The sequence below is a fragment of the Numenius arquata genome, chromosome Z, assembly GCF_964106895.1.
Source record: "Numenius arquata chromosome Z, bNumArq3.hap1.1, whole genome shotgun sequence".
In the NCBI taxonomy this organism is placed as follows: domain Eukaryota; kingdom Metazoa; phylum Chordata; class Aves; order Charadriiformes; family Scolopacidae; genus Numenius; species Numenius arquata.
Window position 1 is genome coordinate 60,355,593 of NC_133616.1, and position 144,179 is coordinate 60,499,771.

A 144,179-nucleotide genomic window follows, 5' to 3' on the forward strand; every position below is an offset into this window, starting at 1 on the left:
TGGCTGCTCTCAATCCATTCTCCGCCCAGCCTCTATTTGTCCTTGAGATTGCCCTGACGCACACGCAGGACCTTGCACTTGGGCTTGTTGAACTTCATAAGGTTGGCATGGGGCCAACTCTCAAGCCTGTCCAAGTCCCTCTGGATGGCATCCCTTCCCTCCAGCCAGAGGATGGGAACTAAGTGCAGAGCAAAACCCCCAACCTATGTACATAAAGGATTGAGTGTATCATCTCACTGTTTTGAGCACTGAAAGTACATCTACAAAGTTGTACTTTCTTGTCACCTTAAGGTCTATTATTGCAACCTCAACAATCATTTTCAGGGGATGCAACTCTGAATACAAAAAGGTATAGTACCTTATGAAAGGTGTTTGTAGCCTGTCACCAGCAGATTTATTTTAACTTTTAGGGTATATTTCCAGTTCTCAAAGTCATTTATTTTAAGAGCTACAATTTAAGAAAAGATAAGTTTTCTATCTGTTGTCCCAAGACCTGAAAGAGGCTAACTAGGTATGTGGAATTCTGAAAGTTTTACTATTTTCTCTAAAATTAACTTCATTATTATGTAAAAAAAATACAGTATAGCATAGGACTTGTGCTCATTAAATTTCTATGCAGATTGACCCTAGAAAAATTTAACCTCCCAGTTTCCACTGTTAATGCAGCAAACTAAACCTTTTGAATCCCTGCCAAGCATGCAGTCTCAGTGTGTGACCACTTCTCAAGAGCCATTTGGACCCCACACACACACTGTGCCCAACAGAAGCTCACCTCATGCTGGGTTTGTGGACGCAAGTACAGCATGAAGCATCTGTCAAGACTTTTGGCACTGGGTCATTGCTGAATGGTACACCATTACAATAACATTTCAGTTTTTCAAGGAAGAAAAGGCAAAAGAACATTTCTAACATGCTGCAGCTGATATGGCATGTTTTAGATTTTAGCTCTTTTTAGTCTGTGAAAAAAAAAAAACCTAATCTTGTAAGAAGCTTTATAGGGCTAGAACACTGAGAATTAGCAGGAAAATTCAAACCCAAGAATCTGAAGCTAATACTGTAGAAGGCAAAGGGCATTTTGTACACAAAATTCTTTAAAAAAAGAGAGGCTCTACAACTGGGTTGAATTGAAAATGTTAAAAAAAGTCATCATCATCACTGCTTTCCCTCTGCAGAGAGAACAATAAGATTTGATGGTTACGGGTGTATTGCTCTGTATCAGATGCTGACAGCTACAATTTTTCTTTCATTTTAATTTTCTGCTACCAATATGCTGATCTCAGCAAATGAATTTGCTGCTTGAAGAAATAAACTTTCATTAGGATCATAATTTTAAGAGAGCAGCAACTGCTTATACTTGTATTGTTAGATCATGTAGTCACTAGGGTATAGCTAATACAATAATTTTGAAGCATATTGGGGGGGGAGGTGAAGAAGAAAAGGACCTCAGTGCCCGATTTTATCTACCTCAGTTACTCTTACTCTCCTAATATCCTTTCTATAAAAAAATTGCAAGGAAATTGCTCACTCAAGAACAACTAGACATGGCTCCCTGTGATAACAACAAATATACACTTAAAATTCTACATAGAGGAATGACAGAAGGTTTTGCTTTTTAATGCAAGTTGAAGTTTTGGATTCCCTGAGGAATTCCCTGACTACAGAAAATGTGGGTCCTCTCTGGAAGGAAACAGACCTGTTTACCCAGGATAGGGAAAAGGCTGAGGTACTCAATGACTTTTTTGCCTCAGTCTTCGCTGGCAAGCCCTCTAACCACACCACCCAAGTCACAGAAGGCAAAGGCAGGGATTGAGTGAATAAGAAACCCCCCATTGCAGGAGAAAACCAGATTCGAGACCATCTAAGGAACCTGAAGGTGCACGAGTCCATGAGGCCTGATGAGGTGCATCCATGGGTCCTGAGGGAACCTGGCAGATGAAGTTGCCAAGCCACTATCCCTCATATTTGAGAAGTTGTTGCAGTCTGATGAAATTCCTACTGACTGGAAAAGGGGAAAAATAGCCCCATTTTTTTAAAAAGGGACAAAAGGGAGACCCAGGGAACTACAGGCCAGCCAGTCTCACCTCTGTTCTTGGCAAGATCATGGAGCAGTTCCTCCTGGAAACTCTGCTAAGGCACACGGAAAATCAGGAGATGATTGGTGACAGCCAACATAGCTTCATTAAGGGCAAAGCATGCCTGAAAAATTTGGTGGCCTTCTACAATGGTATTACCACATTGGTGGATAAGGGAAGAGGAACTGACATCATCTACCTGGACTTGAGCAAATCATTAGACGCTGTTCTGCACAACATCCTTGTCTCTAAATTGGAGAGACATGGATTTGACAGATGAACCACTTGATGGATAAGGAACTGGCTGGATAGCTGCACTCAAAGAGTTGTGGTCAACAGCTTGATGTCTGAGTGGAGACCAATGGTGAATGGTGTTCATCAAGAGTTGATATTGGGACCAATGCTGTTTAACATCTTTGTAGGTGACATGGACAGCAGGATTGCGTGCACGCTCAGCAAGTCTGCCAATGACACCAAGCTATATGGTGCAGTCAACACACTGGAGGGAAGGGATGCCATGCAGAGCATTGACAGGCTTGAGAGGTGGATGTGTGAGTGGCCAGTCCATCCCAAACCACAAGAGAACCTCACGAATTTCAGCAAGGCCAAGTGCAAGGTCCTGCACATGGGTCAAGGCAATCCCAAGCATAAATACAGGCTGGGCAGAGAATAGATTGACAGAGGCCCTGAGGAGAAGGATTTGGGGGTGTTGCTTGAGAAGAAGCTCAACATGAGCTGGCAACATGCACTTGCAGCCCAGAAAGCCAACCACATCCTGGGCTGCATCAAAAGAAGCACGGCCAGCAGGTCGATTCTGTTCCTCTACTCCACTCCGATGAGACTCCACCTGTAGTACTGTGTCCAGCTCTGGAGCCCCCAGTATAAGCAGGACATGGATCTGTTGGAGTAAGTCCAGAGGAGTGCCACAAAGATGATCAGAGGGCTGGAGCACCTCTCCTATGAAGACAGGCGGAGAGAGTTGAGGTTGTTCAGCCTGGAGAAGAGGCTCTAGGGGAGACCTTATAGCAGCCTTCCAGTATCTAAAGGAGGCCTACAAGAAAGATGGAGAGGGACTTCTTACAAGGGCATGCAGAGATAGGATGAGGGATAATGGCTTCAAACTGGAAGAGGGTAGATTTAAATTCAATATTAGGAAGATATTTTTCACTGTGAGGGTGGTGAGACACTGGAACAGGCTGCCCAAAGTAGTTGTGGATGCCTCATCCCTGGAAGTGTTCAAAGTCAGGCTGGACAAGGCAATCAGGTCTAGTGGGAGGTGTCCTTGGCCCCAGCAGGGAGGTTGGAACTAGATGAACTTTAAGGTTCCTTCCAACCTAAACCATTCTATGATTCTGTGATGTCTACACTGAAGACTTCATTCACCTAAAGTTGCCTGAATAAGCATAAAAGCTGAAATGTTAGATAAATTAGTCCATGCAGGAGCTTCTACATTCAGTACTTAAAATTGAGCTCAGGTACCTATAATTTTTACTGTAGTTGATCATATAGATAGTCCCTCCAGGTATCTTATTAAGTGGTCTTATTCTTCAGATTGCTGAGGAGACAAAACTTTCAGCAGAGCTTCCCCTGGAGACTCTGAAGCTCATAGAGCACATAGCTCTTTCTAGCAATGCTTCTGTTAAAATAAGTAATATTTTATGCCTCCTAGTAATGTTCTTTTACCACCTACAGGTGATGTTATGCAGTATGCTAAAAGGACATTATTTTTCAGGTAAATACTAATAAACTTAATCAGCACATCTTTCTATAGGTTTTGCTTCTTTACATCAAAAAGTAATGAATGCTCTCCATTTCTAATTCCATACAGAATGTGAGAGATACTGCTACTTTGTAAATCCAATTTTAAAATGGAAAGAAAAATATTTTGTCTACCATAAATAATGTGAAAAGGTTACAAGATAAAACTAATAACCATCACCTTCTGGTTTATTCATTTCAATATGAAAGTGAAGTACACCAAAATATAAAATGAATGCACCAAGCGATCCTTGCAAACTGCTATGGAGTTCACAGGCAACTGAAATACCATGCAAAGTAAGTTTGAATCTATTCAAAAAACACAGTCTTATAAATGAGACATTATAGCCCATTCACTGTGTGTATAGGAAGATTTCACGCTTTTTTCACAGACCACATCATGAGAGCATTGAGCTCTACTGAGCCCACGTCAGCTGTTTCTGATGATGATTTAAAAACCACAGTATTTGCAGAGACTGTATATATAAAGAAACTACACAAACCAACAAATGGAAGAATTAACTAGACCACTGCTGTCAGTCTAGTTTAGTTTGTTAATTCTTCACAAAGAGGCAAACTTAATCACTGTGCCCATACCAACTTTAATATTGCCAGATACGTACACAAGGAGTATCATGTTGAAATGCACTTATTTCAGTATCAAATGCCATCAAATGCTGAAAACACAAAGCTCGCCCAAACACTGAAATTGAAAAGTAAGTTCCAAAAGACACGTTAATACGCAATTATATATATGCAAGGTACTACATAGAATGTCCACTCAACCCATTGCACAAGTTTTTTCCAGATTTATGCCTGCAGCAATTCTATGTCTTCTTTCTAAGGCTTCTCCTGAACTGACTTACTGGTATACCATAATCTTCATTAACAAATAGCATATAATAATATAGTGTAGGAAACATGACTAGCACAAACCTAATTGAATATTAAAACACCTAACTGAAATATGTATAGATCTTTTCCCCTGTTTATTCAATTGTATTATCCTGGGAATATACCTCTTGATTGGTTCAGGTTTGTTCTTGAACAACTTTTATTTTCATGGCCACTAAGTACTTTGACTAAGTAATAATGTGCTAAAACACCTATGTGTTTCTGAGTCTCCATTATTTATGTAGCTTTTGTATGTAGCTAACACAATTATGTCTTACTTCTAGCATTCAGGACAGATGTTCTACTGGATCAACTTCTATCCAGTCCACATTGATTTCCATCACATTTTATTGTCAACAAACTGTTGCTCTGTAGCTTAAGGGCTTCAACATGCACATCAAACCATCCCATTATGTGATACACTTTCTGGCCCAGCAGTGATACCTCCATAAATATTTCATGCAGTGATCATAGCAGCTGCTCATTACAGTTTCTGAGTTTTACAAAAATTTTAGTTAGAGGTCCCCATGCTGTTCCAAGCAGTTTTATGTTTGCTATTTTAATTAAAAGGGGGATGGAAAAAAGTGAAGCTTTTTTTCTAAATTAATGCATGTAGCCTCCAGCAAAAGCCATCTTACCTGCTACAATGACTGTAGCACAAAAAAAAAACCTGCCCCAAACCAACAAGCCCAAACTAGAAAAGAAAAACACCACAAAACTGTGAATAGCAAAGAATATAAAGCACAAAGCTCATTGAGTTTAGTAAGTGGAACTGTTATTTAACAACACTGTGCGCTCCACACATCTGTATCATCCCAAATGCATCCATTATAGCAATTCGTTTAGAACAGCATGACTCTGAATTGACTTACAAAAGCTTTAAAATTACTTTAAATCAAGTACATCTTTAGCACAGCACGCACACTGTACAAGTTCAAAGGGAAAAAAAAAAAGAGAATCAAAGTACTTAGCATCTACTACTGATTGGCTGAATTCTTGCCAATCTTAACTACTTTAGTCTGCTCCTACTTGACTGCTGCACTCTGAAGTTTTTTTACACAGCATGTTTGGATAGCATTTTTTTCTCCAGTAGATGACTTAATGCTGAGTTGTTTGACTGTAATGCAGGAAACCCCAGAAAACATGTATTGTTTGCTTTTCACACATAATCTCAACTTTTTTTTCAGTTTGCATGCCTTGAAACAAAACAAAACAAAAAAACAGATTGATACATAACACAGGAAAACTTCCACTGTGTTAGTCAATATCCTTCCAGTTAATTTGACTGCTCTCTGGCAACTGTGCAAAGCACTTCAAAGTTTGCATGGGAGACCAAGTAACAATGTATAAAAAACTCCTGAGCAGCTTCTTAGACCAGTTGGCCTAAGACATTTAGTCCTCTTCAGTGCCTTAATGTCTAACTCTCACTATTTCATTAGACTTAGGCAATTTTTAAACTTAGCAAAGCTGAGGCACTTTTAAGTCCTCTTCATATACATAGCCTCAAATCTTTGAAAAATAAAATGCCAAGCCAAATATCTATTTAACTATTCTCTGGACTGTAGTTTCAGTATTCAGAAATGTCCAATATGCTTCAGCTTATTAATAAAGAAGGTAAGAAAACAAAGACTGATTTTTGTAATACAGCAATAAAAAAACCACTAACTCCAAAAAGCTCTGAGGTAGACTTTCCATAACAGCTCAAGTATTCGAGAAAACAGAAGTGCCCAAAAGTTTATAATCAGTCCTACTAACAAATGCAGGAAGATCCATAAAGTAGGTGAGATTTATTTATACAGAAAGTGAATTAATTAATAACAGGTTTTGCAATTGTTTTTAGTAGCTTTGTCCTTCCTATAAGCTTCGTGCTTTAAATGAGATCATGTTTGTCTGAAGGCATGAACATGATGTGAAAACCATTTCATGGTAGAAGCCACTGTCTCAATAGCTCAGAGTTGCTTATATCCCTTTCCTTACAGATATTTATGCATCAGCTCAGCTTGAAATCTATGGATATTTTTAGGGATTTAAGTTAAATATTTGTACACAGAGTGGTAGGATCAAAACATTAGGCAAGACCTTTTCCACCTATTCCAGTGAACAGAGCATGCAAAAGACAGTTCTTCAATAGTAAGTGCTAAGCAATGGTAAAAATGGTACTTGTATAAAATCAGAGCTCTGTTTGAATTAAAACTAAGTGAATCTGAAATTTGTATTATCTTTTTTAAGCATAAAAATAATTGCCTGGATTGCTCTCAGTATTGGTTACTGCAGGTTTAAACCACAAAATTCCATTTTGTTATCTACTTCTTAGGGAAGTATTGCAAGAATAAAGTTGCTTTTTACAGAGTTCTTAAAATTCTTTTTTTCTGGGTAAACAATCAGATTAAGACAAGAGCAGAGAGGTATATGGTCACACAAGAAAGTAAACAGAAACTATATCTAAGTGAAAGGAAGGCAAAAGGGTTTACAGAATCAAGGGGTTTATCAGAAGGAAGCTGATCCATGACCTTGGATCAACTAAGACTGACTTCCTCTGGACTTCTACATTCTCAGCACAGCTCCCAGCCTTCCCAGTGCTGTCTCACTGAACATCTATGAACAGCAGTTTCTCCTCCAGATCTACTGCAATCGCCTGACTGACCTCTAGCAGTAAAAAAAAAAAAAAAGACAGATGGCTGAGTTATAACTCTCTTTAGTGGATGGCACAAAGCTATCCATTCTGATGAAGTCTGATGAACTTTTCTGGCAGTTTCACATATTTGTACCTTCTGTGTCTGTCAAATTTTGTACAGATTCACCCTTAGCCAGAAAATTCTCAAGGAGGACACAGAACAAATCTTAACCAAGAAGGGGACTGACAAGAATAGGTCACATTTGTCTTGTATTATTAGGAAGTCAAAGAGATTCCTCATCACAGTGTTGTTTCAAATGATGGGATACCCAAAGAAAAGCAGAGCCATGTTTAAAAGGATTTTGTTGAAAAATCAAACCCAGCTAGCTGGAAAGGAAACATGGGCATATTAGCTGGTAAGCAAAAATCACAAAAATTAGACTAGCACATGTACATGGAAGACACAACCTTACAAGAGGTTAAATCGTTTTTACAGCACCAGAAAGCTAAATGTCTTTAAATTGCATATAATGTATCATTTTTTTTCCTAGATATCCTACCACATATTGTAATGTGGACACAGTACCTGAGCTGTTTCCAGGAGGTTATGCCCCTACACAATCAACTACTGTATGTCCTTGTCTTCCCATAGGCCCAAATATCTGATTTACAAAGCATTTCAGTTGAAGGTCGTTCACCTTGACCAAAATGAAATACAACAGCAATGTAATCTTTTCCATTTCCTGTATGAATTTCCTTCCATGTGTCACATTTTCAGCCCTCATTTCTTTTGTCTCATTTCATGCCTCCTGTTACAGCTGTTTTAGCATGTTTATTTGCCAATATCTTGCTGGAACTGCTTCAGTTCACTTATTGCAGGTAATTACTTCAGTGTTTTGGAGCCTCCATTATCTGTAGCCTGACAGTTTGCCATTCGAAAGAATGGCAACAGATGCCTGAGAAAAGCAAAGCACAAAGGTGGAGATGTGGATTTGCATTAATTGGCAGGCTTTTCCTGATCTATGAAACCACTCTCTACATCTAGCCAATTAAAACATGACAAGTGAGAGATTTTTAAAAGATGACTAGGTAGGAAAAAACATTCTGAAAAGCACTAATTTTCTCTCTCCAGCTTGCATTTGTCATAGCTCAGTCATTTCTTAAAGGTTTATAGGCTACCAAATCCTTTCAATTTTGTAACACCATCTTCCTCCAGCTGCATATATGGCAAGTGCATCAAATATTAAAAAAATATCTTGCAATTTTTCTAAGCACTTTCATTCCCTTTAAATAAATAGCAAAACCTTCACTGTCTTCAGACCAACTGAGTCTACTTCATTATTTTGTTTTTATTTCCAAACAAGTTGAATATTTCCTCACTTTGCTCCTTTAAAGACAACCTCCAAGCAAAATACTAGGGGAAAAACAGATGTCAAGTTAGCCCAGCCATTATTAGAAGTTCCTGAATAATTTGGAAGGAATGATGACATCCAAACTCTGCTTGGATTTTATTTTCGTGTTTATATTTGACCTCTGCTCAAGAGCCCCAATTCATGCTAAAAATTCACATATTCAATAAGAATGTTTAAAGATTAATAATGATGTGAAAAAACTTTATACATGCCCCTGGGGCTCCCATTTTGTGCATTTACTAAGGTATTCTGTAGACTGGAGAGGACTGGGTGTTTTATAACCAGTTACCGGCACTCACACAGATTTTGAAACGCGTACACAGGACTAGGCAGGCCAAATTCAGTCCTCTGTATAGCAGATTCACTCTTCTAGGTATATTTGTCATGAGAGCAGCACAAAAATAATGTATTCCAGCTTTTTTGCATCATTTATTACTGAGATATAAAATTAACTGGCTCCCTCTGTAATTTTGTAAATCTTCTCTAATCTAACACTGATGTTGTTGCCTGGGGATTTCTGTCTCTAGGGAAAAAGAAACACAAGAATAAACTCACTGCCACTGCAAAAACAGAAATCAAGCAGACAAACACCAGTCACACTTCCATTAACAGAATATCTTTGCAAAAGCTGCATATTTTCTGTTCTGCACTCTAAAGACCCATCATGTCTGAAAAAAAAAACCAAACTGACTTATTAGCAGAAACAGAGCCATCTGCTGGCAAAAAAAAAAATAAAATAAAATACCAAACCCACACAACCAAAAAACATTCTGCAGCAATCCTAAGGTTCCCATGTTTCTGTCCATAATATATCAGTAGACATGCCAGGGTCTGCTCTGTTTACAACCAACCCATTTCAGATCATTTTGTTCAGACACCTCTAATCATGTGCAAAGAAACTCTGCAAGGCAAGGTACATATACAAAATACTTCAGACTTCTAAGTAATGATATGTATGGTAGCCACATGCAAAATAGAATGCAGATTTTCCCCTTTCTCAGTATTCATGAAGCCAGGAAGAATGTTCTCTTGCCATCGCAGTGAATTTTGGCATTAAGCTATTCGCTTTAGAGAAGTGCTCCAATACAAAAAATTAGCTTATTTTAACAGGGGCTCCAGCTTCCACTCTCTGAACAGAGCTTCAGATTACTTTATCATCATTCTTCCTCTACACAACAGAGAGATATGCAGTCTTGATTTTTGAGATAAAAGAATACAAAACAACAAAGAATGTTTAGATGAGAACTTTAGTCTCAACTGTAATAGCTAATTCCTGTCACTCCCTTGTTAAGGCTCCTGGAATCCTACAGATTTAGCAATCAGAGGCTCCAATAAAGTTTTGGAGACTTCATTTGTGCTAGCCATACAGAGAAATATACTTAGGTTTAGAAGCTTACTTCTGGATCATGAATGAAAACTTATACTCAACTACAGCGTTTAGTTGGACAGCCTCATTTGCACTAGGATTTGTTTCTAAAAATAATCATGCTAGTTAGAAGATGCAACTTTCGAAAAGTTTTAAATCATCTTTGTTTTGGACAATACTCAAGATTCTTCTTAAATCTCAAATCTGTAGTAGTTAATACGACCTCAAAGATACAAGTCCTTGAATTTAGCAGTCCAAACAGTAGTTCACAGAAGACTGTCAACCGCTGTCTGAAATGCTTATCATGGTTAGCATTTTTCATGCTAATATCACCCAGTGAGACATGCACAGAGTATTAGTTGCTAGAAGTTGTTTAACATGAGATACTAACTGATATTGAAAAAATATCCAAAAACAAAACCCAAAAAAGAAACCAAAAGACACCGCACACGAATACACAGGGCTTCCCTTGCAAGAATCCTTAGAGAAGTTACACATCATACGGTGAATTGGACAAAGGCCATATTGAGGAGCATCTCACAGAAACACAGAACCATTTACATTGGAAGGGACCGCTTGAGATCATCTAGTCCAACCCTCCTGCTCGAGGAAGCTCAGCCAGAATAGATTGTTCAGGATCATGTCAAGTTTCAACACCTTCAAGAATGGTGACTCCACAACTCCTCAGTCAATCTCTTCCACAGTTTGGCCAGCTTCAGTGTTAAAAAAAAAAAAAAAAAAAAAATTGTGTTCGGAGGGAACTTCACGGTCAGCTTGTCCACTGTGAAACCAAGGACCTTCTCTGGGGAGCTGCTTTCCCGTTGGGTGGCCCCCCGCATTTTACCGGTGCCTGGGGTTATATGTCCCTGGGTGCAGGTCTTTTCACTTCCCCTTGAACTTCATAAGGTTCCCTTTTGCCCATTTCTCCATCTGGTCAAGGTCCCTCTGGGTAGCAGCAAAACTATCTCTTCTACCAGCCACTCCTCCAGAGCACAATCTATCCCATCATTCAGATCATTAACAAAGAAGGTGGACTAGGACTGGATTGGCCCCAATATCAATCTATGAGGTACAGCACTAGTGACTTGACTCAAACTGGACTTTGTGCTTTGATCCTCTGGGCCCAGTCATTTGGGCAGTTTTTAATTCACCCTCCCTGTCCAAATACTTAATACACACTTGTTCAGCTTGTCTGTGACGTTTACCTTTACTCAGTAAAACCCTTGACACAATACCTACTGCCCTCCACTATCTATTGCTGTATCAACGTAACACTTCAATGACACGAGGTAAATGGGTAAAGTTACTCAGTTCTAAATATTTGGTCTCTTTTCTAATCATTGTGCTGCTCCTCCTAAAGTAACAATGGTAATCTTTAACAAGTCATAGGCTAGATTATAAATTGCAACATCCTTTAGCATTAACAGTAATTTTACACCCTGGCAATACTTCCTTCCTCCTCCATCCAAATAACCACTCCAGTGCAACTAAGAGCGCTGATAACTTCCTCAGGAGAGGAAGCTCCTGTTGCTCTGCCTCACAAGTTCTGTAATCTGCGCAATCCTGTTAAGCAGCAGCAACTGTAAACTATGATCCCACAGCCTAGGACAAAACAAGAGAGGCACATTTACCAGTTCAGCTACCAGGCCGCATGTCTTTACTATGATTAAGTGATTTGCTATACCCTACACAATCCATGCTAGAGCTGGAAACTGAATTCAGAGTTTTAGACCATATTCCCAAACTTTATGGAAGATAAGCGTTTAGTTCTTTCAAGGGAAGTTACCCATCTTGCTATGAACCCATTTATCAGGAACCTATGTTACCAGGAGACATTCAGATAAATAGTACAAGCACAAATTCATAATTTTCATAAAATAGCACAAGCATAAATTTATAATTCATAAATTGCTGTATCCTGCCTCTTCCCTTCTCCACTGGAACAGCTGTGAAGTCTTGTGCTTTCAGGAGGTATAGTCTATTTTGCTTCATTTCCTGAATAGTTCTTTCTAAATAGTTATAGAGGATCCTCTTCCTGAGTTGTATATTTAACCTCTACCTAGTTTAACAGCTGCATTTAAAGAATTAGATGAGACGTGACCCATATCCCATAATCCTCTGCTGCAGCACTTGTTTAAAAATCTTGGTAGAGTCAATGCGTAGAGTCCATGTAACCAGATGAAAAAGGCACACGTGACTACAGAAGAGTGACAGGCATAGCCAATGCAACAGAAAGGAAGTTTACATTAAGTAAAGCAAGTGCAGAAGACATCTTGCTTATTAAAAATTTCCAGTCAATATTGAATATTTCAGTAGCAGGCAAATATATCTCAATATCTGGTAAGAGTGGTTAATTTCTATAGCACATCTGTTGTGCTATACAAATACGGTTTTAATAGCATGCAGCGTATAAGTCAAAAGGAACAACTGAAGCTGTATTTTTATACTTTTGATGCTTGTGTACATATTCTTCACTAGCTTTCAGCATCGTGGTTTTTTGAAGTTGAGAAGTCTAGAACTCAGTCACTTCAAAATGACATAGCATACACAGAAGTAGTAAGAAAATAGTTTTATTTTCAAGTTTTATAGAAAAATGTTAACAATGCTTAAAGAAAGCAACTAGAGAGCCACTTTCTCTACAGATTCCAGATAGAAACTCAGGCACTTAATTTAACAAATATTTTGCTGTTACAAACCCAGCTATCCTGTAATAACTATTTATATTTTTCTACAAATACTAAAAAGTGAACTTACACCATTAAGATAACATGTAAAAATAATTTTTAAAACATGTCCATGTTTGCACATTCCCAAGTGTATCTACAGTCAAAATCCCCAAATAAGGCACTAGCCCAGATTGTGTGCACATTAAAATAAGTCAATTTTAAACATCCACAGTTCCCTTTAATATACTAAGTTAATTGTTTTCTCCCACTACAGTTTCACTTCAGAATTACTTTAAGCAGGGGAAACGAGGCTCACAGTCAGCCCAGTTCAGCTCATTTTTTTTTTTTGATCGGAGTATTCCACCTTGTTACACTTAAGTTCTAAATAGACAATTAAAATTAGTCTGCAAATTTAAGTGTCATGCATTTGGATATACAAAATGGATTACTAAAAAGTATGTTTAGCAAGTTGGAAAACACTACACACACAAATATTTTAAATTGTTCAAGAATTGAATATGATCTTTTATATTTAGGTAATGGTGTACAAGAACTTTGGTACAAGTGTCATAACAGTGCTTATCCTTATTGGCTCTTTCAAAAGCCCCCAGTATGCTCAAGATTTATGTGTGTATAGAAGATACCATTTCTGAATCCTTTTGTGACATGGCTGCACTTGCTGGTGGAGGCTTATACAAATATACTGCCATGACAACAAAGATGATCGTGATGATTTTGCAAGCAGCACCTAAACACAAAGAACAGAAGAGTGCTTGTTGCAGTCACCTTCAATAGTCAAGAGCATTTCAGTCATTTACAAAGTTTCACACGGTGAATTACACCAGAAGACTTTTAAACAAATGCTGTGAATTTCAATGTATTTTACATGAACTGCAAAGGGCAAGTAAAGGCAGTCTTACCAACTGACTTCAGACCCCTCATCTGCCTGCAGTTCTTGCTTGCAGCAGCTATTGCCATTACTTCAGCTCTGTATTTCTTCACCCCATTCTAGCCTGCAGTGCAAGTCTTCCTTATTTCTTGTTTCAGTACTGTTCTTAATTGCATTAATATTCTCTTTGCCATAAACTAAAGCTCCCCACGTACAAACTTGTTAAGTATTCTCTCCTCAGCCAACTTAAAAGGATGTTTCATTTACTCTTCACTGGTACATAGTGGTGTTTGTGCAACTTGGGGCTGCAAGGAGCCATTTTAATGCGGTTGCATTTTATCACAAATATGCCTGAGATACTGAAATCTGAAGTTGTGACTCCTGCTTTTTCAGTCTCAAGATTAGATGTTAGCAGTTAAGTTTATGCACTGCAACTATCACAGTTGCTAGAAGACAGGATAACAGCAGTTACCACAGATGTAAACTCAGCCTGCTTTTACTCCCCCGACATACAACTGGCACACACTTGAAGGGAACAGATTGCTAAACAAGTTGGTAAAATTTCTGACTAGCATTCACAGATATTTTCAAGATCTCAATATTAGTTTAGGGAAAAGAACTGGAATATGATAAGAGGAAGAAAGTTCCTCAGACATTAAGCTGCCAACAGACCAAGCCAGGTAAGACAAATGTGTGCCAGTCCCTTAAAATTCAGTAAATAAAGTGTGACAATGAAGAAAGACTGAAGAGTAAAAATATTTTCTATTATTGTTAGTAAAAAAAAGTTTTCTAAGTCATTTTTTAAGAGCACTAATGTGGTCCTGCTCCTTCCATGATATTTTGCTTTTCATTATTTATGAAAAAAAAAGTTTTTAAAAAAAACCAAAACACTGCTGCTAAAAATAAAAGTTTAAGGTTCTCTTTTAAAGTAATTCCCATCTAGCAGTCAAGGTCAGTGTATCTATTACCTTGTACATGAACATTAAGAAGTCACTTACTTATGCCCATCAGCAGATAAGCCATTCTTTCATTGTCATAAACCCAACAGGCTCCTTTAGTTTTACATTCATCAATATCCCACAGAGCACAACTGTTGTCTATAGCAACACCAAACAAAATTGGTCCGGGAATAGTACCTAAAAACCACAGTAACATGTTAAAATGTTTGAGTTACTTGATGCATACAGTGAAATGTCAGGCTGGAGGGGAAGATAAAATGGGAGAGAGACACACACTAAACATAATATTTTAATCAAAATCACATTACATAGCAAGTGTGCCTCTTCCATTCCTCTCAATTAATAGGTAGGATGTACACAGTGTCACCTAATTCTTTATATAGCTCTCACTTTATCAAGTAAGACGTTTGTTCAAAGTCTTGAGCTTCTCATAACTTCCTTGGTTTTCATTGGAAAAGAAAAATGGGATATAAACTGAGGAGGAAAATCAACTAATCAAGGAAGCAGGAGTTCAACTGAAAGAAAAGTCGTCCCTTTTCTCAGATGGTATACACTGCATATACCCTGTACCAAATGCCGAGAACTAAAATATTCTGTTAATAAGTTCAACTATGTATTTTTTCTATCCCTCAGACGTAGCAAAGCTTCTAAGAAAAATTTCATGTAAAATGAGTAGTGTTTAAATTATTCCAGTGCAAAATTTATTAGATTTGCATGATATTTGTTACAACAGTGCTTTATAAAGCCCAAGTGTTTTGCATCCAGGTATAACCAATTTTATAATGAACCCTTTGGTACACCACTGCATGTCTGCCTAACCTACTCAAGGCCTAAACTGTTCTTGAGCTCACATGCAGCAGCTCTCCTGTCACACAGGACCCCTGTGTGATGCCTCAAGTCTACGGCTAAGTATTTTGTTGGTAGTAACGCTGCTAGTTGCTGCCTTTCTACTGTCTGTACTGACTGTGGCTGAAGAATTCTCCTATCCTCTGCTCCACAGTGACATCAAGATTTAAGACTCTGCTGTAGATATCTTCTGGAACTTGAGATATTAACTACGTGAAGCTGGTTTCTATTACATCACCGTTTCTTAACTTTCAGAATAGGCCTCCTTCTGGGGAAAGTGACAGAGGTGCCTTTTGCTGAAAGAATGACAGTTACCTGTATTTTGTTCATGCCAATAAGAACAAGAATAGCTAAAATGAGTACACATGCACTATTTAAAGAGGAACTTGAATCCAGATGGCATCTGCCTTATAACAAGTGGCCTCAAGCTCCTCTGAAAGTTTCTAAATGCATTATTTTTTAAGTCTAGAAAAACATCAAATGAGTAGATTACTTAGGGGCAAGTGTTTCAACAAGAAAGTCATACCCAGTAGTCGTAGAAACACTGACTGTACTCCAAGAGCAAATGAGCGTTGTTTATCTGGCACACACCTGTAAACAAGATTTGCAATTTAAGGCTTGGTAAACAAGTTTTAACTGCTCCATTTCTCTGCTTTGTCCCTCAGTGAATATGTTTGCCTTAATATATTGTTTTAACCTGTTAATTGCAGAGAGTTTTAGAAATCCAGTGTGCAGAACAAGTAATGAAACAACTTCAAGAGATGTTTTGATAAAAGATAAAGACAAGTCCAATAGCTCATCAAGGAATTTTAGATTGAGCTAGTTTAACAAAACAGTGTAAGGAAAAAGCTAGCTTACCAGCAGCACCCTGATACCCATTGAACACTTTTTCCACAGAACAACCAGGGATTTAAGGACAGTGCTGGGATGCAATCCTGAGCTACTCTTCCCAAAGAGGCAATACATGAATTAAGATTCGGCTTCAGCACAGCACAAGGTGTTGTATTTCCCATAACCTTTTCATATAGTCACCTGACCTTAAAATTAATCAGTTCTGGCCTATACTATACAAATCGGTATATTGATTTAATAACTAGCAGATTTGACCTCCTTACCTCCTACCCATTTCTTTCAGGTATTTCTCCAGCAACAGACATTTTATCTTGACAGTGTCTTAAAGATACTACCATAAAGATTAAATACAACCTAATTTAATTTATACAATTTAGTTTCAGCACTGTTTTCTTTCTTTCTGTATCATTGAAGCACTATCAGTGCTAAAAAGGGAGTTACTCATTCTGAAGCATGTCTGAGGATTGGCCATAGAAAAACGTTGAAGATGAAAAATTATCAGCAGTCACTGCTAGGATCCCCTTACCCACAAAGGCAAGCAGAAGAAGGAGAAATTAGTTTTGCATAGTGCGAGTGGTTATTTCTACCACTAGAACACTGTCATGAACACATGGGTTTACACTTGAAGTTGCACAAAATAGGCCCACTGAAAACGTCTCAGTATTCAATATACCGTAGGAACTTAACCTCACATCTAGCTATTTAAATTAGGTTTTGCACATTTAAACTGCTCTACCATCCTCTCTTCCACAAAAATTCTCTCACCATTTCAATTGAAGTGTACAAGGATTCAAAATTCCAAGTGTTATTGCTTATAATTATCTAAATAAAGCTATGTCAGTTCAGTTTTGAAGATAATGCAACACTTCACATTATTCTGCTCCCACACTAATATGACAAGCTGTTAATTCCAGATTTACACTAACCCTGAACAGTTGGCTACTACAAAGCACTGTTACAGCCTATCATCCATCTCCCCAACCCCATGCCTAGAACATCTAACCACACCCTCCCTGAACATCAGGTTTATAGTGCATGTATACCTATGCATCATGAGTATTTTCTCCAGAAGTATTAGAGGTACAAGGCAGATTTCAACATAAAGTGAAACAGCTCTACTTTCAGAATAAGGACCATGTATCAAAGAAAAAAGTATTTAGCTTTCATGCATTTGAAAGACTGTCAAACTACTGGTTAACAGCCACATATACATTGTCATAGTTTATATGAACAACTACCACACATACAACATCAGTATTAGTATCAGTATACAAAAGGTAGTCTACGGTTCTTGACAGACTAAAATTTTCCAAGTCAGAACTCTGAAATGAGACAGGAATCAAAGGTTGAGAATGAGACCAACTGCTATTTTGTTCCTTTCTTGGTACAATTTGAAATGCTGCCATTACCAATACACAAGGCTAGTTGAGTATTTTCTTCATCCAAGCACAAAGCACTTTTATTCCTTCTTGCTTTGACTAAAACAGTCGTGAGTGCTCCCATAAAAGAGGGGGTTTGCTACAAGTAGGAGTTTTTTGTTTGATTGTTTGTTTGGTTTTTTTTTTTTTTTTTCAAACAGTATCTACTAACTAAATTTAGTTACAGAGATAGTGAGCACTGGTATGACTGTCATCTGGTTCAAATAACCCCTGCTTACCACACAAAGTACTATAACAGGAAATCCTTTGCACATGAGTTTAAGTCCATTCCAAAGCAAAACAAATCACTGATATGAGTTTTCAAAAGAATCACCTATTTCTCAGCCAAAAAACATACCTGAGAATGGCCACAGTTGTTGGAGTAACAGCCATAAATGTAAAAACAACAGTAAAAAAGAAGAAAGTCAGGAATAAAGGTAAAACTTTGCATTGTGTTGGACATTTCCCGGCAATAGCTTCATAGATAAAGTCTTCCGAACCATTTTCTCTTTTTGGTTTCCCAATACAGGAACAGTTGTAGTAAGCCTACAAATAAAACAAAAATTTAGCTCTAAGAATGACACTAATATGGCAGATGTTCATTGGGTCTGCATCACACTGAATACAAGAATAAACCCTGACTGTACACTATGGGAAACAGTCCATTTCCTGATGATCATATGACACTGTAACCCTCATTTTTAAAACTGGTTCAGCAGAACTTGACTGATCCAGCTCACCAGAGCAAAAGTGATTTTTGGTTTTGAGATCTAAAAAGATAGTGATAGTCTCCATTTTGTGAGCAGCAATTTTTTATGAGTTAGAGGCACAACCAGTTGCAGTACATAATACTATACAAAGCCATCAACAGAGGAAGCTTTGAAATGCCAACTTTTTGCACTCAAATCTTATTACAAATCAATGAAAACAACACCAGTTACTGCATACAATTAAAAAAGGGCAAGCTACAGTGTTCAAAACAAAATTTTTTATATCCAAAATTTGATATAAAAAGTTTTGAAAAATACATCATTTTTAAGCAAATCACCTATTTGAAAATGGTGAAAAAACACCATGGAGGGTATGAAGGGTTGGACGAAGGGACAAAATGTCCCTTTTCTCTTTCCCCATATAAGAGTGGTTTAATTTGGAAAGCAGAACTTCTGAACAAAGGGCAGCCAAAAGCTGCAGTTCCCTTACAGCAGAAGATATCTTACATCATTCTCAAAAGTCCTTTTTCCAATACTGAAATAAGCTAATGTTAACTGTTACCTAGTTTATTAACCAAGACTGCTGATTATTTCTGTACAATTCAAACGTTATACTCTGAAGAACTTTAACTATCTTGACTATTAAAAACTGTTACTTGAACTGGGTTCGTTCTTTAGATCCACAGCTACTTGTGACACTAATTCCTTAAGCTCTTCATTTAAATCCACCAAAGTTTGTTTTCAAAGGGAAATGTATCAGTGACATGTGAAGTTTTCACCACAAGAAGTCTTCTACATTTTCTTCTATATAACACCTCCTCTCATTTACCATTGTTCTGTCCTGATATAAGAAGTCCCCAGAGGCACCCTCTGGTTGAGCTTGCCTACCTTTAGGATCTTTCTACACTCCTCCTACATTCCTGCTCAAGAGTTTGTTGTTCTAGTAGAGATAAGCACAGAAAGTCTTTCTTGATAATAACTAGCCACTTTCATGGCACACCATTCCTGCATCAGGGGCAACTAACATTCAAGGTTTGGAAACTCAGAGAAGCAGGCTGCCGTGCATACAATAATCATTACATTATGCTTATAAGATCTAGATAAGAACTGTAGTTTAATGTCAAGGCAGTTGCTGCTTTCTACTTTTCTCGTTGTCAACTCTAAAGTATGTTCAGGTTTAATGTATTTTCAGCATTAGAAAGTTTAGTAGAAATGAAGAAGACTGAACAATAAACCCCTACGATGGAAGAAGGCTCAGAGAAGATGGGAAAGGGAGATATGCCCATGAAGCTCACAGAACAATGCAGGCTGTGAGTAACCACAGCTGTTCCATAGAAAGCTATGTAAAAAACAGCTGTGACAGTGGAGTGGATCAAGTGGTGGTGTGTTTCTCCCTCATTCATTAAGAGAATGTGAATGTCTCCCTAAGTCAGCCAGATCAGCGTTGGGGAGGGAGTGTGGCTGAGTTCACCACAGACAATAAGAAGCCAGACAACTAGCAGAAGAATTTTTAAGAGAGCAATGGGCTTGTGCGTGCTTCACACCACATATGCCTTCCCAACAACTGGGGAGGCCCAGCATTGTGACAGTGAGCATGTTATAGAGACCAATAGTGGGAATCACATTAGTATTGTGACTGAATTGTGTAATGCAATTGCTTTATCTCGGTAAGTATAGCTTACATTTGTATTGTGTTTTCAGTATATTTTGTATCACTGTAAGTCAGAAATCCTTCATAACATCAACTGTCATCAAGTAAGTAAATTTTATATTAAACATTACACCCTCCACAAGTGGAATATGTAAAAGCACTTGGTCCGAGAGTATCAGACTTTGACATATACCAACATTAATCCTACTTAGACATTTGTTTCCAATCCACACCTATTTTTCTTCTAGTAACTATCACGTAAATTCAGAAACACTGTGATTTCCTGTCATACTCAGGTAAGAATGCTTTTGATATAGAATACATTTTGGAGGAAACCAGAACAGACTATGTCAGCTATCCTTGTAGCATGGAGTACCTTTTTCTTGTTGTTGAAAAGATATGATGAACATCCTGCAAAACAGGGAGAAAAGTACTGGATTTCATCTCTGCCGCAAACTGGGTAGTACATAAAGCGCAAACATCCGCAGTTAGCATTGCATGGCGCTGTTAAGTTATGTAGCATGCCTGTTCTGAAAGGTAAAAGTTAATAGGCTTTTAATTTAAAAATACCAGATATGTAAATAAGTAATGCAGTATTTATAGGACAATAAATATCAATATTCAATTCAGGTGATTTATGGACTTAATTTTTTGAAAATAAGCAATTTTCTTAGTAGTTACAATTCTAGAGGGAATTTCCATTTAGTCTATACCTAGTTATTTTTGTGCTATAATTTCTTCCATAGATTACTCTTCCAATTTGCATTCACAAAACAGATTACTAAATTTTGTGTCTCAACACACTTCCTTTCTTATATCATCTCCTCCCTCCCACACAATTCTACATTTGAATTTGTTCAATTTACAGTTTTAAGAAAAAAAGGAACATGATTAAAAGCAGCATTTGGTGCTGTTTATTCTACTGATCATATTCCAAGGTTTTTTTTTTCCCTGTTTTGGATTAAAATCCAGTTGCAAACCCTGCATTTTTACTATTTTTAACACTGCTATGAAGACATATAGATTGTTCCAGCACTAAGATGCTAAATACAGAGTGCCATGACATACAAAGTCTTATCATACACAAAAGGATCTTAAAGTGTTTCTCTGGCTGTTCAGGGGATAACTAATGAAGAACAGAGGTAAATTAAACTCTTGCTTACAATAACTACTCTCGATTTAGGCATTTACTTCCAGTCTAGGCCATAGTATGGTTGTATTTGAAGTAGTCCCACTATATTATTAGTATGAAAAATTATTTTGGGATGCAGGGGTACCTTAAGATATACTGGAGAGAATAAAACCACCCTTTGATTTTTTAATAGTAATGGATTAATAAGTTAAGAAGCTTCACAGGTAAAGAATTCAGTCAGCTGAAACCAGGATAGTGACACTGCCAGTAGTTTAAGTATTGTACTGTAAACTGAAAGTTTCAGATTCACTATCTAAAAGGCCAGTTTCTTCAAGAGAATTTAAGATTGTCACAAATACTAAGAGGAGAAATAATATATTTAGGCATTAAGCTGATAACTTACATAGAATTCAAACTGCACATGGAGTATTAGGGACATCATAACTACCTATATCCTTCATTTGGTTGTAGTACAGTTAAATTCTACTAAGTTACTAATTATTTCATTCTTCCTACATAGAGAATCAAAGTTAGTTTGCTCTAGTTTAATGCACTACAGTGAAACACAAGCAAATTCACTAATCACAGGTTTGCTCATATAGCACCTTGTTAGCCTGTGAGGCATGTCAAGCCTAGAAGTATTGTTAATCAATTCAGGGGCAACATTTGTCCTGTTAACATGTGCAGAAAATGTCTCTCTTCCCTGACCTACAGAGAAAGACTGAACCTTTAGTTATGGATGGTCAGAGAAAAATACTAGAACAGTTTAGTGTACATAGTTTCTATATGGCATGAAACTTCTTGTTCTAGCATCACTTTTCTAAAGAAGCCTAGCAGATGAGGCCGTTAAATGGTCTTTAAAAGCTCTACAGGTTGGGTATTCTTTCCCAGTAAAACAAGGAGTTCCAGAGACTTGTGGGAATGAACAGAACTACAGAAATAGTCACTGCATTTTTGTTCCTGCAACTTTTCAAGGAAATTTTACGCAAAAGAATTTGGCTAAAATAATTCCTTGGAGTGTTAAACAGATGGAGTAAACCACACTAGTTCTGCTTACACCCTAATTTAGTAATAAACAGAGTTGCTACATACAATATACTTTGTTTATTATCATATAAACTCAGTGATCCTATACCCATGTGATTCTGGTACTAAACTTACAAAAAGCTTTCCCCCACACACACACCAACCTGCAGGCTATTTTTCAATAGCAAGAGAATGCTTGCCATGAAGGATTTCTTCAAAATCTCCACAAAAAATGAATCTGCATCAATTTCCAAGTTAAAACTTGCAGAGTACTCTCCTAGTATTTTTTCAGAAGCATTTATGCAATAGCATAAGCAGAGTCAGACACTTGGCTATTTTTCCAGAAGCTTGTAAGTTTAAAGCTACTACTACATATTTCAGTTGCTTATTCCTCCTCAGAAAGCAGTTTCAGAGCTGATACTATATTAGTGCCACTAATTATTCTGAGGCAGGTCACATCTATAGTCCAACATGTAAGAGTGGATTAGATAAAACTGAAACACTTTTTATAATGGATATTGAGTTGAGAGATTTATTTCAGGATTGGTTAATTCCAAATTGCTATAGAGGTCTTCAGCAACAGTTAAGCTACATAACTGCTGAACTTACACAGAAATATTAAAATACAAGTTAACTGTATTTAACTTAGGACAAAAAATCAATTCAGCTGTACCTTTTGGCAGCTGATCATTATCATAAGATGTAGTATAGAATATGGATAGATTCGCATACTATTGTCTATACAACCTCTTCAGTATTCAATTGCTACATACAGATTCTTTTTTTTGCTCAATACGCAACTATAGACTTTCTGCAACCAAAGGCTACATCCTAGTTTTCACAGTTCTGGAATGTCCACAGTAATCTTACAGCTAGCTTTTTTCAGTCAATGAAGCAGAGCCATGTTTTAAGTGCAGAATGTCAACAGTGGCCTTTGAATCTACTGTCAATGATACAGCAAGTTGTAAAGATGGAATTGGAATGAGTGGTAACTCGGGCTTTAAAGTTTTTTCCCCTCGTGCCCTGTCCCTCCCTCTCCCCCCCCTCCCAGTCACCAGTGTATGAAACTTGTTTATTTATTTTGTATGCCTTCTGGAAATGGCAATACAAATGAATGGTTAAGGTATCATGGCATTAAATTTCTACTCTGTTAGAGAACTGGAAGCCTGACTGCCTTCAATCACTACTGCCTCCAAGCCTTCTGAACATCTGTCCCATTATCCTAAGGTTATCTATTTTACTGTTTTCACATTTACCTACATAACAGACCTGAAAAATATGTGGTTAGTCTTTCATGCTGGTCTTCGCATTTTTAGGAAAATTTTGTAGTATTTGTCAGGTATGTTTATGTCAATGATTCCATTAAAGGACCTAGAAAAATGAGTAGCCTTGATATTCCATGATATTTGGGCATTTAGTTGCCTCCATGAATAAGACCTGATTTTTCTTGTGTTATTCTATTTGTTATACATTCATTTTTAAGTCAGTCAAAAAGCATGACAAATATCAAGTGAGGAAACTACATAAGCCTGTTGATTAGATGTTCATCATTTTTTCCTAGAAGTACTACCAACTTGCATGTGCATTAGAGGTAGCAAAACCAATCTCAACCCCAGCCCATCTTCTGCATTTTCATGGTGCACTTCATGCTATTGTGGCAGCAAAGTACAAAGATCCTCTTCCCCACCCTAAGTCAAGTTCAAGTCTTTTTATGCATTGGACCATAAGCTACACATTCTCCTTTTGTACAAGATAGTGGTACCAAACCATTTTCTAAAATGGGGGATTTGGGGAAAACAACAAAGAAGAATTTGTAAATTATTCACTCAGTTGCACAGCTTGCTGTTCATGCTCACGATTTTTTCAAATGGCAGCCAGCAGTCCCTAGCTACCAGACTACTAGAGTTATTTTGCACAACAGCATCTGGCTCTTTGGCAGACCCTCAAACAGCTGGAGCTGCCTCTGGCTCTGTCAATTCACGACAGAGTAACCAACCACTTGAGAGCACAAGTTTTGGCACAGCTAGCTGTCTTCCTCCTGCTTTTAAACACCGCTACAGAAATACACTGCTACTTAAAACTATGAGAATTGAAACATTATAATCTTATAGTTAATTCCTTAATAAGGCATGATTGGGCATTTTATACAACATAGTACCTATGGAGGTTATTTGACTGCATACATTCAATGTTGAAATTTTAAAAGCAGACCTAGAAATCCATTCTTTAAAAAATGCTTGTCCTTGCAGATATTTATCTTTAATCTTGTTTCATTTTTACTTTCACTTTCGCAACTTTTTTTCCCCATTGCCATACTGGTTTCCCAAGTAAGCTTTGTTCACAGCAGAAGGAGGAGCTTTCGTCCTAGAATTTTTATTACAATTACTGAAAACATCTAAAAGCAAGTGATAGACTGCATTCTCATTTGGAATGAGAATTCTGTTGTTTAAGGGACAGAAAATACATATTGTTTAGAGAATTCTTTCCTACACATTAGCCAAAAATATTTTGAATTATGTTTCAGTTACTGCTACTCCCCCCATTATTCTTCAACTTCAGTCACTGAGCTATGCTCCCTTTGCGTTAAATTTCTACCACTATCAGTCATTTTACCAGGAAAAAAGAAAGCCTCCTTCATAAATGGAGGCTAGATGTGCTAGAACCTGATGCTACAATAATATCTTCATTGTTCTAGGGAAAAATTTGCAATCAGTTTAAGTTGCAGTACACCTCAGTGCTCTCTCATGAAATTGTTTTATGTGGCAGACTCCTTCCAGGAACAAACTGCCCAGATTGTCAACAGCTAGTTAACAAAACATGAAACAGCTAGTTAACGAAACAGCTAGTTAAAAAGACATGCTACTTCTACAGAGATACAAAATTAGCTGTAGTCAATACCATGGCTACTACACCTACAATGGTTACAGAAACTGGGATTTTTTTGAGCGGGACCATGCCACTCAGAACATTTTGCAGGCAATGTATCATTACATTTTCTTAGTCAACTATTATATAAAGATTCCAAGAACAAAGTTTCAGAGTTCCATAAAACCTTTCAGTTTCATACACCAAAGCAAGATATGACATTTTTAAAGGTTTTGCATTCCGTGATATAGCTTATTTATTTTAAACATTAACACCGAACCCAAGAGTGCATTAAAATATATTTACCCATTATATGTTTCAGAGACACCTGCGAAAGGTTCATTCCCACATTTAGCATACAAAAACACTGTGTTTAATAGTAGGGCCACTGAACAAGTGCCTATCATGAACTTGATTATGCTTTTGCAATCCATTGTGCACTTGGAAATCAAGATGCCACTTATGATTTGGCCTAGTGCTGCTGCTGGAATTAATACAAGCCCTAGAGGAAAATAAGACACCAGCAATTACACAAAAATGCAAGATACAACAAGCAAAGCAATTTAGAGTATAATTTTATGCTAACAAAAAAACCACAACCGTTACCTGTATCTTAAGATGCAGTCCATGTGATGTCATTTTCAAACCATCCTGCCAGAATTTGACGGCACAATTAATTTATTCTACCCTTATATTATCTCTAGCGTTTCCAGGAGTTCAACTTGACAGCATAATTTATAGTTGTGCAAAACTCAAGTTCAACACAGCAAAACTAGATTACTTAGGAATACTACATACTGGGCAGGAATCTCTGAACACCAGAGATTTTCCACTTCATGAAAATAGTGCTCTTTCATGAAAAGTGCTCTTTCATTGCTTCAGTGGTTTTTTTCACATGTCCATGTTCTTTGTTATACATTTGTGTTATGAACTTTTTAATAAGAGAACATAATTACTGTTATACAAGACAAAACACAAGATATAATAGGGCATCTACAGAAAGATTAAAGAGAAGTCTAGACCAGTGGGTCAGTTTTGCTGTCATAGTTTGTAATAATTTATCCTCTTTGCACTATTAGGACTCCAGACACATAACTGAGCATTTTTATACGGCTGATCTATAATAAAACACAGAACTCAGTGTAACTTGTACTGACCTGAGAAACCTAATTTTAAAGACAGTTCAGGTACAGTAGCAGACCTACACAGGCCTCAGACACCCATAGTCAAAGGTAGTTTAAATAGCTAATATGGTCACTGATAACAATTAAGACTAGCTAGCTCAACATTAGTTCAGGTACAGCTAGCTTTCAACATTAGTGTAGGCATTTCTTAGTGTCAATATTTTCAGCACAAATGAAAATAAATTCAGACAAAAAAGGAACAGTTTTCCACTTCACTGCTGATTACTGTTTAACAATTGAGCATGTATTCCAATTTATTTCTATGTAAACTTACAGATACTTTGTTTTGAAGCAATGATGTCTGAATATTGATAGCGCTATCTAGTATTATCCAGGGGAGTAAGTCATTCAGAAAGTCTGCCCCAAACATATTTCTGTTGGAGAAAGAGCACTTCAACTAGCATATGTTTATTATATTGCAGCACTATATGGCTAAATTAATTTAGCAAGACACATTCCAGAAATACTAAGTCTGCCATATTGCGAGCATCTGTTGGCCTATCTGCCTTGATCTGGTTGCTGTTCTTCAGAAGTAATTTTATCAGAATTAATTATGTGACCCTACCTAGTGCAGCTCTTCCATCAGATTTCTTCTATTTGTTTCTCCAACACTTAACTTTTCATAGCCTTCCCCTGTTGTACCTATTACTGCTGCATATCTGATAATACGAGTAAGGGACAGTAAGCCAGCCATATAAGCAGTTACACAATAGTTCTATAATATATCCTGATTAGTTGTTTTATTGTAAGCTACCTGACTGTAATGTTATGGTGGAATTGAAGAAAACGGTCAAGTCAACCCCTTAACTTGTGATAAGCACTTCTTTTTTTCCAGCTACCCGTCATCTTGCTTCCTTTACTAGGGACTAAGGCTTAATGCTCCTTCAGCTGACTTAAAATGAGGAAGATTAAATGTTTTTATCCAAGAATAAGAAAGGAATAAATCAGTTTCAGCAGTACACAAAATTTTTTATTCTACTTTGAATATGAGTATCAAGTCTTTTGATCCTACAGACAAGTAGATGAATTGATAAATTGTGTCAGGGTTTTCATAGGGCAGGCAAGAATAATATAAAAATACTATTTCTGCTGTGAAAACTGCATTTCATACAAGTATATTCACAAATACCTCAGAAAAACACATGATACCTATGTAAGCTTCCACCTATAATGTTAATAAGGTGTGCAGCACAATATATTTAAGGTTTAAAAATGAAAAGCCATCATTGAAAGTTACCTCCAAGAGTTGCTGAAAAACTTGACGTCTTTCCAAACTGATTTTCTATAAACTTTGGTAGAAATGTGGCAAAGCCAGTGGCAACTAAAGCTTCTGAAGAACTGGCTATTATTAGGCTCATAAGCACTGGATTCTTCAGCAGTATCTGTGGGGGGAAATTAGCTTAACACTCAGGAAATTATTTCATTGTAGCACCATGTATACTAGAAGTCACATCTTAAACTAGAAGTCATAATTTACAGCAGATACTCTCACGTGGAACTTCACTAATATGCTTTTCTTGCTTAAACAATCTTAAGCATCAACAAAATGAATATGCATTAAATTATCAGTAGCCCTAGAAACTTCGCTATCACAACACAATAAAGAAGCAATTTTTTTTTTTTAAAACACACCCAATTTTTAAAGGTAAAGCAATTACCTTTTTATACAGTTATGTATTACCTGAAAAATAATTTCTTCTCAGAATGCATCAGTTTCAGTAAATTCAAGATTCCTTACCAGGAGAGCCACGGGAAAGTCTTTAAAGCTTTTTCCAATATTCTTGGTCTCAACAAGTGCCTCACTGCCATCATTATGGGTTTCAGAGATTTTTTCAGCCTGTATTTTTGCAGTTCCTATAAATAGTCATATTTACCAACAATGAAACCATTGAATACCTGTGCTCTTATATTTAAAGTCAGAAAAAGCCTCAAAATAGGTGTTTCCTTTCCTTGGGAAAACCAGCTTAGACATTGGAAGTAATCTTAAATATTAAAATCCATAAAGAGATCAATAATGTATTGCTGCAGAAAGAATCACAGAATCACAGAATCTTAGTGGTTGGAAGGGACCTTTGAGATCATTGAGTCCAACCACATTAAAAAAGAAAAAAAAAAAAAGAAAAAAACACACACACAAACCCACACAAAAACAAAACAAAAAAAAAACCCAACAACAACAAAAAAAAACCCCACACCAGAAAGAAGGAAAAAAAAAGGGCACCCACCAACTAAACCCCACACCCATAATCTCACACACAACACCCCACCACAAACCAACAATCCCGGGCACTAGAGCATGCCCTGAAGAGCCATGTCTACACGTTTCTTAAATACCTCCAGGGATGGTGACTCCACCACCTCCCTGGGCAGGCCGTTCCAGTGCTTGACCACTCTTTCAGTAAAGTAATTCTTCCTAATATCCAATCTAAACTTCCCCTGCCGCAGCTTCATACCATTTCCTCTGGTCCTGTCATTATTCCCTTGGGAGAAGAGGCCAACCCCCGCCTCTCTACAGTTTCCTTTCAGGTAGTTGTAGAGGGCAACGAGGTCAAATTCTAGAAGAATCTGGCTGAAAGCATCATGCTTCCACTGGAAGCCCTTGGCTTTAAGAAGATATCATCAGGGATATCCTAAGAATTTCAGACTACCCTGAAGCCCATTCAATTTTTTTTTTTTTTACATCATCCACACATTCTCCCCAGTTCCCTACTTCATTTTTCCTTTTCCTCCATCATTTCTATTTCCAGATAAGCATAATAAGATCATTTAAACGCTCTCCCAATGGACTCCAAAATAATATCTTTCTGAACAGAAATCACATTAATCACATTTTTATTCTTATAAAAAGAGTATTATTCTTTTTATAAGACTGCTCTGAGATATTTTGATTCATGCTTTATTATTCCACCCAAAACAATAAGGCAATAGAGTCAAAGAGAACAATGCATGAGTTAATGGAATTCCCTTATGATTCCTGGTGGGTAGCACAGCAGCTTTAAATACAGTCCTGGATGCTTAGCTGCAAGTATCTTCTAAACTTTGGCCATCAGTTTCCATGCTATACCTGTTTCCAGCCCTACCGTACATCATTAGGTACACAAGATCCTCTCTCTAGCTCATTCACCTTGTTTTAAAGGCTGCATATTGGAAACAACTTATTTATCATCAGGTTTTAGCCTAAGACAGTTAACTGAGAAACAGAATCAAAGAGGAATCAGTCACACAGTGCAGCAGTCTAAAACCCACAAGTATAAACAAATATCTCTTCCAAAGTAACCCACTGTTCTTGAACAATTACCTGGTAGATGTTTCGGAAAGCATGAAAAAGGTATTATAAGAAGCCAAATTGCAAAAAAGCATGCAACAAATGCTATCCACCATGCTCCAAGCCAACGTGGGTCATCTTGATCCATATTTGTACTGGAAAAATAATTTGGAAAAAGCAGGTCTACCATTCATTAATTCAAATCAGCAATTTCAGATGTCAGTGAGGTGACATTTTTTTCAACACTGCTTTAACAAAGCCTTTGAATATTGTCATTTTCTTGTCTTCTACATGTATTAAATTTATTGTTTGCTTGTTTAAAGCACATTCATCAGCTTTATTATTCTACCAAATACAGCTTTCAACTCATTAGTCAAATTCACTCTGATTTAAAAGTAATGACTTGGCCCTAATTCCAAGATCCTGTAGCATTAAGATACTGAAAAAGCTGTTTCTAGAAAGAATCTTCATAATCAATGAGTTATGTGAAAACCAATACAGAAGTTCAGAATGTCACTGCATTGATCCAAAGTCCCTAAAACACAGGAAATAAAAGCGTAAATGAAGTTGTTGGTTTGGACAGTAGTACAATTTGTAACATTATTTTTTGAATAGTGAACTGTTACTAAACTGGTAGATTTTCTAGCAAGCTCCTCCCCAGGAGGTAAGCAGCAGTATCCTACCGCTCATATCCTATCTCAGAGAAACTGTTTGCACAAGAAATCAATAGTTGCAATCTAACCCTAAACGAACAACTTCGAGAAAAAATGCTTTGTCCTTTATCAGCTTTAATATAGTTATTATCTCGAAAAGCTAGAACTAAGTATTTACACTGCAAAGAAGCTTTCACGCACAATGGAGTGACACACTGTGGGAAGTAACTCACTCGCTAGACACCTGTATGAATCCAATTTGTTACCAAGCTAAAGAAGCTCTTCAAAATCCGAAGAAAAACTCTTTCCCCTTCTCACATGCAGAAGAGCTGAAGGTTTTAATCTGAATTGTTAGGAAAAGAAAATAGAAAGCAAAAGACTAGTTGTATCTTGCCTTTCTGGGATCTGGATATCAATATAAACAGTAAGTAGCTGCCCTCCTAAGACATAGCCAATAGCAGGACCCAGCAGTGACATGGCATAGCCAATTCCTAGAAGAGAAGATAAATATATCAAGTTCACCATACATTTTTAAAGCTTTCTTTCAAAAAAAATTCTGAAATCAACTTCAGACCAAGCAGTTTCTGTAACTCTACCTGTTCTTTCACTGTCATTACTTCCACTATAGCACACAGAAGACAAATTTCATACTTGTCCTTCAAAAAGAAAATCTGCAGCTCTCATTAAAAGCCACAACTCAGAGGTTCAGCAAGACACTTCACTGAAATTATCTTTATGCATTATTAGATTGCCTTTTGCACATCTTGTGCCTATAATCACAAACTAGCTTATGAAAAAGTTTAAGTGAGGTTGTTAAAAGCATCAAGTGCTAGTAGTACACACCCACAATCTTTAAGAACCTACTTATTTATATTTTAATTTTGAGTCTTGTTGGTTTTCAGATCTGCCAAGACCAGAGGCCAGGGTTCCATTATGCACTACAATTTATTGATATGAGCCTTAAAATACAAAGCCAGGGCTCTTAACAGCTCCTGCCAGTTATAAAAAAAAAAAAAAAAACACCACACATAACAAAACAATAAACCACCCCACCACAAACCAAAAAACAAAGCTGCAGGTGTAACCATATCCTATTAAAGAGCATTCTTAGGTCTACCCATTTTTTTTTGCCTTCGGACAAGATTTTCTCACTGTGACAATAGTTTCCCTGACCAGCCAGACTTCTGTTGCAATGCTGGCAGGAGCCCTGTCTCCACAGATAAAGGCTTGCCATTAATATTAAAAAGATCTGTCTAAATAATTAGTAAGATATGCGTCCTTACTGCTGATATTCTATGCTTTTACCCAGGTTGAAGTATCTGGATTTCTCCAAAGCACCTGGACCCTGAGTATTCATAGTATTGTTTCACACTCTGCAGACAGCAAGAACAAATGATGGAGTGACTGGTTGGAAGGGATGCAAGAAGGGGAAGGGATGCAGAAGGGGATACTCAAGTATCAGTTAAGAAAAATAAATATTGAATTGACATATTCCAGGTTTTTCTGTATTTTGGAAATAATGACATGTTCATAGGATCTTTCCAAGTTAAGTCTATATTCGTCCCACAGAATATCAACCCTATCTTAGAAGATGTCTCTTTCCTCCTACATATCAATTTAAATTATCATTTGGAATTGCTTAACTTTTCATTGGCTTTAGACATAGATGTCTCAGCTCAGCAAGGGAACAGTCATCATGAAAAATGCACCCAGTTTCAGAAAAGAAAGCAACTACTAACTTATGAGTTGCAAGCTTACAGTCTAAGATGCTAGCAGCTATTTACAGACACTAGTAGAAAGCTGTAGAGTGTTTTTTGCTGCCTTGCACAAACCTTCTTGCATCAGGCAAAGAAATGCAATATATTTTAAATCCTCAATACATTGCATAAAAGCAAGAAAAAGAATTAAGGCTTAATGTAGCTACCTGTCCACTCACTTGCATTCTAGTTTTGTTATAGTAGGCAGAATACACTATTCTTCTGAGCTCAGCAGTTGTCTGAAGATTGCACAAGCATTTATTTATTGTATTGGTCTGTTATGTTTTAAGTATGAAAACTGAAACCATTCTCTGAGTTTAAGGCCACTTTTTGATCCTCTAATCATGCAGACAGCCTTAATTCTGCTCTATTTATTTCACTGGCCTCAGAAAGAAGTGTAATAATCTTCTCTCTCAATATAAAGAAATGGCAAAAAGAAAAGCTGTCTTTGTTATTTAAGATTTAACATATGCAACTCTTCTATTTGCTGGCATCAAATGAAGTGGCTTGCCTGGAACAACTAAGCAAGAGTTGTCTGCAAATAGATGATGACTTCAATTTTGCTCCCTAAAATATTGATTTAGACTGGAAAACAGTCCAGGAACCCAAGATGCTTTGAATTCCTCCTGCAAATTACCAGTATGGCTAGCATAATTTTATCAGCTTGCACATAAAAATGGGGAAAATAGCACACATTTTCATTCCCATAGAAAATACTTAGACTACAATGAACTTGGCAGTAAAAATGCACATAACCCAGAGAATGCTGACTGGAAAGATTAAAAAACAAACTTCTGAGAATTAGTATTCCTTAGCTTTCAAACAGCCCCACAGTAAGAAACATTCTCCATGTTTCTAGGGAATCACTTTACTTTCGATTCAGGAGGAAATACTGGAAGTATTTTTCCTTAAGTGCCAAATTTGTATGTGGCTAGAGGACTGTATTGATCACACGATTCACAGGAGTCCCCCTGCACTAACGGGACAGGCTGCTGTTAGAAGGTAAAAAAATAAAACTGTTAAAGGATACAGTAAGGTCTGGCTACTGACCTGATATACAGTATTTTTCAACACCTGTTCAACACCTGTAACACTAAAATGCAAGTTTTTGCTACAATTTATTCTGTTGTTAACAGGCAGGCTATTTAACCACTTAACTGCTTGCAGTTACTGACATGAAAAAACAACGGGAGAGGTGCCCAAAGTAGCCTTACTATGCTCTACAAAATAACTATTGAAAAGACTTGATACTTACAGCAGACCTAACAAGTACCTAACTTGCACAGTAACTGATACAGAAACACTTTATGCACATAAGTAAACAATGACAAGACTGGTTTCAATTAGAGGAATTCATAAAAGCATTTGGAACACAACGCAGTCTATGATCTACCAGACAATGTGTTATAAACAGCTTTAAAAGTTACCTATATAAAGGGAAGACTTGTGTTTTGGGACACTATCATCAATAAAAGCTGTCCCCAAAGTATATAGTGGAGTTCCTCCAATTCCTAGCAGCAGCTGTCCCAGGATAAAGATGTACAGATAGTTGGGAAGTGAAGACTTTGTGCTGGCATTGCAAGTGAAGTTAGCAGAGCTTGCTCCTGGAACTTGACACGTGTCTGAAAGACAGAAACAGCAACATTTTAAAGTTCTGTTACCCCAGCTCATCACAGTCCAACTGAAGAAAAACCTGTACTGAAAGTTAAACTACATATGAAGTGCTATAAGCGACAGGCTCCCATTTTAATTTCCTGGCCTACTAATATATCCTATATGACAATAAGATAGCCTTCTATGACATCATATCCCCCAAAAGAAATACTATCACGGCTTGGTTTTTGTTTCCTTACCACAAAGGAAAGATGGAGGAAATAGCCTTATCTAAATGTTTTGCCTTGTTGAAAGCATTATTGACCAGATGTATGCAAAAAAAAAAAAAAAACACACCAACAAAAACCACAAAACAAAAAGTCACACCAAACTGTCAAATGGTCATTCAACAGGTTAATGACTACTCCTAGGTAACAGACACTTGATTTTGCTCTTGTACTTTATAATGATTCTGAGGAGCACTAACAACAACTTCCACTCCTAAGTGACAGAACAGCCTGAGCAACCTGAGGAAAGTTGGACTGCTGGAGAGGAAAGCGCAGTCATCAGTCACAAGCAAAGATAATCCTCCCTTCTCATACACTGTTTAGAGAAGTGTTTCCCTAAAAAAAAAAAAAAAAAAGATAACTTAAAACCCCAAACCACTTTCTCTCATAGAGCACACACTGCCATATTCCAGAATGTGAAGATAATGTAAAGCCTCCAAACACACACACACACAAAGAGGGAAGAAGAGGTAGAAAAACCTAAGATTGCACCTGCCCCTGTACTGTTTGACACTATGAGAAGGGAAGAGAAAAGAGGAACTGAAGACGGGGAGTATGTTTTCTCTTCTCCTTCCTCTTGCTATTATTGCACTTTTAGCAGCAGACAGTCCCAACTGACAAGATCAAAAAGAGGAGCATGGCTCTTTCCAGGTTTTTCCACAGAAGAAGGTACAACCCTAAGAGGATAAAACCACCAGTTTGGAGGAAACAAGCCATACTGAGCAAATGTACACAAAAACACCCTTTAGATCAGATGAGTAGACTGATTAATTATCAGTACTTTGCAACAAAATTATTACACTGTTTTTCTCAGGTCCTTTTATATTTGAGAACACTTTTTACTTAAGCAAAGGGCAAGCTTGTCCACATTTTGGGCTCAGAGGACATAAAACACAAGGAAGTGCTTGCCATACAATAGATACTTAAAGAGAACTGTCTACATTGATGTTATAAGTGCATCCATGGGATCTATCTTGCCTTCCTCCAGAAGCAGCAGCACCTTAATGGTGGTGGAATCATGTAGCACAATTCACTGATTCAGTGTTGTTGCACAGAAACCATCCAACATAGCGATGGGAAAACATTACTTCAGGAGGAGTCGTCATTAAAATTTTCCTTCCTTTCCACTTAGGAACAATGCTTATTTTAATGCTATACTGAAGCCACATGGGGAACATTTTATTACGAATCATTACTCTAATAAAGTTTTTAGAGTACATTTTCCATTTATTGTCAAACTGCTTTCTTCAGTAAGATTCTTCTTTCCTGCAGGAAATTAAGTCTTAAATCAGGTTAACTTCGCACTATTTACATGCACAGTACCTAAAACTGACTATAGAAGCACACCATGTCCTACAATATCTTGCTAACATATACCTATTCATGTACAGCACATATATAGAACACACCTGCAGTTATAAGTTAGCCTCTAATACCTATTGGGCAAGTCCAAAACAGCATTTAACTAGTTATTTTCTTGTAGTACACAAATAATTGTATTTTATTAAAATATACACACCAGAAAACAACACAGGGCAAGAAAGTGCCATGAACTATGTTAAATGACAAAAGTGTAGCCTAATTTGAGATCTAGAAATAGCTTCATAAAATAAGCATATGACATATGGTAATGCAAATCAAGCTGTTGCAGACCATGGTTCTTCATGAATCCCCTTCCCCACCCTCAATGTCTCAGTTCATGTGGATCTAAAAGCCTGTGCCATTGATTGTAGCCTCTCTCCTTCGGTTTCCTAGCTCTTCATTTTATACACCCTAGGAAATTTATCTGGACTTTGAGAGAGAGAAGTTTACATAGTTCTGAAAACAAACTAATGTGATAATCAGGTCTAACTACAAAATTAAGAGAACCATCAATATGCATTTTAATATAATTATAATCCTTTTATTTGCATCAGCTATCAGACCTCTTTTTTTTAAAAGTCAGCAAGTTCCTTGCTGAGTGAAGTCATAGACCATATTTCACATTTCCAAGAAACATTTTAAAAGCAAAGATGATTTACTACAAAACTATACTATTTTAAACCAGCATAAGTCAAAAGTGCCATCAAACAGCAGTTTATCACAGCCATTCATGTCATCCCCTTCTTGTACCAGTCCAAGGTTTAAGCAGATTGGTGAAGTGACACAGGTTAACCTGAAGTAGATCCACAAGCCTGCTGCCATAAGAATGGTGGAGAGAAAAGGCACTGGCTTTTACATGATCAAGAAAGACTAACCTGAAATAAGCCAAGCTCTGGGAGAAGTTTAAGATGGGTGGTTGACCATTTTTAACTACCTTCTCATTAAACCTGCTTTTCCTTCTACTACTACCAAACATCTAATGCAACATACTAGCCAAGAAGGTGGAACCAACTGTGAGATGCTTTAGCAATTACATTAATTAGAATTAAGACAGGTCAAGACTAGTTTCACTCACATATTAAACTGCAGCCAGTAAGGGAGAGGAGATGGGGAGAAGAGGTTGTCCTTTGGGGGGTGGGGAATAGTTTAAAGACTTGCAAGGAGTGAGAAAGAAGAGCTTGGTTTCTACTCCTTTTAAAACTTAAAAATTTGTCTCCCCTTTAAGTCTTAAACAGCAAAGTCACTCAAAGCTTCAATGAACATGCTGAATGAAGACTAAGTTCTTGGTTTCTAAAGACAGATGTTACAGTGCTATAGCACATCTAAGTGGTATAGAGAAACAGACCAAACAGTGTCGAGAACAGCAGCACTATCCATTATTCAACTAATCAGGCAGTCTCTTCAGAGAGCAAAACCAACAGAAAAGCTAGGCATTACTAATGGTACACAACAAAACAGTCAAACTAGAGACTGATATCACACATATTCTGTTGCCATTAGTATCCAAATGCCATATTCTTCTTCACCCTTTAATTGTCCTTGACGTGTTCTGGGAAGGAAGATCAATTAATGCCCTTCTAAGAAGATTCACTAACTCTCAGACCCTAAATGACTTATCCACCACCAGAGTTTCCAGTAGAACAGAGAACTGAAGAAAAGCGCTCAAGTCATTCTCCATCTTCTCAAATCAACCACAAACATTTCAACTCAAATGGCTAGGACTTGTTATTAGCAAAAATACTTCTTTTTTTCCAAAGACAACATTCGTATCCTGTTATTGAAGAGACTCATGGAATAATCCAGGTTGCTAGAGGCATCAGGGAGTCAGGTAGTCCAATCTCCCAATCCAAACAGTGTCAAAACCGAATGCAGACCAAGTTACTCAAGACTTCACTCAGCAGGGTCTTGAAACCCCCAGAGATACAGACTGCACAGTCTTTCTGGGTAATCTGTTGCAATGTTTGACGGTCTTCACAATAAAGCTATACTCCTGTCATGTGAAGAGCTACATTTCACATTTGCTGCGGCGACAGACATCTTTTAAAAATTTAAACATGTTTCAGTAAGATCTGAGATGGAAGTTTAAAAGTACATTGCTTATAGATTTTACAGTTCTCTGTACTGTCTACCAGTAATCAAATACAGAAAGGTTTCATTAGAGACATACCACTAGATGGAGCTCCTGACTACAAATATCAGAGCCAGCTGAAACTGACAACCCTATGTAGCCTAAAAAAGAAAAGTTATTAGAAGGAATACCTGGTTACATCTAGGTTACAAATTTCAGTCTGAAGCCTTTCTGGAGATTAGACAAGACACATTTGCTGTAGCTAAAAATTTTGGTAAATAGGTAGACCATTGGTTAGCTGCTCTTTCAATATGAAATGGATTAAACTATTTCTAAAGAGTGTTTAGAAACACTAAAGAGTGTGAATAATAAATAATTCAAATAGAATAGTTTTGGTAGAATAGGATATGTATATATTCAGAATAGAAGTAAATTAATATATCGAGGTAAAACAGCAAGTTCCAGGAAGTCTGTAAGCCCTATACTGGAGGCTAGATATATTTTGTATTCCAGACCAGATCTATTAATTAACCTGGCAGCCATATTAAATATTTCACTGAACTACACTTTGAAGTTGTCCTGCAGGTGAAACTCACTGTACTTACATATAACAGATGAACATAAGTAATCAAGTAACCAACTAGGAACTCTTCAAAAATAAATTAGGCACATTCTCCATTTAAAATTTTCCCTACAGTTTTCAGATTTCAAAAGTCCATGTAGAACATGATCTCTAATAAAGTATCAACACCTACAGCATCTTTAATGGTGGAAGAAGAGGCAGATGTTTGATGAAACAGTAATAGCTTATTTGAGATTTCAATCAAAATTGGTAGGAGGGGGAGCAATTAGTTGCAATAGTTGGCCATATCCCTTCACACTCTCATCCTGTCAGTATCTTGTCTCAATAGAGAAAAAAGATTTACAATCAGGTTGGAGCTTTTTTTGTACTAAATTCAGCTTCCCTTCCATACTAGTAAAGTAGTGAAAGTAATACTGAAACTGAAATTGTAGAGAAATGGAAACTGCAATAGAGCCAGGAGCAAGTAAGTTGTTGGTCCTTTACTAAGGGCTAAAATCATTTGCTTATAGCCCCCCAACACTGAAGAGTTTTTTTCTTTTGGCCTTGTTCAGCTAAAAGTTCAATTGACTTCTGCCTCAGATTCTCATTTATTAGGTGGGGAACAACTGTTTAGCAAAGTTAGTTAACTAATGGTTGATGTCTGGACAGCTCATGGAAGTGTGTGATGTGATTAACGCTTAAAAAACTAATTTGAGACTCAACAACCAGAAGACTGAGAACCTTCCATCAGATTGCCTAATCGTGACTGATTTTTTTAGTTACCACTCTAATACACTTAGTCATTGAAGGCTTAAATCTGATTAAATACTGCAATAATAATTAGGATAATCCTAAAAGATTAAGTCATCCTGCTTTACCCATATCTAGATGTTTCTTATTAGTTACAAATGTGCCACTAAATTGAGATGCAAACAGTCTGCATTAAGCACAATGCACTTAAAGTTGTTTTTTTTAATGAGAAAAGATATGCAAGACCTGAGAGCTCGCTACTCCCATGACTTCAGTACTACTTTGTTTAGTATAGTTCAGTAGTGTTTGTTCCCTCTTTATTTCAAAGAAACCCACAAGTTTCAATCAACATTTTAGAAGAACTTAGTGAAACTTGTTAATAAATTACTTAAGATGCCTTTAATAGTCCAAAACCCAAAAGTGCAACACGTAGTCACCTTTCAACAAGGCGATGGTAAGTCTAGCAGCTTTCCCATAATATTTATTCTACATCACTGACCTAACTTGCATTCCTAGTCACAAAAAAAATTCCAGATTTTTTTTTTATACAAAGTGTATTTTAATTGCATTCATCAGTGCAAGCTAAAAAAGCACATTATTCAAATGCTGCTTGTGAGCAAGAACTGATATTGACACTCAATCGCTTCTGAAAAAGAAAGTTCACTGTGCAGAGAGACAGATCTTGAACTTACAGATCATTTCAGAATCATTTCTTTTTCAGTGTTAGAGATAATACCCTATTTTTAAGGTTTTGACAGAGATTAACTATGTTGTACTAAATTAAGAGTTGCATCAAGACATTATAGAGATTCCTATATTTTTTTTAATCATTTTCAAAACATGAAGATAAACTTACCTTCAAGTTTAGCTCCATAGTGGTATTTTCCACTAGTGAAGTGCGGTAAGGAAAATATAAGTGAGCCCAATCCTAGCATAAATGCTGAGAAAGCAAGCCATCGTGGTTTGTGTCCTCTTTCTCCAAAGAAAGATACAAACAGTGACAACACACAAAAAGCAATGTCATAGCTTGCAGAGATTAAACCAGTGAGGGAACTGTTCAACTCATAACGCTTCTCGATTGTTGAAATACTAATGTTAATCAGGCCATTTACCACAATACCTACAAAAAAAGAAAAGGAGGTAATTAGTCAAAGATACTTTGAGTTGCAAGGGTAAACTTACCATCACGTGATGGAAGGGTTAAAATGAATATATTTACAAAGCTACATTTTAAGGTCTTTATTAGCTTTAAAATCCACATAATATAGTAGATTGATAGAGTGCCAACCAAGCCAGCCAAACTGCACAGGACCCACTGGATTTTGATCTCACCTGTGGGCATTAAAGATTCAACACTCAAGTATTAAACCATCAAAACACCATGTCTCAAACTCTCTACAATCGTCATGTATTAAGATTTCAGACTCAGTTTGAAGCACAGACAGATTTCAAACTGAATGCATTACAGTGTCATAAAACACTGTACAAATTAAAAGGAAATTAGTCAAGGTTATGACTTGCATTAGATTACAAGCTACAACTGAAGCAAATTCAGGACATAGTTTTCAAATAATGATTCACACAAACGCAATTCCTTCCCTGTCACCATGAAGAGGTGATAGAAGTCTGCTTTTGAACAGACATCCCTTCCCTATAATATAAAGAAGTGTTAAGCTATTTAAAAATACTTTGTAACTGTTTCAGAGCAACCAAGGCGATTAACTGAGGAAAAAAAGTTTGCCCATTGAATCTTGAGGTTCTCTGAAGCAGAAGTATCAGACAACCTGGAGAAAAGGCCTTGCAGGAGCTGCCCTACTTAGGCACAGGCAAACTCAAAAAACCTCATCCAAAAGTAGAAGCAAGTACGCTTGCTTATACACACTGTCCGTTTTTATGGAAATGTTGTCTGTAGACACTAACTTGAATCACCCTGTTTTATGTGAAACATCAAGTAGTTAAACTTACAGCAGTTTACTTTTAACAGTCCCAAAACAGGATTCTGTTACAAGTGAGATGATTAGCTGTTACTTCATAACAGTGTCAGGTAACTTCATGGTAGCCTAATTAGACTGTGCCCGTAAATAAAATATTTACCCTGGAAAAAAAGTTAGGAAGTCTTGGAAGTCGCAACTGCAAACAAGATTAGGAGTTCTGTAAACTCAGAGACGACTGATAAGCATCTCTCATGACACAGGCCCTACGGTTACCATTACTCTTTCTAAAATTCAAAGACGATTCTCCACTGCCACTCCAAAAACAGACCAGAGGGACAGACGACTGGTGACAGCAATGGATTTAAGTTAGCTTTCAACAAGAACTGCACCATCCAGATGTGCAACTGCACAGGCTGAACTTCAACAGATCTGCCTAAAGTGCTCTACAAATTGAAAAAAATTACTCCAAATCCGTGATCAGCCAGCTGTTTTCTTATCAGAGCAATCCCCACCATAACTAAACACTTCAGCTTTCTATAAGGAGGCAGTTCTTGGCACAATGTTAATTTTTTAATACCCTACTACAGCCACTTTATTAAGGATGCCAATTTCAACTCTCAGTCTAACCACCACACTTAAATTCATATGGGATTAACAGAAGTGTCCAGGTGTTCCTCTACTGCCATTATTTATACATTTGGCAGCTTTTTTCATTTCTTCTTAAGGGAGTATTGACCGAAGAACAATACTAGCATGAAGGAATGAACAAACAAGTATTTCTCATTTGCTAGCACTTGAAACATGTACTAAGGTCTTAAACTTTCACAGGAATTAGGTGTGCTATGTAGCAAGTTGATTACAGAACTAGAAGACACTGTCTTTACCTGTGGTTTAAGTTGCCACCTTTAATTTACATTCTAAAAGCCATAAAAACTTGCAGTTAATTTTATTGAATAATTAGATTTCATCTGTAAAAACATCTATGTGATGAATGGCAGCATAACTTCTCTAATGCAATCATCTAGTGATTAATCAGTCTCTTCAAGAACAATGGAACCTGGCTGATACTAACTTGATCTGAAACACAAATCCTACAAGGCCATCCCAACACTTAAACTGTAGTATAGAAATTATTTTTTAACTATTCTCATCCAAAACGTTTTAGTCCTGCCACATCTGTTAGAAGTTTAGGTACAGTGTGTACTGACCCACAAAACCCAGATTAATCATAAACCAACTTCATTTGCTCTAATGAAAAACAAAGAGTATTTTTCTTTCATCAACTTAAAAAAAAAAAAAAAACATGCTCTACAGTTGTATAAGTACAGTGGCTTTAAAGCAGTTGTTTGCAGACACACAATTTAAAAAAAAAAAATAAAATTAAAAAATCCTTCCACTAACAAATCTCAGAATATAAAATATTAGTGCTATCCAAACTTCTCAGACAGATCAGACTGGACTAGTCTCAAACAGTGGTTCTCTTGTTTTGTTTAAGAAAATTATTACTGACGTGGAATAAACAGTCCTTCTTGTAGTCAAAATGGTGAGATATCTTCTATCTTGTTTGCTACTACAGATACAAATGGCAGTATATCCAGTTACTGTATTACAAGATGCAATCATAATTTTATGCAACTCCAAGTGCCATACAGAACACAGGTATTAGTCATGTAACCATGTTCTACACAAAAAAAAAAAAAGTGTTTTCAATTCTGGAAATACAGGTTTTGCATGAAATAGAAACAGTCAGAAATGAAGAGTTAAGTTTCACTTGGAATCTTTGGAGAAGCTGAAATACAGCAAATCAGGTGCTAATGATAACAACAACCTCTTCCCTAGGGCAGCCAGAAAATTACCCAATAAATACATGCCTTCAGTTAGACACACACAAAAATCTACACACATGTACCAGGTCACTGCAGATGACTACCTACTATGTTCACTCGTTGTTTCTAGTACAACTTGTCTTCATCAAAAGTTTGTTAAAGATTACTTCACTACTCTTCAGTGCATTAAGAAACAAACTTTTCCAGAGCTTCATTACCATTAACAAGTTTTACAGATATATTTTATCTTCCTCATTGATGGTTTCTGTAATTTGGAGAGTAAATTAAATAATTGGATCCGAAGCTAAAGTACAGTAGTAGCCCACATAACTTCAAAACCACTGTTGTTTTGTGTGCTTTCATCTAAGCTCTGAAGCTGCGAGACCTGAATATTTTCAGTCTCACATGCAGCATTGAATTTCTTGTCTGAAAATGATTCTTGTTTTTTCTGCTTCTCAAAAAGAGTTGCAACTTGAGTCTTCAGTGCCCAATTTCCTTTCTACAATCTAGCCAAACGAAAGGTACTTACACAGAAAAACCAAGTAACACATCATTAAGAGTGCCACAAGGTCTACAACAGCCATGCCTACATCAGCTTTCAAAACAAGTATCAGAAGTTTCCTTAGATTAAGGACCTAAATCTGAACTAGATTAGATAGGTACCTCTCTGAGGTCTGGCACACATCTCCAGTCAGATAAGAGGACCAAGACCTAGATTAAGTGGCATAACCAACACCCGTAGCATCCTAAGGGGACAAAGTTTCTTATGATGCAAGTGCTTTTTGACTGGGAACCTATCTACACTACAACTAAGAGATAAAATTTAAATGATACTGAATTCATTATTCAGCTGACCAGATGATTAGATCAGCACAGTAAAGCGGATTTTAAGAAATATTGCTACAGCAAATTCAGAAGTGATGGAAATATTCAAGACGCTTTGCCTAGCGTAATATAATCTGAAAGTTTTCAGTGTCACATTCCGGGCATTTGCCCTGAATCAGATTTGCCTATCTGCATTCTTAAGCTACAAAAGCACACATGCATGATCTAAAAGTCTTCTACAACTTGGCTGCCTCTGAAATCTGCTACATAAGAAGTTCTTCCATCCACCCCTTTCTTTTTACTATGTTAGGGAAAATAAATTTGAGCCAACTGGAGGACAACTGCAACAGTAATCTCCCCCTGGTCCTACCAGCTGTAGCATGGCCTTTCAAAAACAAGCAAGAAACAACAGGCTCTGTCTGCCCAGAACTCTTTTGATACTTCTTTTCTAGTACAATACCTGTATGCTAAGAAAAGATCAGATTCTAAACAGGTTGACATCAGAAAGAGTTCACAGAAACACATACTGAGAGACACTGGTTCTTCTAAGGATTTTCCAAGCAACGCAAGCAGCAGTCAGATCCTTCTAGGTTTTAAGCAGAACCTCCTGCTCAGTTCTCCTCAGATCATCCCAGTTACCTCAGTGTGGTTCCAGGCACGAATGCAGCCACCCGTATCCCACATGTCTTCAGCATAGGCTGTGCTCTTCCAGCACTGAATCTCTTCTCCTGCATCTCCCTCTACCACTCTATAGCAGTCTCATTCTTCAGGAGCAACAAGGATGAGCTTCACAGCATCATAGTTTTTCAGGAAACAGGTTTTTTTTTTCTAGCTAGTCCAATAAAGTTGAAGGGTTCTGAATGTTAATCCAGTATCTCAGTTTGACAAATACATAAGCATTACAAACCTCGAGTTTGTCCATTTGGTACACTAACTCATTCCCTGCTCTCAGCCACTATTACTACTTTCTAAGCTTAACGCTTGCCAAAGCTCTAACTAAACTTGTTACAGAAAGCCAAAAATACGGACAACAATATCTGAAGCCGAACAACAAAAATTAAGAACAAACTAAACTTCAGGTTCCCCTCAAGGTTAAGTTTGGCCGTTAGCTAAGTGCTAGAAAGATAGCTGCACTGGGATCCACAAAGATCCACCAGATTTTTTTAAAACCATTTTAATTTCCTTAAGTCCCACCCAACCACTGTCAGGCAAGTAACAAAGTACGCTTGAGGGCACTACATCTTTGTCTGTTGGTTTGTACCGTGTGTTTTATTCCCTGGCTCTTATGCCTCAACCTGCGAGGCGCATATGGAACGCTTCTCCCCTGTGAGCAACGGGGACGCAGTATAGACAAGAGCATGAAGCATACAGCTGATGGTACCACAGACTCAGCAGCGCTCAGAAAGGTGGGAGAAGAAGGAAAGGAGGAACAGGCTGAGGTACAGAGAGTAATACTCTATGAGCAACTTCCCCATTCAGGGCACTAGGGTACTTTCTTCCTCTAGTGAAGCCACTTACTGTCACTTTCCAGCAATAGCACCAGGCTTGGGCAGCTGGAGGAACCTCACCTCCCCTCACCCACCACCCAAATCACCACCACTCTCCTCCTGTCACCCCCAGCCCAGGCTCCCGCCTGGCTTCCCCTTCAGCTCCAGGATGGGCAGCAAGACGTGCCCAGGGCAGCAGGTGGCCTGCAAGGGCCAGGTCCCAGGGGGAAGGTGGAGACGAGGGCTGCAGGCCTGCGGCTCTGGACAAGGTGGCGGGGACGGGTTACCTTGGAAGATAGCCAGCAGGCTGTAGGCAGCCAGGTAGCCCTCAGGGTTGTTGCAGAGCTGCAGAGCCTTTGGGGCACAGCGGCCCCACCCGCAGGGCCCCTCCTCAGCCTCAGCCTCAGCCTCAGCCAGAACGCCGGCATCTATCCCGGCGGGGCTCGCCTGGCGCCGGCGGCCGAGGTCGGGGCTGGGTGGCTCAAACACCGGGTTCTCGATACCACCACCGTTCATGGCGCTAAGAGGCCACTGCCCGGCACCGGCTGCAAGCGACAGCCGGCTGCAACGCTCCTCTAAATAACACGAGGGCGGGCCGGCCCTGACGGGGGCAGGTGGCGGCGCTTTCCCCCCCTCCTTCTGAGGAGGGCGGCCCCGCCCCGCCCCGGCGGTTGCGAGCCGTGTCCCCCCGGGCTCCCGCCGCGCGGGGGAACCTCTGCGGTGGCGGTTGTCGCCTGTGAGAGAGACACACACACACCCTCCACCCCCCCCTCAAAGCCGGGGAGGGGACTGCAGTGTCCGCTGCCGGTGCCTCGCCGCCCGCCCCCGCTGGGTGAAACGGCCTCCAGCCCGGGCGGGCCGTGGTCCGGGTCTCCGCACCGGCGGGGTCGGTCCGCCCCAGCGGGGGCTGCCCGCACCGAGGGGGTCGGTCTCTTCCCTGAGGGAAGACCCCCTCCCCCCCGTAGCGGGAGCCCACGTAACGTTAATAGCAGCCATTAAGACGAACGTCACGGGGGGGGGGGAGGGATCATCCCGGAGTGCGGTGAGGGCTGGGGTGTGTTTCGTTTCAAGTTCATGCCTCCCGATCGAGTTCTGCTTTAAACTTCCCGGTTTGCCAGCGGGGGGAAGGCAGGGTGCGGCGGCGCCCACCGCCCGCCGGGCAGAACGGCGCACGGAGGCGTGGGGGGGAGGGGAGGGACGCGGGTGCCGGTGGCGCGTACCCACCCCCCGCACCAAAAGAGGGGCGCGGGTTTTGTCTAGCAACGTTCGCTCTGGGGAAAAAAAAAAAAAAAAAAAAAAAAAAAGGGAAAAAAAATAAAATAAAAAATCAGGCACCTGATTCACTTCGTGAATGTTTCTTCCGAGAAACCAAAAAACTTCAAAATGTTCTTCATGAGTGCTGGAAAAAATGAAAGAGGTTTGGTTTTTTCTTTCCCCCCCCAGATACGGTACTTTCCAACTTTAGGCAAGTGAGTTGGCATATGACCTGCTTGGGTGTGGAAACCCATTGCCATCAAAAGAAACCCTGGACATTTGCAAATATTTCTTTGGAAATGCTATTCCCGTACTGTGCGACAGAAAGTTTCCACCAACAGGAGCTTCCAGTTAGTGAAGAAGTTAATTCAGTTGCAGATTTCAACTGCAAGAATTTGTCAAGCATACAAGGAAGTACCAAATTTATTTGCATCTAGTGGGAATTTTTTTACTCATCTGCACAAGAACAACTGGGAAGGAGTCCAGGGATCAATTCACCACCACCACCACTGGTGTTAATCTCTGGGCAGCACAGGTTTGTCCTGAAGAGTCCTTCCCCTTTCAAGAGTCCGTAACATTTTACAGACAAGTGAAATGAATCATCAGCAGTGACTTCGGTTTCAGAGCAAAAGCCATCCTCCTGATTTCCCAACCATCCTCTCTTCCCCTGGTGTCACAGCTCTTCAGAGAGAAGTAGACATTTATAAGTATTGATTAGCAGCACAGAAACTACATGGAGATGACCACCTGCACAAAGAAAAGCAGTAGGTTAGAGAAGAGGACGCATGTCTCTGTATTTGTGTAGACAAAGTGCAAATGAGACATCAGCTGCTCCTGCTGCTGCAGCAGCTTTTAAGGGCAGTGGGTGGGGGCTGGAGCTAGCAGGCCATGGATTTCCCTGGCAGTTGGGCGTCCCCACCCTCCAGCTTGGCCACCCCGGGGTCCCTCCCAGGTGCTGCCCCAGCCCCACAGACAAAATGACCTTCTTGAGCCCACAGGAGCTCGGATAGCTTGCTCCCCAGTGAAGTGTTTCCTTGCTTGTCACTGACAGCTTTCAAACTCTGAAATTAGCTTATTATCACGTCAGGCTATAGTCTGGAATATTTTTCTAACTGGTTATCAAGATATATCCCAGTTAACAGCATCTTGAGACGTCTAAGGATGTGCCTAAACCAGCTGGCATACTAACCTGTTTCAGGGAAAGCATACTGGATTTTGCCTGCGTTTGTTTGCATTTTATTGATTTTTTTTTCTTCCTTCTAATTAAAATAAAGTAGGACATGTCATTTGAAATAATATCCTGATCTTTGCTAGAGTGCCTACACGCTAGAGTAGTAAGAATAATCCACGACATTGCTAGATTATTATACTGCTAATGAGACATAAAAACCTCCCTTGATCTGCCAGCTCAGCTAGGTATGTTGTTATCTTCACTTAGTTGTCACTCTCCCAACTGATGGTTTTGGTTTTATCATCACAGGAAAGTGAGGAAGAAAGGGAAGGGAAGGGAAGGGAAGGGAAGGGAAGGGAAGGGAAGGGAAGGGAAGGGAAGGGAAGGGAAGGGAAGGGAAGGGAAGGGAAGGGAAGGGAAGGGAAGGGAAGGGAAGGGAAGGGAAGGGAAGGGAAGGGAAGGGAAGGGAAGGGAAGGGAAGGGAAGGGAAGGGAAGGGAAGGGAAGGGAAGGGAAGGGAAGGGAAGGGAAGGGAAGGGAAGGGAAGGGAAGGGAAGGGAAGGGAAAAAGAGAGGTGAGTGGAACTCGCTATGAAAAATAGTGTATTCAGCTAAAGCCAACATTTTTAAGGAAATTGGGAAAGGTAGCATTGTGGTGTCTGGTCTAGGCCTGGTCTGGGAATTAGATAGGGAATTGAATAATCCAGGGAATTACATAGATTTTACACATTGCTAGCAGAATACAGATTTTAGATGAAAGCCACAGGGATAGGTAGAGAGGAAGGAAATAAATTATGATGCATTTTTGCACTGGTTATGTTGCCTGAGAGGTATTGTTGTTCCTCAACAAGCAATTTGAAGAGAAATGCAGTAGATCCAACCAGCTTTTATAAAGTCCTCTAATATAAGACATGACTTAAAGCTATTAAAGAACTTTAAATTCCTGTCTTTTAAGACTGGATACACAATCTACCCGAAGATGGCAAAATACAACTGCTTTCTAGGAAGGTATCCAGAGTGCACAGATAAAAATGGTGATGGACTGTGACATGAGTAATCTGTTGGACTAGATGGAGGTTGCTCATGCAAAAGGCAAATATGACCTACAATTTATGTGTGTATTGCTATGAGAGCTAATGGAGACCCATTGAAGTTGTTCTACAAGCTGCTGTGCGCCATACTGTGTAGCACTTGGATCCTAAACTTTCCAGAAATCCCTTTTAAAGGAGAAGATGTGCAGAAAGATTATTAGAGAAGTTTCTTTTCCAACAGAGAATTGAAAAAAACAGGCTTGTTCAGTCTAGCAAAGTGAAGTGCTCCATGAAATAATAAGCAACCATAAGAAGAAGAACAAAAGGCAACAGAAAATTTCAGAACAAATGAGCAAACTAACCACAATTAATTTTCTCTTAGAAATTAGAAGACTTTTAATCTTCAGTAGAGGAGAGTTTTGGAACCAATTTCTAATAGATTTAGTACATTCTAAAACTTTAGATGGAGCTTGATCAAATTACGACTAGGATAAGGACATGAAAACTGATTAACTAGGAAGTCTTTTTCTGATTCCAAGTTTCCTATGAAGTGGAAAAATAGGAAAAAACTGATGATTAACTCAGAAGAATATCGTAAAATTCATACTGAAATACCATGCAGAGGGGACAAACAAAGTATTTTGAAGAAAAAATTGCTGACTTTGGGGAAGGATTCTAAAATGTAGTCTTCTTCTAACTTCATGGTATTGTATTTGATCAGCTTCTGCAGTCGTACAAGTCGTGGCAGTTTTCCTGTTGTATGGTACCATAGCGTGTCACATTTTTGATCATAGATCCACTATGGTAATGCTAGATAAGACCTATGGATTTCTTTAAAAAATAAAGTTGCACTTTAAAAAGTCTGAGAACTGCCATTCTCTGAATTTTGAAAGTGATTGAGGTTTTGCCATCACATAAGGCAGAAAAGGCCAAAAAAAATGCATATTTAAAACATTTTTTTCAAGCATCTCAAAGCCATACCGTCTCATTTAAAGGCCAAGTGGTGCACAGACCCACTCTCACCTTGTAAGAAGATTATCTCCCAGAAACATGGCACAACATTTTGTCAGTACAATACTCCCTTTGACTCTACCAGCTATAAAATAAGATGCAAAGTAGATTACCTGGGATGCTTACAACACATTTTCTGGGCAGCTTTTCAGTGTTTGCTGAATGTTTCAGATGTCAAATTCTTCTGCAACTTTATTCCTGATACTTTGGCACTCTGAATAAAGTCATTCTCCTCTGTGGATTGTTTTATCTCTACTGTGGTAGCTCTCTCCACATAGTTTTCTGTTACTTGGCCTAGGTCAGAATTCACTCAAAGGAAGTTGAGAAAAAAAGCGCTGCCTTTTTTAATGAAGAATATTCCTTTTTGTGTGCTTTTTTTCCAGTGAATAAAAGCCTTGGGTCTTGAATTTTTATCTACTTCATTGTATTTAATGATCCAGTTAACACCTCTACCAAGTATATTTTCATGTTTTGGAGAGGCATGTGGATTGGGATATGTTAGAACCCGGAGAAAGTCATAATAGAGTAGAAATTAGCTTGCCTGCTTGGCTTGTAGAGCCAGGAATTTCGTACATTCGTTATATTTTCTCTTGATTATCTTCATTGGTTCATATTTCTAGTAAAATCTTAATTACGTTTAAGTCCTGATGCTGTGTTTGTTTTGGAAACAATGTAAAATCATTTTGATTGTGTGCAGTTTTCTAGTTATTTATGCAAAAACGATCTGGTTTTGTTTCTTGTTGAACATATTTATTCTTTTGAAAGTGAACAAAGCAAACCTACAGCTGTGTACCTTCTGCTGTAGGATCTGAAGTAGCCCAAGGTACCTCTAAATTACATTGTGCCTCAGGGAAGTCATGTGCTTCTGCCAACACAGCATTAACCTCTTTGCTTGTTTACAGTCTTGTATCTATGTTAATTAATGTAATATAGCTCTTAATCTGCCCAGTGTCTAATTCTGCCACCAGTATAGGCCCAAAGAACCAACATCAATTTTTTCCTTGTTTTGAATATATGGAAAAGGAGACATTTTCTTGAATGATTATCTTTATTAAGACGTTAGTAATGGATCTTCTATTATTACTTTCGTGCCATTGTCATCCTTGAGAAGTCCAACCAATTTCTCTGCTAGTGAAATACATTTAAGTGTGTGCAGGTTTGTTTTCTTCGTTAGTGATAGTAAAGGGGTTAAACTGGTATCCTACAGTTAATTCCTATAGTTATCCCCATCATTTCTTAAACTGGCTAATGAAATGCCTCAATGTGAAAAGCCAAGGAGTCTCCTGGTTTTATCTCAATACTGTAATCTTTTACTTCTCACCAAACCTTGCCTGTGTTCTGTAAACTTCATGGTATTTGACCTGTAAACATATTCAGAGCTAATGTGACAAATCCCTTACCCTCATTGATTTTTTACATAATAAGTTCCACAGATTGTTTTCTACCCTTGGAATCTAATGAGTAGATGAATAGAGAAGAATTAATTATATCGTTTCTTTACAGAAACACTGGTTTCAGTGTTTTCTGGAACTGAGCAGTCCCTTCTGTTTTCTTTCTGCCTGGTTCCCAGTTTGAACAAAACCAAATGAAATCTGATCCAGCTCATCGTTTGTTTCATCAGCAAATACATGACCTCTAGTGGCAGGCAGTTGGTAATGATATGTGATGTAAAGTAAATTCTGCATATACTGAGCAAGAACAGGTAAATCTGCAAAATTTCTCTCTTAAATGCTATGCTTACCATGATGGCAACTCCTTTTTTTTTTTTTTTTTTTTTTTTTAAGCAGTGAATTTAATCCATTTATAACGTTCATGTGTCAGGTTAAAAAACACACCCCTCTGTGTTTGTTCTGCTTCACTGGCTTCACCCTCAGATCAATTCTTCTCAACACTGGTGAGGCCACACCTGGAGTAGTGTGTCCAGTTGTCCCCAGAACCAAGAAATGGAGCTAATGGAGAGTCCAGCAAAGGACCACTACAATGGTGAAGGCACTGGAGCATCTCTCCTGTGAAGAAAGCTGGGAGAGCTGGGACTGTTCAGCTTGGAGAAGACCAGGCTCTGGGGCAGAAATCTTGTGAATGTATATAAGTACCTGAAGGGAGAATGCAGAGAAGACAGAGCCAGGCTCTTTTCAGTGGTGCCCAGTGACAGGACCTGAGGCAATGAACGACAAACTGAAATACAGGAGGTGCCATCAGAACATCAAGAAACACTTTTTCACTGTGAGGGTGACTAAGTACTAGGATAGGTTGCCCAGAGAGTTTGTGGAGCCTCCATCCTTGGACATATTCAAAAGCCACCTGGAAATGGTCTTGGGCACCTAGCTGTAGGTGGTGCTTGAATAGGCGGTTAGACCAGATGACTTTCAGAGGTTCCTGCCAACCTCAACCACTCTTTGATTCTGCGATCTGTCACAAAGATTTCAGCAGCAGGAAAAATGCCTTTTGGGGGGTGGGATGTAAAGGGGTTAAACTGGTATCCTACAGTTAATTCCTATAGTTATCCCCATCATTTATTAAACTGGCTAATGAATATGCCTCAATGTGAAAAGTCAAGGAGTCTCCTGGTTTTATCTCAATACTGTAATCTTTTACTTCTCACCAAACCTTGCCAGTGTTCTGTAAATAGTTTTAGTTACTATTGACTTTGCCTCTTTAGTAACAGAGAACACTGCTATGAATGTGCCTCCAGAAAAAAAGTGTATCAAGTGTCTTCATTTGAGGTTTTTTAAAAATCCCTGAAAGAAATGTATACAGAAAAAAGCTTGCTATTATGTTAGAGAAACCACTGCAAAAGAAGTCCACTCAATATTGGACTGTACAACCTCTGTAGTTAAAGTTTTAAAAATAGGTGACAAAATCATATGATTGTTAGATTTGGGCAGTTTTATCATAGAATGGTTAGAGTTGGACAGGACTATAAAGATCATCTGGTTCCAAGCCCCCTGCCATGGGCAGAGACACCTCCCACTAGACAAGGTTGCTAAAAGCCTCATCCAGTCTTCCCTTGAAGACTTTGAGGAATGGGGAATCCACAACTTCACTGTGCAACCTGTTCCAGTGTCTCACCACCCTCACCCTAAAGAGTTTCTTCCTGATATCTAACCTAAATCCTCACCTCTTTCAGTTTGAATCCATTACTCCTCATCCTATCACTACATTCCCTGATAAAGAATCCCACTCCTTTCCTGTAAGCCCCTTTAAGTACTGGTCTTGCTGAAGCCTTCTTTTCTTCAGGCTGAACAACCCCAACTCCCTCAGCCCAACCCCAGCTTCAGCCCTCTGATCATCTTCATAGTCCTCCTCTGGACTTGTGCAAACAGATCCATGTTCTTCTTACATTGGGTTCTCCAGAGCTGGACACAGTACTACAGGTGGAGTCTCATCAGAGTGGAGTAGAGGAGCATAATCACCTCCCTCGACCTGCTGGCCACACTTCTTTTGATGCAGCCCAGGATGCAGTTGGCTTTCTGGGCTGCAAGTGCTTATCGCCGAATCATGTTGAGCTTCTCATCAGCATACACCCCCAAGTCCTTCTCCTCAGGGCTGCTCCCAATCCATTCTCCACCTGGCCTGTATTTGTGCTTGAGATTGCCCCAACCTATGTATAGGACCTTGCACTTGGCCTTGTTGAGCTTCATGAAGTTTGCATAGGCCCACCTCTCAAGCCTGTCCGGGTCCCTCTGGATGGCATCGCTTCCCTCCGCCATATCAACCGCGCCACACAGCTTGGTGTCATCAGCAAACTTGCTGAGGGTGCACTCAGTCCTGCTGTCGATGTCACCGACAAAGATGTTAAACATCACCAGTCCCAATACTGACCCCTGAGGAACGCCACTCATCAGTGGTCTCCACATGGACATCAAGCTGTTGACAGTGACTCTTTGAGTGCAACTATCCATCCAGTTCCTTATGCACCAAATGGTCCATCTGTCAAATCCATGCGTCTCCAATTTAGAGATCAGGATGTCGGGCAGGACACTGTCTAATGTTTTGTACAGGCCCAGAGATTATGTCAGTTCCTCTTCCCTTATCCACTAACACTGTAACGACATCATAGAATTTTTCAGGCATAGTTTTCCTTTAATGAAGCCATGTTTGCTGTCACCAATCATCTCCTGATTTTCCGTGTGCCTTAGCAGAGTTTCCAGGAGGAACTGCTCCATGACCTTGCCAAGCACAGAGGTGAGACTGGCTGTCCTGTAGTTCCCCGGGTCTTCCTTTTATCCCTTTTTTAAAAAATGGCGGCTATTTTTCCCCTTTTCCAGTCAGTGGGAACTTCACCAGACTGTCACAACTTCTGTAATATGATGGGTAGTGGCTTGGCAAATTCATGCACTGGTTCCCTCAGGACCCATGGATGCATCTCATCAAGTTCCATAGACTTGTACATGTTCAGGTTCCTTAGATGGTCTTGAACCTGCTCTTCTCCTACGGTGGTTCCTCATTCTTCCGGTCCCTGCCTTTGCCTTCTGTGACTTGAGCAGTGTGGTTAGGGCCCTTGCTGGTGAAGACTGAGGCAAAAAAGTCATTGAGTACCTCAGCCTTGTCCCAGGTGACCAGGTCTTCCATTTCCTTCCAGAGAGGGCCCACATTTTCCCTTTCGTCACTGAGGTACCTGTAGAAGCTTTTCTCCTTGCCCTTTATGTCCCTGGCCATATTTATCTCTGTCAGGGCTTTAGCTTTCCTAACCTGATCCCTGGCTGCTTGGAGAATTTTTCTGTATTTCTCCCTGTCCTTGCTTCCACCCTTTGTGTATTATTACAGTTCTTGATTTCTCCTGTCTTAAAAACGGACAGAAGAGATACCTGAATTTTCTCAGGAATCAGATTTTACTGAGAAAAGGATGTTTTCAGTTTTGGAATATCCCCAGGTGATGGATCAATTGATGTGACATTCTTTGCAATTCAAGGGATCAAGATTATACAGGTTTTGTAGCAGTTTTGCAAACTATAGCTACACAGAGCATGAACGTGATTTTTTTATCAGCTAGATATGTCTATCTAGATGTTGACTATATATTCAGATAAATATATAAATCCTGAATTTGTTGCTTTTATTGTCAGAAGTGTCTTAATATCAAATATTTCAAACTGTTTTAGCCTTTTACAGGAAATTTTTACCATTAAGTGCAATAAAGCTGAAATTACACAATTCTGTTCCATGTTTTTATTGAAGCCACATAAACTTGCCCAGAAGTTTTCAAGGATTTTCCCTCTTTCTAAATATATAAAACTTCTGTTTGTTTCAGAGATTTAAGTCTTATTTCATTCACTACTATCCTCCTAGCCAAAAATAATGTTTATGTGAGTGATTCTTGTACACTTTCTTTTTTAACTGATGTGCTTAGTCATGATAATTATGTATGCAAAATATAAAAGCTGGAAAGTATTAATAAGTATTGCAAAATAAAGAATTTGTGCATGAAAATTGTTAAGTGGATGAACTCTCTGGAATATGTATTTACAAATTAAGCTTTAAAAAATTGCCTTGCACAGACAAAACTCTAAAAATTAAGCTTTCCAGTTGATGATTGCCTTTTAAATTTCTCTTAACCTACAATAAAACCAAAATACTTGTATTAACTTTAAAAAGCAAATATAAAAATTAAAAACTGTCATTTAAAAAAAAAATTAAAATTAATTGAAAACTCAAAGTCAATTGCACTGGAGTTCAGAATATCTTTAACTGCAAATTAAGCAATTTTCACACCCAGCAGTCTACTGAATATCAGGTTGATATATCAAGTAGATTTCATTCACAGGATATATAAAAGTAGATGTAAGGAAAGAAAACCCAAACCCTTTGTATTTTAGCTCTTACCAAATGCAGTAACCAAATTATGAAGTTAAGCCATAACAGGATTTTTTTGGCAAAGATTCTCTGTGATTAAGTCATTTATTTGACTGGTAAATAAATGTTCATCTACATTAAGTGGTTTATTTTTAAGGAGAAGTTATAGAGAAAATTATGATTTTAGAGGTCCATAGCACAATAACTTAAATTACATCTTAGTTTATACATAGAACCATAAAATGGGAGTTGTTTGGGAGAAGCCTTAGTAGTATATTTCCATTTCTTAATTTCTGACTGAGGGATTGTATCTTCTGATTTTTAAAAGTTCCTCTGTATATGGTTTAGCTTTGTACTAGATTTTTGTTTGGACTTTTGTAATGAGAAATGCAATGGAACAAGAAGATTTCTTTTTTGGGCCACGTAACTAAATATCCTGGTCATCATTAGCTATTTTACTGAAGATGGCCTGGTAGGGAAGCTGAAGCTGTGACAAAACAGAAGCAAGCCAAACTGATGGCCTTCCATCAACTAAATCTCATTCATATTTTTACATCACACACTGAGTAACTAAAGTGGGTAATGTTAAAGAAGCTTTGGAGAAAGAAAGGGCTGCATTCAGCAATATATTGACAGAAAAAAAGAACCCTTTATACTAAATCTATTTAAGAGCCAAACCACAGTGACAGAAGAGCAATAGAGTGAAAAAGGATCAGAGGATTTATAGCCATTAGTAAATCACTAAATACAATGGGAGTGAGTATAGCGTACTCATCAGAACATATCACCAGCAGCAGTGCATGGGAATGTTTTGACAGATCTGGGGACATTTTGTGCTGCCACCAGTCCATGGGATCCAAGTTAGAGTAGCCTGCTTGTATTCCCAATAGATTGTTAAGCTCGGTCTTGTTCTGGGCAAAACAAACACACTGTTTGAGCAGGCTAATCAAGGAATTGTTAGTCCAATTACCATGGTTTTAACTTTTGTAGTTCAAGTTGTATATAGTTAAAATGACATGCACAAACTTCTGTTGTCCACCCATTTCTTTGGTGTTATGGTCACACTTCCACAGACCCTCTGGGTCTCAAGGTTGATGGCTTCAGTTTGGATTGGGGGAGGGGAGTCTCGCAAGTCATTAGCATCCTGAGTCTCCAGGAAGGCCAAGTGAAGTCCATACAAAGCCAGGCAAGTCCTGAGCCCTGTCTCGTCAGCTAGGTACAAAGCTTGTGGCTTTTTACAAGCAATGGCAGCCCTATTTACTTTTGCTCTTTTCACCTGTGCAACTCAGAAAAGCGTATTGTAAAGGGAGGCCCAGGAGAACAAGACAGACTATGGACCTATCTACTACTAGTCAGTGCCTCTCGGCAGGTAAGGATCAGCTGAGGAATGAGCAGTCTGTTTCTGGCATACTCAGATGTCCCCATAAAACATCTGAATTCTCCAGGGGGAGACATCAGCACCGACACATTAAGGTTGTGAAACCTCAGGAGGCCTGAGGGAGCAAAAATCATGTCCAAACTAGCAGAAAGCCTTGAGTGGCACTAGATAGGACTGTTGAGGGGTAACAGTTGTTTGAGAGACCAGGTAGCATAACTCTTAAGATAAGGTCAGAGGGCAGTAAGGGCTGGTGGCTGCATCCCTCGTGCTTTCTGTTTGATATCAGAAACACAGGGTGGACTTCTGCAGCCTGGCTGAGGGACTGCCATAAGAAAAAGAATAGGGAAGATAACAGAAGCTGTTATAGAGGGCAAAAAAGTGAGCAGTGGCCAAGGCTTGTAGGCAGTATAGATACATCACTGTTAGACTTGTGACCATGATGATGGCAGTACATTCATGATTGGTTTTGTCAGGGAGCAGCAGAACTTGCTGCTGTGCAAGGGCTGGGGAGCCAGGTGCTGCAGGCAGCAGCAAAACAGGCAAGGGGACCTGAGTTTGATGCAGCTCCCAGGGAAAGCAGGGGCAGCCCCCCAGGAGGCTTTTCCCAGCTCCTGCTCACGCAGCTCTGCTCCAAGGGCAGTGTGTCCGCACCGTGTCAGAGCTGGTATGAACACAAGCAGGGAAAGCTGGAGGAGAGATGGGTGGGAGGAAAGAGGTTGGGGCACTGGAGACCCTGACTGATCTGATTAAGAAATAACTCGTTATGAGTATTTGTTCAAATTTTCTTGGACAACATCATATTGAATAGCTCCAGATGTGCATCTCCCCCACCTGTTATCTTTAGTTGCTATTATGTGCTTTTCTTCTTCTGTTTCATAGCATTGCTTAAATGGAAATGACAAACTTCAGGGGGACACAATTTTTTGACTGTGTCTATTTCAATGTTCTATCATTTTACCTCCAGCTATAAGCTATTAGCAATCTTAATTAAACCTTAGATAGTCTTTTAGTTCTTCCAAGCATGCAGCTCACACCCATGCAGATGCAGGAGATTTAAGTACTTGTTAAAATTCATTCTGACTTTAAAAATATTTCAGAATACTAAATTGCTGCCAAGGAGAAAGTGACAAACTGATTCCACTTACCTTATATTCTCTTTGGATGAGTGCTACTCATCCGAGGGAAACTTTGAGGAGGAGTTAAGCAGAATGGAAAGCATTATAAATAGATGGAGACTGGCAAGAAATCCAAGGGTCACAACCTGGGTGCAAGGGAAAGAGAACAAACTGAGCTTGTTTAAATTTATAGAGACAACACATCAAGAATTTTCTGGCAAATCTGGTGCCATCTTAACTTGTCCTTGCTGTGATTCCAGTATTTTTGCTGCTGCTGTTAGCTGTCACATTTACAACAAGTTATGCTAACACATGCCCCAGCTGACATTTGGAACTGATGTGACACCAAACATTTTTCACTTAACAATTATCTAACCCTTCAGAAGCAAAGAATTTTAAATCAAATTCTACTGAGAGATGTGTTCCCTTGGGGAACCATGCATATAGCTTAATGCAACAGTTTATGGGAAGCATTTGCAAGCATAGTTACACTAGAGTGTAACTTGTATAACTGTGCATTTGAAATACATTTTTAAATGTGTAAATCCACAAAGAGAAGTTTGAAGTGTCCAGAAGAAGGGAAAAGGAAGTTTTCAAGAAGGTTTTTAGGGTAGAATCACAAATGCTGATTCTTAGTTCAAGTATGCCAGAAGTAGGTATCCCACTGACTGAAGTTACTTTAAAAGCCTGATGTAAGAATATAATCAGAATGAAAACCTTACAGTATGGTAGCTGAAGGTTATCCTGACATTTACGTCATTGAGCAAGGATTTTTTTCCTTTGACTATACTCATTTCATACACTTTATCCACTCTAATAATCACCTTGGCATCAACAGGACACCTGTGTGAGTAGGAACACTACAATGTGTATTCACCATCAAGAATGTCTGAACTCTCAATGACTTCAATGTTCTTCCATAAATGTAAGTGAAAGTGCCTAGGAGATACTTTTCAAAGGACGTAAAGAGACAGTATGCATTGATATAAATAGAATTCCTGTGTGCCTCTAGTAGCAGATGATGTGATGAATAAATTCATTGCATGGAAACAGGAAATAAGGTAGTCCTAAACATTTGGTAATTTTCAGGATTTGTAAGTTTAAGGTAGGTGAAGTGCATAAAAAAAAATATTAAAAAGTATAAAATATTACAAAATATAAAATAATCTACAGACATTACAAATACTGTAAAAGTTATTTACCTTAAAACAGTTTCATCATCTAAATGTTTTTATCTGATGAAACAAGAAAAGATGCTTGATATTTTTATAAAACTCATTATGGCATGTATTTTTCAGGGGCAACATCACTGTAAGGTGTGTTACATGTAAAATCTTTTAAAATTCAGTTCATAAAAACGGTCTGCCGAATTTATTTTGGGTGGCAATACTAACATCAAGTCCGAATAAAATTTGAAGGCAGTGTACACCCATGCATCACCCTGCATGCCAAAGCAATTCCACAGAGACTCTGTCTGTCTTTCAGAACCAGATTAAGCATTCCAAAATTCTGGATTTGACCTTCAGAAATAATCTGAATCGGTCAAATCTGTAGGACGCTTGTCTGCTGCAAATATGTGGAGAGAATAAGGAAGGAGAAAGGGAAAGAGAAAAAAAGCAGTTTTAAAAGAAGAGGTTATTTGTATCCTACCCCATACTTGTACTACTGTTAACTTTCTGAATTCATCCTTTATGTTGAGATGGTTGTGAAGACAGGTCCAGCCACCTTCACGTGTTACATACTTTAACTTTTTTTTGTAAATACATTTTATTGGAATAATTCACATAACATTTTCCTGTGTAATATTTCAAACTCACTTTAATTCACTTTTGTTTAATCTCTCTATTGACAAAGGAAAAAATATAAAAGCAGCTTTATTTCAAATCTATATATCTGAATGAGAACTTTTCAAAAACTTTTTGTAACAGTAAGTTTGGACTCCATGTTGTAAGTATTAAATTCAATTCAGATGTTGAAGCAATAAGCTTTTAACTTTAATTAATTAAATACATGGGTATCACTTTACAATTCTGATACTTAAAAATCTCTTGGAAGTCTGAGAAAGCAGTCTGCTATTTTTCCATACCATTTTTGTTCAAAAAATAAAAAAAAAAATTAGATTTGTGTTAATACTAAAAGTATAACATTTTAGAAAATATAAATTAGTAGCATGTCTCAAGCTAACAATTTTCTATCTTTCTAAAATAGGTAATAGCTGGAGAATTTTCTAAGTTCCTGTTTCAGGTAATATAATTGTTGTATGTCTGGCTATTTGAGATAGAAGAGCTGGTATAAAAATGGTACTAACATAAAGTAAAAGAACTAAAGAAACACACTGCTTCTGAGAGACATCAGCGGCTGCATGAGGTCTCAAGAGTACAAACTTAACTGCAATTTCACTTGGCCTTCCTAATGCTTGGAAGTTTGAGGAGAGGGCTTTCAATTGTACTCTAAAATGAGAAAAAGAAAAAAAACCACAAACTTTTGCAGGGGTTTATTATCCTTTCCACGTTCTGTGTGACAGGATGAATCCAGATTTTGAAATAATTGGTTTCTTTCACTAATATTTTGTTGAGCTTTGTAGTCACAGACATTGTATTCACAGCCTCTGGAATTACCTGACTTGCTGCTACTGCTTTGGTCTTCATTTGCTTGCAAGCTAGTCCTTTATTAGCCAGTTTAGTTGATTAAGACCGCAAAATTTTTCTTAATCATGTATTTAGGAAAATGGTTACTTATTTCATCAGACAAATACTTTAGAATTTATGTTTCTCATTTTCCCATCTTATTTATTTATCAGTATTTTTTTTCAATAAAAAAATTGAAAGTGCAATTTTGTCTCACAGAAACTGCTTATAAAAAAGGATAAAGGAGTTCAATGCATAAGATATCTTTCAGTTATCTATTATTTGAATTAATTTCTAGCTTTTAACAGCCTAAGAACACCTTATGGCTAAAAGTGAATACTGCAGTCAGTTATAGCATTGGTCATTACGCCGTGATTTCAACATAAAATGAACTAGTCTGTGCTGTGAGTCAGTAGGCTCAGATCAGTATCTGTGTTTCAGGCAGCTGCAAAGCAGCTGCCCTGTTAAACTGGAAGCGGTGTGTTAAGAACTTGCCTGTGCCCCAGAAACCTGAATGATGTGATGTGATGTGATGTGATCAACAGGAGAAACTGGCCTTTTCAGTGCATGTCTTCAGAGAAGACAGCTCCACCACAACTTCATAAAACTTGCGACAACAAGAAGGGGTAGCAAGCAAGTGCAGGTTGTCTAGCACCCACCAGTTACAGAGCAGTTTGGGAGGTTCAGTTCTAAGGCACAGGCCAGGGACAAGCTTGACCATGTTGCTGTATCAAATCACTGGGGGAGGGCAAAGAGTTTGGTTGCTTGGTTATTGGTCAGGCAGGAGTCTGGTATTGGAATTTAAGTTAAAAAAAGCTCAAAAAAATGCTGCTAATAGTATTAAAAGATACCTTTAGTCCTCAATAAAGAAAAGGAAGGTAATAAGCAACAGATGTGAGCAAATTAGCAAATTTATGTACTTGAAATCATGTAAGTGAAGAGAGACCTGCATATTGTATTCTCATCCACATAACATGAATTATTTTTGGACATAAAAGCAGCTGAGATATCAGGGAGAGCAACTATTGCAGGAGCACCAAGTCCTCCCATCATCAGCAGGACATCATGTCCTCCACCTTCCTAGTGGCCTGACTCTTCAAGTCTTTAATCTCTGCCCTGCCAGTTTCCTGGGCTCTATACTCTTCAGATTTTTGCTGCAGAAAAGCTTTGAGCTGGATCTTGTTAATGCTTGCTAACACTAACAGAAACATTGATTGTATTGTTTTTACTGAATTCTCTTTTTAAGTGTGTACAAGCAGTAAAGTCAGTAAAATGTTGTAGAAAATATACATGTTGTTATTTTAATAAAAATTACTCTTACACCAATACTAAAAGCCAGTCATCACACATTCCATGAAATCATCAAAATGGTTTTTAAATGCTAGTCATGCTGTTCATGCCAGTGTCTTTGAATTTCCCAGATTATGAATAATGCTGCATTTAACTTATTTTCATTCTTTAAACCATACTTGGCTCAGCCAAAATTTAGCCACAAGGAAGTAATTTTCTCCTGTTTCAACATTCCATGCCTGTTCTCAGAAATCTCTTTGGGTTTCAGTTGGCTTGAAACTGGAGGCAAGGGTGAGTAGGTTTGTTCCAACTTAGCCAGTGCAATTTCACAAGAGCTACTTGGGTCACAGCCAGAAGTGGAGAATGTAAATACAAAAGATCAATACCACTGCTTTAGAAATAAGTTATTATGTTGGTGTCCAGTTAAAACAATTACCTGAAGATTTAAAGGCAGTAAACCATAGCAAAGCTACAGTAAATGGAGTATCTCAATGGCACTATCTTCATTTGTATCCTCTGACACTCTGGCCAATGGCATTGTCAAGACAGAAAACAAGCTGACTCAAATTCAAGACAAAGGAAACTTAGTATAGGTGTATAATTTACATATTTGATGTACTATCTTAGAACAAAATTATGTTGCTGGACTGGATGCTAGACATTTGTTAGTAAGTTTAAGTTACTAATACTCTGAGTTCAAAAACACAGACAGGCTCTTGCCTAGAATTCATTGTTAGCAAAAGTAAGGTTCTAAAGAAATACACATGGAAGTCTGAGTTTGACTAAGTTTCTGAAATAATTTCTCCTTGGACCCTAAAGCACAGCAATTAGAGCTCATGTGCTGGTTTCCCAGTGTGTGTCAGGTGTTACATTTACTTAACAGAATCTAACCAACAGAAATATTACCTTTGGGAAGGGTTCCTGTTCAATTTGAAAGTTCCCAGGACAGGTGTTATAGTGAGACTAGCAATAATTTTCTCCTCAGTCCCTAGGCAACACATTTGTTAAAACACATACTTTTCTGCCACTGCATGCAAATAAAACTTCTAGAAGGTTTTGTTTAGGAGCTTGGTATAGAAACTGTACAGCTATAACAAATATTTTACATTTATTATTGCCATTGTTTCATTTGACATTTTGTTCCGTTTGACATCTCACATTTATTATTGTCATTGTTTCAATTGACAAGTGCTACTTTGCTACTATTGTATATTTTGCAAGGTTACACAAAAAGTGATTAATTAACCAGCAGTTTCTAATAAAGGTGTTTTTTTAAAACCACAATGAACAACTGTGCAATGTGTAATAATGCCATAATTAAAAGTAAACAAAAGGGCATGAGAACTTTGGGCATGACCCCAAATTTTTTCATTAAAGGAAAGCATGGCAGTTTAACAAAAGCGTTTTCTCTTCTACTACTGCTTTCTGCTGCTTTTTTCCTTTTCTGCTGCTGCGTGGATTTTAAAATTAATTTCTTGATGGAAAACCTTCCAAGGAAAGAATGGGGCAGCATGGGACAGGTGCAATGGCCGTGGGAAGAAAAGATCTGGCAAGGCTCTGCCAGCAGCAGAGGGTAACTCGTCCACAGCATCTGGGCTCACCTGCAGTCTCTTCCTCCTCTCTCCTCCTACAATTCTTCCTTCATGTCAGGGCCCAGTGAGGGCCAGAGGTTCCCATGGGACGGGAGCCGAGGATAATACCAGGCAGGGCCTGGCAGCAGGGGCCTGTCCCACCACCCCAGTGAGGAGCAGGGGGCACCATGGACAGCCCCAGCCCTGGGCACCAGGCACCTTCCTGGGGATGGGGACGGCTGCGTTGGAACTCAGCTTGGCAGGGACCATGGATGGGTAGAGCAAGGTGTGGGGAGCTGGAGAAGGTGCCTGCTGTGGCATCACTGGGGCAGGGGCTGGTGGCCCCAGGGGGCTGGCCTGGGGGCAGGTGAGGGGAGTTTCAGGGAGGCGAGGCAGGGATAGCCAGGGCTGGCAGCGTCCTCAGGACACTGGCAGCCAGAGCAAAGAGTAATAATGCATAACTCTAAAAATCACTTAGGACTACTTAAAACTTTTTGAAGACCATTGTTATGGAAAAGCAAAAATTCCAAGTGCCAGGTCCACCACATCTTTGCTGTGCCTGTCTTGGATCTTTACTGATTTGTAGAAGCACAAGCTCCTCCTCTGAACCAAATTGGAGCTAAGTTCAGGTTTTTATGTGGGCCTCTCATTTTCTGTTTTCAGGAACTAGAATGTTAAAATAGCAGTGAGACCAGATGGCAGATTTCAAATGACCTAGTAGCAAGGCAAACCTTACTTTTTTGTGTTGGCATTTGCATGGATGGAAACCTATTTTGTAAGTATAATGGAGTTTCCACTCACAAACGGAATTTCTATCCTCAGTGGTTTCAATAGCAACTGAGGAAAAAGATGAAAATGGAGGAAATAAATATTAGGAATTTCCCAAATTTTACAATCTGAAGTCTTCCACCCAGCTGTTACTTTTTCTTACAAATATTTTAGCAACATAAGATATTGATTTGTTAAGCAATGATTCACTGAGGAAGTTTAATTGACATTATAAACAGTTCCTTGTTGCTAGTAGGATTAGAGAACTGAAGTAATTTAGTTTACTGTATGATACTTTTCGGATACAAGGAAACTGTAAAAGATGTATTACTAAATTTGTTGCACTTAAAACAGGATTTTATTCCAGAACTAAGAAGCTATATCCCTGCACTTCATTTTATCTTTCTAACACTCCCTTCTGTATGTCCGCATGGCATGGACAAAAGCAAATTCCTCACCTTTTCTCTAAAATCCACTCTGCTCCCTTTCCAGGTTACACTGTCATTTTCACTTTCATCCAAAACTGCAAGGAAAGTGTTGGTAATTCATCTCCTATCCCTTCTCATGTTCATGGGTCCATGGACTGTAGTCCTTAGGAAATGTTGTTGACAAGATCAATTTCTGGCCTGTGAGTTAGACTGTCACCTCTATCTGAATAGCTCTACCTGATTCTTCTTTTCTTCCCCACCAAACTGGAGATCTCCCTTTATTTCTTTTTCCCTTCCCTTCCCTTCCCTTCCCTTCCCTTCCCTTCCCTTCCCTTCCCTTCCCTTCCCTTCCCTTCCCTTCCCTTCCCTTCCCTTCCCTTCCCTTCCCTTCCCTTCCCTTCCCTTCCCTTCCCTTCCCTTCCCTTCCCTTCCCTTCCCTTCCCTTCCCTTCCCTTCCCTTCCCTTCCCTTCCCTTCCCTTCCCTTCCCTTCCCTTCCCTTCCCTTCCCTTCCCTTCCCTTCCCTTCCCTTCCCTTCCCTTCCCTTCCCTTCCCTTCCCTTCCCTTCCCTTCCCTTCCCTTCCCTTCCCTTCCCTTCCCTTCCCTTCCCTTCCCTTCCCTTCCCTTCCCTTCCCTTCCCTTCCCTTCCCTTTTCATTTCTTTTTTTTTTGGTTTCTTTTCGTTTCTTTTTGTTTCATTTCTTTTCTCTTGTTTTCATTTTTTTCTCTTCATTTCATTTCATTTTGTTTTGTTTGTTCTAATCTATATTATACCCCAGTACTTCCTCGTGTCCTTTAACTTCATGCAATATATACATTTAATTAAGAATATATTGTGCTATTCTTCTAGAAAAAAGGGGTTGCTTAGTGTATCCTCAAATTTTTTGCATGTTGATTTGAACAAATGACTACATTTAATAATGAAGTCACATTCTCAGCCTTGGCTGTTCCTCTGGGAACCCATCTGCTGTAAAATGGAAAGAACATACTTGTATGTATATAATTGATATTCTTTAAGTAGATACATTGGATATATCAGTTCTAACTTAATGGAAGTAGGACATGAGTAAATTTTGTAATTTGTATGTGAAGACTGTAAGGCAATCCCTGTGTATTTTTCTCAGTCTTCACATAACTAAGTGTATATAGAATTTGGTAACATGCTAAAAAAAAATGCTGGAATAATCTGGTTAAAGAGATAGAGAGTATTCTGCTTGTGTCCCATACCTCTGTATCTGGGATCTCAGAAGTTAGCAAATATCATAGTTTAAATAATGGTAATCCAATATAAAAATGTACCAAGGAAAACACATTGTAAATACTACTTTTACATTGTTTCTGTTCTTATAAACAGACTGCTTCTGTTTCTTATAAAAAAATGAACATTGAATTACTAGGAATACTAATTGTTGGATGAATAAAGGAATGTCTGTTGTTACCATAACTTTCATAATTTTAGAACTGAAGTGACAAATACAGAATCCAATATATTTAAGTATAGACTCAGATTAATTCCACTCTTCCTTTTATCTGAATTAACTCCTGAAAATAGAAGCAGAAAGAGAGAATGCCCCACACATACCACTGACTTACTGTTTGCTATCTGATGATAGTCTGAACTAAAACCAGGGTCATTTTTAAAAGAATACTAAGGTGAACATTTCAGAATATACACCTTGCAATGTTGTTGTAAAGGAAGCTAACCTAATCTTGATGACTCACAAAGAAATAAATATTTTCAGGTTTACATTTAAATGACAATTTTTCAAACTTTTAGATACCGTTAGAGAGAGCAGTGAATCATCCAAGTGCAAAATTATGGGCATGCTACTGAACAGGCTGCTGTGGATGCTCTGTTGTAGGAAATCAATTCTTAGAGAGAGTAACTAAATAACTGATAGCACTAGGAGTCATCACTCATTCCTTCAGAACTTGATTTCATTATAAAGAGATGGTCCTTAATGCTTGGAATAAATTCTAAGATGTGTGTTTGGACAACACAAATATTCTAAAATTGTCAGTCTGTGTACATTGCAGTTTGACCTTCCGCAAAGTTGAGGAGCTGACCTTCTGCCTTGTAAAAGGTCGGTATATAGCTGCAGTGGTATCACATGGAGAGAAACTAGCTCTTCTTGTAGACAGCTTTCCTAGCTATCTATTTCAATTCTTCCCCTTTATTCATATAAGGAAAATATGATGAAGTCAGGCAAGAGATCTCTAGTCTCACATTTACTCTAGCTGACTGGTTTCCAGCCTGGGTGCCTTGATCTGAATGAGGAATTGAAGTCTCGTGCCACACTTATGTATATCTATCTATTGGCTACTTAGTACTGTACATGAAATTTTAGTCCCGTAGCTAACCCTGAGAGAATATACTCCTTCTCTGAGAACACTGACAGAGTATTAGTAGGCAGTTACACCTTGCAGGATTTTATAAGGCTCCATCTTGACGTTCTTATTAAATGCCTTGTTAAAGGCCTAATAAGGACACTTGGATGGACATCTTGATACTCTCAGCTGATAATGTTGTTCAGCTCTACATCTTTATATATCAGCTGTTTCTCTTCAGCATTGTCTAGCAAAGACTAGTGCTCAGTCCAGACAAGTAGTGGCAAGCTAGTTGAATCATCAGTGCAAACAACACCCTCTTTAATGAGGAAGAATACCCACAAATTATTTTTCATGTTTGTATATGGGTCTTGTCACATACAAAAATTATTTGCAGTAGCTGCTACAGACAGAACACATGGTGAAAAAGATGCTTTTCTCTTTACTTAAACCAAAACGGTTGCTGCAGCTGTCAGTGTCATCATGTTTTAAGGTAAAAATTACAGACCCACATAATACATGCAATGTTTTGAAATATGTTATTATGAAGAATTTGCTTCTCAATTTATTATATGATTATTCACGACAAGTGTTTTGGATTTGTGGTTAAAAGAGAGTTGGTAACACACCAGTGTTTTGGCTGTTTCTGAGCAGTGCTTGCATAGTGTCAAAGATTTCCCTTTTTCCCACTCTGCACTCTGTGCCCCCACGCTGCAGTCCAGTGAGCATTCTGGGGGTGGCCAAGAGATTGGGAGGGGACACAGCCAGGAGAGCTGACACCAGGTGGCCAAAGGAATATTTCATACCCTATTGTGTCAGGCTCAGCAATGAAAATTAGAGGTAGAAGAAGGATGGGGGTGTTTTTGGCTTCCAAGGTCTCTATCGTTCAGAGAGTGGCATTGTTCTACCTGTGGGAGGTGGTGAGTGATTGCCTTTCCACCACTTCTTTTTCTTTTTCCTTTCTCTTTCATTCACCTATTGAATTGTCTTTATCTTGATCCATGAGTTTTCTTGCTTTTGTTCTTCCTATTCCCTCCCCTGTCCCACTGGGCAAGAGGAGTGAGCGAGTAGCTGTATGGATGCTTGGCTTCTGGATGAGGTTAACCCACCACACCAAGAAAATACACTGAAGTTTTCCATAGACTCCATGACTCCAATTGGGTCTTGGATAAAATTTATGGTGAGCATAGTGATCCAGATAACACCTGGTTGCTTTGAATCTTACTACTTTAAGCAGAAGCTCATTACAAAGTTCTTGTAAAGCCATAACTAATACAAGTCACCAAGATAACTACCTGCACATTGAGAAAGAGAACTGGCTGTTAGTCATCTCATGTGAAAAGTTGCATTAGATCTTTGCAGATTTTTACAGCCACTGTAAAACTATCTCTGTGAAGATATTTCCTTATTATCCAGATATGGAATTTATTTTGATTACAGTAACTCTGTAGCAAAACCAGAAGTGTGAAGAGGTAAAAAAGTCCTGTTTTTTTAACAAGACATGTAATCTTTTGGGCACAATGATACATTTCTGTCTGAGATAATCCATAAAGTTGTGCATTTTTTACCAGACAAAAAGATTTGCAATAAGCTGGGGTAATTACTTGATGCTGTTTAAAGAACAGAGATAAATCTGTCAAGAAGCAAAATATCTTCAAGGCTTTTTTTGGAGGGGATTAAAAGGAACAGGTGTTATTACATTTCTGGAACAAATTTTAGCAGTTAATCCTTCATCTTTGCATTAGCTGGGTTGAAATTAACTTTTAAACCTAGACTTCTATGTATGGAAAATGGAAAAATTCCTAATGGAAATTTGCTTTTTAGGCCAAAATTTATTTAAAGGTATCTTAGAAAAAATGATTATTTATTACAACAAAAAAATTTTTAATCACAGCTTCATATTTCTGTTAAAAGAGAATTGGTAGAAAAACTTAGCAAGCCCTCAATTTATTACTGACTTTAAAGAGAAATAGTATCTCATCAGAATTGTTTATTTTTCCTTTTGATACTATTAATTTGGAGTCTGTCTGTATGCTTCAAAATGGAAAAATGAAAACATGACATAAAATGGTAACGTAAATAGCAAAAATCTTTCATTTAACTGACTTGTTACTGAAATTATCAGTTACAGTACATAATCCATATCAATTTATGTGTCTTATTTTTTTGGTTTGTGCTGTGGACTATAGTATATATGAGTTCATAATACTTACAAAAACACTGTCTTAGCATTTGATAATTATCACATTCTTCATGAACTAACAAGAAAGTTTGCATCAGCCACCCTCCTACATTCCAGCTGCCTGATTTTTTCACACAAGGTAGTGTTGATCAAGACATGAATGAGATCAATGATGAATTTTACCTACTGTGTTTACTGAGTATAGACTATCTTTGCAAAGTTAGAATGACAAAAACGAACACGGTTGTAAAATTTCTAGGATTATTTCCTATTGAAATACTATCACTGATTATTACTACCAAGAGAATGAAGTGACTTGCACTTCTATATAAAGTCTCATTGTCTACAGTAGCAGAACAAATGTGACAAATGAGCAGAACAAATTCAGTTTCCTGAATTATGTCAGCAGGCGACTGCATTATTCAGGCTTTTCTATTTTGGTTTGGGTTTTGTTTAATACAATGCCTTTGGATGTGTGTAAGTTAATGCTTAATTTTTACGTATACCACGCTTAGGAGAAGATTTCAGATATTATCTAAAAACCTCTAAAATGTTTTAAGGGTGTCCTCAGATTGTTTTTGTTCATAGAGGGTATTTTTTTATTTTAATTCTTATTTTTCCTCTGTACAACCTCTGCAAAGCATCAGTTTCACTAAAACAAGACTTACACATCAGTTGCCTTTGGTAAAATTTAAAGGTGCATCCCACACTTCACACTTACAGGATATGAGAATTTTATCAGAGGTTTTTTACTGCTTGTTCTCTGTGAGAATTCATTCTAGATGATTAACAAAAGCAATGCAGAGAAGTTTACATTGCATTTTCATATGTAGTGTAAATGAATGCTTGATATGTGGTAATGAATGCTTGGCAAATGAATCAAGGTATGTGGTACATAATTCTGCAAGCTCTTATGTTATTGTTTTTGAATATTGTAAGAACTTAATTATTTCTGGTTTGTGGTGTTGAATCTCTTGTCATTGTCTTTTTCCTAAAAAAAAAAAAAAAAAAAAAGCAAGAGAGAAAGAGAAAAGTTGTAGAAGAAAATATCCCTATGGGACAGAGTGAACTCTGAAACCACTAATCATTTCTAGGGTTATGATCTCTTTTGGCAGTACTTCAGTGAGGTATATTATTTCTTGAACTGTTTCATCTGTATTTCATAAGACAATACACAGATCTCTTTTCATTTAAAAAAACAAATGGGAGCCACAAAAGAAAACAGCCTTTCAGGTAGATAATTCCATTTTCCAATTACTTTTCTTGTCAGATTTCCCTCTTTTTATCTTGCTTTCCAAGACAAAAAAGAGATTTAAGCTTTAACCGGTTCTGCATACAATGAAATATTGCATAATGTGTATATTGTGAAAATCCTTCAGCAATAGCTGAATATGACATCAAACACTTCTTTACAAGGGCATACTTTTCACTGGTTTTTCTCTGAAAGATCTGTCATCAAACATACATTGTTTTGATTACTGAAAGAGAAGACTATGCAGAAAACCTTGGTGTGATGATTCATACTGCAAGGATAAGTAGATGTTTCCACAGGCCATCTGCTATTCTCTGCCTAGCGATAATGTTTATATATAGAAATTAAATTCTACTCATTCAGCTTCTGATTGTGTATTTCAGAACTGAAAAATAATTAACTAGAAAGTTCATAGATTTTCAGCGCTTCTTAGAAGCATCTTGGAAATACAAAAGCAAATGAAGAAAAGTTCAAATATACATTTTTATATCATTTTCATGATTTCCTAAAACAGGTATCAAAGAAATAATGTTCCATTTCCATTGGTTTTTACATCAAAATGGCCTATATGCTATAGATAGTATTTCTTGAGGCACATACATACAATAAAAGCATAGGACACATATATGCTTGTACTCACACATATATGTACACACTGGAAAATGAGGATGTTTTGTTAGGCTTATGGATACTGAGCCAATTCCCATTGACTCGACTGGAAGTTCTGTGTAATATGAAAGAAAATTTTTGTTTATTTACATGCTGCTATAAGGTATTTCCTCCTTAGAAATATTTGAACATATCAAACAACCTTAGTAGTTTGTGACATGATGGCAAACAATGAATATGGAGGCTAATTGGGAAAGGAAACTGCACACACAAAAAAAAATTGCCACCGCTAAACCCTAGCTGCTTTCCATCTACAATACAATGATATAGCATTCTTGACTATAGCACATAGTTAAGAATGACACTAAGACAGATAACAAGGCCAAAAAGAGAAAATGAAGCAGTACAAATGCAATCCACTCTACTAAAAAAAACAGCAAAAGATTTTAACATAGTCTATATTTTTGAATGAAAATCTAAATTTAAGAATAATATCTTCAGCTAGGGCTGGACACGTCACATCTTTTTATTGAAAAACGTAACTTCAGCCCTACAAAATACAGCTGAAAGTGATTATCAACAACTGAGTCACGGTGTGTGAGATGAGTGTTCAATTTTGTAACCCTGAACCCCGTCAATATGAGGAAATAATGAAAAAAATACACAAATATGAAAATAATGAAAGCAAGTATGAGGAAATAATGAAAGAGGTCTCATGCAAACATACTTGTAGTATACCAGAAACTTCCTACACAATCTATGCCTTTAACAGTACGGTATCCCATTTTCAGTTTATAGGGAACAAATACAGAGATTCTCAGAATCAGTGCAGTGAAACCTTGCAGTGCAAAGAAGACTCAGTCTGGGGAAGATAAAGAGATCCTAGAGAGCCCCTGTTCTTGCTAACAAGAAGGTTTAGTTCCAAGTAGAAATAACTGTCAGGAAGTTTTGTAAACTTGTATACGGAGACTCCTCCAAATCGAGGATTCCTTTTTCAGCACCTGAAAAAACTGAGGAAAAAATGGTCATTTTCAAAGCCAACATAGTATTTCAGGTTTCATCAACTTTCTGAAAATACTCTGTGCTTTCTTCTATTTGCAGAGAATATGATCATTATAATTACATGTGACAGAGCTAAAAATCTAGAGCTTTCAGTATACAGGACAACTGTGCAAGAATGCAAAATAATCTTCATATATTGAAGACCTGATTTTTTAAAAAACAAAAAGGATGAAGTTCCAAAGTCAGCTACAAAACTTGTAACTTCAAATTTACAAGCCTGTGTGTAGGCTGAAATTGGCAGCTGCACAAATACAGAATGTAAGCCAACTGCTTGGGCAACAATTTCCTAGAACAGCATGTGAGTTCATAGTGCTTTGCAAAGCTGACCATGTGCGTAGTGCCATATAGTTGAAAAAAAAGAAAGAATACAGGTTCAATAAAAAGACATAGAAGCTTTGAGAACACGAAATGGTCTTTTCCTTCTACACTGCAGTAATAAGGTATTTGGGCATTGATAGGGCATTTTGGCACCATGCTTCAGGGGGCATGTGGATCAATAAGTTTTAAAGCCCATTGAAAGGGCTTTAAACTAGATTTGAAGGGGGATGGGGATGAAACCAGGATTACTAAAGAGGAGCCTGGGAGCAAATTACCAGTGCTGGTGGGTAAAAGCGCTAGCAAGGTCTTGTGGCCTGTTGTCTCCGTAGAGGTGGGGGATGGTAACCCATGTGGTGATGACATCAAGGATAGTGATAGGCTGGCAACCACAGAAGGGTCTGGGCATGGTCAGGGGGGTGTTGGGGCTCAGTCCCCCATAAAAGTGGCAGGAAAATTAGCCTAGCTAAAGTGCATCTACACAAATGCACGCAGTATAGGCAAAAAACAGGAGGAGCTGGAGGCCATTGTACATCAGGAAAACTATGATATAGTTGCCATCACAGAAATGTGGTGGGAAGACTTACACAACTGGAGCACTGCAATCGATGGCTACCAACTCTTCAGAAGGGATAGACAAGGAAGGAGAGGCGGCAGGGTGGCCCTCTATGTTAAAGACACATTTGAATGCCTAGAACTTAATAACGGGAATGACAGTGTAGAGTGTTTATGGGTTAGAATCAAGGGGAAGGTCAACAAGGCGGATATCGTGGTGGGAGTTTATTACAGACCCCCAAAACCAGGATGTAGAAATCGATAAAATATTCTGTCAGCAACTGGCAGAGCTCTCGCAATCACCCGCCCTTGCTCTCGTGGGGGACTTCAACTTCCCAGATATTTCCTGGGAATACAACACAGCAGAGACGGAACAATCCAGGAGGTTCCTAGAGTGTGTGGAGGATAACTTCCTCACACAGCTGGTAAGTGGGCCGACCAGGGGAAGTGCCCTCCTGGACCTGCTCCTTGTGAACAGGGAAGAACTTGTGGGGGAAGTAAAGGTTGGAGGCTGTCTAGGGCACAGTGATCATGAGATGATTGAGTTCTCGATCCTTGGAGAAACAAGGAGAGGGGTTACTAAAACTGCCACCTTAGACTTCCAGAGGGCAAACTTTGACCTATTCGGAAGACTGCTAGACAAAGTCCCTTGGGAGGCTCCCCTGAAGGATATAGGAGTCCAGGAAGGATGGACATACTTCAAGAAAGAAGTCTTAAAGGCACAGGAGCAGGCTGTCCCCGTGTGCCGAAAAACAAGTAGGCGAGGAAGGAGACCAGTCTGGCTAAATAGGGATCTTTTGCTGGATCTCAGAAACAAAAGGAGAGTCTACAACCTTTGGAAAAGGGGGCAGGCCTCTCATGGAAACTATAAAGAGGTAGTGACACTATGCAGGGAGAAAATTAGGAGAGCCAAAGCGCAGCTAGAGCTCAACCTAGCTACAGCTGTTAAGGATAATAAAAAATGTTTCTATAAATTCATTAACAACAAAAGGAGGATTAGGGAAAATCTCCCTCCTTTATCGGATGCAGAGGGAAACATAATCACCAAGGATGAGGAAAAGGCTGAGGTGCTCAATGCCTACTTTGCCTCAGTCTTTAGCAGTGGAACTAGCTGTTCCCTGGACACCCAGCCTCATGAGCTAGGAGACAGGGAGGGGAAGCAGAACGAGGGCATCACAATTAAAGAGGAAGAGATCAGTGACCTGCTACGCCGTTTGGATGCACACAAGTCTATGGGACCAGATGGGCTACACCCAAGAGCGCTGAGAGAGTTGGCAGACGTGCTCGCCAGACCGCTTTCCGTTATTTATATGAAGTCATGGCTAACTGGGGAGGTCCCAATGGACTGGAGGGTGGCAAATGTAACACCCATCTACAAAAAAGGCAAAAAGGAGAATCCAGGAAACTATAGACCTGTCAGGCTGACCTCGATACCAGGGAAGGTCATGGAGCAGGTCATCTTGAGTGCCATCACAAACCATATAATGGGCAACTGGGGGATCAGGCCTAGTCAGCATGGGCTTATGAAAGGCAGGTCCTGCCAGACGAACCTGATCTCCTTCTATGACAAGATGACCCAATTATTGGATGAGGGAAAGGCTGTGGATATTATCTACCTGGACTTTCAAAAAGCATTCGACACTGTTCCCCATAGAATTCTAGTAGAAAAACTAGCTGCACATGGCCTGGGCGAGCATACTATCTGCTGGATCAAGCGCTGGCTGTCTGGACAGTCCCAAAGTGTGGTGCTCAATGGAGTTAAGTCCAGCTGGTGACTGGTCACAAGTGGTGTTCCCCAGGGCTCAGTGTTGGGACCATTTCTGTTTAATATCTTCATTGATGATCTTGATAATGACATAGAGTGCATCATCTGTAAGTTCACAGATGACACCAAGTTAAGTGGGAGCATTGATCTGCACGTGGACAGGGAGGCTCTACAGAGAGACCTAGATAGGTTGGATCGACGGGCGAACCTTAATGGTATGACCTTCAACAAGACCAAGTGCCAGGTCCTGCACTTGGGCCACAACAACCCCGTGCATTGCTACACGCTTGGGGAAGTGTGGCTGGAAAGCTGCCTGGAAGAAAGAGACCTGGGAGTTCTGATTGACAAGCAGCTGAATATGAGCCAGCAGTGTGCCCAGGTGGCCAAGAAAGCCAATGGCATCCTGGCTTGTATTAGAAATAGTGTGACCAGCAGAAGTAGGGAGGTGATTGTCCCCCTGTACTCAGCACTGGTGAGGCCACACTTGGAGTATTGTGTCCAGTTTTGGGCACCTCAATACAAGAGAGATATTGAGGTGCTGGAGCGGGTACAGAGGAGGGCAACGAAGCTGGTGAAGCACCTGGAGCATAAGCCGTATGAAGAACGATTGAGGGAGCTGGGACTGTTTAGTTTGACGAAGAGGAGACTGAGGGGAGACCTCATCACTCTCTATAACTACTTGAAAGGACATTGTAGAGATGTTGGTGCTGGTCTCTTCTCACAAGCAAATAGCGATAGAACAAGAGGGAATGGCTTCAAGTTGCAACAGGGTAGGTTTAGACTAGACATTAGGAAGAAGTTCTTCACAGTAAGAGTGATCAGACACTGGAACAGGCTGCCCAGGGAGGTGGTTGAGTCACCATCCTTGGATGAGTTTAAGAGTCATTTAGACGTGGTGTTGGGGGATATGGTGTAGGGAAAAACTTTGTAGAGTAGGGAAGATGGTTGGACTCGATGATCCCAAGGGTCTTTTCCAACCTGAATGATTCTATGATTCTATGAATAAGGTTGAGAGCTACAGAGATGTTCAAAGGCCTAGATAGCATGATGTAAAGGGGAAGGTTGAACAGTTGCAGGAAAAGAAAAATGAAGAGGAATATAAATCCCCAAATTTGTAAAGGCTTTGCTAAAAGGAAAGGGAAAAACTGTTCTACAAGTCCAAGCTGAATAACACATTTGCTGCAGAGAAGATTTGGGTTAAACAGTGGGATAAATGGGTCAACAATAAGGAATGGAAGGAACTGGAACAGATCTCTAAGTGTTGATATAGTGTTTCTATCACTGGAGGTCCTTAGGAACAAGTTAAACAAACGTTAGTTAGACATAGTTTAGCATGACTTAGGGTACAGAGTTAGATCAGGTGACATCTACAGGTACCATGACTCTAGGGCTTTATACGGTTCTGTGAAATGTTGATTAATTTTAAATGGAAAATGCTGTTTGAAATGAAAAATTGAAGGGTTTTACCAAGAAACTTTCAGAACAAATAATTCTCACATTTTCATAATCATCCCTGGGTTTTTTCACCCAACTGCTTGTTCCACTGAATATCATTTCATGATTATTTTCAGCCATTTCAGATATGGGATTTTTCTTTTCAGCATAGACAAAGGAAGGCAAAACTATTCAATATGTTTGCATCTTTGATCCTGAGTTTGAAAAAACAGCTGACCAATATATTCTGTCTTTCCTTCTCCGTGATGACAGTAGTACCACTAAGCAGATACTACAGCCATTAAGTTTTTGTTACTCAGTTTCCATGTACATTGTTAAGATATTGAGACTAAAGGGTCAATTTGGAATAGGAATTTCATATGCTAGGAACAGAAGAAACACTGGGTTTTCAGACCTGTTTCAACAACCTAAGGCTCTGTCAGAATCCGGTTTAAAATTCTTGAAAGCAAGATGGGATAGTACAGTATGTTTTCAGGTGCAGGGACCTGATTAGAAAATTGTTATTGACATTCTCAGGCATATAATCAGCTATTTAGGAGGCATCTACAATATGCAGTTCAGTGTACACAAAGGCTTGAAATATTCTTCCAATTAGCTGTTGTGTGTTGCATGCAATTTCAGATCATAGATTCACGCTGTGCCGTATGTCTGTCTTCGCAGAGAATATAAACCAAGAGGAGCAGTGATTCTCACAGAGAAAGAGTGGTCCGCAGAATTACAGAAAGGAGAGGTCCTGTGCCTTATGAAGTCTTTTCAAAGAGACATAGAACGTGCTGAGCTTGGCAGCGGGAAAGCTGGCAGTCCCTCCAGGGCTGACGGGAGGGAATAAGAACATGTTGTCCCCCCTTGTCCCAGCCATTTACCCTTGACTGAAGAAAAGCTTTTCCACTGATTTTTTTTTGGGAAGGTCCTGGTATTAGAAAAATGTTATATAGTAGAATAGCACAGCGTGCTTTTAAAGTCAATTCCTGGAAACACCTAGGGTACAATTTGATACTGAAACTGGACTAAAGGGGAACAGACAAGGTTAAAACGATAGAATTGCATAACCAAAGAGTGCCCCAAGCCTGTCCTCAGAAGGGCCAGGCTTTCTGTATTCCATATGGATATTTGGGTGTGAGAATTTTTCTTGCAGCTGTTCCATAGGTAATTCTCAATATGATATTCTCCCATAGATTTACTATGGAAGGAAATAGTCTAGCCTAGGATAAGGGTCTTTATAGCATTTCTGAGTTTTGTAGGCTCCCAGGCACTCCTTAAAGGAAATATACATTCTTTTACTATCTATCATTTTACTGGTTGCCTCATTACAAGAACATTACTAAAATAATGGACAATGAAAAGCATCAGGGTGCAATTTTGACAATATGATGACACAGTAGGACTCTAACTCCACTTTCGGATGCCTGTGAATCACAGACAGAAGGTAGATTTCTTTACATTCTAGAAATGTTTCTAATCAGTTCATGGCAGTTAAGGAGCACTGCAAATGCATCAATTGAAACTGAATCATGGCTGGGATGGCCAAACTGGCACGAGATGTTCTAAGGAAGGAAATTCTCAACCTCATTCTAATATGAAGTTGGAAGTGTGACAAAGAACACTAGAAATTCCAGTTAGTATCAAAGATTTTTCCACTGAAAATCTAGCACGTGTCTCTTTGCCAAGCTTTGTGCTACCACAGTGATGCCTACCCCAAACAGAAGCTTTCCATAATTTTTCTTTTAACTCACACATGTCAAGAAATCAAGCTGTAGCTCAACTTAGTTTCATAAACTTAACTGTTTGCTCTATATTTCCTATTTTAATTTGATCCTAGTAGATATTACAGATTGTTCTTTTTCTGAAGATTGCTTAAATTATTGTTTTAATGGAAAACGTTTTTGAACTGTATCACTATCTTTTCAGAGCTGAGGTAGACCTCGAACTGTAACAAAATGGCATGCATGGAGAGATAGAGAAAAAGCAAGAGAAGAAAAAGGGAATATTTGATGCACAGTTACACAGGATGTGACAAAGAATGTGGATTGATTGTTGTTGTATTTTCTTTACTTACCACAAGATGGCATCAATTAGTTTTTACTGGATAGAGACTCTCAACTAAAGCATTACTTTTGTTACAAAAAGTTAAAAATTACAGAAATTACAGATTTGGGAAAGGGGGAAGTTGTGTGTGTCTTTCTAATAAAATGCAAAAGCTCTCAAAATAAATTCTATATTTAACAATGTAATATGAAGAAAATTATTAATTAAACAAACTGCTTGGGGAACTGTGTATGTAAACTCGTTCCAAAAATGTGAGCACAAGAACCCTGATATTAAAAGCTATCAAGTTTAAATTGCTTCAGTTATCAGTACTCCCCTAAGGGATATGTTTCCAGATATGGCTAACCATTCAAATGAAACTCAGGAGCAGAAGGTATTGTTATAACCTACCGTCCTGCTCCACAGCAATTTCACCAAAATTTTCATGAGGTGGCTTCAACAAAGGAGTTTGAATTCAGCTCCAAATTTCCTGAAACTGCATAGATAAGTGGACTCTGAATTTTAAATTAAAAATAATAATAATAACCTCTGGCTTATCTTCACTCTAGTTTTCCTTTTTTTTCTTTCAACAGACCTTTCTTGGGCTAGAGGTACACACCTGTAACCTAATGAACTCTCACATACCAAGAGTAATAGATATAGAGGAAGGCTTTTGAGAGTAACATCTGTCACAAAGGTCATTTCTTTGAGGAGTGTGTTAGGAAAGCAGAAATCTTGATGTAAGCAATAGCAAGGAAACTGTTATAAGTCAAAGAGAAGGAAGGAAATGCCAACAAAGAAAAGAGAAATGAAAGAAGCCTCTGAGCAGCAGAAACTATTTTCAGTTGGTTCAAATAACTGTATTGATATTTCAGAATTTATCCAAACCTCCAGACTTGGGATTGCCCCCACATAACATTCAAATCGTATTGTCCGAACTATTGAAATACGTTAGCAGGGACTGACTATCCGTAACAGGCTTGGTCTTTAGTCAGCCTACAAAGGTATAACAGAGATGGAGAAACGCTAATCTGCAACACAGAAGTAATATGTGGAATAATTTCTCCCATTATGAAAGGGAATAATAAGGGAGCTCCTCTCGAAATATCTTTACAAACTTAAAGAATGGGGGTTTGGGGGAGCGGAAGGGTTGTTGTTGTTAATAAATCAGGCTTCTGAAAGCAGATGTTTGGACATTAGATGCTGTGTTAGCTGTTTTTGGATCAGGCTATGTCATCGCCTTTAATATCCATTACAACTGCTAGAGCTATTATAATTATACAATATCGCGGTGTTCTGCTTCTCTTCTCCTTAGCTGTGTGCGACAGTGATTTTGGTCTCTTTGCTCTGTCAACTGCATTAATGACAAATGAGAATATCTTATTTGAAGTCTGTATTGTTGTAATGATATAGAGGTGAAAGGAGACTTGGACAGTTAACAGCCGATATCTGAGGGCTCTTCAGTGATTTACGTCTTCTTAGACAAAACCAGTAATTACCCAGACTTGCCCCATGCCCCTTTTAGATGCTTCCATTGTTTACAAGTATAATTTTTATGAAGATGTTTTATTATTATTATTCTGGGAATAAGAGAACTTCGTTTAATCTCAGGTTGAACATTTGGACATCACTGGTTGCTGTAAGATGGCTCCAGTTTGAGAAGCCTGAAGTTCTGAAATCCAGCACAACCCCTTGTATTGGATATTACAGATTAAGCACAGGACAGGCTTCAAATAATAGGCCTATCTGCTGCACAGTATCTCAGAAGAAGCCCTCAAAATTGCCTAAGAGGATGAAATGGCTCATGCTGCAAAAAAAGAGAATATTTGTGGCTGATTCTTTGGATATCTACAGAGGAACAAAAGGCTCAGCATGAGAAATAGGAGAAAAGAATAAAAGCCAGGAGATTGACAGAAGATTCAGGAGGCTTCTGATGCCTGTGAGTAACATAACTGTGTCATTCTCAGTTGAACTAATGCACGTATCTTCTATATTTAGACAGCCTTATATACTAAATGACAACACAGAATTATTTACTGACTATTAGTGCACTTATAAGCATCTCTGCATGAGTAAGCAAATGTATTTCTCAAAATTGCTTACATCTCTGGAGACACATAACTACAGCATTTCACCAGTGGAATTTACATTATTTTCAGCAGGTAACAAGGGATTCTAAGTGAGAAACAGGGACAGAAAAGAGAGAGAAATTAATGTCTAACATCTACACCTAATTTTTGAATGGAAAAACACCTCTTCAGCTGTGGATCTATTTGGAAGTTAATGAGTGTTAAAGATTCTGTAAATGTTTTTTTTCTGTTTGAAAATATTTTCACTTGAGCTTGGATGGTAACACTTTGTATAACTAGCATTAGATCTAGAACAAGCAGGGAAATGCATATTAAAAATAAAGACCATTTCTCACTAGTGGGTCAAAGCAAATGATGCAGTTCCTTAGGTCATGTGATCTCATGTATCACTGGCTCTGTAATAAATAGTGTCACCTGGTTTGTTTAACATGACGAGAATATAACTCTCAGTTGAAACCCCAATGGAAACAGAAAAGCTAATTGTAGTTCTTTTAATCAAATAGTTAGCAGAATGCAATGCTTTTTTTTCTTCCTAGATGAGTGACATCAATAGATTGCTATTCTTTTGGCAAAATATTCTATATTATCAAAAGCAATATAAGTATCAAAAACAAATGCAAAACATAATCACTCTATTTGAACAGAGAATTCAGTTCCTGTGTGTTGGATTTGACTTTTTTTCCCTGTAAAGTTGGTAGAAGTATTTCCATTGCTTTTGGCAAAACCAGGGCTGGGCCCACTGTGATAGTGAATGACATGTCAAGAGAGTAGCAGATAGCAAGTTTTGACAGGCAGAGGCTGACGCTTTGAATTAGAGGGTCATTCATGCAGTTCAGCTTGAAAATAGGACAGACACAACACTTACCATTATAGTCCAAGCAATATTTTAATTACAGGATAATGTGATTTGCATAAAATCCTATCCCAGGATAACAGTCTCCTGTTGCTGGATGCAAGCCAAGAAACCAAGGCAGTTACTGAACATAAACACTGAGATGCAAACGATTCCAAAGAGTAGACATATATCCTTGGGATATCATTTCATTTCAACTGTTTCTGTTAGAGCAGGTGGTTAAAAAATGAAATAGATCAGTGAGCATGGATACATCATAGTGACAATTGTTTACTGCTAACCAGACTATGCCCACAGGAAGGAAATTCCTCCATATTATTTGTTGCGGAGAGAAGCTTTCCTTCTTCAAATAGAAGTAAAGGGTTTTGACCTCAAGATGTCCTGAAGGCTGCCTTACTTTGACTAAAGCTTTTTCCGTATTCCTGGGGTTATTTGCAGCTCTGATCTACAGCCTCGTAACATAGCTGCATATAGCATCTCCCCATCTGCTATAACTATTTAAAATGACAACACATGGCTCTGCTTTATTATTTATGTCGGTCTGACGCTTAAGAGGCTCCACCGTAAACAGAGACCCGATTGTGTTACAAATACACCCCAGTCAATTTCCAGCGTCTGTTCTTTATGTAATTTAGCTGTTTGCTAAATGTCTGTATGTTTCCATATGATTTACTGCTGTTCGTATTGCTGTGTCTCTACTGAAACAAATATCTCAATTTTATCCATAGATAAGCCTGGTATTCAAGAATCTGGACATTAGTTATGAATTATATTACTAAATTTTCTTGCTTCAATAGTGAATTTTGAAAACTGCTATGAAAGCAAACAATGGAGTTGAAGACAAATACCTCTTCACAGGCCTACAAAGAACTGGAACAAAGAAGCCTGAAGTAGTTTGGCCTGCTGATCAGTTCCTACCAATAAAATGTTTCAAAGTGTATGAATAAGAAGTGGGTATCTGGCTCTTTTTGGCTTTCTTAAAAAAATCTCTGAAGCTTCATATTTTCTGCAAATGTCAGTGACAATAGCCTGGTATTAAACAATCCCTTAAAAGGGGGTGAAAGTTAAATATTTTAATGTGGCTATAAGGAAAACATAGGCTGTCTCACTGGGAAAAATTTCCTGGCCAGAAGATTTGCAAGACTGTGGAAAAATCTCCGTATAAAAGAGATGTAGAATTATTTTACCTTAGATGCCTCCATTTAAAACGATCCGATCTCTGATAAATATAACTATCTGAAACAAGCTCTGTTTGGAACAAGTGCTTGCAATCTGGTTATGAATTCAGTGGGAGCTTTATGCAATCTTCAGTGGGCCCAGCTCAACATCTTTAACACAATGGATTTACCATTCACAATTGTAAGGATAAGAGGTTATTTTTATAAATTAAAAACAGGGGTTTCCTTTTTGTGCCCATTTTCACTGCATTAACTGTTCTTAGTGCCAGAAATTCATGTGTCACGAGAGTAAAGTGGAAGGCTGCATTTTGAAATTTTTACTTCAAATAAACTCAGATGCTTTTTAAAGGTTGCCATTCAGTTTGAAAATGCTGAAAGTGTTTTTAATAGCTTTCAAAGCACATTTTTATAGCCTTCTATAAGTGTTATAAAATAAAAAAGATTCAATAATTGGAAGGAAAAAATAAATAACTCGCAAGAATATTTTTTCCTCCTTATTTATGATTGCTTTGAAACATACAAACAAGATGTCTAGAAACCCCACTGGCCTTGATTTTTCATTTGCACTATGACCTTTTCCATCATACTGATAGTACAGAAGCCCTTTAAAATGGAAATAAGTTAGCAGAGTGGCTCAAAAGGTTTTTGATGTAAATGAAAATCATGTTTACTGAGTTCAAAGAAAGCAGAGGAAAATTAACCCTGGAATGAAAAAAGTTAAATGCATTCCTCTGAAATAAATGCTAATTACACAGGGGAGAGACAGTTAAAATGAGACCCTGAATCTCAATGCATAGGAAGCCAAACGAGCACAGGCAGGTATCATTGCAACACATGGGTTACTCTAAAACAGACAAGCAGTCCCCAGTCCCTTACCTACGGCTATTGATTTTACTGCTACAGATATTTTTTTTTTGTTCTATATTTTATATGGTGTTTTTTTCATTTCACAGAAATGATCAAAATCTTGTTCTGAATCACATCTGAAAGAACTTGGGCTACTATCCTAAGAGTATTCAACTCATTGAGGCATTAAATGCATTCCTGACTGCACTGTTCACAAAATTGTAACCATACCAGACAATCTAGCAGAGGAAACACACACTAAATTCAAGATGACACTTCTTTTTTCTTCCCATGAAAAGTCAGAACACAGAGCGAGTGGCAAGTGTTGTTAGTTCTCTGAGTGTTCATTGACTCTTGGGAAAAAAATACACTTCAGGATTAAGGAGAATTTATTAGGAACTTTGCCACCAAATAATGATCAGCAAATGTCCAAGAAAGATCAGCGCAAAAACAGACACAATTTTCAAGAATTTTTTAAGGATATGTTACAGCGGCTAGCAGGAAAACTACCTCATTTCTTGCAAATAAATTGGCTGCCTTACCTCTGAATTTAGACTGCCCTTTCCACTTAAGCCAATATGCTTCAAATATCGGAAGGAAGCAATATTAGATAGTAATTAAAACTAAAATGTTGTCAGTGACTGCAGGAGAAACAAGCAATATTAAAAAACTCAGTAATCTTGACCTAAAGCAAAACCATCAAGATTTATTAACAAGGTTCTTTTTTTTTTTATAACATAAACCTCTATAAAGCCCCTGGAAACAGACAGAAAGACCTTACTGAACTACACTTTGGCAAATCTTAGCTTTCCAAATAAGTGAAAATAAAGTATTATCATTGGAAGTTTGATTTCTGCTATGTGATTTAGCTGCATATACTCATATATATATGTGTGGTTGGGAAAAGGTTTACATAGAGTAACAGCAAAGACATTCAGAATGGTTTATTTAAGGAAATTTTGCCAATGATTTCAAAAAGTAAACCTACTGCATATTCCTAGCAATAGCATTCTGTATTTCTGGAAAAGTCTCAGATTCTTCTCCCCACTTATGAAAAGAAATCATAGCAAGGATCCTTTTGGAGGCATATGTTATGCGTTCTCAAACAGGCAACAGGTTCTATTACTAATTTGTTTTTACCGTCTCCTTAGTGAAGCTAAGCTATGGTACTATTACTATATTATTACTACATATTACAATATTACTGAGCTACTCACTATTTGCCAGGAGTTAGATGAATCATTCATGCTCTCAAAAATGAACTTTGATGGTATGAAAATAGTAATTTAGTAAAATCAGAGCTGAATTTCAGTTATAATGCACATTTCAGTATTACAATCTGCCTATCTTAAAGAGGCACCACCTACGTATCTGCTTGCAATGGGAGAAAAGGATTTAAGATTAGTAAACAGTTTAAAGAAAAATCAGACAGATGTTTTAAAAAGTAATATAGTACAAGTAAAAGATACTGGATTACATAGCACTTTGAGGGACCTTGTCAATGCCTACTGCAAGACCTGGCTAATATTAAATAACTGGTTCTCTCTCCAAGGAAAGGAAGGACCCAACAAACGGAGTTCATCAACTTAGCGATCAGCTGTCTGCAGTGAACTTGAAAATAAAGTTCTGTGTTATGGAAGGCGTTTATTTATGTGATACTTAAATCCACATTTGTGTAAGAACACGCCCTTATGACTCTACAACTTTGCTGTGAACTCTGTGATACTTACTGCTTACTGAACTGAAAAGAAAAGCCCTCTCAGTAATTCAGGAGTGAGAAGATCCTATTTCACTTGTAGTTTGAATCAAGCAGTCTACAAAATGAAGTCATTTGTAAGACTGTAATTGTTCCATCAGTGACAGATGAGAATAGCTATCTGAGCCTTTCTCCTCTGAAGCTTGTTACAGAAGATTTAACATAATGAGTGATAGCATACTCATTAAGAAATGGAGGTGTTTGGAAGATTTAATCCAAATGAGGAAAGTTTGCAGCCATTAACATTTTTGTAGAAAATGTTGCAACACAAATCCCCACAGGAACCTTAGATTCAGATTTGTTGTCTCTGCCGGGGTTATTAATTAATGTATGCGGCTGGTGCAAATGAGTCATGCCGAGCTGCAGCAGATTTCTGTTTTCTTAAATGTCTCATTACAGTATGTGTCAATATGGCAAGGTTACAACTGCTAGGCACATAGAGACACCAAAGACATTAACATCTGAATTTCAGCAGTAATTTTTGAAGCCCTAAATATTAATCAGTGTTTTCCACACAGACATGAAATAGAATCTGAACAACATGGTTTATTGCAGTGTAAAGTGTTTTATTATGCAAGAATCAGTATCTAGAAGATGATTGTTCAAATTGAACATGGATTTTTTTTAAGATTTCTAGAACAAATAGTAAAAAATACAGCTCTGATTGCCTAGGAAAAAACCTCAGTTTAGTCATTTCAAAATATTATTTTTTAAGATGCCTGAATTTTCAGAAAGGATCACATTTTGTTCACGTGCATTATAAAATCATTAAATAATCTATTCAACATAAAATAAAACTGAAACGTAGCTCTTTCAAAGACCTGTTTCTGTGTTAGTCCTGTGAGAAGTGTACTATACTGTAGAAACGACAAGGAATGAAATATATAAGACCTACGTGTATCAGGAAGGTTAAGCCACAGAATTTTTTTAAAATGTCAACAATGTTATGCAAAACAGAGTCATTGACAGTCTCCTGCATGGAGGAACCCCACACAATGCTACAGATCATAAGCTAGTCTTCTTAGTTAGACATATAAGAGGATAGATTAGTCTGTGAGTGACTGACTTTACAAATATCAAGAGTAAAAATAATTTTGTTATGACTGCTGGAACAATCTTCCTTCTCTTACCACATACATTTAATATCTCTTCCTAATCCTCTTTAGAACTGTGAGAATCCCAAGGGATCTCACACATGACACGCTCTGTTTCCTTTAAATACATACATAGCTGTGTCTTATAGATTTTTTTCATAAAGGATAATAGAATAAAATTAAACATAAGACATAACAAGCTAGCAGTTTTCATGGAAGCATGACAGAACTGCAAAAGAACCAGGAAATTTGAGGAAATCATGAATACTAACATTTCACTTGATCAGTCTAACATGCAGATTTGAAAGCACTGAAACTGTAACCTGAAAGCACAAGAATTCAAAGTAAAGAATGGTTAAAATGTACCATTTATATCATTTGAAAAGTATAGCTCCACGAGAAATGGAGGAACAATTTTGCATACATACATTATGTATTACGTTCAATTTTATTGAATTCTGCAAGTAAAACTAATAATTAGCTGAGAATCAATGCATTTTTAATACTATTTCAAGTATAGCTATTTTTCACTGCAATAAATCTAAGGAAAACCAAGGGGTTTTTTTAAGAGAATAAAATGTTTCAAGATGCTATGACTTTAAATTAATTTATGTTGAACACAGTGGGTACCAGAGTCAATTCCTGTTGCCATGACAACAGACACTGAAAATTTAAACATCCAGTGACAGGCTGAATTCCTGCAAAGAAGCTATTCTGCATTAAAATGATATACTAGTGAAACATTAAACAGATCTACATGCGAACTATTTATTTTATGCAGACAGCTTGATTATAGCTCATAAAGAATATAACTATTGAGACACTAAGTTTATTATTTCAGTTTAAATTTCTCTAAGATTTAAATAGTGACCTGAAGACCAGTAAGTAAAAAGATCAAGTAGCTAATTAACAAAGACTCTGGAAGATATCTTTTTTTTAAGAGTGCAATTGCTTTAGCTATCTGTCACATATGTTTGATTAAATTGTCTCTGCAATATATATAATTCCATACACAAAATGAAGCCTATACATACAGCAGGATATGTTTTGCGTATTCATTATATGCAGAGCATTTGGAAGCCTGATAACACATAACTATTTCTCAGAATGCTATTTAACAAATTATAAAATTACTAGATTTGAGAATGAATATGCTCTGCTTGTACCCAGTAGAGTTTTTATATTAACCAGACTCATGTGTTCTAAATGCAGAATAATTTTTTGTACCTGAGCAGAAAGTTTCAAGTCATAGGTATAAATTAAATGGAGGGGAAAGCATTTTAGCATCTACCAGTCAAACTTTCCAATAAAAGGATACAGGAAAGGTAGGCACAAAATGAAACCACTACCACAATTTATACTCTGAAAAATCACCATTTGATAGTACATGGAGCAGAAGAGGCTGCTTTTGAGCTGGTGGGCGGGATCCCACCCAAAATATGACACCTTCCTTTAAGTGGCTGTCCTTTAAAAGAATCACATTAGTTTGGGTCACTCTGACAAAGCTGCATCTGTTTTTGTAAAAGAACAAATTGGAGATAATTCTAACCTAAGAGGATTTAATTAACTGTTCCTACTTCATGGTGTAGTTAGTTCATACATTACTGCTATGAAAATGTTACCATGATTTATGTCTAACTTTTAATTTCCTTCTTGACATTCCTCAAAGGGTCATTTTCAGTTCCTGACACTCCCAGTCTTCTGCCATCTGTGAGACTAAACAGGAAGTTCAGACCTTTGAAAAATCCATCTTGAAGAATTCCAAACATTTATGAAAATAGTGATGTAGTCCTTCCTAATATCAGCTTAAGATATTCATAAGTGGACCTCTTGCATACTACCTTGGTCATTGTTAAAGCACAACGTTTGGAGAAACACTAGCACTCACTGTCGGCCTCCACTGCACCAACAGGCTCTGCAACCTCCTTCCACCCTTCCACCTCCTCTCCTCTGGGTTTGCTCACCTGTGTTTGTGCCAGCTCTGACGTGGTGCAGATGTGCTCCCAAGCCACTGAGAGCAGAGCTGCATGAGCAGGACCTGGGAGAAGCTTCATGTGGGCCTGTCCCTGCTTCCCCTGGGAGCTGCATTAAGCTCTGGCTCAAGCCCCTGACCCTGGTTTGAACTACCCTGCAGGTATCCCTGTGCTCCTGTGCCCGGTCATGCAACCCAACCCTGACCCACCGACTTCCCGGCTTTGCCTGGGACCTGCCTCACCATCACAAGTGTGTCCATCCTACTGGCTGTCCCCAGCTACTGTCACTGCTCCCTGCTCTCCCCATCTCCCCGGGCGCTGTGGGGCTGTTCCCTGTCCCCTTGCCTGTTTCACTGCCACCCTCAGTGCCCCGCTCCCCGGCAGTCCCCTCCTGCTGCTTCCTCATACCCTCCTTGCTGAACCGCTGATCTGAGCTTTTACTGTGTAAGTTTCTTGGGTTACTTAAAGGAGAAAACACTATTATTTATTTACATGGAATTCTGTAGCAGCACAAGGAAGAAAGGAAGCATGAACAAAAACATTACACAGTTACCAGATTAGGTTATCCAGCTGAATCATGTACACAACAGCACATGCTTAGGTGTTTCCCTAATGCCCATGAAGAACCTTGGGTACCAGTAACAGCACAGTAACACCACATCACTGCAATGACAAACCCAGAATAATGCACTTCCCCAGTAGTAACAGAGACTTGGGGTTCGTAGCTTCTTTCACAAGTCAGTCAAACTTTTGTTTGGCTTGTGGACTTCTTCCCTGGATAGTGTGAGCAAGGTCTTTGAGGAAAGGCCATCTTTGTTATCTTGCCATGCTACTGCTGGTACAATATGGTGGGGTTTCTTTCAGTAATTCATCCCTAGTTATGCAGCAAGGATGGGCTGGTATCCAACTACCTCTTTTGAGGGCTTTCAGCAGACAGAACTTGAAGAGAGCTGCCCACATGGAGAAACGTGTTTGTGATGACCTTTTGGGAAAGTACTGAAATGACGAGAAAATGGAAAAGTTTTACCAGCAAAACAGGGCAGCTCTGGGCAGAAGCAAAGTAAGGCAGCTGATTGCCTAGAGTAGGAAAACATCTGGTGTCCTACAGTGCTCCTGCTGAAGGAGACATCACAACTAGTAGGGTACCCCTGGGAATATGAGAGGGGAAGCAGAGCATCCCTTCTCAGAAACAGATGCTCTGATTGTGCTCTAGAAACTACTTCAGGAACAGCAGTGAAAATAAGCTTGCAAGTTCCTCCTATTTTGACTACTGTCTTTCTATGGCAACTGTAGACAAGCTCTGTCCCCTCTGCCCCATCTCCAGCACATAAATGCTGCCTGCTTGCACTGTTGAGAAGCCTTTAGCAGGCAGAGCCTACGGAAGATGAGGACCTGTCTTCATCACCTCTGACCTGCTGCAGAGAGGAAACTGACAACATGGAATGTTCCAACTTAAAATGTTATCTAATTACTCTCCTTTTTTCACTAAAATTAAAGATACATTATAGACCCCATCAATATATCTGTTTTGACCTGTCAGGACACTGCATGGACGGGTGGCTCTCAAGGGGACAGGAGAGCCAGGGACTCCCCTGGCAGCCCAGGCCCATGCCACCACCCCAGCCAGGAGCAGGGCAGGTAGGGGCACAAGGTCAGCCCCATCCCAGGGCATCGAGCACATCCCTGGGAACACACCAAGGCTGGGCCAGGACGTGAGCCCATACATGGGCCCGGCTGGGTGGGAGCCATGGCAGGGCTGTGAGGAGCTGGAGAAGGTCCCAGTTGTGGCATTGCTGGAGCAGGGACTGACAGCCCAGGTGGGCTGAGATGGGTTCTGGGCTGTGGGCAAGTGAGGGGAGCCCCAGACATATGGGTAGGGACAGTCAGGGCTGTCAGTACCTTCAGGGCCATGACAGTAGCGACGAGCGTAGCCTGCCATTCCCAAGCAAAATGTACAGTTGATAAACATCACTATTCCTTTCTGAAAAGCAAGCTTGGTCGCTTAATTTTACATAAATTTTCTACTTATATTTAAATACATTTTTTCTTTAACATTTCAAATTTTCGCCAAGAAAATTTGTGCCATTCAAAAAATTTTAAGGTTATAGTGACCTCAGCAAAAATTATCAGTCCAACGAGTCCTTTTCTAGACCTCTTATCAAAGGTATAACAACAAACAAACATGAAGTCTTGTTTTCATATGGGTTGTGCCTGAAATTTCATTCAGGGTTTACCGTGTCAAAAATCTAGCCTCACAATGCTTTTCATTTTTTAATTACATTAAAAACATTGCTATATCTTTCTTAATAGCGCAGTGGACTCAGCTTTCCCTAGCAAGTTCACAAATTCTTGCATCTTAAAAAATTTGTTTACTAAGCCAATAAATTAACATATATATTCTTCCTTTACTTTCAGATTATGAACAAGACTGCCATTTGCCATGACAGTCACTTATGGTTTGAAATATCTCATAATAACATTAGATGGCACACAAAAAACAGCAGGAATTACTTTTAATTAAGATAAAAAGATGGGTTGTGTAATGTAGTAATAAAACTTGCATCTCAGAAACTAAACACCCATCAGCCACTCTTGCTGTAAGTTCTCAAGGCTCTTGTAGGAATCCTCCCTTACAGTAAGTACATTAACCTTAAAGACTTCAAGAGATTTTTGACACCTTTTGGCTAACTTAATCACTAAACTTTTCAAATATTTCCTGTTCCAAAGCTAGTGCAATTTTCCAGAACTGCTGAGTAAACCAGCAAAGTATACATTGATAAAATTCCTTTTTTTTTTTTTGCAGTTAGACTTTTAAGATTCTTCAACATAAACCAGCCCAAATCCATGATATCAAGACATTGTAAAATTAACCCAATTATTTTAAAATTGAATATATTTTCTCTTCTGATTTTCTGGAAGAGTTCCATATTTTCTTCTGCGTAACAAAGAAATGAATCCATCAGATGACTAAGAAACAAAACATCAGCTTTGGTGATTCATTCTAGCTCAAGAACGAGCATGTACATAACAAAATAAAAGAAAGCATTTTCTCAGTACAGATTTCTGGATATCTACTTTATAGGAACAACAGCGTATCACTCAGGGTAGGCCTGCGTCAAAGCACAAGTAATAACAGCATTGTCTATTTTTTATCTTTCCTATGACCGAAAGTAATGTGCATTATTCAGGGATTGCTTACTCTCTGCTGAAATGCAGCCACTTCAGGGACATAATATGTTATTGCAATGTCCCTTGGTACAAGAGCAAATTTTCAAAAGTAAAAGTGCTTTCAATGAAATAAAAGGCAAATAGTGAAAAATATTACAACGGAGGTAGAAAACATGAAGTTATTACCTCTTTATTATCTTTTTTATTGTTTTTGAACAGATAGCTTGTTTTACTGAAAATGAGATATTTTCACAAATTCAAATGTAACCTACAGTTATGTAGATTTTGGGAGAAACAATTCAATTTTTATATAAAATCAAATATCGTTATTATTCCCTATTTTACACTTTTGCCTGATGCTATCCTGCCAATACTGCAGACAGCTATAGAGATATCTGAGACAGGTGGCCTTTAGAAATTCTCTTATTAAGACATGGAAGATGGCATCAAAAATCCAGTGTCAAATTTTGTGATCCTTATACTAAAATACCTCACCAATGAAGACTTACTTTGTAGTTGTATCTTTCTATATGCAGCATTGCGCTTTGACCCATGACTGAGAGCAAATGCCTTGGATAATAATGTTTTTTAATCAGCCAGAAAGCTTGCAATTAACCCAAGAAAGATACTCCCTCTCCTGCTTTTCCTAAGGCTGTATATAGTGCATCTGAGGCACTTCCAACCTCTGCAGCTGGCACAATTATTTTTCTAGCATATTGTAAAAAAACACTAGTGGCATAGACTGCTGTCACAGGATAAATCAAAGTATTTCTGAGCAATGTTTTTTGGAAGTCGGGTCAAGATGCTGCTGTCTAAGCTGCAGAGACTGATGGTATGACAATGTTCAATTGCATTTTTGGATTACTGAGATGGAACATGCATTCCTTTATACTTCGTGAAATGAGCATTTATTATGGGGAACCATGCAGAATTTAATGCTCATACTCTTGATCTAAACCTTTGTAAATAATGTAGAAACTGAGTATGCTCTTTTCATTTTTAAACTTGGCTCATTGTGAAACATTTGGGGGCATTCTGGTTTTCTTTTTTAATGTGTATTTTTCTTCTTGTATAAATAAATTATGATAGGGTGCTAAACCTGAAATAAATGGTGTGAACAGGTCACCAGACTGTTAAATTAAATGAGTAAGCAGTGCTAGCCAACCTCATAAAATTCCTGACTTATCCAATATGCACCTGACAATATATGTTCATCCACTGTGTTCCTCTGCTTGGGCATGCATGCATGGACAACACAGCAGACAGAAAAACAGTGCCAAAGTAAACTAAAACAACATCTATTACTTTGTCACAGAGAGGCAGCATTTCATGTATAGATCTTGAAGTTCTCTGCTCTAGTGACTTGGCATTATAAATCTCACTGGCATAACAAATTTGGAAATTTTAATTAGTTTATATAAAGGCACTGTTCCAGAGGAGAGCATTGGGCTGACTCATGAGAGAAGAAGGTAGTTAATATAGCCAAAAATGTCTTTTGGCGCAGGGCTCATCACAAGCACATTTAACATGAATCAAGGCTTCTACCACTTCAGCTAATGTGAGATAGCACTCTCAAACAGTTAAAGGTCTTTCTCATGGAATTTGCAGGATCTGTGTTTTAAAGTCATAGTCAGGAATTTTGTCCATGAGCTACAAAATACTTTACACGTGTTTTGAATGTGCAACGGTGAGTGAATGAAAGAGCTGTGTGTCTTTGGAAACAGAACTGAGAGTAGAAGCCTTCCATAATCACTGTCAATTCATTATGACTGTGTTAAACACCGATTTTATCATCTGGCCCTCTTGGATTTTTACTTGACAGAGTAGAAGGAGACACTAGCTGAAGTTATCCTCAGCATGTCATGAGTAATGGGAATGCAGTGATTTGAAGCTTGTCGAAAGAAGAATGAAGTAGAAAACAGGGGCTAGAACACAATTTTTTCATTTATTCTTCTGCAGAAAGAGAAAAAGTGGTGAAGAAAATTCTCCTAGCTAAGGAAAAGAATTTAAAATAGCTTATCTGAAAAGAAGGCTTGAGGTGATTAATTTGAAAACAAACTGCAAACATTACGGCAGCCTTTAGCAAGTTATGTATATTAACACTATTTTGAATAGATCTCTAGAAACTTCAGCTACAGCTAGATACTGGAATTGGAATTTTGCTAGTGATTTTAAATCTTTTCAGATGCATGTCATAAGGACAATGTTAAGCCTTAACAGAGATACAAAATGCTAAAATAAATGCAGTGGCAGGGATAAATGCAGGCATGGATATCCCAAGGAGCAATTCCTCTTTTTTCCATGTCAGACATTCCAGTGATACTCCACAACATATGTCATCCTTGTATTGATGAACCACCTCTCCAGGCTACAAGGCAATTCACTTTCCATACCGTATTATCAACAAGGAGATGACGAGGTGTTCAGAGTCAGATCTGAATCAGGTTTTAAGCTGAAGCTTAGTGTCTGGGCTCAGGGCCAGATCATGCTAGGGTTCATATTCAGAGACATAAATCTGGTGAGCTCTTCTCACAAGGTATCAACTGAAAATGACATCCATTTGAAATAATGGAAACCTCACAATATCTGCCAGTTCTACTGTGTGTGGGTTGTATTCCTGCCCTCAGAACAGCACAGAGGTTAAAGCTCATGGACAGAACTTTGGCCCCAGCTCAGCAAAACACATTAAGCATGTGCTTAAGTTGATCCCTAATCAAAAAAAGCTCAAACCGAAGCACATGTTTATACTTAGTCATTTGCCTAAGTGCTTTTATGAATCAGGGCCTGATTCTGGGAAATGAGGTTCTGGCAAAACCACCTCGTTTGCTTTCTACATTCCAGTCAGCCAAAATATTGCCTTGTTTAACAGAGGTTTTAGATTATAAATAAAAAATAATTATCATAACAATTTATGCAAGGAAATTGAGTGCATGTGTAACAGGTTAATTTTAAGAATACCTAATAACAAAGCAAACTGAAAGAACTGTACAGTATAAAGCTTGTATTTTAGCTTATGGACTAATACTGATGCCATTTGCAAAATCCCCCAATTTATCCCAGGCTCCCTTTACAGCACATAATGGGTATTTACATTTTCTCTGCAGTTGCTGCTACCGTTTGAGAAAAATGGACGGCACTCATGCTGCCAGATTTAATGACTCAGCTGGATGAGGGAAAATAATACTCCAGGACCCTAGTCACAATATATGTGTATTAATGAGTTGATAATTTAAGCTCTGGAACTCATCTTTCAGTTCCAAACTTACTCAAAAACAATGAGTGTCTAGAATTAGTATTTTAGATTAGCTCATTACCTATTTTTGTCTTTACTCTTGAAGATCTGTCTTTGGTTGAATTTTTAGTTCTATATCTAGTTTAAAGGTTGGTGGTATTGCTTTACTCTTTTAAGTAGTGTACAGTATACTCGATATATATATCACACAAAAGATATTAAGTATTGTTGTGTTTTATATGTGCACTAGGGCCATAGTCTCATACCTCACTTTTATAGAAAGTAAAGAAAGAAGAAATAAAGAAAGCAGGGGCCAAGGGCAAGTTATATTTTCAACAGCAAGAAAAAAGAATGGCCATAGCTGTATGGTGATTTCCTCAAAATAATAATAAAAAAAAACCACACTCTTGTAGAATAATTGAAAAATAAAAGTATTTAAAATAAAGTAAAAGCATAAATTAAGAGACTTTCATACAGAACAAATTATGGCAAATATGGCAGAGAAATATGAAGTAAAGAATTGACATGGCAGGGAGCTGTGCCGATTAGGAAGTGGGCAATTTAATTTCCTCAGGAGCATGAAACTCCAGCATGAATTAATTTGTTTCATGCAGAGTCCTGCTGTAGTCTCTTCTTTCCTCAATCACTGTTTACTACATGAAGTCACACCTCACCTATCTTCTTTGATTGTTTAATTTTAGCAGGATTTTCTTTTCATGGCACCATTAGTAGAGCTAAGCTTTACTCTGCGTGTAATACATAAACACATTACTTTGGGCCACAGGACCACTGAGGTTATTTCAGGTTTGAAGCAATATTGTTCCAATATTTTGCTTTCAGCAAATCATTTCACTGAATTTTAATAAGGTATCCAAGCCATAATCCAATGTTACTTCTGTAATAGCTCCCACCTTCTTCAGTGGATGTCCTGGATTTCTAATGAATAAATTAACTCCCAAAGAAAAGCAGGCAAATGAGCTCATGTCAGTAAGTAAGATTAACTTCCACTAAACTAGTAGGGCCACTTTTAGGATGTGACTGAAGAAATCCAGTAGTTCCAGATCATGTTTATAGGACAGAACTACAGAGAGAGCACTAGAAGGTTTTAAAAGGCCTTAGAAATGTTTGGAGAATACAAATTACTAGGCAAAACTGATCAGCTTTTAAAGGGTAGGCACTCAGAGGCTCAAAAGTGTTGAACTGTGTATTCAAAAGCTAATAATGTTCTAGATTTGGACCACTCAGAGGAACACCTATAAGAGCAGACCTACAGACTGCCAGTATCGAGTAGCCTTTCATACTGAGCCCAATAAGCCCAAACATGTTTACATGTTTACAGATCTCATTAGTTTATTAGCTAAACTAAATATATAAGCAGTTAAATAAGACACAGTAAATTCTCAAAAAATCAAATGAGAAATTACTTATGGTAAGTCATTATATCAAACTAATTAGTAGGATTATTATACTAATTATTATACTAGATTTCATAAACTAAATTTTCCTTAAAAGGCTGTTGTAATGATAGCAGTTTACATATCAGTTCACAAAGTTCCACAGAATTAATTATGTTCCTGAAATAGTGGAAGGTGAGTCTTATATATGCAAAACTTGGCTCTATATTACTGAAAGATATTGTAAATTTCCCTTTTCTGTCACAGAATAGCGCAACAGAGCCCAAACTGTGGACAGGTTGGTCTTCAAACTGGTCGGGTAGAAATTCCTTCACAATGTGGCGATAATTTTTTATACAAAGTCATGTCTCAGGGATGCTTATCATTGCCAGGAGACCTTAGTTGCCTTTTCCCAGACCACTAGATTTAAAGTTATGGTTATCCTTACGTAAATCAAACTTAGACAATGTCTTAGAGGATTTCAACTGTATATCTACTTAAAGTAGGTCTCAGTCAGTCCTATCATTAGTAATGTCACAGAAAAATATTGTACCTGACCTCTGAAGAAAATGAAGTTACCTGCTCCATTCACCTTTCTCAACCCCTCACTCTCCACCACCATGAGTAATGGAAAAGGACTAAATATAAGCATATATTTCTCTGCCTTGCAATCTGGCATCAACACTCTGGAGGTGGGAGATGCTGTTAATGGGTGGAGGTAGAAGGGAAAGTACATTCATGAGCAACCAGGAAAATTGTACAAGGAACCCCCAAAAACACAGTCTGATCTCTAGCTCCAGAAGTCCCTCCTCCTAATTCCTCCTAATAGAGACAGGAAAAACAGCAGAAAGTTTCTAGGGTAGGTTTATCTGATAGTCTGGGAGCTAGCTGTAAATTTAACACCATGTTCAAGTTAAGTCATGTGGGCTAGGATGTAACAGGGTAACTTTGCCAAATCCTACATTTTTCTACCTCTCAGGTGACAGCCCTGAGCAACCCACCAGTCATGCATTCACAGCAGTCTCTGGGCTCCTGCAAAGCTTGGATTTATTCTGAAGGATGACACTGATCAGAGAATCACTGAAGCAGGTTCCTGACAGCTTTACACTCCTTTACCACTGGACACTACAAAAAGTTTGGCCTGAAGTACTTTATAACTGATTTGTAAATGAATGATATTTTCAGACTAACCTCTGAACTTATGTGAAGGACAAGAGCTGCAGGAATAGAAGTTGAGCACAACCACTGTGGCACATTCTGGTGTCACATCTTACCCTAATTTTGATTTATTCCCCAAAGAGTATCAGCAATTCCTGAGGTGAGTGGTAACAAGTGGTAAAAAACATGTTTCTACAGAAGGGCCAACCATATCCTAGGGTGCATTAAGCCCAGGATAGCTAACCAGTCAGAAGTCATTGACCCCACTATACCCGCTGCTGGTGTGGCCTCACCTTGAGGTGAGGTGCACTGTGCTGAGGTGCACTGTGTGCAGTTTTTGGCTCTACAATATAAGTAGGATATAAAAATATTAGAATGTCTCCAAAGGAGGGCAACAAAGATGATGAAAGGACTAGAGGGCATGACTTAGGAGGAGCTGCTGAGGATACTAGATTTGTTTAGCTTAGAGGAGACTGAGGGGTGACCTCGTTGCTATCTACAAGGTCCTCATGAGGGGGAGTGGAAGGGGATGCTGATCTCCTCTCTGGTGTCTGGTGACAGGACACAAGGGAATGACTTAAAGACGGACAAGGGCAAGTTCAGATTGGATATTAGGAAAATGTTATTTACTCAGAGGGTGGTCAAGCACTCCAAAAAGCTCCCTAGGGAAATGGCCATGGCCGCAAGCTTGTTAGCATTCAAGAAGCACTCATACAACACATGGTTTAACTTCTAGGTTTCCCTGTGTGGAGTCAGGAGTCGGAGTTAATGATCCTTATGGGACCCTTCCAACTCAGGATATTCTGTGATTTGATGATTCTAAGAGCTCTCACACTCTTCAAAGAAAAGAAAGATCCACGTAAGTGCCAAATAGCTGTGCTCCCCCCACTCTAAATAAGAGTACCTCTGTTGTTTTCCACCATTTTTCCATATGCATAAGTAAATCTGGTCAGTGAAGACATTATCAAAGTGAATATACCAAAAAGAATCTAATTTTTATATTTCCAACATTTTCAGTAATTCAAGTGAAAACTCACTCCTGTTAAATGAATCAGTTTTTTCTGTACTGGGTTGTTTTCAAGAATTATTTAGTATAATCAACATTAGCATTTTAAATATTCATATCTTTGAGAAAAAAAAATATGATTAATTATCTGCTAGGGCCACTTTTGATTCTCTGCAAGGAAGTTTATTCTGAACTTCAAAATGCCTTCCCAGCAAACAACTGTAGCAATTATGATGAATGCCTTTGCTTAACACATAAAATGAGGTTTATGAATCAAACACCCACTCTGAAGCTATGACATTAGTCCAGAAGTATTCTTGTTCTTTGATCACCTTGCTTGTTGCAATCTCAACATAGAAAGGAAGGAAATAATTTGTATGGCAATAATTTTCAGCCACTAAAAGATGTAGAGGCAGGCACTCAAAAAGGATTGACAAATGACTATAAATTATTTCTATCTGTTTGAAAGGGAGTCCTTATAGAAGTAACATATTATGTTTCTAACTGATTGCACAGAGCAGGTGGGCATCTTCTTGCCATCTGCTGTATCTCTGAGTCAAGAGCCCTTGAGAAAGTCAGTAGTGCAACAGTAGGCTAATGGACAATTATGGACATTAATCAAGAACTGCATGAGAAGGAATGAATTATTTTTCACAGGTTTTTGGCATGCAATCCATTCTGTGGCTTCAGAGTATGAGGCTTTACCTCACAACAGCTTCAGCATTTTTCCAGAAAGCTTCTGGTTGCATAACATTTTTTCTGTTTGCTTTGCAAAATAGGCACTGGCAGTTATGTCTGCATTTCAACAGGTGCTTAACGTTCAGGCCACCAAAGAGCACATTGGAAGGTACTTCCTCTTTTGTACGAGAATCAACTGAAAAAGGGCAGGAAGGATGAGTTTCAGCTTAACTGATGCAACTGCCAGAAACATTTTAACTGTTCCTTCATGGAGTAACCAGACTTTCAAGTACACACATTTCGGGTAAAACAGAAGCCAAGTTGCCTGGTTTTTCAAGAGTGGACCTGGTCTATCCTTCATGAGGGATATGCTCTTTCTGTTATTTCCTCTGAGCCACTGCAGGGTGATTTGCAAAGGAGGGAAGGGACGCACAGAAGCTACTAGAAGTTGTCTTATCATCTCCTTACGCTTCACTGCTCCTGCAAAGACTTAAGGCAGGATACTGCCTCAGATATCTGTGTTCCCTGAGCACTCTCGCCTCCTAATTTACTCCTGAAGTGCATCTGATTTCCAGAGGACTCAGTGAAATGCACTGAATATGTATCAGGATCATTATTCTCATATGCCAGATGGGTAGTTTACAGCTGCCTGCAGTAGCTGGCATGGTAATAGACTCCTGATGTGAATTGCCTTCAACAAAAAATAGGGAATTCAACACAGAAACTTATCAAATTTTCAGTAATGTCCAGGAGACAAAATATGTTAGCTCTGAGCAGAACTTTGTAAGCTAGAGCATACGGACAGCTAGTATGGCAGCCTTGGAGAGAAAGGATTAGAACAACGCTATTTTAATCCCACATGTCCTGGGACAAGCGGTTTAATGACCTTCATTTGCATTGTCTGTGAAATGGGTATAAATAATACTTACCTTACAAAGCCATTGAAATATATAAAAGTACCTCTACTGAAAATCCTTTATAAAGCATCATACTTTACTAGCATTTGCCTATTAGCCTGTGTCTCGAGCTATTCTTGGCTTCTGCATGAATTTGGTTTCAAGCCAAAGAAACATTTGCTTTTTTCTTCTGTTTAATTTGTCTTTGCTTATTTACTTTAAGGCTTGCTCTTCTGGATGAAGTTTCAGACAGGAGCTCCATGAAAATGCACATGTTTCTTATTTGCTGTCTGTGATACGGTTAGCTGTGCAAACTGAATATTGTGTCAGTAGGCACTTTTCCGCCCAACGTGGGTGTATGCTACATATTTGGCTTTTCTTATTTAGTGCGGATGCTGTCTTTCTCCTTATGACACTATTGTGTTAAAGCATAAACATTGTGGACACTAGACTTCTGAACCCATCTATTTCACTGAAATTCATTAAACCGAGTCCAGAACTGATGTCTGAAAATCTTGCTCAGCCCTTTTTTACATTGTTAATTTTTTACTCTTTCACTGTGGGAGCTTTTATACATAGACCAGTCATGCTACTGTATTTGTTGAGACAGCAGCTGTGCCTAGAAAAAGATTTTGAAATTAGCATTTGAACACTATGAAAGTAAACAAAAACACTTCAGAGCTACACAGTTGTAAGCAAGGACAGAATTGTCCTTATCTAAGTAATATTTAAATTCTTACCAGATTAGGCATCTACTGCAACATATACAGCTTATGAAGTAGAGTCACTGTGATGCTAAACAAGATATGGATGTCAAAAATCTGTATGAAGTGTGCTATATCTGCATTCAAGTGCATTTAAAATAATGAGCTTACAGATTTAATTAAAATGATAAATTCTACAGACGTGGTCCTGCAAAACACTTAGGCATTGAATTTGCCTTTAAATTTCATGTAACAATCAATTTGTTTGATAGGGGCCTAAAAATATCTGCATTGAGTTCTAAAGATAGGAAGAATTTATTTTTAATTTTCAGTTTTTAAAAAACAAACAAACAAACAAACAAACAAACAAAACCAAATAAAAAAGTGAAATCAGTGTTTTTTTCATTTCTAATTTAAATTTTAATAAGTTACTATATTTTAAATATTATCTTAGCTTTTTTCTTTTGTTGCTCATTAAGGGGAGGAAGCAATGAGGTTAGATGAAGCTGATATTACATGTGGTCTTCCAGTTATCTTGCAGACGTATGCCAAAGCATTTTAGGAATGATTTATGCTCACTGTTGCCCGAGGCCTGAGAAGGGATTATCAGCCATGCTAGCCTGCATAGCAGTTTTATTTACTGACAAGTCTCCATTAGGTATTACATTCAAATGCTCATTTATTTCACTTGCTGGCCCGAGGAGGTATTGAATTGTGGTTACTGTTACCACTATGTCAGAGGGCAGACTTCTCATCACAGTTCTCCTTATGCCGCATTCAGTAATGTAGCCAGCATTTTTTGTCAGGTGTGGCTGTAAGGTAGTATTATTTTGTCAACCACAAAGAACTGTTGCAAAGTATGATAATATATAACCATCAATTAAAAGATACTTCCTTAACTATAGTGTGTTAACTTGAGTTTCTCAGAACACAGAAACATTTGTAATATTTTGGTTGCTTTTTAAAATCTGGAGGGGGGTGAGTGTGGAGGTGGTGGTGGTGGGTTATTACTCTGTATGGAGGCAGTTTCTGCTGCCTGTTTAGCTGCCATCACACCTGCGTGGTCTGTATGTTCTTACACCTGATAACTACCACCAAAACTTGTATAACTTCTGAAACTAATCCCTACTTATAGGAGGAAAAAATATTTTTTTTAAAATGATATCACAGACTACTCCTTCCTAAGGTTTCATCTTCTGGTAAAAAAGCATTTCATTCAAATTGACCTATGTTGTCACTGCATTAGTGTGTAGTCTCAAAGCAGCTAAAATTCTTGCATCAGTGTCCCTGTGATTCAGTACATAAAGCACACTCTACTAAACTTTCCTACACTTAGCCAATTTTTTTCCTTTTTGGCAGGTAGAAAAATGAAGAACAGACAACAGGTGAGATAAGTGTTGTATTTTTTCTGGTGTGGCAAACAGAGCTGTCTGTTGCTAGACAACACATTTCAGCTCAAGACAAGAGAAGTAAGCCACCCAGCCACAGCATTAGGACTCCAAAGTGTTCGATGGAGCTGACTGAGAAGGCTGTAAACCTGCCACTACAAATCACCACGCAGAGGAATTACCAGTTATAAGGGAAAAAACCCCACACACCTCAACCTGCCTTTACGCAGGATCCTCTGCTATTCAGGGGAAAAAAAAAAAAAAAGAAAAAAAAAAAAAAAAGTATGTTTTAACAAGGCTTACCCGCAACACTTTTGACCACAATTAGGAGAACAGAGATATAAATTAACTTGCATGTATACCCTGTACTCATCTCATCTTTCCTTGAGATTGAATACCCAAGCACAAGCACATGTGCCATGAAAGTGTACCTATTCACCTGCTTTGAAAATCCCTGTTTGTGTGCCCAGTTAGCTGGCTACCTGATTATTTACTTTCAGATAAGCTTTTGAAAATGTTGCTCTTAATCTTTGTGAAATAATTCCATATTTTGGACAGAGGAAATTGCTGTCAAAGTGCTTACTACTATTAATATCTGCATAGGATTTGAACTAAGTTTGCTTGTTTGGTTTTTTGAATCAGATGTTGGCAAAGGAAAGGTGCTGGTCCTTTGCATTTTCTAAATTCTGACTAAAAAAAATAACTGAACTGAAAGTATTAAAAGCGAAACTCTGCCTGAAACTGCTGACCCCTGAAAAATGTGTTGGATAATGGCAATCTTAACATATCCCCCTAAGCAGAGATCTGCCGCTACGTATCTGTATAATAGCCTCTGTTGGGCAAAATTATCAAGCTAATGCCACTGAAGCTTCACTCGTTTGCACTTAGTAGTTTTCCTGCTTCATTAGTTCCCAATCCCTCCATCAGCCAAGTGATTTTCTGTTTCAAACATTGGATGTTCATATTTGTGCTATTGGTTTTTGTAATTTCCGAGAAAGAGAAACATGAGCACAGTACTCTCTTATTTGGAGACTTACCTCCAGAAATCCACTGTGATTTGTGCTGCAGAGCCTCAGACTGCTGTGATTTATCCTTGCATACAAGTGGCTTTTCAGTAGCTGTAGGTGATAGAGTAGTGGGGGGAGGGGGGTGAAGAATCCTATGGATAAGGAGACAATTTGTACTCCTGAAGGACATAGTTGGATGCCAGACTTTCATTTGTCTAATCTTCTTACATAGCCTATTCCCTACAACTCTTCTGTTTCTGCTTCCTTTATGTGACAAGACAGCCATGATGGGTTTGGAGCAGTAAATACATGCTATCAATACTTAAGGAATTTTCTTTCCTGTTATCATCTTACTTATCAGTCTAAATGTGATGCCGGATATATTCCTCTTCCGAGGCAGACAACACTAGCACAGCAGCACAAATGTCACCCGCTCTTGTCTCCAGGGATGATCCTGTAGTATAGATTTGGCATTTTAAAAATTTAATTCATATGGCTCAATGAGTTCAAGTGCATTCTATAATCTGAAGCAGTAGCTTGGGTAACAACTGTAGTATATGGGTTACATACAGCAGCAGTTTTCTCTGATATTTTTCACATTGAACTGAAAAGAAACACAGCTCTTTTTCTCCATTCCCTGCTATTAAGTAGGAGCTAAACTAGGCAGGTTTGTTAAGTGCAGTCTATGTGAGAAAGCAGCTTGTCTTCCCCTGGAGAAAATTTAAAAAAAAAAAAAAAAAGCAAGAGAACGGTGCAATTCCATGAATTTGGAAAGCAGATCCTGCCAAAACTTTCCTAATTTCAAAAAAGACAAATAGAGATTGTTTCTCCCTTTATTTTTCTTTTTTTTAATAAAATCACCCACCTAATATTCTGGATTAATATAAATTGCTGACCGCTGCATTTACATTGCCTGTCATAAAATTCTGCTCTGGTATTGCAAATGAAAAGTGTACCCCTGGAAGGTGTAGGACAAGTCTCATTGGAGGGGTAAAATTCCTGCTAAGGGTCACACAGGACGTCTTTATTACAGCTAGAAATGGAAAGTTAGTTCAGTGCCTTAACCACAAAACAACACTTCCTTCCTTAAACATATTGGCTAAGTGCACCACATTACAAATTGCTGTGTTGGTCACCAAGATAAAAGAATTTCAGGAATTGTGAAAGTTTTATTTCTACAGAACTGGAAACATCATCAGATTTCATACGTTCTTGTTAATTCTGCCTGCCTTCAATGTGTCTCATTTCTGTGGCTTCTCCGCCCCCAAAAAGGCATGAATTCACTTGCACCATTGTTCAAGCAAGCCTGGGGCTGCTTGTGTTTGCTAGGGGGTGCTGGTGTAGGGATGTGACTGCTTGTGAACCTAGGGCTCTGCCATCTCCTGGGAGCACTGGGCTGCTGTGGCTGGTTTGGGTAGCCGTGAAGCCTAGCACAGCCCCGCAACAACACCTCTTCCACAAAACTGGAAAAACATTCTACCGATCCTCACCCTTCTCCTTTATCTCCATCTCAGCATATAGCAGTATGTTTTTTGTTCTACTTTGGCTGTTTAAATAACAGAAGTTCAATTTTGTGTTACATAAATATTGACACTTTTTAATCCCTTTTCCTGAGCAAAAGAAAAACTGTGGCAATAAGCCACCAATGAGGCCTTAACTTTCATCTAATGACTTTCATTTCAACATAGAAGCCTGTCTCAGTGGAATGTGTACTGGAAACCGTGGTTCTGTGCAGGGCAGCCAGAACTCAGCATTTTCTGCACTGAGCTGCCAGAGGCTGCCAGGAATAGCAAACAAAAAGAGTTGTTTCCAGAGCAGTTGAGTTACTGAGGGTTGTTTTCAATTATTTGGTTTAAAATATTTATTTCATTCAAATAGGAATGTGACTACAGTGTCTGTCTGCTGCAATACTATTATTTAATTTTTCATTGTTTTTGAAAGTACTTGGCAGAATATTTAAATTTGCAGTCAATGTCCTGTTGATACATTCATTTGCAACACTCATGTCCTTTTCTCCTTTCTCCTCTGTCTCAGCTCTTTAAATTCCTCTGCTTACATTTAAATTCCTCTGTCTCTTCTGGTACCATGTTTGACTTTTTCTAAACTGCTGAGAGCCAGCCAGATGGTGTTTTGGGCTTGCTCCTAGAACACAGATCTCATTAAGCCAGGAGTCAGTGGCTTAACAGGTCTTTATCTGTGTTACCTCATGCCAAAGGCAGCAAAGCCAGATCAAATATCTTAAACCAGTTAGATGCTGCTTTTCAAGACAGCTTTGCAATTTTGTCTTATACTTTCAGAAAATTAGGTAATCCTTCTGATACGTGTGTGTCTGTGTGTGTCTGTGTACGTGTGTACACGTGTGCATGTGTGCCTATCCCCATGCCTTTTTGCTTGTGAATGTAATTTTAGCTTTTCATTTATTCTACTGAGGCACAAACTGCTTTATCCAGCTGTCATATTACTTGCTCAGATGGAAAATGCAGCTGAGTGAATTGTATAACAGTACGTCCGATTTTTTTTGTTTTCTGAATATTACTGCATTAATTATGGACTGTAGGTATCAACACCACTTTTTCTAATTTTTGCCCAGTATACACAAAATAACTATAAGAAGCTAGGCAATTAATTCAAAAACTTTTCATTCTTAGTGGTAACTAAATTTGATCTAGTTATTCTTATTGCTTTAAAAACTGTTGAACAATTTGGAAGTATGTTCTTTCTTCTTTAGTGTTTTCTACTTGAGGCATAAGGTTCTAAAAGGAGCTAGATTTCATGTTTAACAGATTTCAAACATTATTGAAATCTACTATCTGAATTTTTATTAATCTGTGCCTCTGTAGATTACTTCTCTGTTTCTCTAGTCTGTAAGATCTGGCGACACTCAGGTTGCTGTCCAAAGCTCAGCTGTGCCTTTACTGTAGCTTTTGGCTACATATTTGATGAGGAGTTGCAAAAGTTAAGAAACAAAGGATGAGAATGTTCCCCACATTAGTAATGACATTGTAAAATACACAATAAATAACAACACTCCCTCCTCAAATAAAGGGATTTATCCTCTATACCATGGCATAACTTCTCTTTAATAAGACATGGTTGTGTGGCAGCATTTTTTGCAGGATCATGGAGTACTGCACTCAGTACCAGTATATTATTCAAATAATTTTCATGTATTCAACAAACATTAGCTGGTGAAGGAAGCTGGATCAACAGGAGTTAATTTTTTGCATTTGGATGGCATCTTAAGAACTCCAGATGCAGAGCAAAGCTTAAAGGGCTGTGAACATACATGCTTATTTCAATCCATCACCCTGCAGTGAGCTTTTTATGATGAGGTTGCAAAAGGAAGAGGAGGGAAAGCAATGTAAGGAAAGGAAGAAAATAAGAAATTAAACAGGCCACAGCAGAATATATTGCCAGTTTACTGCATCTCCTTCGTAGGAGGCTTATTTGGCATCCTGAATCATGTAATTAATATACAATTATGCAACAGTTTCAGTAACCTAACCATTCTGCTGCTGTAGTCAAAGTGGTCAGACAGAGTTGCAGGCCTATAAGAGCCCTCCAGCATGTATCTTGTGAGCTACTGCATGATGCCATTCAAGACAGCCACACTAGCGTACACTAGCAAGAGCCATGTGGACATGTGGGAAGTGTGAACTCGTTCTGCCCATGACCTGCGCTGCACACTGGAGAGGGAGCAGACGTGACTTTGGAAGGGTGAGGAGAGGCAAAGTGTGCAAGAGAAGCAATCAAGGCTGAAAGCTAACCAAAAAAAAAAAAAAAAGCCATCTTGCTAGTTTAGTTTAGTTTAGTTTAGTTTAGTTTATTTTTCGGTTTATCCATATCTGCCCATGCAAGGTGCTTCCATGCAGAACAGATCTAGGACTGTGACGGAAATATAAATTATATTCCTTCTTCAGCATCCATGACAAGTGATTTTTGGCATTAGCCTTAGTGACTAGAGTAAGTGGATGACCTAAAGATCCAATTAAATGTGTCAATTTTACGGCTTGAGGAACCCACAACAATTTATTGTCATTTAGACAGTTATGCTGTCACTTAATGATCCCTCCCCACCTGGGAAGGGGAACTGGGAAAAAGCAAGGAAATGTAGGGTTGAAATATAAACAGATTTAATAGAATAAGACCAAATAATTAACTTTAATAATACTAAAGAGCCAACCTTGATTCCAATACCAATATAAAATATACAATGATTAATTCAGCCAGTTCTATCAGTAGGAAGCTTGCACTCCCAGCAGTGGACAGCAAATGTCAGACACTGCAAGAGCTATGGCTTTGGGAGGAAGGGAAGGGCTCAGGGGTCCGGCATTGGAGCAAGGAGTTATCAGAATCGCAGCCATCAAGGAACAGAAATAAACTTCTCAGCAAACTTTCTGATTTATATTGAATGTGATGTTCATGGTATGAAGTAATCCTGTTGGCCAGGTTGGGTCAAGTGCCCAGGTCTCACTCCTCATTCCTGCACCTGGGTAGCTCAAAAACACTGAGATCTTGAAACCCTCATACCATAGCTGGCTATAAAGTAGATATTTTCACAAATTCAGACACTAGAGTCTTCTAAGAATGCAGTTTTCCCTGGTATTAGAAGAGACCTTACTGCAAAGTAAAATTACTGAAAGAGAAATTCATCCTGTGTTGCTCAGACCAGAACAGTCATCTTTCATCAACCCAGAGATACAGTCCTTAGATATTTCCCTGGATTGCCTAAACCAAAGAAATTCTGGAGGTGGGTGAAATGCTCCACTTCCGTTAACTGTGGTAGGTTCATACTTGTTACTGAGTTCTTAGTGTTCTTTTGTTATCTTAAATAAAATCTATTTGCTGCTGGTTTATGCAAAACAGCTTCCCAGCTCTTTTGTGATTTCTCCTGGTATTGTCATGGCTTCAGAAAAAACTACCTGTGTTGTATAAATTGCAAGTTTTGAAAAATTATTAATTGGAGCATTGCTATTCCCGCTGCTGTTCTGAACAGAACAGCCTGGAAGTGAATCAAGTACTGGATAGAAACAAACCAACTCATATTTTCATAGCACTCCTGAGTCATTTCCCCCTCAATTTCAGAAAAGCATCAAGACATCACAACAAAACATTGAGAATGCAATTGTGACAATAAAATTAAAATGAGAACATAATAACAGCAGGTATAACTGCACACATGCAAAATCTGGTCATTTAGTGAGAAATGTGCTTTCCCTCATGACTCATTCACCTGTGTCTCCAAATGCCTTTAAAATCGATGGGCTGGTTAGATCTCTGCTTTGTACCACACCTCCAGTCAGACCGTCAGACCAGCTGCAAATCTGTTGTGATTGCAGGGAGATGAGGCCTATGCCTGCACCAGCCCTCTTCACCCACAGATCCAAATATCTCCTCCTGCCTGATGCAGAGGAGGACAGCAGTAGGATTCTTAATTTTGCACTGTAATCAATTTTTGAAAATGTTAAAAGCTGATTATCCTGCCTGCCAGAGACTTCCTCTCCATCACTGCCAGCATAATGCCGTAAACACTCGATCTCATGTTACAGGTACCAGGATGACCTCTCAAAAAAGGACCGGCAGCTGGCACGTCAGGTAATGGGCCCACAGTGATGCCGTACAGAGGGTGGACATCGACTTTCACAGAGTAAGTAGGGAATCTGAATAGTCAGATTTGCTTTTGTTTGTCTGCAGTCTATCATGCTCATTGATGTTCAAATACTTGGCAGGTATTTTATCGCATTCAAAGTGGTGTAGCAGATTTTTTAATTAAACTTCTCCCCATGATTTTTGATAGTTGTTTCCCCTTCTTACCTTCTGTCCTTTCTTTGGATTCCTTAGGACAGTACCCAGGACTCCCCCAAAATGAAAAAAAACATTAAGTTAATTCTTATTGTTATATTTTGCTTTCTTTTCAGACAATTGAAATAATGAGATCTGTTTCTCTACTTTCCAATCCCAAAGCAAGAGAAAAGTCAGCTACTGCTTTTGCATATTTCCTTGTAACCTCTAAGACTTAGAGATTCATGCCATCAGGGCAGCATGCTCTGTCTGCATTAAGTGGATTTAAGTTTTAAGAAGCAATTCTCTAATCTGTACATGATCTAGTTCATTCTCTGTCATTACTTGTAAACTGATCTCTGGCTTGAACTGATCTCTGTGTTTCTCTGTAGAGAGAGTCACCAAGTAAGTGTTTAACAATGCTGCCCTTGTTACAGTATCTCCTGCTTATAAACTCTCCGGTATCAATTTGAAGGGGCCCAGTGGTTTCTTTAATCCTTTGATTAAATCTTTCCAGGATAACATTTCAAAAGTTAGCAAAGGTCATGTCATTAATATAGAGGTACATGTGCTGTGCACTGTTTGTTCTCACTCCAGCCCAATGTAAAAAGCAGGCAGCCTCAGGTACAAATAGATGCACGCAAAATACCTTGTTCCACAGAAGGAATTGATTGCTCTTCTCCTGCACATTGATTTCACAGCTGTGCAAGCCTCAGACATTCATTTTGAAATATTTTGAGAGTATCTGAGAATTGCAACAGGCAACGCCTCAAAACCTTGCTTCTTAAAAACTATTGCTTTAGTTTTATGTGTAAATCAAGGAATTTTTTTAAAAGGAATATCAGGTTGGAAGTTAAAATTTAAAAAAAAAAAAAGGTACAACGACATATTTTGTACTTGTCATGCAGGGTTGTTCCACACAGATGGGAGAGGCTGCACAGCTGCTCTGCTGACACGTAATCAGGTACACGTATTGCACCAGGAGGCAGGGCAGACAAAACAATAGCATCATTAATAACTTGGATAAATCTAGTCCTGCTTGTTCTTCATGCCCTTTTGATTATACAGGGGATAGAAAGAAGAGATTCAGACTGATGTCTGTGTTTTTTTAAGAGGAGTTTGTGTTGCTGTGCTTGACCTGCACACTTCTTGATTGTCTTGCAAAGAAAATCACAGTGATTGTAACCAGAGCATTGAAAGAATGAAGGAAAGAAACATCAGAACTTGCCCTTTATTTCCAGATAAGAATTGAAACGTCTTAAGAGGTAATCATAAAAATCAGAGTACCTCATTTTGTAATGTTTTTATTAGCTAAGTAACAGCAATTTTCTTTGAGCTTAAATGACACAAATGCCAAGATACAAGAAAGTCAATATATAGATGGCATGCCCAGGAGGACACACACTGAGAGAACAAGAGGATCAAGCTGCTTTAGACATTGCGTTTTCACTGACTCACATGTTTGTGAAACAGGCTCATTTTCTTCATTCACTACCTTTAAAATGGAGTGAACTGGATCAAATGTTTCTTTTCTTGGCTTGAAAGCTTCTTTTGGACTAAAATAAGCACGCATGAGTTTTCAGCAGAAAACTTCTGGAAAGTTACTGAATCCCTAAGTCTTCTCACTGAGCACAGCTAAGACTGAACTTCAAAACTTGCTTCTGTTTAATTGCAGTTGGTATTTAATATGTTTTTTCTGATTTTTAAGTCTTTTGCTTATGCTCTTAGAAGGGACACGCTTTCTTTTCATCAGCCGTTTTGTGTCTCTTGGGAGCTTGATATATTACAAGTTTCTGGGGTTTCTCTGCCACAGAGAAGGAAAAACTGGAATATTTGTATAATATTTTTCTTCTAAAGCTGAGTGACATTCTTGAAGATGTCCTGTTAAATTCCTTGTCAGTCACCAGATTTATGTCTTGAAATAACATGTTATCTTCCCACATTGCAATCAACTAATTTAATGTGTAAGTTCTCCATCTCTGGTGTTCTTGCTGCATCTTGGCATATTATTTCTAACATATGCCAGATTTTCTTTCTGCATATTAGAAAGCTGAGATCTAATATTTGTTTCTGTATCATATAGCATATTCCCCTGTAAACCATGTCTCAAAATACAGGAAATATTGAATTACATTACAGTTTAGTAATACAATCTTATAAGCCACTGTGTGACTTCACTGAAACAACTCTTACTGGCATCTACAAATAAATTCCTATGTTTCTCAAATTTGCATGAAGTTTCTGCAATGTGTCTTGTCTCCTCCAGGTTCTGTGCCTGGTTATAACATCCTACATAAAATACAGCAACACCTTTCAAAGATTCAAATTGTCTTTATCTTATCACCAACCTTCTTCAAATCCAATGTCTGTCCTTGTAAAGCAGTCCAAAAAGCATGTGTTCAGGATAGATGTTAAAATGTTTGAGAACAGGAGAAGAAAAATGAGTCAGCTTCCAAGGAGAACTTTATGAAATGGTAAGGGGATGTGGTTGCTTTTGATAGCAGTTGTTTTTATAGCACTTTCAAATGAAGCTAAACTGTTTAAAGACAACCTGTGGAATAAGCTACTAACCTGCTCAGGAGAAAAAGCATACCATTAGAAACTAACTGATTATGGGGAAAGAGGCTAGAACAGATGAGCTCAGTTTCTTTAATAGCATGCAGAAATTCTTATAGACTGCTGAGACAGAAGTTAGGGGTACTGCTGCAGGAAACAACCAGCAAAGGAAACACTGTAAGTACAGTAAGTTAAATAAATAAGGGATATGATGCAGGTCCTTGTCAATTCTTGTTCCAAAGAGGAAAAAATACAACTCTGTCCTCTGGAGTCATGATATAGAGTAATGTAAATTAGAGAGGGGTTGGTAGAAAGAATTTCACAAGACTGAAAGTCTGCCTCTGACAAGTCATGTAATATCTCCCTTGTTTCTACATACAACAGTGCAATGAGTTGGTTCTGGCAAATTTCTGCATGCTTAGCACCTGAAGAAAAAGATGATCAGTTTGATGTGGTGTAACTGCCTGCAATCTCCCTCTTCCTTTTTTTGCAACTGCTCTTCCTCTCCTTTAACCCACACCAATGTCAAGTCACAAATTAATCCCAACTCCAGGCAGAGCTAGAAATGTCAAGCTTAATGGCATCACGGCCATACAGGGTCTCGGCTCATGTTTCAACTTTATAATAGGCTGAATTTTGATACACTTAATATGTGCTATACAGGCATTTTAGAAGAAATTACTGTTCCAGTTTCCAGTCTTATCTTCATTCTCTCTCTCTCGCCCCATCCTAATTGCAGCAATTCAGATTGCAAATAAGACCAAATAAGGGATGAATGTGGAACGCTAGCAGGAAATGGGGCAATGTATTTCATCTATCTCCATGAGGAATTAATGCACATGCTTAGTGATGATTATTTAAACATCGACATTATTAGCTATTGCACTGTGGGTTTTTTCCTGGTAATTGATACCTCACTCTGGTGCAAGAAGTACTAGGGGGGTTGCCATCATGTCTCCTCCCCTACCAAAAAAGAAGCACTTTGCAACACTGGAGATAGGAATGGAAGTAATATGAATGCAAAGCAAGTTGGTATAGTATACAAAGTTTATGGTACACAAACAGATATAAATACACTGTATGCTCCAAGTTGGAGCATTTTCTTATATTTGGCAACTCCTTCAGACAGCGATTACTGTGCAGAACCTGATAAAACATCCACGCTTTCCCCACCAGTCTTGCCCAAACCTGTCTCTATTTCTTCTGTACAAGCATGATTTGCATTTTGACAGAAACTGATGAATTTTTCGCTATCTTGGTGAGAAGTCTATACCCTTCCTCTTCAGGGGTCTGCTTTAAGCTCTTACAAACTCTTTTTATAGGAAGTAAACACACGTGCTCAAAAAGCATTGAGAGAAAAGCTGTGAGTGCTGCAGAAACTTTAGAAGTTCTTACTCATTGCTTTTTAACTCTGGGCTTCTGAAAAAAATATATTTTTCATTAGTTAGAATCAAAGAATCATAGACTCATTTGGGTTGGAAGTGACCGTAAAGATCACACATTGCAGGTCTCCCCTGCAATGGCCAGGGACACCTCCCACTCCCATCCAACCTGGCCTTGAACACTTCTAGGGATGAGGAATCCACAACTTCTCTGGGAAACCTGTTCCAGTATCTCTCCACCCTCATAGTGAAAAACTTCTTCCTGATATCTAACCTAAATCTACACCTCTTTCAGTTTAAAACCATTACACCTCATTCTATCGCTACACCTCCCTGATAAAAAGTCCCTCCTCTTCTTTCCTGTAAGCCTCTTTAAGTACTGGGAGGCCGCTCTAAGGTCTTGCTGGAGCCTTCTTTTCTCCAGGCTGAACGACCCCAACTCCCTCAGCCTGTCCTCATTGGAGAGGTACTTGAGTCCTCCAATCATCTTTGTAGCCCTCCTCTGGACTTGTTCAGACAGATCCATGTTCTTCTTTTGTTGGGAGCCCCAGAGCTGGATGCAGTACTCCAGGTGGGGTCTCATGAGAGCAGAGGGGCAGAATCACCTCCCCCAAAACCACTGGCTGCACTTCTTCTGATGCAGCCCAGGATGTGGTTGGCTTTCTGGGCTGCCAGCACGCCCTGCCGGCTCATGTTGAGCTTCTCATCAACGTACACCCCCAAGTCCTTCTCCTCAGGGCTGCTCCCAAACCATTCTCCGCCCAGCCTGTATTTGTGCTTGGGATTGTCCCAATCCATGTGCAGGACCATGCACTTGGCCTTATTGAACTTCATGAAGTTTGCATGGTCCCACCTCTTGAGCCTGTCCAGGTCCCTCTGGATGGCATCCCTTCCCTCCAGCAATGGTTCCTCATTCTCCCAGTCCCTGTCTTTACCTTCCGTGACTTGGGCGGTGTGGTTAGAGCCCTTGACAGTGAAGACCAAGGCTAAAAAGTTGTCAAGTACTTTAGCCTTCTCCATATCTTGGGTGATCGGGTTTCTCATTTCCTTCTGGAGTGAGCTCACCTTTCCCCTAATCTTCTTTTTATCACTGACATACCTATAGAAGCTTTTCTTGTTGCCCTTGACAACCCTGGCCAGATTTAGTTCTGTCAGGGCTTTAACTTTCCTAGCCTGACCCCTGGCTTCTTGGACAATTTTTTCTGTACTCCTCGCAGGCTACCTGTCCTTGCTTCTGCACTATGTAGGTTTCCTTTTTGAGTTTGAGTTTCTCCAGGAGTTCCTGGTTCATCCATGCAGGCCTCCTGGCTTTTTTGTACGACTTCCCCTCCGTTGGGATGCTTCACTCCTGAGCTTGGAGGAGGTGATCCTTGAATATTAACCAGCTTTCTTGTGACCCTCTTACTTCCAGGAATTTAGCCAAGCAGATCCCTGAAGAAGCCAAAATCTGCTCTCCTGAAGTCAAGGGCAGCGAGCCTACTGTGCACCCTCCTTGCCACCCTAAGGATCTTGAATTCTTGATCCACCATCTCATGGTCACTGCAGCCAAGGCTGCCCTTGAGCTTCACATTCCCCACCAGTTCCTCCATGTTGGTGAGAACAAGGTCCAGCATGGCACCTCTACTCTCCAGTTACGTGCTGATAAGAACCCTTTATAGACAACACTTTAGTACAAGTGACATTATTGCAACCTAATGATGCAGCCTTGCCGTTGCCTAACAGAGGTTGATTTCATACACTGTACAGCGACTAAATATGGCAACTAATGTTCCAGAAGATGCTGCCACCACACATACAGTTCCTGACACTGACTGATGAGCATTATACAATTCAAACTGGAAACAAGAGGCTACATTGTCAAAAACAATCCATTGAACATTAATTCACATACACATACTGCTTTCTACCTACCATTATCATTGTAACAGTAAATAAACCAGAAAGAATTGACTAGCACAAAAATCTACATGAGACTAATTTACTATAAAATAATTTTGACCTTTAACAAAGGGGCGCACAGTATCATTTGCTCTGTTCTTTTCAGTAAGTGAAACAATTCTAAGAATGAAAATAGAAGAAAATCTATCTGGCCAGAAAAAAAAAAACAAACTAGTCTATGCTCTAATAAACCCCAGTGATCCTTTGTGAAATACTCTTGATAAGTTTCAGGCTACTCTCTCCCATTAATTCTCAGAGATGAGGAAGATACTGAACTTTTATCTGTATCCTAGACAAATCTCATGATTTCTGGTAACAGAACTACAGGAGAGGGTGTGCATGGAAGAGTGTCTTTCTGATTTGGCAGCAAGGGAAGATGATGATATTTTTTATCAAGACAGACATGTGGGGAATAAAACAGTATTTCCTTAACTAAATGGAAAAAAAATATGCAGGTAAATTATAATGCAGAAGTCAGAGAAGATGGGAAGATGAGCTGGAAAACAGATTCAGAAAAATAAACTTAGAACGGTTTCTTTAATTTAGATTGAAATGTTGGTAAAACTGCATAGGGAATAATATAGCTGTGATTCTATGCAGGAATATGTTATTTTTAGGTCACTCAAGCTGTGAATAAAGCAAGAACCCCTGGAGAGAGTTTTCTTTTGTAGACCTGGCCTCCTGCTAAAATATTTTTGTTCAGCTGTGGTGGCATGGGCTTTCTACAGGCCTCTGTACTAGTTCCACTTAGTCTCTCAGAAAGTAATTCCTTTTAATTATGGATATGGGAATAGACACAGTGCTTATAGCATGTCAGGGAAAGAGAGAGAAAGTAGCTGAAGCCTGAGCAAAATACTGTCCTGTAAGTGACCAATTAAGAATATTCTAGTTTATAAAAAGGAAACATCAGTCTTATCTCTGACCTTGCGCCACTTAAATTTGATGAAATATCATACACATTGCATCTGTAACTAGCATAATGCCCAGTTGTATTCTCCTTAAATCTTTTTCACAATGGTAATTGATGGTCTAATTTATTCCTAGCTGTGGAATTTTCCGTTGACTTCAATTTTGCAAACAAAGCAAGATTTTCTTGTTATTATTATTAAAATGCAGGGAGTAACTCTAAGGTTATTTTATCAGCTTCATCCACAGCTGTAATTTCAAGGGATGACTGAATCAGTTAGGATGGGACAGGACTGAATACAAGGCTAGAATTGCCTGCCATACAAGCAAATAGTACATCATGACAGTAACAGCAGACAGGATTGGCCCTGGGACTAAGATATTATGGTGAGATTCAAAAGATACAGGAAGTCTGGCTGCTACCAGTAGTACTAGAAGCTGGGTAACCTTAGGAAAGGCATTAGACCTCTCATTTCCTCAGTTTTCTCTTTCTGCATGAGATTTCACTTTGCTTTCTCTGTTTAAGGTAAAAGATTCTTCATATTCTTTGAACACTAAGCAGTTAGTGCTCTAACATATCACGGGCTGTAACTGAAAAAACAAAAAAGGCTTAAAGATGCCTCCAGTTTCCATGGGCTACAGAAGGATAAAGCCGTCAAATAATCTTTTCATCATGGGTCTGCCCACATTCAAAGTACGTTCTTTTCCTCTTCTCTGTTCCAACAGCAAAAGCTGCTTCTGCCCAAGACAGCTAAGATGTGTCCTGCAAAACAGAAATGCTCAGTAGTACGTGATTGCATACTGACTGAGCAAAAGTGCATTACTAGGCAGGACAGCTACATATGCTGTTTAACCAAAAGGAATTTATTTTTTTTTTTTTGCCAATTTATGAAGCCTGCAGGTAGACCAGGATGAAATGATTTAACAAAGTAACCCCATTTTGAGACAGTGAAATCCACTATTGCCATGTTTTATTGCTCAGCTAACTAGTTTTAGGGTTAATGCTTCATCTACACACAGGAATATAATTTGTTCTCTGAATGTATATTTTACTTGCTATACATGGCTGCATACACAAATGTGGATTCTTAGGAGAAGCTTTCAACTCTGAAATGATTGACACAACCAAATATTTTTTTTTTTTAAGTTTTTCCTTTAGGTACAATTTATTCATATACACATACACACACAGATATACAGTGAGATGCAGACCATCAGAAGACCTGCCATATAAAATCTCATCCACCTGATTTTCTATGTCTGTCACAGGAAATAACCTTTATCCTACAATATCCTCAATATTCCAACATCATCACATCTGGGATCTAAAACATGAACAAACCAGTTTGTACAAATCCCTTGCACTTAAAATAACGGCATTTAGGATTCTTTCTTCTCTTAGGTCATTTATTTTCCAATAGGTTGAGATGAGGGGGAAGAGGGAAAGAAAGAGATAAAAATATGAATGTGATCTCCCTAGAGCGTTGCTCTTGCCTCCTGGAAGCAGTGCTGTAAGTCAGAATCCCCAGGGTATGAACCAGGCATGTAGTGCCCTGCAGAGGTCAGAGAGGGGACTTGTGCCTGTCCCCAGAGACTGGGCAGGCTCACCATCCTGGCCACATCTCCCCAGGGTATGGGCAAACATCAGTCATCAGTGATACAACCTTTACCTCAGCCTCCCTGTGGCGTGACAGCTCTGCACTGCAGTCAAGTCACACCAGAGACACTGTACTACAGCTTTACACATTTATGTGCAGGGAGTGAGTGGAGAAAAACAAAACAGCACCAGCTCCACAACCTTAAGAATAAATTCATGACATGACTGCCAGCTGACACTGTATTCTCCATTTCATCCCTATGCCGTAAGCACTCTACTTATTTCCCATTCCTTTTATCAAACTTCACTTCTCTTCTGTGTTACTATTCTTCATGCTTTGTGTCCTTTACTTCCCTTCCTTTCTTCCCTTTTGAATGATCTGTGCTTTGTTCATAACAGCATGTGGTTAAGCCTGATCCCTGGAAGCAATGTACCAGTATGAGTCTCACCGACAGTTTCCAAAAGGAAGAAAGATGCCTGATTGCTCAGTGGAGAGACATTTGCAATGCTCTTGAGGGCACATTTCCTCATTCTGGCCACAAGCGCTGGCTTGGTTGCCATCATGGGCTATGCCCCTCCAAGAGAAAGTCTATTTGACTGATTAAGCGAGCAATTAATTTGCTCTTCAGCATCAGTCTATACAGGGTAGTTTTAATGACAAGGTTGAATTTAGCTCTCAGTCACAGAGACTGAGAGGGTATCAGAGATTTTTATGATGTGCAGTCACTTTTCATGTGTAAACATGTCAGCAATATAGAAGAGACATAATTAGTTAAGAAATGTTTGTTACACAAGACAGTTTTCTAGATTATTAAAGTTACGTTCCCACTACAAAAGTCTCTTAAACAAATATGAAATAAAAACAATTAAATTTTTATATAACTGAAGCCCCATGTAGTAAAGCATGCAATATAATTACTGAACTACTGCCTAATCTGTTAAATGAACCAAAATCCTAAATGAGTAAATCTGCTGGGTATTTATATATTCCAAGGCAAATAACCTTGTGATTTTACCATTAAAGTTGAGAATACATTGCCCTTTAAATTGGCGTTAACAGAATGTTCGTTAAGTTGCACTACAAATTTCCAAAGCATCAAGAATCACATTACTATGCCAGTGTCAATTTTACGTGCGTCCTCCTGTTCTCTTCTGCCTGACATCAACAGGGTACCCACAGCGCTCACATCTGCAAGGCAGACCAACAACGGTAGTGCTGTTCCTGACCCGCTGTATTCTCCTGAGCTGGTAATTGTGCGCTATTACAGTATCTAAGCTATAAAATACATCACTAGGATAAACAGCTATGGCAAAGTGCTGTTGATCGGAGGCAGCGTGTCTAGCCGCACCCTGAAACAAGCTGCCAGCACTCAGAGAGGTAGCTACAAGAATATAGCTCCCCTATCAGCTTTCTCCAGAAAACCTGGCACGCTTTGTAAGTCAGGTAACCCACTTCCCGCCGTTTTAACCATGGAAGAAGAACCAGGATTTGTACAAGCATTATGCTGGTACCAGTATGAATATAGGCCATTTTGGGGGATGCTAAAATCTGAGACTTTTTCAAGTATTTCTAAATATTCTCCAAAATTAGTGATGCATTTTAGAATGTGATGAAGAGTCAGTTAGGAAGGAAAATATTTTCTAAGCTTGCATTTTCTTCTTCTTAGCCTGTAGATACAGATTAGACCACTACAAAACACTGGTTATGATTCAGTTTATGAAGTTCACAGAGATAAGATGTATTTTGGGTACAGTGGATAGACACCTGTGACATTTAGTTATTTTATAGATCTTCAAGCACACCCCACTGCTCTGCATCAGATTATGAAGGAAGAACACCATTCTGTGTTTTGTTCATGCGAGTAGGTACAAGCAAGTACTATATTTCCAGTAAAACTGTATTCTAACAAAGATTTTTCATCAAGGAAAGATCACTACTGGTGGTTGCACAACCAGGACACTTTAATTTCAGCTATATGCCTTTTGCTGAAGAGGAGACCACATGCTGTAACTGTCACCCTTACACTTGGATCAGCAGCAGGAACCCACTGTATCAGGCGTCAGAGATAAACACAGGATCTTTGTAATGATCTTTGGATCATTGGTAAACAAATTCAGACAACCTGCTTTTAGAAACATGGTATGTGATTTTCAGTATATCCTAGCTGAGGTCAAATATGTGCAAAGGACTGTCTTAATGCTGCATTTACTATCTCCTATAAGTGAAGAAAAAGGAAAGTATATATGTAGTAGTATATACAAAGATCAGGCTCCAACACCGCAGTTCTACATCAATATAGAAGATAGCAGTATACTTCTAGCCTCTGAGATGTAAAAAAAAAAATCAAACTAAATTAAATAAATGTAACATTTTAATATTGCGTGTTGGCCTACTGTCAACCAAAAATGTTAATGGAATGATAAACAATTTTGTATTACAGTCATAGTAATTTACCAAAAGAGCTTTTTTCCAAAATCACTTATCTTGAAGGAAGATGATAACTGCTACATTGATATTCTGATAGTTGCTAGATGAAGGTTACAGAAGATAAGTACATGCCTTTCAAAAATAAATGTGCAAGATCTCTGATAGATATACAGTCTCATCGCAAATGTTGTGGGTTGAAAATCACAAAAATGTACAAAAGTTTTTGTACAGATATTCATCCAGTAAGGCCCTGCATAGTAGGAGTTACTTCTTAGCTAACAGAGCTGTTTGTTTGTGGGAAACTGGCAGAGCCCCAAAAGCAGAAACATTCACAGTTTTTAAGTCATATGAGAACTAGAAATCCCAGTTCATATTCCTAACTAGTTTGAATTTTGGTCTTGCATCTTGAATATATTGCCTTTCTTAAGTGCTGCAGTGAATCTAACCAGCCAAAGAAACTTTCAGCCATGTTCATTTCAATGATATGGTCTTTTTTTTTTTGAGTCTCTTCTGTGCTAGCAAATTCAGCCTCCCAAAGTTATATGTATATATTGAACAGTAAATAATATAAATATATATCTGCATATTGAACAGTAAATAATAGATAATAATTTCTAGCTATGCAAACAGAATTGGAAATGGAGGTCTTTCTTTTTGCAGTGGTCTTTGTCACTAGTGTTGCTTTCATTCTTTAGCTAACAGGGCCAAATGTCAAGGCCTTTGGAACAAGCTTCAGTCAAGGCAGAAGGGAGATGCAAGTTTGCTGTAGCTCGTTTCTTTCCCCTAAGAAAAGTCACTGTCCGTTTCTGTACCCGTCAGCAACTGCAGCCTGGCAGTTGTATAAGCTTTGCCTCTTTTCAGGCAGTCAAGCCTCTGACTTCCTACATTAGGAATTGTATTAGTGTTGCAGCCTGTCAGTGTGAGAAGGATGACAAAACCTGTTTCATTCTGTCTTCTTATAAATTAAAATAAACAAATAAAGTTTTAACTAGGCAATGAAGCTGCCTGAAATTCTCCTATGTGTCTCCTATGTTGTCTCAGAGTGGGACCTCAGTCTGAGGCTGAGAGTAACAGAAACTACAGACAGAAAAATGGTACCTAAAAAGAAAACACCTTGTAAAATAAGAAGCAGTTACAAAGTATCTCCAAAAGGTTCATTTTTCTCTGCTGACAAAAATTATGGCACACTCTTTTTTTTTTTTCCTTGAAAAATCATGTGATTTAGAGACTTTATCACTTTTTATGACATTTTGCTAGAGAATTCATCACATAATTTAACTTCTTAAATAATCCTAACTTTTCATTGCTGTATGTTTCTACAGCAATCTGCACATTAAACAACCTGGAATTTCTCCCTGATTTGTGATCCAGAAGCTTAGCTTTGCGCACAGCTTCCCATACATTATCCTTGTTTTGATATAAGATCTGCCACTGGGAACCGTGGCACTGGAGACAGGTTTCCAATCTAGGTGATCACAGGGGAACCTTGGGATGCACCACAAGGCTCCCCAACAGATAACCCGAACGCTGAATGTTCTGCGCCATTTTGGGTATGAATATTTATTCAAAGAATAGTTAGCTGTTTCCTTCTATCCCTTCAGTGACGAGAAGCCAATATAATAATCTGAAAATTATATTTTTATTTGTCTAGGCCTATGCCAGTTGCTGCTTGCAAGTATTCAAATTTTGCATTTCTTTTTCTTTCTTTGTCAGGTCAAAGCATCCTCTGGTAGGTTGTGATGTACATCTGCTAAGATCAGTAGATTTATGCCAGTTGATATCTAGTGAGGATTATTCTAAATCACTAGTTCCCTTTATCAGATGTAAATTTTTGTGAAATTCAGAGCATTAAAACATGATGCTTGAACACTATTTACTTCTGAAACTATACTGGTTATAATCTTCAGAATTATTTAGATTAAAAAATATTCATTTCAGGCATAGTGACTCAGTTCTGAGGCAGTGCAACGGAACAAGTGGCTTTCTGTGCTCTCTTTCACACCATGATTCTACATGAATAAAGGTTTCACAACCAAGACATTAAGACTTTACTGAGGGATTACTGTTCCTGCTAATAATTTTGTTGTCTTTATAATACTTTGTGTCAAACGGGCTGTACTTAAAGGTGTGTCTGTAGGATATACATAACATCAGGACTCTCCTCAATACTTCAGTTACAAATACCAAAAATGTGGAAAGAATATGGTTTAAAAATGGATTTGGAACCTGATGGATTTTCTTTTTGTTGACTATCTTTATCCCATGATATCAGAGGGATCCTTGAAGAAATCTGTCCAGCTGATTTCCAGAGTAAGTAAAAATTATAATTTAAATTCAATATAGCACAGCAGTATAACTACATAGATTCACATAGAATTTTATAATAGGATTCTGCAATTCCATTTTCCAGCATGGGTTACATCTGCGGTGACACAGCAAAAACTGAGTGAGGGTGGACATACGTCTTTTAGATAGGTTAACCCTAGAAGTTTGATCCAAAGCCTGTAATAGTGAACCCCTCGTCTCAGTGATGTGTTCTTTCAAGACAGCTTGTTTCAGCCAAGCGCAGCTGATCTTGTGGATACCTCACTACTGTAAGTCTGAGCTGCCTCAGCCACCCTTCACCTCCTTCCAAGCTTTAGGAAAACCTGTCCATTTACCCTGCACATTCATTAGTCTATTAATGTTATTCAATTAAAAGAGTTTTCAAACTACTTTCATGAATGGACCTGGCCATGGGACATCATGAAAAAATATGAGTCATTCCACTTCTCTTTAACAAGCTAATGCTTACACTGTTCCAAGGAACTTCCAAGGAACAGCAATGCCATTGAAATGAGACAAATTTCTAACAACTTTTACTTTCATAAAAGCAAATATCAACAAAAATTTTTGCAAAAAATTATAGAAGCTAGCACTGACAGTGTTAGTACAGCCTAGGAGACAAAAATATGGAAGTGACTGGATGGTTATCTGCAAAATCATGGCTTTTCATTTGCATTCAGAGCATTGAAAGCATCTATATTTTCACAAACACAATATTTTAAGAGTCTTTACCATGGAGAGCTTGTGGCCAAAAGTAAGTCCAGATTCCTAACATGTCAAGTGCAATGCTTCTGTGTCTTCAGGGAGTGAGACCAGGCTTGCTTCAAATCTTTGCAATGTGGGAACAGAACTACTTATTTCACTTTAAGGAAAACCCAGTATAATAAAACAGAAAACCCACTCACAAGCTCTTCAGGAGCATTTCTCTTCCAGAACTCTAGTGAAAAAATAAGTGGGCACCCATTAGGGACAACTTAAAAGTCTTCAAATATATTTTCAGAGTATTTGACAAAATGCTAAAGTATTTCTCAGGTTTTACAGTGCTTTGTCTTGGCTTGTTTGGGTTGGGGTTTTTTTTGAGAAATCAATTAGCAATTTTATCAATAGGAACGCTGCTTCAGAAAATGAGTATTTGCTTTCTTATTCAGTGAAGCCTGCATATTGTATACCATGGGCAATACCTCTCTTGCAACGCTTCTCTTTTATTTCTTACACAAAGGTCTTACTAATAGCCACACTAATTCACAGTTATGAATAGAATAACCTTCTACACTGCTATTTCCCACTGCCCTCTCCCCTATGGTTAAAATGAATAATTTAATGGTAGGTTGTCTGAATTATGCAACCCCACCCCTGCTGTTAACAGAGTTTAATGGAAATGTAGCTACTTTATTTTATGATCTATGGTATAAAGTTCACAAAAAGACTGACTGTGTTAGTGTTTTGTCACTCTTCCATCCCAAACAAGAGGTCCGCTGTTAGAAACTGTGGTTTAATAGAACTAATGTTTTCTTTCCTCAGACTGTGATTGTATCTGTGGTTTGGAGGAAAGTTCAAATAAGGGAAGGCTGGCTGAAAATAACTTGTACAAATGCAATGTTTTACAGGTTTAGGACAAGACCTAGCAGTTAAGTGCAGCACTTCACTTTTAGTGGACTTAAAAACTCTGGATTAAGGCTTAGCCTCCTGAGCTCCGTGTGCCCACGTGCTAATGTGGGGAAACAGCTCCATGTGCTAATTCGGGCAAATAGTTAGTTGTTCTAAAAAATCTATAGTGAAATGGTGACCTGAAACACCTACACGCTGAACAGGAAATTCTCTAAATTTAATCTACAGGAAATACAAGGAAAGGAGGAAAGAAAGGCAGACATCTTGAACCTTTCAGTTCTCCAAGGTTTATATGCCAGAGTCAGGGATGAAGGTCCATCTTTACACTTAAAGATACAGAGATGGAAATCCTCTCAAAAAGATAGTGTATTTTTTAAATTTTTTTTTCTTTTTTTCTTTTTAAATTACTGGATCATGACACAACTTCCTATCAAACATACATGCTGTGGTTCTGTTGCCATATTCAGTGGTAAGACAACTTCCTAAGAGACCTCCTACCTGGAGATTATTACTATAGCATCACTTGAGCACAGAGAAGCTTCAACCATACCATACTTTGATCAGAAGACACACGCTGATGCTTCTTAAGTGTTTCACTGAACCTCTACTTCACTAGTGGCTCCTTAATGCAAGAAAAATAGTGTAACACCCACTGTCATCCACAGGCATTTTTTTCTCCCCCTCACTTGCTTCCATACGATCCAAAAGATCTGTTTAAGCACACATAATTCTTCTACTGATCAATTTGCATGTTTGACTAACTTTGCACTCAGGGCAATTGTTCTTGTTCTGATGTCCTGGTTTGAGTAGAATAGAGCTAGTATTCTTTTCAGGAATTTTACTTTTCAGTTAAGCCTCTTCTAACTCTCTGAAATTAACCGTGTATTTTTCAGACAGTGTCTGCTTCTAGCAGATAAGGTCCGATGTTTATCATGAATACCAAGGAATGGTATGCAGAGAGGCTCCTGCTTATACTTATTGCTATAAGAACCAAGGTCAGCTAACTTTGGTATGAACTAAATTAAAGGGTCAGAAGCTGAAAAGCATGGAGGGGTCACACCTGCGGGGAGCAGCAGACAGGACAGATGACCCAAAACTGACCCACAGGGTATTCCATCCCATCTGCCCCATGCTCAGTATAAAGCTGAGGGCTCAAAGGCATCAGCCTCTTTCTTCAATGACCAGTGTCTGAGGACAACTCTGTTCATCTGCCTTTGATCCCAATCCATGCATTCCTGAATCCAGATCTGGAATCCAGTTCCCATCCATTGCTGAGTCCAGTCTGGGACTTTCCCAGTGCTTGACAGTGATGTGATTGTTAACCTGGGAGCTCAATATGGGTTTGTATATACTGTATATATTTCATTATTTTCTTATTAATATTATTATATTTTCATTATTTTGTTATTAGTATTTCATTAAAGCAGTTTAGTTTCTTTTTCAACCTATAAGTTCTCTCTCTCGTTCTCTCTCTTCTCCTCTGAAGGGAGATGCCCTCTGTTCTCTGAAGGAAGGGAGGCTAAAAAGAGTATCTGTCATTCATTTAGTGGTGAGCCCAGCCCAAAGCTCGACATCTGCCTCCTCTACCGTTCTCCTGGGCAGTCTGAGCAAATATCACTGTAACTTCTACATCCAGAGTATTCCAGAACCGTGGCAGACCCATCGCTCTGCACACTTCCCAATACCTCAATAGAAACACTATACACTGACTTGGCTGTGAAGGAAGCATCTAGGTTTCTCCTAAAACAGTTCATGACATGGAAGAGATTTAATAAGACTGTGACAAGTACTTCTCACCGACCTTTGAAAAAAAACCGAAGCTACAAGAATTGTTGTTAGTTGTTCTGACGGCTCAGGCAATTATAGCCTGTCATCAGCAGTCTACCTACACTTGCACAACTGTGGCTCTTGCTTGAACTTTACATCCATAATAAGTAGCTGCCATGATGGAAGACTTTAAATCTCTGCTGCCTTAGGTTGACTGAAGACATGTTTTTGTTTGAATGCAAGCAAATACCATTTTGACAGAGACTGAGGAATTTAGTACAAGCATTTATACAAACATCTGCTCTGAATGCACAGAATATTTACATACAAAAGCACTGCTGAAACATTCTCACATCTGCATTGTTCATTCCCTTTTAGGAACTTGCACCAAATGCCAAAGGAAATTCAAGTAACTGAAGTAATGTGGTACTTCAAATAGCAGTTATGTTTGGATAGATGTTCATTGCCAAGTGAATATTCTCATACAATACAGCAGATCTTTCATCAGCCAATGAATGAATTGGGTCTAATTTCTTGATTTATAAACTGTAAGAAAGGTAGGTAGATTTCCAAGAGGACTAGAAAAAACAGAGGTAAAAATATTGAAATCTACAAGGCAAGGATAGCTATCTCACATGGGATAGGTATCTTGATTTCATGTCATTAAAAAAAAAAAAACAACAAAAAAACCAAACCAGAACCTCAGTTTGATCGTGGTTTAAAAACTATCCTGCATCTTTGACCATGACAGAGATTAAAAGCACTAACTGCATTTTTGTTACTATTTAGTCCAGCGTCCATGGAAACAAGCAATTTATAATCAGGTTTAAGTTTACATCAGCATTAAAATGGATTGGAGAATGGAGTGAAAACTTTTTGTTTACATTTAGAGGGCCATAATATGCATCACTGCATCTGCCACAATGTTAGAAATTAAAACGGATGAAGAAAAACTTAGTTGGCTCTAGCAATCTTATGTTCAATTATTTCAGGAAAATCATCTATCAAGGCAAAAATTTAGTCTCGTATGTTGCTATCTGCTCTGTTGCAGTGCATTGGGTTCATGTGTTAAGGCTTTGGTAGCAAGGGGGGATACAGGGGTGGCCTCTGTGAGAAGCTTCTAGAAGCTTCTGCTTCCCCCACGTCCGATAGAGGCAATGCCAGCCAGCTCCAAGAGAGACCCACTGCTGGCCAAGGCCAAGCCCATCAATGAGCCTGGTAGCACCTCTGTGATAACATATTTAAGAAGGAACCAGCACAAGTGAGAAGAGAGGAGTGAGAATATATGAAACAATTCTGCAGACACCAAGGATTAGTGAACAAGGAGAGGGAGGAGCTGATCCATGCTCTGCAGCAGAGATCCCCCTGAAGCCCATGGTGCTCCATGGAGGGACAGGCTGTCCCCCTGCAGCCCATGGAAGTTAACAGTGGAGCAGATATCCACCTGAGGCTGTGGAAGACCCCACACCAAAGCAGGTGGATGCACCTGAAGGAGGCTGTGACCCTGTGGGAAACCAATGCTGGAGCAGGTTTGCTCACAGGACTTGTGACCCCGCAGGAGACCTACACTGGAGCGGTCCGCTCCTGAAGGACTGCACACCATGGAAAAGACCCACACTGGAGTTGTTTGCAAAGAACTGAACAGGAAGGACTCATATTGGAGAAGTTCATGGAAGAGAGTCCGCAGTGGAAAGGACCCCATGCTAGAGCAAGGGAAGAGTGTGGGGAGTCCTCACCAGGAGGTGAAAGGAGCAGCAAAAGCAACATGTGATGAACCAAACGCAACCGCCATTCTGCATTCCCTTGTGCCACTGCGGTAGGAGGTAGAGAAATTAGGAGTGAGGTCAACTATGGGAAAAAGGGAGGGGTGAGGGGTAGGTTTTTAAAGATTTAGTTTTTATTTCTTATTACCCTACCCTGATTTGATTGGTAATACATTAAATCAATTTTCCCTGAGTCAAGTCTGTTTTGCCAATGATGGTAAATGCTGAGCGATCTCCCTGTCCTTATCTCCCTATGAGCCTTTCATTATGTTTTCTTCCCCCTGTCCCGTTGAAGAGGGGGAGTGATAGAGTGGCTTTTGTGTGCATTTGATGTCCAGCCAGGGTGAACCCACCACATTCAGGATCAGGAGAAAGGATTCTATTTCTGGAAACCTGGGTTCACTGCCCACAGAAATAAGCACATCATGCATGAGGGAATCTCAAGTAGGCTTATCTTGCTCAGCTTTCTGCATGTGAGCGAGGAAAAAATTGGTTTGGTGGTATACTGTTAGGGTCACATCCCTGACATATTCCAAATTCAGTCATAGTGGCTTGCTATCATAATCCATAGGTGATCATTGAGCGACAATGACCTCTGCAAAGAAATATCTAATCATTAACCCAAAGGCCATCTGCCAGATCTCAGCACTTTCTCCTGCTGTTTTCTTAATCTGGATGGAGGCACTTCCAGGAGGAATCTTCTGGCAAGCAAATATCAATCAGATATAAAAGAAGTGAACCAGAAAATGAGTAAATGCATTACAAGAAAGGGAAATATGTGTCCCTGATTTAAGGATTAAATGCATTTCTAAAGCTCTGTTTTGAGAGGATGGAGTAAATCTGACTGAAAAAATGGTTAGGTATCTTTCTTTAGAGACCACAAGCAATGGACATGTTCCCTCACTAAATGCCAGAGTGAAAGTGGATGTCTGAACTGGTTGTACTCTTTTCAAGACAGAGCAATTTGCACATCACTCTCAAACATTTCATGTTGGTGGGATCCTGCCTCCTTTATTCAGGAAATAGAGGATAGTTTGAGGCCTCTGCTTTCTGACATGATTTGTAGCGATTCTTTTGCTCTCTAGGAGACAAATAAATTCTGGGTTAATGAGGAATAAGGAAAATAAGTTAATCAAATCTTAAAATAATCAAGTCATAGAATCATGGAATTAGAGAATCACAGAATGTTTTGGGGCGGAAGGGACCTCCAAAGATCATCTAGCCCAATTCTGCCCCACCTCCTCCCTGCCGTGGGCAGGGACATCTTTCACTAGATCAGGTTGATCAAAGACCCATCCTACTTGACCTTGAACACTTTCAATGACGGGGCATCCACAACTTCTATAGTGTCCCTATATTCTTCCTAGGATACATGTCCCTGGTTCCACTGCCTGTGCATTTCCTTCTTACACTTTACATTTACCACGAGGTCCTCACTCAGCCATGCTGACCTGCCTTCCTTGCCCGATTTCTTACACACAGGAATTGAAAGCTCTTGTGCTCTAAGAAAACAACAGCTGCTCCTGTATCCCTGGGATTTTTCCCAGGGAATGTCATCCACTAATTCCTTGAGCAACTGAAAGCTCGCTGTCCTAAAATTCAGGGTCTTATTGACTGATAGTTCAGTAAAGGTGCAATACTATGGTGAGTCTGGCAGATTATCTAATTAGTTCTATATCCACACCTGGATATCTTTATTTTCTGTCTTAGAGAAATGAAGAGTTTACCAGATTCTGTGGAACATGGTAGAACCGGGAAAAAATGTCTTATCTTCTTTACACTGCTGTTGCAAAGCTCAGTTAGTTAGTATTTAAATACTCAGTAATAAACCTAAAGTACTAAGTCAATATTAAATAGAACCATTTCATTTATTTCACTGTTTCTCAGTGTCATAATTTCATTCTTCTTCATTAATTTTAAACAGATGATTGATTTTACTGAGTGAAGCAAAGCAAGAGCGAGCATCCGTTCTTCTTCCCACCTCTGCATGTTGCAACAGACACTGTTGGTCATGTTATTTATCTGTGGCTGAAAAATCTCCTCCAATGTTCATTCTGAGGCCACATCCTTGTCCAGAATATTAAATTTCATGATATTTTGCATTGCCTGTGTGTAATAATTAGTTTGTAAGGAACCCACTTTGAGCTAGCCCATGACAAATCCAGCTATCTGGATTTTCAAAAGGTGTGGATGCATGACAGCCCATAAAAAAGTGCTTTAAGCCTGGCACAACACTGGCAAATTTACCCCTAGATAAATCATAGCTAAGTGTTGCCACTTTTTGAATTGCTTATTTTTCAGTGTTTGTTTCCCACACTTTAAAACATAAATCTGCTTATTTATATGCAGGTGCCACAGCATGATTTGCTTCAGCTTAAGAATTGCCTCTCTGTTCATGTGTTCTTGGACTCAGTTACCTTTAAAAACCAATGTTAGCATAGAATAAATGGCCTCTAAAAGTTAGTTAAACAGTTATTGTTTGTTCAGTAGACTTTGCTGGCAGATTTTGTCTTGTTCTAGGCAAACAATTGTTTATATGTATAGTCAATTATAGATGTAAATGCAAAGGATAATTTGGCACCACTACTATTCTCCCTTAATCTTCTTTCAACTCCTCTATCGATAGCTAGTCTTCCTTCATGATTTTGTAACAAAAAGCTCCACCTGATCTCCCTTCCTTTCAATGTGCCTGTGGTTAGTTTTCTGAAATCTGGGATTATTTTGTAGTTTTATTTTGAAATGGAGTAATGGAAGTACTTCTTCAATACTTAGTATGTAGCAGCAGCGCGACCCTCCAACAAGCAGAAAGGACTAGGGCTAGACTTTCTCAAAACATTAAGTTTACTGTTACTTCTCTTTCTGTAAACAGGCATTCTTGCACTAGAAAAATAATAACCTTTTAGAGTGATGTACCTCACTAGAGACCATATCTGCAGCCTAGTCATCAGGTCTCTCAGTAAATATGGCAGAATTCAGTGGTGAACTGGGATCTACCTACTGCTTAATGCAATTAGGTATAAACAATGAATGTCAAACCACTGTTTTCCTACACCAAATTCTTAGGAGAGAATGTAAAGATGGAGTCTGAGGCCTAGTTCAAATACACTTAACATTTTTTGCAAGGCTCCTTTCATTATTACCACAGAAATCTGACAATTTTTTTCTCAAAACAAGAAAAAAAATATTAAGTACATGAAAAAAACCCACAAAACCAACTTTTCAGTGAGACCTGTACAGAGATCCCAGAGGAAAAGGGGCAAGAGTAAGGTTATTTCAAGACACACAAAAAGCCTCAGGAGAAATGTAGGTAATTTTCCAAGGACGGTTATTTGAGTTGGCACATTCAGATTAATGACAACTAACTGAATTACCTGCATGGGGGCATCAGTAATCACTCATATATATATTCAGCCATGTCAGATTTCTTTTAAGGCTAGTGTATATATAGAATAGCAACACACAAATAGATGAGATAAATACAACAATAAATATTTTCTATTCTGAAACTATGTCTTATTAGAAACCATTCTCAATGGTACATAAAATATGACATCGCTCTAGGTACAACAGCACTATGAATAATTTGTCTTCAAAACACTGATACTATTTACTGTTTTCTTCTTTAAGTATTGGCCTAGCAGAGCTAGAGATGAACATCTTTCGTTCACGGAAAAGGCATTATATAAGCAGCAGTGCCCCAAGATGCTTACTGCATCTGCAGTCTGCAGAGACCATTTATTGCACACAGGAGTTAAAGTTTTAGTAAGGATGCTAGCTCAGGTAACTGGATTTGCGGCATATTTCCATTCACCTGGATAAAATTAAGTCTCCAATGTAAAGGTATTTGTTTTGTAGTATTTTTGCATTATATTGAGGTATAAAAAGTGCATTAACTATACCTGTGTTACATATCTATATAATATATATCCAGCTCACAGGGGCTCATTTTTTGAAATTGGAATTTATCTTGGTGAGTGTTTGAAAAAAAACTTGAAAATAACGATGAATAAGATTGCAGCCTGAAGGAGATCATGGGCTGAGTTCTATCCTCAAAAGAGCTCTTCAAAGACTTTCATCCTTTATGCTGCCAGCATGCCTCTCCATTTGCAAACTAAAATCTCCACACAGCTCTCCAGTGTCTGATGCAGTCTGTGCTTTTATACATGCTAGAGAATAAAGGGAAGGGTGGCGTTTTGCTTTGCCTAAAAAAGAGAGGAAAAGGAACTAAGTGTCTGTGGCCAAAATAGAGTAAATGGTGCTCAAAGCAAAGAGCTCAAAGCCTGGAATCAATCAATCTGTAACTTCATCAAGATATATGCTACTGACCTTTATGTTTTAATATTTATTATAGCTCTTTGCCAGTAACAGTATTATTGTGTTACGGGAGTATAAGCAAGAGGACTGCAAGACTCAAAAGCTTTTTGGACATATTAAAACAATACCTTCTCACATACCTATAAATTGGCCATGGCAATTGCCTGCATGGCTCAGTCATGGATAATGAAAATCTTCAAGATATGCTTGCCACATATGCAAGAGCTCAGGACGTTAAACTGAGTTTATTCGTGCATACAAGGAAGGCCAAGTACATTATTATGAGATTGTAAACACAGACCAAACAAAACTTTTGATATAACTTTCACATCAAAGGTCTAAATTTAGTTGCTTTAGCACGTATCTAATTTCCAAATGCTTAAAGTCCTTGTTGAATTGGGACCTAATGTAGAAGTCTGTAGATTTAAAGAAAGGGTTTGCAAGCTAAACAAAACCCCACTCTTTTTTATTTCCCACAAAAATGGTATAAAAAGTGATCTTTTATGAAAAAAGAACATTTAGAATACTTTGTTTTTAATCAGGAAGTCATTAAATCAAAAGTAAATACCCAATCACGCAAGAAGAAAAACACTTTTTCAACCTGGTGAAGTCAGTCTTACAGGAAGCTTAGTACTTTACAGGATCTAGTGCGTGGTTTGTTTCTATTTCTGTACTTCACACGAGGAGGCTACAGCATAAGTCAGAAAATAAAGTTTGTTTTATTCATCCATGCTAGGAAATCTCCTATGTGAAGAAAAGGGCACTATAAGTCTAGTCTTGGATTTCAGAAGACGAGGAGGCAAAAGTTAAACCACAATATTTTAATGCATTAATTTTTACTGCCTTTGTGAAGCAATACAAAATCGTTTGGCACAGAGATCACTAGGTGGGTAATATAAATGAAATTAAAGTTAAAAAAAGCATTCAAACAACACCCAAAGTAATGAAAGCAATATGAGCAAATGGAGGTAAATACAGTAGAATTATTTAGAAAGCCATTAAACATGAAGTCTAAGGTAGATTGCCCTATGTTTACCATAATGAAAAATAAAAGAGTTGGCAGATTCTACTCAAATTAATGCCTTCAACACAAAGGTATTCACAAAAAACTGAGATATTAATATCTTTTCTCCAATTTTGGAGAAAAAAACTTTTAAAAATCAGAATTGAAACTTTACAGAATATCCTCTTAGCAGGCCTCAAGTTTGCTCTACTTCCAGATTACTTTTCAAAGAGTTGATAATCCAATTCTTCAATGCTTTTCTCTTTTTTTTCAAATACTTTGATTCCATTTATTAACATATGTAAGCCAGATTTTCCACACTTACAAAAAGGACTGGTTTTGTAGAGCCCTAATATTTTCATAAAATAAGACCTTGTAATTCAAGGAACATTCACATGCTAAGGACTATTTTGAGCTCCTTCTCCAAATTCCTGTCCATACTTTCCTTTGCAAAGATTGCTTTGAGAATATAAATTAAGGTACACCAATTAAAGAGTTTGCACAAGAGCAGCTAGCTTGGGAAACATCATTAGAAGAGGATGTGGTGACCGTCTGCAAGTGAGAGCCCATGAAGCAGCACCCTTCTGTATGCCACACCACCTCAGCCAGAAGAAAAGGCACAGGCAGGCCTTTGGGATGCCCCTGCCTCGGCAGCAGATGTGTCCATCAGCTTGTCATTTCAGAAAAGCACCACCAAATCTCTTTGCTCGGGCTAAGGTCTGAAATCTGAAATCCTTAGACCGAGCCCTTTGCAATTACAGTGTTCAGTTTCATGAGCCAGATCAATAATGTAAGGGGGGGGGGGGGCAAGTCTGGCACAAACTTACATGACCGCTTGGTATGACAAAGAGCTCTACAAAGAAACGCTGGCGTGACTCTGCAAATCAGCTGGAGCCAGTAAGTCATCATTTTTGTTCGAAGAGCTTAGTATTTCCTGTCATCAAAGAAGGAAAACATCTTTGGGACACATTAATCACTACTTGCTTGCTATGTCCTAGACACCCTCCTCCGCACCCCCACTCCCCCAAAAAGAAAGGCAACTTTTCACCTTCTGAAGAGAAAGTACCAGGCATTTAAAACCAAACCAAAAATTCACCTATGTGCTTTAATCTGGGAAATGTGAATAGGCTTTCAAAGAATTAATTCATCAAGGCTGTGTATCTTGCATTTTATATGAATAAGGAAAATCCTTCATCATGATAATACATCAAGCCTTTGTAAAAATACTGACAAAGTCCCAATTACCCAGATTTGTTTTTATAAAGAATCTACTTATAAAACAAGGCATTACTTTAACCTGAAGGTGGCAGAATCACGTCTTACCATATATATTTTTATAAAGTAGCATTGAGACAGTCCTACTTAGGAAATGAACACTTCATTACAATGTCCCTGAAATACAGTACAGCTTTGGGTCCTAATTCTTCCAGTTGACCTATGCAGATGTATCTCTCAAAGGCCTCCTGCCTAAACCTGTTCAGACAGGGATGCTGAGCAATGCCCACATGCAGTGGGTACGTGCGGCAAGATACAGCTCATTGTACAACATGCCAAAGCTTCAGCTTGCTATTCTGTGCCACGAATTCCACTGAAATCATCATCTTCCCAAGTACACTGGAGTTCAACAAGGTTCCAACAACAATCAGCGTGTCTGCTTTGCAGTCTTCATCACCAGTAAGAGGCTGTGCTATTCTCGACGCTCGCCCCCGGAGGGTTACCTTACCCTGCCTCCCCGTTAGCTGGCGTCAGTAACCCCCAGGGCTGACCCAGGAGCTGCCGTAGCTCCACCATCAAACCCCTTTCGGGCTCCAGACGGGGCGAACTTTCTCACCCTACCAAAAGCCGGTGTTTCTCCTCGTTTTGGGCCGTGAGGGCGCGCCGGGTTCTACTACCGTTCACCGGAGCAAGGCGGGTAGGGAGCCCCGCGTCCGGGGGCTCCCGTCTGTGAGAGAGGGGTTGCCGGAGCGTTTCCCTCACTTCGCTTGCCACCCCGCGACCCCACAAACGGACCACCCCCCTCAGACCCCCGGCACTGACCCCACGTGGACCCACCGGTCCCTGTCGCCCGGAAGGCACAGCGGCAGTGACCGCAGCCAGCCCGGAACGCACCGGAGTGACCCGGCCGACGGCGAGGGGGGTGAGGAATCCCCGCTTCGCTCCACCGACCCACTCGAGGGGAAACCACAGGCTTCCTGAGAGGAGCCGCGACTCTCTTCCCCCGGGGAGTCCGAGTCGGGATCGCCGGGAGGGCAGGCTGACCGACGAGCCCGCCTGCACAGCGAGGGGGGGGAACGGGGCGGTTGGTTGGTTTCTTCCCTTCCCTTCCCTTCCCTTCCCTTCCCTTCCCTTCCCTTCCCTTCCCTTCCCTTCCCTTCCCTTCCCTTCCCTTCCCTTCCCTTCCCTTCCCTTCCCTTCCCTTCCCTTCCCTTCCCTTCCCTTCCCTTCCCTTCCCGGGGGCTCGCACGGCTTAGACCCTGCCAGCTTTCCCCGCGTCCCCCCGCTCTGCCTCGGGACCGGGACCGGGACCGGGACCGGGACCGGGACCCGGCCAAACCGCAGCGGGGATCGTCCGCCGCCCCACGGAGAAATGCGCAGGCAGACGTGAGAGGCGCCTCGTCCCCCGCGCCGGGCGGGGCGGGGCGGGGCGGGGCTGCGGCGGGGGGGCGGGGCGGGGGGCGGGCGGTCCCGCGTGGGGCGGGGCCGGCGCGGCGGCAGGAAGGTGGGGGGGGTCGCGGCGACAAGCCCCGCCGTGTCGGTGTCGCCGCCGCCACCGCCACCGGCAGCAGCGGCAAGCGCTGAGGCAGCTCGGCCAGGAGCCGGCGGCGCGGCGCGGCTTTCTCCCGTGAGTTTCGTGTGAGCCCGGGCGCTGCGTGGGGAGGAGGAGGGGGAGGAGGAGGAGGAGGAGGAGGAGGGAGTTGGAGTTGTGGTGATTTGCCCCCGCGGCGGGGACCGGTCCCGCCGCTGGTGCCGGTCCCTTCCCCGGGTTGCAGGGCTCCCGGTGGGCGGCTGGCCTCACGCTGGCCCCACCCGGCCGGGCTGCCCCCTTCCCGGGCACACGTGCCCCGGCGCCGCCGCTCCCCGCCGGGCGGGCCGCGCTGCCCGAGGCGCGGCGCCTCCCCGCGGGTGCCTGAGGGAGGGCGGCCGGCCCAGGGGGAGAAGTGACCGGGGGCGGCTGAGAGGCCGCGTGGGGCGGGGGGGGGGGCCGCGGCTGACCGGTTGCCGGGTCCGGCTCTTCCCCCGGCGGGCTGCGGACTGCGGCGTTGGGCGCGGGGGGGGAGTTACGGGGGGAGCCCCGTCCTGCCTGCCCCGGCCCCGGGGGCCGCCGAGCTCTGCCGCCGCCTGAGGGGGTGGGCGCGTCGAGGTGTCCCCCGGAGCCCCGCCTCCGCCCGCCGTGGCTTTGTGTCCCGTGGAAGGGAGACGGGAGGGACGAGCTTTCCCGGGGCACGGCGCCTTCCCCTCCCGCCAAAGTTTCCTGCGGCGCTTGGCGCTGTCAGCCCCGGCTGCGGCGGGGAGTGAGCGGGGCGGGCGTCCCGGGGGCCGGTTGCTGCCGCTCGCCATGGGGTCCGGCTTAAAGGGACAGCGGCGGGTTGGGGAGCGGGGCGCCCGGGGCGGGATCCCGGCCGCCCGCTGCGGCGGTGGGGGAAGATGGCTGAAGGTGCGGGAGGCAGAGCCCCTTCGGAGTTGGGCGCTGCGCCGCTGAGGCTGTCATTCCTTCACCTCTAGATCCCCAGCCGTGGAAAGCGGTCAAGTGTTGACGTTTTGTTAGTCTTGACTTCCAGCTGTGCTGAGCAGTGGTGGAATGGTTTCCATTAGTCCCTGGGAGAAGCTTTTTTTTTTTTCTTTCTTTTTTTTCTTTTCTTTTTTTTTTTTTTTAATTAGCTTCCGCCGCTCGTTCTGTTAATTCTTTTGAAAAACTTCCCTATTAGATCCCGTGCATTAGTTTTGAAAGATCATAGAATCAGGGAATGGTTGGGACTGGAAGAGAGCCTAAAGATGGTCTTATTCCAGCCCCGCTACCAAGGGCAGGGGTGCCTCCCACTAGCCCAGGTCGCTCTGTTCTGTCACTCTCTCACAATTTTGTTTTGCACGTGTTTTTGAGCATACCAGTTGTGTTCACATGCCAGCGCGTGGCCGTGTTGTGAGAACTGGTGTGCGAAGGTGTGGGTCCCAAGCCCTTCCGGAACAGTGAAACCACTCTCATTTCTCAGACTGTCTCAGGGACCCCCAGCACGGGGGTGCGGCATTGATGAGATGGTATGTTGTACCACAGGCTGTTTTCGGATTGCTTGCTGTAGGCTTGCAGATGAGCGTTCTTACAGGGTCCAGTAAAAACAGAGAAATTGCTGGCATTAATTAGAATTTTTAAGCTACTTTGTCCTGTCACTACACTTCCTGACAAGGGGTAATGGTTTTAAATTGGAAGAGGGGAGATTTAGATTAGATATCAGAAAGAAATTCTTTACTGTGAGGGTGGTGAGGCACTGGAACAGGTTGCCCACAGAAGTTGTGGATGCCCCATCCCTGGAAGTGTTTAAGGCCAGGCTGGATGGGGCTTTGAGCAACCTGGTCTAGTCGAAGGTGTCCCTGCCCATGGCAGGGGGGTTGGAACTGGATGATCTTTAAGGTCCCTTCCAACTCTAACCATTCTATGATTCTATTAAAGACTAAGTGTTTGGCATGGTAATGGAAGCCTTCTTGTAAGGAGACAGGCATTCTAATATCTTAAGTCTCTTCATGATATATCACTTGATATGAATAAGGCCTTTTGTTTCCTTTTTGATTAGGGGTACTCCTGTGTCTTTACAGGTGTTCCACCTTTAAAAGCATCAGTAGTAAATCAAGCTGTCAAATTTCAGCTCAGTCCCAAAATCTCAAGTGAACTTAATTTTTTTAGATGGTTTATATGTTAGAATCTTAGTTATATTTCTGTCTCGTGCTGTACTCGTGGATCTGAAATCAGAATATAGTTTTTAAAAATAACTTTGCTGGAATATTGATACATGTTTGCTGACTAGTGCTTGCAGAAAAAATGGAAAGCAGGTTGAATTTAATCTTCACATACTCAGCTACTTTTTTTGATGTGGTGATCCCATCACTGATGCAGGTGAAAATGGGAGATTTAGGAGGTAAGATCTCACAAGTAGCCACAAGCAGATACAGAACATACAGCCCTTCCTTTGATGAATGAAGGCAGAGGTCTCCACAGGCATGTGTGCAAGCAGGCTCAAAATAATTTCAGAGATCCAATCCAAATACAAACCCACCATTTCCTTGCTTTATCTACTTCCTTGTCAAGTGAGATAACCTCCAAGCTGCTGAGTGTCAAATAAAACAAGATACCATTGAGTCTGCTCTTCTGGAAGTGATTTCCCTGCATGTGGCCGATACCACAAAATGTTCAGTTTGAGAGGAGATTTCTTCTTGATTCCTTGCATATGAATCCTAAGGGACTGTGGTGTAAAATGTGTGCAGATTGAAGACAAACTTCTTCACAGCATATTGCTTCCATTTTACATGTAGTCATGGCTCAGAGGGAGCCAAGAGGTTGGGATTTGTTCTGCAGTCTTCATTTTACAGATTGACAGAAGTGTCCATGTTGCATACTCAAGAACAATGGCATGTGCAATGAAATGAAGACTGCATTTAAAAGTCACATTATAACTTGCCAGTGTTGCATTTAATGCTTAATTGTATTTGGCCATTACTGGTGATATTTGCGATGAATAAATCTCCTGGGATGCTTACACGTATAATAGTACTATCCAAAATTACAGCTATTCATACAGACAGAGATTTGAAAAGTATCACACATCAAGCCAAACAACCTAGAAAGATTATTTCGGTTTTATACCTGGAAACAATTTATAACAATTGGGATTAAACATTTCATGAAGTAGGTTGTACCATATCTGCCATATTCCATATAGTAAGTTATACCATATTAGTCTTCTTGTTTCTTGAGAATGATATCTGGCACTGGCTGCTCTGGGCAAAGTTTTGCTAGAATGGTTTGCCAGTCTGGTCTAGAATGACCATGTATGGTCATTGACTACAAGTATGTGTAATCAAAGTATTCCAAATAATTTGAAAAAAAAAAAAATAATCTCTATTTCAGGTGTTGTAGTTCAGTCTAATGTTGAAGTGACAGAAAGAAGCATTAGACATCCTGTAACTAGGGGTCCTAATTGAAGTTCTAGTTTTCCATGCTGCAGAACTTGGATCAATCAAACAAATACAGGGTGTTTCCCAAGGTACAACTAAGTATTTTCTGACTACATAAAACTGTAGTTTGGAAGGAGGTGGAACCATTGAGACATTTAATATTTGAAGGACAGTGCATGGTAGCTTTTCTTCCTCTCTGCTTGATATTGCTTCCCTCCCCTTTTTTTTGCCCCCCCCCCCCCTTTCTTTTTTGTAAGGCAGTGAGAACATATAAAATGGAAATGCTTTGGGCTGCTGAAAGACAGTGAGGTTTTACAACATACTCTTTAAAGAATAACCCCCTTCATTTCTCTGTGGTAAGTGCGGGACTCATTTCTAACGTCCTCTCAATCTTACCTGTACCCAGATTCACTTTCTTGCAGTTGGCCAAGGTAAGGACAAGAGGGGGTTGCCAAACACTGCTCAAAGGTGTTGAATCAAACTAAAAGTATTTTGAAATAATGATTCAGCATGTTCTTACAGAAAGATCTAAAACTTTTACTTGAAATAATTTTTGATTCAGTATCTCTTAACATTCATGGATTATTTTATAATTTGTGTTAAAACAAGTATTTCAGTGCAATTTCATAAATTTGCTACAAGAAGTATGTGGGAATGAAAGTGTGGAGCGCTTTGTATGTTAAGATTACGGTAGACTTCTGGAAGCATAATGTGAAATCAGGTGAGATTATGAGGTACAACTTGTGACCATGTGAGCCAAGAACCAGTACTGACAAAGAAAAATAGTGTAAGTGTAAAATAGGAAGGAAAATTAATGGCTAGTGCTTTTGAAACTTAATGTTCTTCAGGTTTACATGTAAAATTTGTTTTTATTATTATTTTTGAGAAACATAAGTTGCATAGACTCTCTTTTTCATCTCTATGTGAGAATGTGAATGAAATGTAGAAGTAACCTCTGAAAGGATACATGCAGATTATATGTGAAGAGATGCCAAATGAAAGAAAGCTTTTCTGATTTAGTTAATAGAAGCAAGCTGCCTGACCTCTGTCTAAGGAAGACGCTTAGCAGTCATTAGTTGGAAGAGCTCTCCCTTAACAGCACTTCATGCGCTGTGAGCACTTACCATACTTTCTACAGTAAGGGTTTTTCTCACTCTCCCTCCACCCATCAATGTATTATATTACTGTTAATCAAAGTACTCAATTAGAGGAACCCACCATTTTACGCATAGAGAAAAAGTGTGTTTTGCTGAAACTGAAAGACAGTAAAGGATAACCTAGGGTGTTCCTGCTGCCGTGATGAACTTCCTACATTTTATGCAACAGATGTCACTTGGCAAATGGTCTGTTTTAAGATATTGCGGTTCTGCAGCAGCCAAACAGGATGTGTAACTAGATGAAAGAGTTTAAAGTGCAGCAGCTCACAGTGGATCACTGGATAGAAGGAAACATGTCTTCTATTTTGAACAAAACCAGTTTCAGTAACTCGTAATCTCATAGATTTCTTCCACCCTTTCATGCTAATGCTTTTGCAGTCCTGCATTTATGAATGGGTAGATGGGTGTCCCATCAGCCTGGCCAGGATTACTTGCAGTGACACGGGGAGCAAGGGATGCTGGCTGTTGAGTCCTCATCGTGTCTTTTGGGTTATTCTTGACTGGTAATGATGTTGTATGATGTTTTTTGCCTCTGTGTTCCCCTTTGACAAAGAGTGCTGAGGGTGATACTGAGTCTTATCCCATATTTGCAGTTCCAGGTATGGGGTACAGTCTCGCACTCCACCAGGGCCTGCCAGTTCCTTTCTGTTGTCAATATTCTTTCTTGGATTTTAGGACTCTGCTTGATCTCTTTATTTGCAGCAGGTGTGCCATTCTTCTGACTCCTGCTCTGCTGTTTCAGTCTGTGCTGTTGTACGTTCGCAGCCCTGGTGTACTAATACAACATTTACGATACAAATCTCAAATCTCTACAAAAGAAGGGTATCTCAAAAGTTTATAGTCTGTTTTAAAATCACTTGTCTCTCTGCCATGGTCCCTAGTGTGTAGAGTTAATCAAGGCTTAAATAACTTTAAAAATTTGCTTCTGATACTCCCATTGGACGTTGCGAGTGGCCTACTTGTTTTCAGAGTCTTTTGTGTTAGTGTATGCCTCAGGTCTTTCATACTTAGGAACAAAAAGAGATTATTAGTCTTTCATACTCTGGAACAAAAAGGGATTATGAAGAAATGTTTACAGTGAGCTTAAGATTTGTGAAACCTTTTTTTTTGTTTGTTTGTTTTGTTTTTTTGGCACAGGACTAGATTAACCCTAGCGGACCACTGTAAAACTATGGAAGATATGTTTCTCTTACCCTTTCCAACCAAGTATACAAGTATAGAAATGAGGTTTTTACTAGCTGTGCATTTGCTTTCTGTTGCAGGCCTGGAAAGAATGTCTTTCAATCCATATGATAAAACAATTATTCATCTTAAAAATTATTATCCACAGCATACCCTTTCTGGCTTGTTTGAAAAATATCTAATTCCAGCCTAAATTATTCACAGCCTTCATATACTCATTTGTTCTTGTTTAGTATCATTCAGTAGCTTAATTCTTAGTTCTTTGCCTGTGGTTGGTATATACTTTGGTTTATTTATAGAGATTGTGTTTACTTTTAGACCTTATGTTGCCAGGCTGAACAATCCAGGCTGTTTTTGTCTCATAAAATTAAGAGCTTGTTGGGTTCAGCTTGAAGGGTGCCCTCATTGCAGTCTGCAGCTTCCTTGGTGGAGGGTAGAGGGGCAGCAGAGGGGGAGGTGCGGATCTCCTCTCTCTGGTGACCAGCAATAGGACACAAGGAAATGGAATGAAGCTACATCAGGAGAAGTTCGGATTGGACATAAGGAAAAGACTCTTCCATAAGAGGATGGTCAGTCCCTGGAACAGGCTCTCCAGGGAAGTGGTCATAGCACCAAGCCTGTTAGAGTTCAAGGAGCATCTGTACAACACTCTTAGTCATATGGTTTAATTTTAGATAGTTCTTCGAGGAGCAGGGAATTGGACTCAATGATCCTTATGGGTCCCTTCCAACTTGAGATATTCTATGATTGCAGTAGCCCTTTCTCCTACTGCCTACAGTTTGAACACATCTTTCTTGTACGTGATGACTGAGACTGTACTTGATGTTGCACGTGAAGACAGGGACACTAGAAGATCTGTAACTGAGAGAAGCTGAAATTACTAAATACCTCTTAAAACTGCTTTTTATTGTTGCTTTTTGTTATTTTGAGTACATCAGAGTAACTGTGGTCATTTAATCACCTGATTTTGTTGTTTTGATTCTCAAAATTACCCATTTCTTTTTTATGGCACTCTGATCTTCCTGTGAATGAGTAGTACCACTTCAGTCCTTCTTCAGCAGATTCTGTAGGTTCTTTCCTATATTTTGTGCTGGTTTCCTTTATGCAAATACTAAGGCTATATTTTTGAAATACCCTTAGTTAATGAAACTCGTATCACTTCACTCGTGTGTCAGTGCTCGTTGCAGCTCTTTGTTTAACCGCTTATATTGATTTTTTTATTTTTATTTTTTACATCATCTAATCCCGTTTCTTCGTGTTTAATATTTTTCCATGTTATAGTATAGATGAAAATATACCAAATCCCTCACTCCCAACCAGCTCTACTGCATTTTCTTTTGTCTGGGAGAAGGATCTTCTCTTTCATCAAAGAAAGATGGTATAATCTGCCAAGATAATGTAAGTAAATTCATACTTCGTTTCTTCTGCGACTTCATTTTTTCATTTCCCTCTGTCTCTAATGATTCTTTACTTCAGAATCTGTTCCATTTCCCCTTCTCTTTGATTCTATTTTATTAAAAGCACCTTCAGTGAAACTGAAATGAATTCATGTGCGGGTATGTAGATGTTAAGTAGAAGTAGTTCCAAGGTATATTTGTAAACAGCAGTATGGTGGTCAGCCTTGTACACTTAAAAAAGGCTGTCTGATACTTACCACAACAAGTTTCTCAGGTCTGTAGCTTATAATGTTGTCAAATTATTAAGTATTGCTGGGGAAGTCTTCCATGTGAGGGCTGAGGTGTTGCTTTGCTGTGAAGAGGATAGAGGACCGAGAAACTGAGATTAGAAGAGAACTTGAGGAGAAGCAGGTAAAGAGGAGGAGTTGAGATGAAGGTTAAGTCCGCAGAAGCAAGCCAGCTTGCAGAGAAATGTGGCATCTGTAGATACTGTTGGGACTGTGACCCAATGGGGATGTACAACCAGGAGAGGGAGAAATCCTGTGAAGTCTGGAGATGGGTTGACAAGGATGTGGATCAGCTGACGAAGTGGAAAACTGGACAAGGAGAAGGGCTTATATGAACTATTGACCAAAAAACTGAAGTGCAAGGCTGGAAGATTGAAGATTAGGCTAACGGTAGAAGAGAGGAGGAGACAAGAAGGATGGATGGGAATGGGTCATACATCTAACCTGTGTTGAAGCAAATGTGTTAAATCTCATGTCTTTGTTAACGAGTACTTGAAAGATTACATCAGTAATTATTGAGTATAGTTGCATACTTTGTTCTGTGAGGTTCATTAATGTGCATTAATAATCCAACATCAGAGATACACAATTATACTTACTTTCTTCATCCACGTTTTTCCAGGAAGTCACAGCCTTTTCTTTTAGAAGCAGATACCTGTCTGTCATCTATGATTCCTTCCTGAACCCTCCCTGTTGAGTCAGCTTTTTGTGAAGCTACACTTTTACATCTGTTCAAGTACTGAAGGTGGTTGTAGTCCAGTGTTTTATCTACAACAGCAGCGCTTATTGCTTTGGGACCTTTTTTGATTCTGGAGTGCCAGCGATTATTTTGCTCTACAAGTCAGCGTCTAATATAGTTCTTTTCTCCTTGAACCTTTTTCATGGGCCCTAAAGCTGGATATTTGCAGGAGTGAAGAAAAGGAACTTGAAAACTGATCAAGTCAGCCTTGCATGCTTACAGCAGTCCATTTAAGAGGAGGAAAAAAAGAACTATGAAAGCTGGCGTTTGTTTTAAATCAGCAGTGCTCTGTTGCAGATTTCAATGCTATATTCTTTAGTTTTCCATGGATTATTTATATTCAGACTGGTTGAATTCAGTTGGTTTTAATTCTTTTCTCAAGCATGTTGTACCCTGGACTCAAGTTAAGGAGCTGGATTGCATGGTACTAAGAATCCCAATCTCATTATGGAAGAGATTAAGGATTTCTGGTGGATTTTAATGCATCTTTTTATCCTGACTTAAAATAGCATTTGCTTTCTGCTTGTTTACTGACGTTTGTATTGAAACAGTGTTAATGTATTTTGATCACAAAATTATTAATTGTTTAAGTATGTTAATTTAGAGTAGTCCTTTCAGAAGAACTTTGTGATACCTAATTTTAGAGAACCTAGCTATTCCTATAAAAGCTATTCCTATATAACATAGTTTTTATTACATGTGACAGTTATGAGAATGTTAATTAAACAGTGATTTCTAGTTTTGTTTCTTTTTGATAGCAAAAATGTGCTTACTACTCTTTTTTTTTTTCTTTTCTTTTTTTTTTTTTCCTTTCACTCACCCAGCTTTCTCCCTGTGAGGTTAATACAGAATCATAGGATGGTTGATGTAGGAAGGAACCTCTGGAGATCATGTAGTATAACCCCACCCCCCTAGTTAAGCAGGGTGAACTAGATCAGTCTCCCCAGTATTCAGTTCAGGTTTTGAGTACCTCCATGGATGAAAACTCCACAGCTTCTCTGGACAGCCTTTTCCGATGTTTGACCGCCCTCGTAATAAGCGTTTTCTTTTGTTCAGACAGAATTCCTCATGATTCAGTTTATGCCCGTTGCCTGTTCTCTTGTCAGTGGGCACTGTCAAGAAAAGTCTGACACTCTCTTCTTTGCTTTCACCCCACGCTAATTAATCTGATATGTATATATATGGATAAGGTTCTACCCCCTCCCCAGGAAGCCTCCTCCTCTTCAGGCCATAAACAGTCCCATCTCTCCTTATATGGCAGATGCTGTAGTCCCCGAGTCATCTTGGTAGCCCTTTTCTAGACTTGCACCAGTATGTCAATGTTTCTCTTGTACTGGGTTGCCCAGAACTGGACACAGCACTCCTGGAAGCCAAGGGATCACCTCTCTCAACCTGCTTGTGATGCTGTTCCTCAGGCAGCCCAGGATGCCCTCGGCTGCCTTTGCCATAAAGGCACATTTCTGGCTCCTATTCACCTTGTCCACTGGGGCCTTTACTGCAAAACTACCTTCCAGCTGGTCAGCCTGTACTACTGCATGGGGTTCTCCCTTGCCAGATGCAGAACTTGGCGTTTCTCTTTGTTGAAGTTCATAAGGTTCATGCTGGCCCTTTTCTCCATCCTCTCGAGGTCCCTCTGGATGGCCGCGTGACCCTTTCGTGTATTGGCCACTCCTCTCAGTTTGGTGTCATCTGCAAACTTGCTGAGGGTGGACCCTGCCCCACTGCCCAGATCATTAGTGAAGATGTTGAACAGGACTGGAGCCAGTATTTACTCCTGGGGTACACTGGTAGTGACTGACCTCC

At 39.1% G+C, this 144,179-nt stretch overlaps 1 protein-coding gene across 1 annotated transcript; it reads right to left on the bottom strand.

The window, feature by feature from the left end:
- Nucleotides 1-13,405: 13,405 nt before the first annotated feature.
- On the bottom strand, nt 13,406-45,199 carry LOC141477398 (solute carrier organic anion transporter family member 4C1-like). Its single transcript, XM_074166563.1, has 13 exons — nt 44,971-45,199; nt 39,468-39,731; nt 33,417-33,611; nt 30,627-30,723; nt 29,613-29,734; nt 28,053-28,168; nt 27,552-27,696; nt 25,437-25,632; nt 20,484-20,637; nt 18,105-18,292; nt 16,003-16,067; nt 14,670-14,807; nt 13,406-13,530 (listed from the first exon to the last, which is right to left on the bottom strand). Exons 1-13 carry the CDS (start codon nt 45,197-45,199, stop codon nt 13,406-13,408), a joined length of 2,034 nt encoding a protein of 677 aa, XP_074022664.1.
- Nucleotides 45,200-144,179: the final 98,980 nt, after the last annotated feature.

What these genes read in the sequence shown, in the direction of transcription:
- LOC141477398 (XM_074166563.1), bottom strand. Translation starts at nt 45,199, where the DNA reads ATGAACGGTGGTGGTATCGAGAACCCGGTGTTTGAGCCACCCAGCCCC. An exon ending in AGTGTTTCTACGACTACTGG is followed by an intron (nt 14,808 to 16,002) that starts GTATGACTTTCT and finishes TGTGGTTTTTAG; the next exon opens with GTACTATTCCCGGACCAATT. An exon ending in TTATCTGCTGATGGGCATAA is followed by an intron (nt 13,531 to 14,669) that starts GTAAGTGACTTC and finishes CTTTGTGTTTAG; the next exon opens with GTGCTGCTTGCAAAATCATC.